The sequence below is a fragment of the Nothobranchius furzeri genome, chromosome 2, assembly GCF_043380555.1.
Source record: "Nothobranchius furzeri strain GRZ-AD chromosome 2, NfurGRZ-RIMD1, whole genome shotgun sequence".
NCBI classification, from domain to species: domain Eukaryota; kingdom Metazoa; phylum Chordata; class Actinopteri; order Cyprinodontiformes; family Nothobranchiidae; genus Nothobranchius; species Nothobranchius furzeri.
In genome coordinates this window covers 2,587,413-2,725,394 of record NC_091742.1, presented here as the reverse complement: position 1 = coordinate 2,725,394, position 137,982 = coordinate 2,587,413, and the positions used below count along the sequence as shown (strand labels likewise).

The 137,982-nt window shown below is 41.5% G+C and overlaps 15 protein-coding genes and 1 long non-coding RNA gene across 37 annotated transcripts in view; 8 read left to right on the top strand and 8 right to left on the bottom strand.

Moving 5' to 3' along the window:
- The window catches only part of syne1a (spectrin repeat containing, nuclear envelope 1a), a 138,191-nt gene extending 127,350 nt beyond the window's left edge, over positions 1-10,841 (bottom strand). For 6 of the 9 annotated variants that reach the window (XM_054747916.2, XM_054747912.2, XM_054747913.2 and 3 more), the window contains exon 1: positions 596-830. In XM_054747916.2, the coding sequence (XP_054603891.2) occupies positions 596-680 (85 nt within the window). In that variant the 5' untranslated portion in view covers positions 681-830. Of the gene's footprint in view, positions 1-595; positions 969-10,640 lie in introns of those variants that run through there. The other 3 variants (XM_054747909.2, XM_054747906.2, XM_054747908.2) reach the window with 3 other exon arrangements.
- Positions 10,842-16,644: 5,803 nt separating this feature from the next.
- On the top strand, positions 16,645-21,656 carry myct1a (myc target 1a). The gene is made up of 2 exons (XM_015947219.3): positions 16,645-16,866; positions 20,639-21,656. The coding sequence occupies exons 1-2, from the start codon at positions 16,812-16,814 to the stop codon at positions 21,178-21,180; spliced, it is 597 nt and encodes a 198-aa protein (XP_015802705.1). The 5' UTR covers positions 16,645-16,811; the 3' UTR covers positions 21,181-21,656.
- A 734-nt stretch (positions 21,657-22,390) lies between these two features.
- Positions 22,391-29,383, top strand: serac1 (serine active site containing 1). Its single transcript, XM_054747904.2, has 17 exons — positions 22,391-22,521; positions 23,133-23,237; positions 23,645-23,681; positions 23,789-23,931; positions 24,301-24,390; positions 25,614-25,745; positions 25,817-25,938; positions 26,019-26,147; positions 26,241-26,354; positions 27,286-27,448; positions 27,574-27,724; positions 27,827-27,968; positions 28,098-28,198; positions 28,430-28,527; positions 28,676-28,858; positions 28,943-29,086; positions 29,201-29,383. Exons 1-17 carry the CDS (start codon positions 22,458-22,460, stop codon positions 29,335-29,337), a joined length of 2,055 nt encoding a protein of 684 aa, XP_054603879.1. The 5' UTR covers positions 22,391-22,457; the 3' UTR covers positions 29,338-29,383.
- A 1,006-nt stretch (positions 29,384-30,389) lies between these two features.
- gtf2h5 (general transcription factor IIH, polypeptide 5) lies at positions 30,390-31,194 on the top strand. The gene is made up of 3 exons (XM_015947217.3): positions 30,390-30,529; positions 30,721-30,780; positions 30,879-31,194. The coding sequence occupies exons 2-3, from the start codon at positions 30,746-30,748 to the stop codon at positions 31,057-31,059; spliced, it is 216 nt and encodes a 71-aa protein (XP_015802703.1). The 5' UTR covers positions 30,390-30,529; positions 30,721-30,745; the 3' UTR covers positions 31,060-31,194.
- A 15,097-nt stretch (positions 31,195-46,291) lies between these two features.
- Positions 46,292-48,603, top strand: dynlt1b (dynein light chain Tctex-type 1b). The gene is made up of 5 exons (XM_015947214.3): positions 46,292-46,388; positions 46,531-46,572; positions 46,826-46,949; positions 48,141-48,218; positions 48,315-48,603. The coding sequence occupies exons 1-5, from the start codon at positions 46,374-46,376 to the stop codon at positions 48,383-48,385; spliced, it is 330 nt and encodes a 109-aa protein (XP_015802700.3). The 5' UTR covers positions 46,292-46,373; the 3' UTR covers positions 48,386-48,603.
- Positions 48,604-49,033: 430 nt separating this feature from the next.
- On the bottom strand, positions 49,034-58,310 carry tmem181 (transmembrane protein 181). 3 transcript variants are annotated; one of them, XM_015947211.3, is made up of 17 exons: positions 58,044-58,310; positions 56,226-56,329; positions 56,018-56,082; positions 53,299-53,389; positions 53,074-53,192; positions 52,769-52,885; positions 52,606-52,686; positions 52,413-52,512; positions 51,973-52,103; positions 51,811-51,902; positions 50,674-50,731; positions 50,476-50,578; positions 50,341-50,392; positions 50,170-50,252; positions 49,988-50,077; positions 49,836-49,902; positions 49,034-49,746 (listed from the first exon to the last, which is right to left on the bottom strand). In XM_015947211.3, the coding sequence occupies exons 1-17, from the start codon at positions 58,175-58,177 to the stop codon at positions 49,662-49,664; spliced, it is 1,572 nt and encodes a 523-aa protein (XP_015802697.1). In that variant the 5' UTR covers positions 58,178-58,310; the 3' UTR covers positions 49,034-49,661. The 3 variants fall into 3 exon arrangements, with proteins under 3 accessions (XP_015802697.1, XP_015802698.1, XP_015802699.1); XM_015947212.3 differs by having other exon boundaries at positions 52,781-52,885; XM_015947213.3 differs by lacking the exon at positions 58,044-58,310 and adding an exon at positions 56,566-56,706.
- Positions 58,311-61,237: 2,927 nt separating this feature from the next.
- On the bottom strand, positions 61,238-78,691 carry tulp4a (TUB like protein 4a). Of its 2 annotated transcripts, none has more exons than XM_054747903.2 (13): positions 78,223-78,691; positions 69,394-69,522; positions 69,049-69,210; positions 68,450-68,630; positions 67,775-67,882; positions 67,521-67,687; positions 67,190-67,414; positions 66,843-67,077; positions 66,299-66,443; positions 65,237-65,408; positions 64,995-65,088; positions 61,651-64,901; positions 61,238-61,543 (listed from the first exon to the last, which is right to left on the bottom strand). In XM_054747903.2, the coding sequence occupies exons 1-13, from the start codon at positions 78,472-78,474 to the stop codon at positions 61,427-61,429; spliced, it is 5,238 nt and encodes a 1,745-aa protein (XP_054603878.2). In that variant the 5' UTR covers positions 78,475-78,691; the 3' UTR covers positions 61,238-61,426. The 2 variants fall into 2 exon arrangements, with proteins under 2 accessions (XP_054603878.2, XP_015802686.3); XM_015947200.3 differs by having other exon boundaries at positions 65,237-65,381.
- A 2,515-nt stretch (positions 78,692-81,206) lies between these two features.
- mrps10 (mitochondrial ribosomal protein S10) lies at positions 81,207-82,853 on the top strand. Of its 2 annotated transcripts, none has more exons than XM_070543011.1 (7): positions 81,207-81,329; positions 81,507-81,553; positions 81,928-81,997; positions 82,095-82,234; positions 82,313-82,421; positions 82,503-82,592; positions 82,703-82,853. In XM_070543011.1, the coding sequence occupies exons 1-7, from the start codon at positions 81,258-81,260 to the stop codon at positions 82,781-82,783; spliced, it is 609 nt and encodes a 202-aa protein (XP_070399112.1). In that variant the 5' UTR covers positions 81,207-81,257; the 3' UTR covers positions 82,784-82,853. The 2 variants fall into 2 exon arrangements, with proteins under 2 accessions (XP_070399112.1, XP_070399110.1); XM_070543009.1 differs by having other exon boundaries at positions 82,077-82,234.
- Positions 82,854-83,829: 976 nt separating this feature from the next.
- Positions 83,830-89,041, bottom strand: si:ch211-51e12.7 (uncharacterized). Of its 4 annotated transcripts, none has more exons than XM_070543005.1 (6): positions 88,903-89,041; positions 87,429-87,517; positions 87,088-87,237; positions 86,810-86,983; positions 86,551-86,676; positions 83,830-84,058 (listed from the first exon to the last, which is right to left on the bottom strand). In XM_070543005.1, exons 2-6 carry the CDS (start codon positions 87,515-87,517, stop codon positions 83,974-83,976), a joined length of 624 nt encoding a protein of 207 aa, XP_070399106.1. In that variant the 5' UTR covers positions 88,903-89,041; the 3' UTR covers positions 83,830-83,973. The 4 variants fall into 4 exon arrangements, with proteins under 4 accessions (XP_070399106.1, XP_070399104.1, XP_070399105.1 ...); XM_070543003.1 differs by lacking the exon at positions 83,830-84,058 and adding an exon at positions 85,927-86,220; XM_070543004.1 differs by lacking the exons at positions 83,830-84,058; positions 88,903-89,041 and adding exons at positions 85,927-86,220; positions 88,224-88,362.
- A 187-nt stretch (positions 89,042-89,228) lies between these two features.
- msgn1 (mesogenin 1) lies at positions 89,229-90,604 on the bottom strand. Its single transcript, XM_070543043.1, has one exon. The coding sequence runs from the start codon at positions 90,093-90,095 to the stop codon at positions 89,700-89,702; it is 396 nt and encodes a 131-aa protein (XP_070399144.1). The 5' UTR covers positions 90,096-90,604; the 3' UTR covers positions 89,229-89,699.
- LOC139062194 (flap endonuclease GEN homolog 1) lies at positions 90,516-99,312 on the bottom strand. Of its 3 annotated transcripts, XM_070542822.1 has the most exons (14): positions 99,227-99,312; positions 98,831-99,005; positions 98,547-98,745; positions 98,295-98,471; positions 95,595-95,705; positions 95,431-95,504; positions 95,260-95,342; positions 95,005-95,155; positions 94,897-94,933; positions 94,746-94,826; positions 94,531-94,661; positions 94,376-94,437; positions 93,739-93,882; positions 90,516-91,842 (listed from the first exon to the last, which is right to left on the bottom strand). In XM_070542822.1, exons 2-14 carry the CDS (start codon positions 98,989-98,991, stop codon positions 90,743-90,745), a joined length of 2,511 nt encoding a protein of 836 aa, XP_070398923.1. In that variant the 5' UTR covers positions 98,992-99,005; positions 99,227-99,312; the 3' UTR covers positions 90,516-90,742. The 3 variants fall into 3 exon arrangements, with proteins under 3 accessions (XP_070398923.1, XP_070398918.1, XP_070398927.1); XM_070542817.1 differs by lacking the exon at positions 99,227-99,312 and having other exon boundaries at positions 98,831-99,106; XM_070542826.1 differs by lacking the exons at positions 98,547-98,745; positions 99,227-99,312 and having other exon boundaries at positions 98,831-99,011.
- Positions 99,313-99,326: 14 nt separating this feature from the next.
- On the top strand, positions 99,327-102,080 carry ppil6 (peptidylprolyl isomerase (cyclophilin)-like 6). 2 transcript variants are annotated; one of them, XM_070542959.1, is made up of 8 exons: positions 99,329-99,493; positions 99,583-99,678; positions 100,306-100,488; positions 100,972-101,034; positions 101,108-101,255; positions 101,455-101,514; positions 101,598-101,733; positions 101,830-102,080. In XM_070542959.1, exons 1-8 carry the CDS (start codon positions 99,374-99,376, stop codon positions 101,939-101,941), a joined length of 918 nt encoding a protein of 305 aa, XP_070399060.1. In that variant the 5' UTR covers positions 99,329-99,373; the 3' UTR covers positions 101,942-102,080. The 2 variants fall into 2 exon arrangements, with proteins under 2 accessions (XP_070399069.1, XP_070399060.1); XM_070542968.1 differs by lacking the exon at positions 99,583-99,678 and having other exon boundaries at positions 99,327-99,493.
- A 1,450-nt stretch (positions 102,081-103,530) lies between these two features.
- cd164 (CD164 molecule, sialomucin) lies at positions 103,531-124,696 on the top strand. Of its 2 annotated transcripts, XM_070543013.1 has the most exons (6): positions 103,531-103,791; positions 104,228-104,302; positions 118,365-118,418; positions 122,725-122,823; positions 123,719-123,772; positions 123,848-124,696. In XM_070543013.1, exons 1-6 carry the CDS (start codon positions 103,722-103,724, stop codon positions 124,000-124,002), a joined length of 507 nt encoding a protein of 168 aa, XP_070399114.1. In that variant the 5' UTR covers positions 103,531-103,721; the 3' UTR covers positions 124,003-124,696. The 2 variants fall into 2 exon arrangements, with proteins under 2 accessions (XP_070399114.1, XP_070399116.1); XM_070543015.1 differs by lacking the exon at positions 122,725-122,823.
- LOC139062237 (uncharacterized) lies at positions 104,697-105,801 on the bottom strand. Its single transcript, XR_011515836.1, has 2 exons — positions 105,671-105,801; positions 104,697-104,941 (listed from the first exon to the last, which is right to left on the bottom strand). It is a non-coding gene; the product is annotated as an uncharacterized lncRNA (long non-coding RNA).
- Positions 124,697-129,749: 5,053 nt separating the features above from the next.
- Positions 129,750-133,693, bottom strand: cep57l1 (centrosomal protein 57, like 1). Of its 3 annotated transcripts, none has more exons than XM_070542864.1 (11): positions 133,528-133,693; positions 132,765-132,915; positions 132,417-132,593; positions 132,178-132,299; positions 131,824-131,928; positions 131,641-131,718; positions 131,454-131,543; positions 131,300-131,371; positions 130,962-131,218; positions 130,744-130,888; positions 129,750-130,211 (listed from the first exon to the last, which is right to left on the bottom strand). In XM_070542864.1, the coding sequence occupies exons 1-11, from the start codon at positions 133,546-133,548 to the stop codon at positions 130,005-130,007; spliced, it is 1,425 nt and encodes a 474-aa protein (XP_070398965.1). In that variant the 5' UTR covers positions 133,549-133,693; the 3' UTR covers positions 129,750-130,004. The 3 variants fall into 3 exon arrangements, with proteins under 3 accessions (XP_070398965.1, XP_070398972.1, XP_070398970.1); XM_070542871.1 differs by having other exon boundaries at positions 131,472-131,543; XM_070542869.1 differs by having other exon boundaries at positions 132,417-132,584.
- Positions 133,694-134,844: 1,151 nt separating this feature from the next.
- sesn1 (sestrin 1) overlaps positions 134,845-137,982 on the top strand; it is a 59,156-nt gene continuing 56,018 nt past the window's right edge. The window contains exons 1-2 of the mRNA XM_070542847.1: positions 134,845-134,932; positions 135,802-136,121. Of these exons, the coding sequence (XP_070398948.1) occupies positions 135,843-136,121 (279 nt within the window). The 5' untranslated portion in view covers positions 134,845-134,932; positions 135,802-135,842. The remainder of the gene's footprint in view (positions 134,933-135,801; positions 136,122-137,982) is intronic.

Genomic DNA, 137,982 nt, shown 5'->3' with positions numbered 1-137,982 from the left:
GAGAGACTCAAGTTCTCTCATCATCGCAAAGAGAAACAGCCACGCTCAGCAACCAAGCATTTCTAAACACCTCCTGCATCGCTGGTTTTATCCACAAACCTTCACACCTCCCACTCTGGACCCCCTGCAGTGACGTTGACATGAACAAAATACTATAAACCCTAGTTTGTTTGTTTGTTGACTGCAGAAAAACAAACTAAATGTACCACAGAACCTTTTTTTTACAGGATGTTAAACGTTTAGCGTCTAAATAAAAACACAGAGGGTTTCAACGCTGCGGCTGTCAGGCTCCTGCAGCGTGAGACGTGCAGGGAGGTGCTTCTTGTCTGCTGTGTTTCACTCGCTGAAGCAACCTCCAAACTCTAATTCAATCATGTTCTTTTTGCCAGCATGGAAACTTTAAATCTGCACAAACAAATACCAATCAACCCTGCAAAATGCAGCAGCTCATAACTTACACATGGACCCATACAGAGCCCATGCTGCAGTCCCACACCAGATCACACATGCAGAATGCACATATGGTGAACTTCAATTTCTCAGAGAGTCTGTCTCTCTAGGGCACGCAGCCACAAACACACACTGCCCCACTTACCACGGAGGTAGTGGGAGAACCCTGCCGCCAGGTTGAGGGAAGTGGTCTTTTTTGGGGAGGCTTCGTCCCCTACTCGGCATGCCATCTCGCAGCTCTGGCTTCCTGTCGTGGGTTTCTGCCTGTTGTCATGAGGGCATTGAGAGGACGTCCACGACAAGGACCTCTGGGAGAAGCAACACTTGCCCTTGCTTCTGTCCTTGCAGCTGTTCCTCTTGTTTTGGAGAGGTGTCTTCAATAAGCTCTCAGGAAAGCTGGACCTCCTGAGATGATGGCAGCAGAACTGTTGCTTTGAGGTGACGCTGAGAAAAATGGAACTGCACTCTCGGGTGTCCTTTCGCCTTTCACGTCCTCTGTCCTGTCCTGCAGTGAGGGTCTGCAGAGTCAGTCAGACTCTGTGTTTCTCCTGCCTGTTAAGCAGCTTGGGAGTGTGATGAGGGAGTTCGTGTGATACTCAGAGTGTGTGTGTGTGTGTGTGTGTGTGCGTGCGTGCGTGTGTATGTGTGTGTAAGTGCTGCGCAGTGCCGGCTCGCCTCAGCATCAATCTTTCCTGCTCTGTCCCCCTCCTCTCTTTTCTCCTTCTCGTACACTCTCTACGTCGGTCCTCCCACGTTTTCTCTCTGTATTCCAGCTTTTTCACTGTAGGCTGCAGGAACAGTCCACTTCCCTCCTTTTGCCAGCCAATGGGAGCGCGTGGGAATGAGTGATGTCACGGCAGCCCATCCTGAGGTAGAAAGGGAGGACTGGGTAGTTGTGGGTGGGTAGAAGGAGGATGTTTAGCAGGTTATTAGAGGGTGACGGGGGAGCTTTACTCTGACACACGCTCTCACACAGCAATGCTGCGACAGACGTGCAGGAATTCCCAGTGTGCACTCCTAATAACTCTCTCTCTCTCTCTCTCTCTCTCTCTCTCTCTCTCTCTCTCTCTCAGAAAGATATCATGCGGTGCTCTGGGACAAGTAGCTTTTACTCTACGCTGCCTGCAGGGGAGCAGACCATCTCTAAAAGCCATTCTGTCTGATCTATAACTGCACTCTCTTCAAAAAGGATATGTTTTATTCCCAAACACAGACACAAACAGTGCACCAGTCTATCTGTGGTCTATATGAAGACTGAATAAACAAAACACAGAAGAGAATAACAGAGAGCAGAATAGATAAATCAGAGTTCATTATCCAGAGGAACAAGTGGGCCTTGATTTTTCCTGATGCAATCATTTGCTCTTTTTTTTTACTACAAACTCAGCTGAAATGTTGCATTTTGGGATATTTCAATCAATCAATCAATCAATCAAAGCTTTATTTATAAAGCGCCTTCTCACGACCCTGTCGGGAAGCCCAAGGTGCTGAACACAGTACATGAGAAAAGTTAAATATGATGAATAAATCGAAAATAAAAGCAATTCAAATATTACAAAAAAAGGTAAAACATTCTAGAAGACAAATGGGTAAAACAAGGGATAAAGAGACCAATGAAAACAGGGAATTAAAATCAACATAAAAGAGGGCCAAATTCAGAGATGGGGACAGCCTAACTGAGGGTGGCAGCTGGTTCCAGAGTGACGGTGCTAGGACTGAGAAAGCCCCGTTTATTTAGCTTTCATAGCATCAAGTAGAGAGATTTCATTTCATTTGTTGAAACTGTTCACTGTTTATTTAATCATGCGAACAAGTAGAATTAGAAAATGTTTCATGCTTATTTCTTAACTTATGGTTCATTAATTGTGTAAACAAAGAGAATTGACGTATAGCAATCCATAAAAGTGATATTTGTAAGCAATATGTCATTTTTAATTTTTATGCTATGTCCGTCCCATAGAGCACCATTCAATATGAACTGAGTGCTGCTCATCATTAGCCAATAGCATTAGACATCTGCTCACATACAGATGGCAATCACAGTGTTTGCTGACGTACCTACACTGAGCTGGTGACATTTCTTGAAGAGAAGCAAGTTTTTAGAATAATTGAAAAACAAGTTGTTTTAGCTCTGTTAGACGGCTAAAGATGATTGAGAGGTGTTGCATTCAGTCGTAATCACAGAAGTCGGGCTTAAGATGCAATATATTTTTCTGCCCCTAGATGGTGCCCTCTGAGGGAAAAAAATTAAGATTTCTGCTTTAAAGGTGTGGATCACTTGTTCAATCAATACATTTTCAGTGGTCTTAGACAATTTGTAGAAATGAATGCTTAGTAAGTTCTTCATGAAGGGAAAAAATATACCAGCGCACCATTTCCAGGAACTAGCACTTCACAGCTGAGCTTCAGACGGCAGGTTATGGAGTCTTATTTCCTGATATTTGGACATCTTGGATTGGATAACAGCTACACAACTCTGCCACTGACTTGCAGCGTTGATGTTTTATCTGCACAAGCCAGGAGAAGTTCTGCTGCACGGTGAAGTTGCTAATGCTAAAAGTTAGCTTATACTAGTTGAGACGGTCACTGCTGTTTCTTGAATGCTAAACCAACAACAGCCTTTCCCGCCGAGAGTGAAGGTCCATGAACGTTAAGTGACAGTGTGAAGTAGATCTGTCAGGCTTTTCTAATCCTAGAGTTTCACCATCTATTTTCTATCAGAAGCTAATAAAGAAGATAGGTGTAGGAGACTATTTTCAAGTTCAGCCTGCATGAAAAACCAAGAGTGACTGGATTATAATCAGAAATAATCCTTAAAAATTAGTTTTCAGTGTTGCACGCCTTAAATGAAAGTAAAATACTTGTAGATTACTATGAAAGCTATATTTACTCAGTACGAGTGTGATTTTCCATAATGTTGTCTTTTATATGCTAACCTTTGAACTTTTTACTACCACAACCAAAAGAACCAACAGCAATTTCTAATTTAATAAATCATGCCAAAATATCAAGAATAATTCTTCTCAGAATTCTAGCAAACTTTTATATTAAACTAAAGTAGCTTTTTGATAGTAATGGACCATCTTTGGTTTAAATCTCGTTTAAGTCTAGTTTCCTCTTTGAATGGCAAAGGGCCTGTATTTACACAGCACTGTCTAGAGTCCTGCAACCCCCCAAAGTGCTTGACTCATTCATCTGTGTGTCTTGCATAACTAACCCCATAACCACATCATGCAAAATAACAATTATTTAAAAACAAACAATCTAAATACACAATAGCAGCGTTGTTCAAGCATCATGGCTGTGAGGAGTCCTCAGTTCCTTCATAAACAGACAACCTGTTGTATTCTGCTGTAGAAATGAAAATGTCACTACAGTGAAGCCTTTTTATTTTCATGGCTGATTTGCATCACTGTTTCCATTCTGTTTTGGTTTTTTTACGCCCTCCTTCCCATCTGACGAGCACAGACACATGAACACACAAACACGAGGCCAGGACGAGCTCTGGAAATATTAAAAGCACAGAGCTCCTCTTTGAAGCTGCATTCAGAGACTTTCCTGGAAAGCAATCATCACGCTGAAGAGCCTGGTGGGTCTTATATCAGCCTTAAAGATGAAAGCACCATTCATCATTTGTGTGATTTTTCCCTTTTGTTCTTTGGCTTCTCCCCATAAGGGATTTTAATTATGAAAGTCATCAATAACCAATAGCAGCTGTCATCTGCTATCTGTCTGCTGATAATCACCCTGCTGACACTCCTGCAGCCCTGCAACTGGCCATCACAGTGCAGTCGCTGCTTTAAAATGTTTTTTAAGCAGGATTACTGCGCCGGACGATGCATGCATGAATGAGAGATAAACTTAGGGAAAATTTTTATCCAGGCTTGTTTTTATATTTACATTTACATTGCCTTTACTCACTAATCCATAATTACACACCAGTGGAAAGCCTAATTCAGTGGAGCATTCGCTTTGCTTAAACTTGCGGTCGATAACTCCACTGCAAGAAAATCCTTGACTTAACCTGCTGCAACCAGATAAAAATCTATTGTTTTAACATACTGCTGTTTGTGCAGAATGAGCCAGCACAACTAAATAACTATTATCACTAACTGTTCACAACTAATAAATAAATAAATGTGTGATAACAAATGAATTATTGCAGTGGAGCTGTGGTGAATTCTGGGGTGTGGGGAACTCTCCGTGGTGCTGAACCTGCAGACAGGTCAGTGTGACAAAAGCTATGATTTCATGAAGCCTGTTTAAAACAGCAGAAACAGGACATAAACTTTAACCATTGCTACATTTAATGAACAAATATAAATGTCATAAAACATGTTTTGTTTTGTTTTTTGTTTAAATATAGTGTCCTTCTTTGATAGCATAAGAGTAGGTATTAAACTGTTTTTAAAAATACCCCCAAGATAAAATCAAAACAAGCCATGGAGGATTCACGGGACTTCACCATGGGAGTTGGGAAAAAACAGGAGGTGAGCAGGTGCACAGAGGCACACAAACACAGAGAATAAAAACAAGCAGAATGGAGACTTTCTCCTTTCAACTGTACGGGCAAGAACGCACCAACTGACTCCTTTAGGCTGCAGATCTCAGGAGTGTTTCAGGCTTTACCAGCAAAAAATAAATAAACAACAAAGCCAGACTGAACCTCAGCTGGTCTGGATCCCTGCTAGAGCCCCTGGCAGCCCAACAAAACAGCAGATCCTGCACTGAGGCCGTGGCGGTTTGGATGTGAGTCAGCGCCCCGCACACAATCAGGTCCGACTGCGGGACGCAGCGCTTCCCGAGGAGAGCAGGAACAACGTCTTTTCAACCACTAAAGGAAAAACCAACTAAACTCACCCTGAGGATATTTGGGTTTGCTTAAACCCAAAGACGTGTAAAGAGACACAACGCCACCTAGTGGAGAGATGCAGCTTTAGTTGTGTGTATCGATCCTGGTAAGTGTCTGTGTGAAGATTTAATTCGACCATAAAACATCCATATTAATGAAGCTAATGGATGTTTATGTTTGAGAGACGGTTAAGGCAGTAATGAAATGATCATTAGAGATGCTGTGTTGATCCCATGATGCTGAGAAGAAGCTTTTTCACACATTTCTGTTGCAGTAATGCATCTTCTCCTGCAGAAGAGAACGTTAACAGAGCAGTCTGTTACAGCCACCCAGCTCTAAAAGCATGGCTTTATTGTGCTCTGCAGAAGCATTCTGTAATTGCTTCACATCTAACAGCTTCTCCAAACACACACACACTTCTGCAAGGAAATTTCACACATTATAGAGGTTTTTTCAGCCTCTTTTCTCCTCTACAAGCTTGTTTATCCACTTCCTGATTCCAGCTCTTTCACCCCAACAATTCCTAATTTTAAAAAACCGCTCTCAGCACTTCCTGTGGAGTGCTTCAGCCCCTCGGCTCTCGGCAACACCCTCCATCACACTCTCAGTACCTCCACTCAAACCTTCACACGTCCATTCAGCCTCTCCATTTGTGATCCCACTTCATTTACAACACATTTCTCCCAGTAAAGTGCCGAGACGGAAGTCCAAATGTCAGCCCATTAGCATAGCTAATTACATTTCAGTAATAATGACACCACATTAAAGGGAGTAAAAAGGGGAGAACAAGTCAAAGTGATTATCAAAACAACCCCTTTTCCTCTTTCAAGCACCATCACACCCTTTTCAGTAACAGATGTGCACAGAAGGCACTTTGTCGGTGACAAAAATGTCCAAATATCACAGCGTTCATTACATTCAGGACACTGATATGGTAATTTGGGCAATTTCAGCACCTGCAGCACAGAAACACACATTTATGTGTAAATGCACAACAATAGATTGAACCAAATGGCTGAAAATGAATATATGTTGGAAAAGAATAAAGAAAAAATGTAAAAGTTCCACAGAAACCTTCAATAATATCACCAATGTAGCATTTTAAACACTAGACGTTTCTTTCTTGCTTTTTTAATCAACATAAATCCATTTAGCAGAAGACAATCTAATTTGACCACCACACACACCCACTAACAAACTGAATATGCGGCTAATAGAAAGCATCTATTCCAGCGGAGGCACCAAGGGTCACATCAAAACACCACTCAGGGGAACTAAGAGCATTACAAAGACTCAATTTGGCTTCAAAAATATATTCAGCTCAATCTTTCTGTGCTGCTCTGCAGGATCATGTGTTACTGAAGACTGTGTGTGTGTGTGTGTGTGTGTGTGTGTGCATGTGTGTGTGTGATGCTTCACGTGTGTGAGAGTGCAGGAGTGGGTCAGACAGTCTAAGCTCTTTATCCAGGTTCAGTGGCCTGCCACACATTACGGGGACAGAAAAAGCGAAAGGACCGGCGTCAGCACACTACATGAATCACAGCGACCACAGCAGTAAATTCACTTAAATCTCATCTTTGCTGCAGAATGAGGAGAGCCAGAATCATCTGCAAAGTCTCTGCTTCACACAACAACTTGATTTGTGCTTATCAGCAGGTGTGCACCAGTTTTCTTAAAAACATGTGTTATATCCTGCGTCAAACTTTAAAAAGTCCCCTTTTCCTGAGTCCCTGAGCATCATGAATTATTAAAATTAGAAGTATGACGCGTGCTTATTTGATGAAATGTGTAATTTTGTACCTTAAAGAGGAAAAAGCAAAAGGAAACGTCATAGATGCAGTATTGCTACTTCATTTAGTTGTTGCAGTGGATATTTTGCCTTTAACAGAAAGGTGCACAACAAACATAGAACTTCAAATATTTAAAGTATTTCTGCACCTAATGTTTATTTAACAATACTTTTAGTAGTAAAAAAAACTCATCAGCTGACCTCCCGGAGGTCAAGGCATCACAGAGACCTCCTAATTTACTGCTGGAGGCGAACTTTCACATCGCCCAATCCCTTTGTGGTGGGTGGAAAAGACGGACTGAGGTGTCTGTGGATGAAAGATAAGAACGTACAGAGTATTTTGGACAGGGGTTGACTGTGTCTCTGGGTCAAAAGCACAGGTGTCAGGATTTTATCTGCATGCACATTGTTCAGTATGTCAGTCAAAGCTTCCAGACAGCTCGATGTGACACAAACAGCCTTAGATGTGTTTTAGAAATGCTGAAAATGCTGGAAAATGTGCAAAGATTGCAGCTCAGGATCAAATCTATCGCCCCGCTAAAAGTGCTTCTTTTATTCTTCACTAAATTAACCGTCAAGAGTTTGGGTTGAATTGCTCTTTATTATTTATTTAAATCGTTCCAAATGTATTTACTGTTTTCTTCAAGCTTCAAGTAAGAAATGCACTTTGAACTTTGCAAGGCTGTGACATTTTAGAGGTAATATGCGGGCGAATGCGAGCCATCCTGCTCTACACATGGGACCTTTTGGAGCTTATCTTGTGATGCGTCACTCAAAGCTGTGCTGTCTGTCAGGTTAAGAGATTATAATCTGATCTGTAATAAAGGCTGTCACTGAGGAACTTGCAGGATTAAACACAAATATCCTCTAGGGGACACACACACACACAAACACACACACACACACACACACGCACGCACACACACACATGCGCGCACAGTTTAATCAAATATATTGTTCTGTTAAAGAAGAAGAATCTGAGTCAGAGATGGCCACAAAGCCTGCAGGGTGTTGGTTGTGACTGTAACCATGGCAACAAATCATAAACACAATCTGGAAAGATGAGGAAAGAAGCAGCAGAACGAATAACCCTGCTCCACCAGGCTCACCCTGGGTCTGTTTAACCACTCGGCTTAACCGTTAACTCCCGGCGGCGCGATGGGGAGGGAAACGATGCAGAGCTGCTATTTTTACCTCTCAGCAGTGGCACATGAGCGTGTGTGATGCCGTGGTAACCAGAGCGACAGACGATGAATGATGGTGTCACGGCTAACCAGGAGCCTGGCATGGCTCAAGGTGACCGTCTGCTTGGGCCTTCCTCTCTGTGGCCAAATCATAATGTCGCCCCTGGCAACAGGATGTCGCCCTGGCCACATGCCAACACGTGGATCTGTGCCAGACCCACAAGCAATCAGGAGACCTGGTGTGCCTCTCTTTCAATCCCACTCTGCTTGTTCAGTCTTATTTTTATTCTCTTCCTGCTGCCTCCCTCATTCCCGTTTAATCCATCAATGCTTGGAGTCTGGGAGTTCCCATAAGTCGTCCAGATGTGCTTCAGCCTGCTCAGCATCCCCTCGCTAAAAACTTATCTACAAGGTGCTTATCAAAAGTCCATTTCTGGTTAATTTATCCCAGCAGAAGTAAATCGCCAGTTCAGGATTACACAGCTCATGCAGGAGGGGCAGAAAAAAAAACTCAAGCTGGTGTTCTGAACAGAACGAGATTGAGTAAACTTGTGCAGACGGTGCAACCCCTCAGCATAGATGTACGCCTCCGCAAGCCGCAGCACAGAAAGCAGGTAGCGGGAGCAGGCCGGGGTTTTCCTCATTAACGAGAGACAACAGATACACAAATTCCACAGCATATGGAGGAGTTCAGGCTGGGAGGTGTTCAAAGCAGCCTCGCTGCCTTACGCCATATGGTGTCACTAATTGCTGTTCTTTCACAGCGATGGAGAGGTGCACCAAAGGAGAAAAACAGCCTCCAAAACTGGGGCAGAACTTCTGATTGTTACGATGCTGAATCGATTTGTTACTGACGATGTACAAATTAAGCCTCGAGGAGGAGCGTCAAAGCTGCATCAAATGTAAGTTTAACAGAGGAATGTGGTAGATGTAATAGGTGAATAATAAAATTACATATAATTATGTTAGCCTTTAACACATGGGGGGGGGGGGGGGGGGGGATGAGCACTTATCTCTGGTTTAAAGAAAATAAAACAGCTTGCGTGTGTTTTCATGTCCCAGGAGAGAGAGAAAAAAGTAGAGCAAACTAAATAAAAGGTCACAAAGAATTAAGATTCTACACTCCTTAGGAAATAAAAACAGGTCAAACTCTTTTACATTCAAAGCCTTAGCAGTAAAACTTAGTAATTATGTATAAAAACCTTCAGTTTGACACAAAAGACTCAGCATTTCTTAGAGAAATCACATTTTGCAAGATCCTGCATGATCTGTTCTGAGTGTGTGTTTATTCACTGTTTGCAGTGGAAAACTAATACATCTATAATACTGTAATATTAAATCTGGGCCACTTTCGTTAACTGAATATGTCATTTGTGCACAGCTCTGCATTTTCTGTGGAATCTGCCTTTAAACTGAAGCGACGGCCTGGAAAGTGTTTTCTAAATTTAAACCAGCCGGAGCACAATTGGGATTCAAAGTGCACATCCACACACCTGCACGGTGATGCAGAGGAGCCACGTGGCTACTGACGCTGAGGCTGATGATGCTGCCCTCAGCTTTCACAGAAACTGCCACCTCAGAAGCCACACAGGAAGCAGCCATGTTGGCTCTCTGCTCTACTGTCACCTGACTTCACTGCTAGTTTGCAGGTGTCATCAATCTGGCCGTGTCAGAGGGAGATGTGAGATCGTGACATGCAGGGATACGTCATTTAACGCAAAAACGTGTGAGGTAATTAGAGCAAATCTGCATAAAAGAATAAAGAGTTTGCAGAAGATCAAGAAGTGACTTTTTTTTACCTCAAAAGTAAAAATGTGTGAACATTAAAGCTGCATTTGAGGCAGTTAGGAAGTCTGCTGGGTTAAATGAGAGGTCTGCTTCCTTCTCTAGCCCCAAACATTTTCTACTCTGACTTGTCCACAATAATAAAGTTACAAACTTCTGATTCATTCTGCAGATGGACAGTTTCATTTAGTAATTTACTTTAAAACATAATAACGAGCTGAGTAAAGCACAAAGCAGCAGAATATTAATCAAAACTTGTCATAACCCTAAAATTATTCCATATTTGCAAACTGCAGACTGTGACACTGCACATTCCTCACATTTACGCCCTTCCACCAAATCTCTGTTTAACAGAATTCCAGAATCTTTCAGATGAATCGTGTTTTGCTCAAGGATGGAGTGAATACCTCCTTTATCCACAAACATCTCTGCAACGCCAAGCTCTAGGTCACCTTTTCAAACCCTGCAAACCAAGTTGGGGCAGTGTGAGTGAGTGAGTGAGTGAGTGAGTGAGTGAGTGAGTGAGTGAGTGAGTGAGGGAGCGAGCGAGCGAGTGAGTGAGTAAGCATTTTGCACCTACCTTGCAGCCTCTGCATCACGTTGGTAATGTCTCTTGCAGAATGTCGGTAGTGCCGGGGTGATGCCATGCTGCTGCCTTGAGGTCACCAAAGTCACGTCTCGCCTTGCATGTGCGTGTGTGAGAGAGAGCGTGTGAGTGTGTGTGTTGCCTCTGCAGGACTCTCATGCTCTGGCTAAGCAGGAGGTTGTGTTGCAGCGTCCTCACACCTGAACTGAATCATGCTCAGGTGACTGTCTCTCTCTTCAGATCATCCCTGTTACAGTAGTTGCCTGCAGTCCTCACACTCAGCGAAGCCCCTCCTCTGATGATGATGTAAGAGCATACTGTATGTGCAGGCAGGCGTGTGAGAGAGTGTGTGTGTGTTTTACTTCTTAAAGCCCTCCCTCCCTTTCCTGAGTCTGTTACTTCTGCAGAGATTGGTTTAGAGTCTGGAAGTGCTGCCATCTGCTGTCCAATCACAGGAATCACTCCTTCCTTAGAGTATTCTCTAAAATCCCATCATCGGTTTCCTGAAGTTTCTAACAATAAATTCAGAAAAAAAATAGGGGGACAAAAGACTTAATTTGATAAACAAAAATACCATTTCAATTCATTTAAATTAGATTTACCACAATTGTAAGAGCCAAAGTTTCACAGTCAACCAGAAAGGATGTAAATCTTGCCAAACTAACATTCTTATTTACAATTTTACTGATGTTCTTATTTGGAGTTGAGAAATTAAATAGATCAGAGTGACTTGGTGGAATTGTTTTAAATGATTGACCAAAATATTAAATAATAAGAAAGTGACTGAATATTTTATATAGCAGGTTAATTAATGTGAAAACCAGTTAAAATTGAAATAATCATTATTCTGTTCAAGCAAGATGAGCAGCACAACTGTATTAAATGCAGGTCGACAGAAATGGGTTTTCTATTGCTGATATCGATATGTAGAGGTCACGATCAGCCAATGGCCGATATATGCTAATGGGATTTGGGACCCATTTTCACAACCGATATCTAGAAATGTTCTAACTAATTAGCAAACTAAAACAACAGCTGATACACCACATCTCTGAGGCCTAGTCCACACGTAGCTGGGTTTTTTAAAAAACGAATATCCGCCCCTCCAAAAACTTGCATCCACACCACCTAGTTTAAAAAAAAACTGTCCACACGTACCTGGATAAATACGTTGTTAAGGACATGCCAGACCTGTAGGCGGCAGTACTTCCCCCGTTCTTAATCTCGTCCTTCGTCTGTGGTCTTCCACAAGGAGCAGTAATTCCGCTTGCAAAAACAAACAAGCAAAAAGCGCTTGGACAATTGATAAAGCAAGCGCAGCCCTGAGGGCTTCCATGCTGTCGGCTAGTGTAAACACAGGTCGCACACGTGATGTCAGCATTTTTTTGTCGCGGAAAGTGACGTTGCGGACCTTAAAACTCCGGTTTTGTCTGTCCACACGCAGACACCCAAAAAGGAGAAAACGCAGATCTTCACTTTGGCCGGAGTTTTTAAAAAGATCCGTTTTTGTGTGGATGACAGGCCAAAACGTAGAAAAATATCTACGTTTTGGCAGAACCCTGGCTACGTGTGGACAGGGCCTGAACTTGAATCAGTTTGATATACTAAACAACTTTTTGTGTTGGACTCATCTTTGTTCATCATCTAAAATCTTCTCCTGATTGGTAGCTGGCAACAGCTGCTCAGAGTGGACTGGTTTGGTTTGATACACAGACTGAAGTACCCGCATTTGACCACAAGATGTCACTCTTACTATATGCACCTTTAAAGTTCACACACCAAGTATTAAATATACGTGTAAATAAGAGGAAATATCAATTTACAATGATTTTTATGGAATTTATTAAGCCTCTGATTGCCAGGAATGTAAATATATGTTTGAATACATTTCTGCAGCAGCACCGGGCTGTCTGCAGACGTGCCTGACTTTAAATCGTCTCTACAAAAGAGGTTTATCTGTTGATGCCGCTATTAAAAAATGGTAAACAACAGCCCAATACATCAGTCTATCCTTAGTGACCTTAAAGGTTGGATATGGAACACGAACAGCAAAGTGACATCTAGTGTTTGCGGGTTGTAGTTGCAACAATAGAACAAGGTTTCCAGCCGTCGAGATACCAGGGTCGCTGTCGATTCAAAAACGTAGAAACAATTTTGGGTACGTTTTGCAAAATGGTTCATATTATGTGCAAAATGGAAGATATAAATGTAAAAACCATAGAATCGTTTTCTTTTCTAAAATATTTTGCTGATTTTCTCTGAATAAGATTCCCGGTTTTGGTCATGCTGCATGTTTATCTGCAGAGCTCCTAACTGTGACTTAGAACATTTATTCAGTGTAGTTTAAGGGGAGGCTTGATGAATTACCATTATTGAGCACCTTCATGAATTATCTTATGACATCACCACAGCCTACCCCTCTGCTCAGGTTAAAGGGGGATTATAGTCGTTCACAAATCAAATCCTGAACAGACATTTGTACTAAACTGATTTTATCATGAAAGAAGTAAAACATGCAACTAAAACAAATCAAAGCCAACATCCAATAAACCAAAACTCATCCCCCTCAAACCTTCTCTTAGAAAAACATCCAAGCTATCCTGCTCCACAACGGATCAATGCCACTCTTTGAAACGCAGCAGGGCGGTGTGATGAACCGCTCGGCTCTCAGCACTTATCGCGATGTGTAATCCCATTAGACAGGACCTTTCATCATCCTCTCCGGAGAGTTCCAGCTCTGACCAGCAACGTCATCCAATAAGAGAAAGAAAAGTCGGAATAAAAATAAATAAAACACAACTAGCTTATAATGATCAGGGCTTGAAAACGAAGGGTTTTTAGAAGCTGCATTTGCAGAAAAGGCCTTAAAGGACAGAACATAAATACAAATTCTTCCACTACACTTGCGTTTCAGCACACTGTCCTGCAGAAATGAGAATAAACATGACCCAAAATAAATGATAAAACTCACATCCATCAAATTCACAGACAACCGCAGCAACTGCAGCAAAAATAACAGACAAGGATTTATCTCAGTCACAGGGCAGCTGACTTACAACTACATATGTCAGAATCTGCTGTTTGAATTGCAAGTGCATTCAAACGTTCTGGGATTGGCCGAGCGCTCTGCAGCAGGAGCAGCAGCGGACTGCTGATTCCTACAATTTTTACACAGCTCAGCTTTGGGTGACCTCTAAGACTCCCGCAGGACCAAACAGATTCAGCAGACGAGCAAGCAGACAATGCTACAGTAGGGAGGAGCAGAGAGCAGAGACAAAGCTCGTGGGTCAAAAGGAAATCTTCCTGAAGCTGCAAAAATAAAATATCCTTTAAATCTGTTTTCTTATCTAATCAGTGCACATACAGAGAGCTGGCTGGTCCTGGTTAATCTCTTTTATTCTTATTCAGCACTTTTCTAAAACCTCATTAGAAAGTTTGTCAGCAACCAGCATGTCAGAATCCACACAGAAGCCAAGAGAAGATGCTCCATAGATCTGGCTTATTACCACATAAATTTAGGAATATTATATGGAAAGTCAAGAAGCAGCATTAACATTTAAGATTTTCATGCATAATTTAAAACTACTTAAAATTTAGAACAGTTTCATTAGAAGAAGCACATTAATATGATAACTATTTCTAATATAAAAGCTGTGACAAAAATGCAAAATGTTTTGTAAACAATACAAACTAGGTCCATTAAAATAATGTTTTACTTATTTAAAATACTATTATTATTATTATTATTAACTATAATAATAACAACAAGAATAATAATAATAATAATAATAAACAGTTTATTCAATATTTGAAATCAATTTCATAGTTTTTCTTTATAATTTTGTTACAATAAAAAGATAAAATTACTGAAATGTGCTTAAAATCGGTAACCAGAATGAGCTCGGGATGTTTAGCCTTTTTTTAATTGAACACGATAAAAAATATATATAAATATATATTTTTTGGGAGTTTACATACAAACTATTTAAAAAATGCTGCTGAACATCCTCAGTAATGCAAGTTTTATCACACCAGCTTCTTTCATTATCACCCCCTCCCAGCAGCCATGTGTTTACCAAATGATTTCACTTGTTTACAGTTATTTTCAATAGTGAACTATTTCTGATTGTGTAAAGTCGCAGTAGCCTTCAGCACTCTTCCAAAATGTTAAATACACCTCAAAATGTATCTCATAGAAAGTGAGAAACCCTGAACATCTTCACTCTAACTTGCTTCAGACTGAATAAACTGTATAGGCCGTGTTTGATGCGTCCCACTCTCCCGTTCTTTATGCTGGTTCTCTTGGTACTGGTATTTCTCGCCTTCCAAGAACAAAAAAAGTCTGAACTTGTAGTTGAAAACCATACTTGTGGACTTCTGTAACTCCTAATTGGTTTGTTGTTTACACTTGCTGCATTTTTTTTTGCCATGAAAATTAATTGACGCTAACTTACCTGCGTGATTATCAACCGTTTGACAGGTACAGGATCTTTGGCGCCCTATCGATAGTAGATTAATCATGCCTGACTACGTTTGCGTTAGCTGTTTAAAGTTTGAAATAAATGTTTGATTAGAAATAACAAACTTATGCTCGTAAAACATGTATAACTAAATGTATCCTTTTGATATTGCAACTCAATTTGAATTTATTGAAAGAAAAAAATCCTCCAGTCTACAGTGGATATAATTTCGCTCTGGGGCCGCTAGGGGGCGTATGATCTGATGGCAATAGCTAGCTGCTGACAGCTGCTGCTGTAGCTCGTTGATTCAACTTTAACGCAGACAGTGAGATAGATTTATTGAGTTTTATCAGTTACGTAGTTTATATAAGTGAAGACGTTCTAGCCTCTCCGTTTTTAGACTAACTATGATGTTAACGCTAAAGGAATTTACAGTAAGTCCTTGTTTAGCTTTAGAAAGCTGTAGTAACATGTTATGTCCGCCAGATGGCGAACAAAACTCCAATATTTGATATTTATTAATAACTTTTAAAAGCTCGTTCAGTCTAAGTTGTGTGAATTACCTAAATTAATGGCCTTTTGCACAGTTATTTGTAACTTCAGCTGTATGCAAGAACAACACTGACCCTGAATAGAAAAATACATTTTCTAGTGAGATTTAATGATATAATGTAACACAACTGTTCTGCAGTGAAAATGAATGGAAAATTTAAGAATCTGGAAATATTTACCCCATAGTTTTATAATTTTTTTTCATATGAGTTCATATGTTGCTCAGATAAAATCAAAGATGATGAATTGCGACACTTTTCAATGCAGCTTTCCCTCGGACTGGATTAAAACAAGGCTGATTTGGTGATTACATTACAAAGGTCACCCTCAAGAAAGTTGCCTAAACTTTGTCTTTTCTCTCTCTCTCACACACACACACACACACACACACACACACACACACACACACACACACACACACACACACAACAATGTTTTTATTGGACATCTCCAATGAGGAAAGGAGCAAACATTCAACACAGGGACCCCTGCTCTGGCAGACATGGCGGAAAGACTACGCTTACCAACAAAAATGCTGGAATTTATGCAAATATCCACATCCTTACAGGCTGTTGAAATGTGCAAGAGTAGGCTTATATTTGCACCACTGCAATTTAGTGAAAAAAACTGTTTCCATTTCTGCAGTGAAATAAAAATAAAATCTCTCTTGCAGCAAGACAAATATGAATGTAAGTGTGATTTTCCTAAATGGTGAAAGCAAAACCTCCAAACTCCTGCTGTGACAACATTTTCATATTAATCAACCAGGAGGAAATGATGAGGGAGGAAGTGACTGCAGAAACGCCTTGCCTCTCCACCTCCAGGATCTCTGTCCTGCTTAGATAAGCTACTCCTGTTGCTAATTTCAAGCAGAAAAGCAGGAAATGTGACAGTGTAGTTTTCCGCTTCCATAAACAAAGATGACTGCCAGGGTTTGTCATCAGTCCTGCGTGCCTCATGGTCAGCTCTCCCTGGAAAAAGAGTCCCACAAACAGAGAAAGTGAGAGAAGGAGCAGAGGGTGAGGAAAGAAAAAAAGACAGGAAAGAGACGAGGCTGAAAGGCAGGAAAAGCCATCAGAAGAGAGGAAAGAGACTCACTGAGGAGAGGAGTTTATAAGGAAGGCTGGACACAGAATCCGACTCTTTTCATGTCATGGCTGAAAACAACACCAACATTTTTCTGGACATTCTGAAGTCCTTTGATGCTGGTGAGTTTCTGACTTTCCATCTTTTGACATTCGATGTGATCGCTCTGGTTGGCGTGGTTTTCACTCAGGAATTTCAACCTTTATCCCTCCTGAAATGGTTTCAACATGTTTCCCTGAATCACCCCTGAGCAATAATTAATAAAAATAAAAATTTAAGCATAAAAAAACTTTTTCCGCATGGAAACTCACTCTAACAGGTTTTCTGAACTTTTTCTTCCCCTCGTTCCTTCCAGTTTTCTCAAATGCCCCTTCCAGATGTTTCACTGATGCTTGCTTTCATCTTTTCCACAGATAGAAGGAAAGAATGGTGAAGACATTTATTCTTGTTGAACAGTGACTAGTTTATCAAAATTAATTTATCTAATCTGCATCTCTCTCTCTCTCTCTCTCTCTCTCTCTCTCTCTCTCTCTCTCTCTCTCTCTCTCTCTCTCTCTAGCATATTGACGCTGTTGCTTTTTAGACAGTTTTCCTCGTCGTGCAGAAAAAATATGATAAAGTGGACCAAAGAAGAAATAAATAACTATGTATTATCCTTATGTTATTCACCAAAGGACTGACACCTTTCCCCACTGTTTCAGTATTTAAAGAGCAAGTCACCCCCTACAAGAAGCGTACTTCACTCCCACTTCATGTTTGAAAAATGCAACAAATGCTGTTGCCTAGCAGACCGAGAGGGTGGAGCCACTAACAAATACACACACTCACAACATTGTGACATCATAATGTACCAGTTTACATAGCATACCTCTTAGCCAATAGCGATGGCAGATTTAAATTCAAATGCAGTGCAGAGTTTTTAGCTGACAACAGCACAACACTGAAAGTTTCAGGCAGAAATTTTAAATTTTAACCAAAATGCACTAAAGTGCAAAACTATTGACTACACGTGTCTGCAGCACGATTAGACACACATTTATATAGTTTATCAGGAAAAAAATGTTGATTTGGGGGTGACTTGCTCTTCAAGAACCTTATTGTTGGTGTTAAAGGGATTTTTCCACCCAAAAGGGAAACTTTGTCTGTTGATATATTTCCCATAGCTAGATAAATGGGGAAACCCCATTTCTAGCCAGCCCAGTCCTTCTCCTGGCTCGGCAGTACTCCTTTAGCTTTAACTTAGCATAGAACATAGTAAGTGAATGGGACCAACTAGCATTGTGAGAAAAAGATCTTAAAATCACTCAGTAGTGAGCCGAATTCTGCCTGGTGACCTAAATAATCACATTGACTTCATGTGAAAGTAAGAAGTAACACGAAGGAATCAAAGGCATTATTTTAGACTTGGGACTACTTTATGATGAAGTACAGCAGTAAGATTACGCCAAAAGGTGCAAGGACAAGGGTTGACACGACAACCCTTAACACTTATACTTTTTCTTGAATTACAAACTTACTCAAACTACTGTAAATAATCTTTGTGCAACTCTGTTATTTTTCTTCGTCTTAGTGGTCAGCAAGCAGCCTACAGACGTGCACGAGAATTAACGGACTTTTTTTCTCACAATGCTAATTGGTCCAATTCACCTACTGTGTTTTATGCTAAGCTAAAGCTAAAGAACTACTGCCTGCTCAGGAGAATAACTAGGCTGGTTACAAATAGTTTTTCCCCCTTATTCAACTCTGGGAAATATGTCAACAGACAAATTTTCAAATTTTGGAGGAAGTCACCCCAAAATCAACCTTTGTTTGCTGATAAACAATATAAATGAGTGTCTAACCATGCTGTAGACATGTGTAGTCAATAATTTGGCACTTTAGTGCATCTTAGTTAAAATTTTGTAGCGTCATGAAGGGACTGTTTTCCATCTAAAGGTCATCTCCCCCTCTCTCCTCATGAAGAACTAATCTCCTTGAGATATTGCTCAAGGCCTTTGATGCCTCTGCATCTAAACTGTTTTAACTAGCTATTTGCCCCCCCCCCCCCCCCCAGCTCAAGAGAAGACCAAGAAGAACTCTCTTAGAAATCAGAAGAACTCTATTAAATAATAATTAAATAATGTCTGTTAGTCAAATAATCATGTGAAGCCTAATGTTCAATCAATCTGTGAAATGAGAATATGAATTACTTGATATTATAATACTGTAATCAGTAGTTTTGTATAAGAATTAACTCGGTACAGAAGCACTAGACACTCCTATCACAAGTAATGCTAAGATCACATGACACATTCCTTTAGTCTCTCCAATCAGATCTTTCCTTTCTGACGCGTGGCATAATCTGTGCGGTGTTTATATTTGTTGTCCAGTTCTGATTCGACCATAAATCAAAACATCTGAATTATAAAACTAACTCCCACGTCATCCTTAACTCAGTTCAAACGTTCTAGAGTTGCGAGCCGACCACTCGTAGCTTTTTAACCACAAAGAACCAAACGACAAGCTGGATAATAAAACCTGTTGCAAGCTACACCTGACGCAACGCTCCTTCAGAGTAAAAGCTGAACTCACTGACCCTTCAGGGTCCCGCTGACGCTGTCAAACACCTGTTGCTTACCTGGAGGCAATCCCAAGACTAGTCTGTCGTACCGTACGCTGTTTCATCGGCTCCGACACCAAAGGGGGGTCCGAGGACCTGGCATTCTGGATCTACAACGGAGGTCCCCACCAAGGGCATGTAGGGCGGCAAGATAGTGTCTGAATGTGGTTTTTGAAACTCCGACTGTAGTTTAGAGCAAAACATTCGCTCCCACACAGAACTAACGCTTCTCCGAAAACGAGAGTTCTGATAACAACATTCCACATCCATTTTGCCTCATTCACACCTAGAGCCATTCATCAGAGTGTTTAGAGTTAGTTAGAATTGTTTTAAATCGTTTAGAAATAAATCTTCTTAAACTTTAAAACTTCTCTTTCTCTCTTTTGACTCTGGGTTAATATGAAGTGTTACCTAATCCCTGCAATAAAAAAGTTCTGATTTTCTGTTTAAAGTAATATTTAAGGATACATCAAATTGATTTCACATTTTCTATGGAATCTCACCTTTGATGGTTTCCTATGTAAGATGTAACTAACGAATCATTACAATTTAAATATTCTGCTTAAAACTGTCAGTGTTGTGCCCTCTTCGGGTAAAAACGCTGCACTGCATTTGAATTAAAATATGCTATCGCTGTTGGCTAAGAGGTACACTATGATGTCAGCTGGTACATTATGATGTCACAATGTTGTTGTGAGTCTGTGTGTTTGTTAGCGGCTCTGCCCTCTTGGTCTGCTAGGCAACAGCATTTGATGCATTTTTCAAACAGGAAGTGGGAGTGGAGTAAGACTGGTAGGGGGTGACTTGCTCTTTAAATATTGTTTGATTAGTCATACTGTGATATCTTTGTTCATTTCCATAGACTCGACTTTGCTGCTGGCGGTTAGCAGAAAAGCCCTCAATGATTCAGTTCTGATCATTATAACACTGGTTCATTCATTGGTTTTAGGAACTTTAAACAAATGATGTTAATCTGAAAATGGTCATGTACTGCAGAGGGAATGTGTGGAAAAGCAAAGTCCAAAGAAAACCTCAGAAAAGCCAGATGTACATAGCACAAGGCCACTAAAAGTTACATGAAAATCTGGCTCACTAGAAGGAAATTCTGTCTTAAAACTGCATTTTTGCAAGACAATTGTGGCATTCTGAAGTTTTGCATTAATACAACCGATAACTAATTGTGCCTGAATAATAATCAGGGTAGAAGAGAAAAAATACAGAAAAAAATAAATCTATAAATAGAAAGGTTTTTGTGATACTAAACTAAGAACATGACTTTTTTTTTCTCGTTCCAGTTCCTATAATTATTGCTTTCTGTGTGTCTGTGGCTGTGGGTCTGCTCCTGGGGGCCATGGTTTATACCATCCTAACATGGATGTCCCGACGCAGAGCAGGGTCCGCCAGCATCACCCGCCACCCACCCCGACACTCGCATACCTTCTCCCGCAATCATCCAGGGTTTAACCGCAGCAGCAGCTCTGATCGGAGGAGCAACAACAGTTTAGTTAGCGCTGCTTTCAGCTTCCACCGGCAGACGTCCTCCCCAGATCATCTCGACGCAGTCGGGCACAAGTCCAGCTTCAGGGCCTCCACCTTCCACCCTCTCATCCAGTGCAGCCAGATAGCAAGGGAGGCAGAGGAGGGAAGCCAGACCACGCTGCCGCGAACACCACCTCTGACCACATCAGCTGGATCTGCTCAAAGTGATGCTCAAACCAACCCAACAAGGCCGGAGTCGTTCTGGGGCAACAACGGACTGAGGGGTTTCAGCGCCACACAGACACCACCTCCAGCCTACGAGAGCATCATCAGGGCATATCAGGAAACAACCACCTGACAAGACACTTGATTCATGTGAAACCAGCTGGTTCCCAGGTGAAAAGAAATTTGTAAAAGAAATTTGCTTTTTGATTTTAAATGAGTGACATTTGCCTCTGCTCAAACTGGACTGTTTATCACATTTGCACAAGTTAAAACGTGCATTTGTGTGTACTGTGATAAAAGAACCATGTAAAAATACACAAAATGTTTTATATGAAGAGCCACAGGAAGGGAAATGTGTCAAACTGAGTAAAAAATGTATGGAAAACTGTGATGATAACTGGGTTAAACTGACCAAGTGCTTGTTTGTGTTGGGAAAAGAGATTTAACCAAACCACACTGAGTAAATATGAATGAAATTGATATAATTGTGTGTTTACATTTGCAGACTTCATGAGTGTGTGAATACTCCATGTGGGCATTAACTGAATGAAGTTTGAATATATCTCTTTTTGTGTATTAACTTAATAAAAGCATCAATGAAAGGTTTTATTTGTATTACAGAGAGCTTGTGATCACTTCTTTACCAGAGCTATCCTCATTAGCACAAATGTTATAGCTTGCAGATTGGACATGTCAATTTGACAGTTTGGAGAAGAAAAAACATCACCAAAATTATGATTTGCTTTAGAAGAGGTTTAGAAAACTTTTTTTACAGTAAATGTTATCATTATTCTGTTTTAATAATGTTTTAATTAGTTTTCTTCAGAGTGGTTGGGCTCTCCCTTAGAGATAGGGGGAGAAGCTCGGTCATCCGCTGCTCCTCCACATCGAGAGGAGCCAGTTGAGGTGGCTCGGGCATCTGGTCAGGATGCCTACCTGATGAGGTTTTCCGGGCAAGTCCAACCAGGAGGAGACCTAAAGGTAGACCCAGGACACGCTGGAGGGACTATGTCTCTCACCTGGCCAGGGAACGCCTTGGGATTCCCCCGGAGGAGCTGGCCCAAATGGCTGGGGAGAGGGAAGTCTGGGCCCCCGCGACCCGACTCCGGATAAGCGGATGAAAATGGATGGATGGATATTTAATCTTACACTAATGAAACATAAAGGTACTATATACTATTCATATATGTATTCTACAAATAAAAGTATTAATGTGAAGTACAAGTGCCACGAAATTAGTAAAACACAACTCATCATAAACCTAAATTTCTTACGAAACGACTAAATCAACAGTAGTTACTTAGATTTACCATTTCTAAGCCTTTAGCAGCGTTTGTTATGACTTGTATGCACGGCTCACGCTGATGACGTGAAATTTGTGAGACAACGTTGTGCTATGTTTATGATCATATGCTGCAGTCGTGGAGGACAGTATTATCGTCATTCCTACATAACCCGTCTTTTAATAAAACAGGTAACTATTTTTTTTGTCACGACAGTGAACTCCCAACCTTTCCGATGGTTAACTTTGTGTGTCAGCTTAAATATTAGTTCGAGCTTTAAAATTTAAAGCTAATGCAGGATTATAATGCTGCTTCCGTTTTTCGTTGGTACAGATTACTGCTGCGTTTTTATGTCAGAGTTTTTTCTGTGTTAGTTTACGTGACAAGGTGTAAAAAGTGGGAATAAAAATAACTGACAGCAAGTGCAGAAGTCGTCCAACCTTTTTAATCCACGATTAGCTAAGTTAGCTATGGTTAGCTAACTGCTGAATGAGGTGATAAAAACTATCAGCTGTCATATTGATCAATGTTATTGCAAGGTTTGATTCAAGTAACTACATAAAACACACTGTCAGTGTTTTGTTATAAAAGTTGATTTTATGAAAAATGTTCTATTAAAAATGATTGTAACGTGAAGGAAGCATGGCTTTGTGTGTGTGTGTGTGTGTGTGTGTGTGTGTGTGTGTGTGTGTGTGTGTGTGTGTGTGTGTGTGTGTGTGTGTGTGTGTGTGTGTGTGTGTGTGTGTGTGTGTGTGTGTGTGTGTGTGTGTGTGTGTGTGTGTGTGGTCTATTAAACCCACAGAGGAGTGGAGGATGTCTATAGCAGCTTTACGTTTGATCCACTGTCGCAGATTGACTTCAGCTGGGTCTCCTGGAGTGAAAAAAGTGTTCCAGTGGAAAGCTTTAAGTAGGTTTTTGCATTGGTCTGTCTCATAATGTCAGCAATCTGCAGTCAATTCCAACCCACCTCCTAAACAAATCTTATTTAGGATGAATTTAGGAGGAAAACCTAACGCAGTGAAATGTAAAACACAATATTTTGTTTAATGAATGAAAACATTTAAAATGAGCTAATAGTGTATAGCTGAAAACTGTGACTGTATAGTTTTAAATACCTGCACCCCGCGTTGTTTCAGTGGCATAAGAATGAATTGTTTTTATTCATCTGTACAATCATTTCAATTTTGGCCCCAAAGTATGTACAATTATCTGCATTTTAGTGTACAGTTGAAACTGCCCCCCCCCCCCCCCCCCCCTTTGAAAACTGAGTTTCAATGAATTGATTAAATAAATTTTCTGTCTCATATAATTTAGGGAAAGTAGCTAAAGTGACTGGTGCAGTTGTTATAGGGTAAGTCTCACATGTTAATATGCAGATTTCTCAAAAACAGGAATTATTTTGCAGATTATGCTAAACTCATTACTTGTGCCTCTGCTCATCTGTCATCCTCTCTCTAGGGGGTGTGTTTTTATTACCTATGAGATGGTTGCGCTAGACAAGGCTGTAACCATTGACACAAGTGCAATCCTACAGGAGAAATATAAATCATACATCTATCTCAGAGCTACAGCCACTGCTGAAAAGAAAAACCTAATTGCAGGTAAAATGTTTATAATATTACTTTTTAGAATAAAAATGACGTGATTATTTTTAATTGTATTACAAATGTGACCTTCCAGTTGGATTATTTCAATTTTCTTTATGTAATCAGACTTTCCACACACAGCAGAGCTGGCATAATTTTGTGTCCCATCCTTCCTTCCTTTCTGCCATTATCCTTTCTGTATATTTGGGTCACTCTGTTCTGTGAACTCACTTCCACAATGCAAGGCTAACATTTTAGCAGGAAACTATCACAGCAGAGAAGCATTTTAAAACCTGCTAGGAGTTGTTTCTGTCTCCAGACTGAATATTACTAAAGTTTTGTGGAATTTGGACACTAACTGTTTCTACTCTGTTTCTGTTGCAGATTTAACACACAAAACACAAAGAGAGCTTCATAAAGCAGCAAGACGGTTCCTGGAACTATCCTCCAGACTTTTCCTGCAATCACTAGATGGTAGGAGATCAAGTTACTTTCAGAAAAACTTGCCTATGGGTGTCTTACAAATAATGCAAAGTGTAACTCTATAGTACATTGTATAAAATTGAAGAGTGGTTTTATTGGTTTTAGAAGCGTAGGAATGTGTTCACAGAAGTAATACATCCATTTTTGTGGTGTGTGTGTGTGTGTGTGTGTGTGTGTGTGTGTGTGTGTGTGTGTGTGTGTGTGTGTGTGTGTGTGTGTGTGTGTGTGTAGATGAGGAACAAGGAAAGGAAACACCTGCCTAAGTCATGAACATCCTGTTTTTAAGTCTCACATATTTTGTGCTTTATTTGCACACAAAATGGGAATTTGACTTTGACCTGTACAAATATTTGCGCAGCAGTAAAGATTCATCTATCCATTTTCATCCACTTATCTGGGGTTGGGGTTGCAGGAGCAGTAGCCTAAGCTGAGAGGCAGAGACTTTCCTCTCCCACTTGGGCCAGCTCCTCCAGAGGAATCCCAAGGCGTTCCCTGACCAGCTGAGAAATATAGAGTCTCTCCAACGTGTCCTGGGACTCCTTCCGATTGGAAATGCCTACAACACCTCACCAGGGAGGCGTCCTTAAGGCATCGTAACCAAATGCCTAACCCACCTCAACTGGCTCCTCTCAGTGTGGAGGAACAGTGGATCTACTCCGAGCCCCTCCTGGATGATCAAGGGACATGCTTGAATGCCTTCTCCAAGTCCACAAAACACATGTGGTATGGTTGGGTGAACTCCCATGCACCATCCAGGACCCGGCGGAGAACTGGTCCAGTGTTCCACGGTCAGGATGAAAACCACATTGTTCCTCCTGAATCAAAGGTTCAGGTATCCATGACCTGTTTGCCATGGGAGACCCTATCAGGGACATAAAGCTCAGACGGCTCAGATCGTTGGAGCACTCAATCCCCTCCACCGCAGTAAGGTGGCAGGCCAGGGAGCAGAGCTATAAAGATGTGTAAAATAATTTCATACTTATATTCTAGTAAAAAAAATTCTTTTTATTTTTTATTCATGAGCTGCAAAACTGGTGGCACAAAGTTTGCTGCCACAAGGTTTGTACACTACCCCTCTAGTTGTACTAAAACCCCAAATCAGAAAACGGTTATTAGTTAGTAATAGTTCCACTCTGAGCCTAGAAGTATTTAATCACTATCTCCTGTTATTAATAAAGCCAGTCAGTTTATTTTTAATAGCGTGTGTTTCTTAGAGCACTTAAGCCATGTGGATGCACACCCATATGAAGTTGCATTATGGGTGCTATTGAAGAAGACTCAGTCAGCCAATAAAGACGTCCGACTGCAGGCTGTCCAGGAGATTGCTGCCAATCACCACTGGCAAGGTAAAAACTAGACTATTTCTAATTACATGAACAAAACCGGTATTATTTACACCTTTTTGTGAATAATCCAGATTACCAGTACCAAACAGCAGCCCAGATTATCGACCAGAGGACAGCAGTGGGCCTGGCCCGAACTCCTCAGGTGGACCTGCGATTCTTCCGACACCCACTTCCACCGCCTGCTTTGGAAGATGTATGTATGTCAGTGAAACTGCAGTATTTCAAACTGCTGAAATTTTACCCCACATGTGTAACTGTTCATGTGTACCTTAGAGTTTGTCTGCAGAGAATGACCTACGCCAGCTGCTGGCATCTCTTCCTCTGTCTGAGGTTGACAAATGTGTTCAGTACTTCACCTCTCTGGCTCTGAGAGAGAGTGATCAGTCCATGGCAGCACAAAGGGTAAATGTTACAATCACAAATAACCAAAACTATCTCTGTGACGTCCTGAAAAGTTCAATTAGTTATTGACATGTGGAATCATTGGTGTTGTAGGGCGGTCTGTGGTGTTTTGGTGGTAATGGGCTGCCCTATGCTCAGAGCCTCACATCTGTTCCTTCAGAGAAAGTAGAAACTTTCTGTCTGCAGGCTCTGGTCCAGCACTCAAAGGTAATATTGTCCATCCACCCATTGTCTGCACCTGCATATCCACACAGGGCCGTGGGGGGCTGGTGCATATCATCAGCAGTCTTTGGGCAAACAGGCCATACAGAAAGACCCCAGGCTGGGATGCAAACCTGGGACCCCCCTGCTGCAAGGTTACAGTGCTAACCACTGTGTTGCTGTGCAGCCCAATGAATAGTGTGATACAGACATTTTTTCTTTCTTTTTACATCTGTATCTTTGTAGTCCTGCATTTTGCAGCATAGCTTGTCACTCAGACCCCAAATTTTGAATTAGGACTCCACCAGACGTTGCCAGTTCTGACTGGCATCCTCTCCCATCACCGAAGCCAACCCATCACCAGGTGGTGGTCAGTTGAAAGCTCCATCCCTCTCTTCACCTGAGTGTCTAAGACATGTGGCAGCAGATCAGATGAGTCGACGACAAAGTCAATCATCAAGCTGCAGTCTAAGGTATCCTGGTGCTAAGAGTACACATGGACACCATTATTCCTGAACATGGTGTCCATTATGGACAATCCGTGACAAGCACAAAAGTCCAATAAAAACACCACTCAGATCATGGGGCCATTCCTCCTAACCACACCTCTCTGAGTCTCGCTGTCATTTCCCATGTGAGCGTTAAAGTCCTCCAGCAGAACACCAAAAGGACCCCCAAGGACTCCAAAAGAGTGGGTAAACTGACCTGCAGTTTGGTGCATATGCACAAACTACAGTCAGGATCCGTCCCCTCACACACAGGGGGACGGAAGTCCCTGGGACCTGTCTGCCATGGGTCACCTACAAGAGACATGAAGCGCCAGACAACTAAGCTCTTAGGATCATCGGACACTCAGTCCCTTCCACCACGATAAGGTGTTATAGCTACGGTTTTTAATCCTCTGTAATTGACATTACTTTCTACATTTGGTCTGCAGGTACAGAGCCACTGTGACCTTATTGTTTCAAATGGGGGTCTACCTCTCCTTCAGAGACTGTACCAGCTCCGGAGGGAATCCCTAAAGATTCAGAGAAACATTGTTCGCATTATAGGAAACCTGGCTCTAAATGAAGGTGTCCACCAGGCCATATTCCAGTCTGGTAAGTGTGTAATAAATCCAAATATGCAATATGTTGTTGTTTTTTATTTGTTGTAATAGTCTCTGCTTGAAAATTGACATTATAATGAGTGTAATCGTGTTTTTTCATCTTTAAACCACCTTCAGGCTGGCTGCCTGTGTTGGCTGAGATGATGCAGTCTCCTCACATCATGCAGGCGTCTCATGCAGCTCGAGCTCTGGCCAACCTGGACAGAGATACAGTAACAGAAAAATACCAGGACGGTGTCTACATCCTCCACCCACAAACACGTGACAAGTAGAACAGCTGTCTTTTGAATTTATTCTCTAGATTTCAAAGCTTTATTCTTCTTCTTCAGTAGAACGCAACACTTAGCTTTGACATTGTGTTCATTTCCAGCCAGCCAATCAAAGCAGACGTGCTGTTTATTCATGGGATTCTAGGAGCAGCTTTTAAGACATGGAGGCAGAAGGACCGCAGTACGTTAGAGGAAGAGAGGGACGCTAAAGGCAGCGATGACTATACAGAGTGTTGGCCAAAGGTAACAGATCCTCAGAATTCTTAGAGCTGCACAAGAAACCAAATATGATCTTTTTTGGACAGATTTTGATGTTTCCTGAGGAAATACAAGCTTTAATTCTCATGTCTTTTTCTTCTTGGTTATCGGCAGTCATGGCTAGCTGCTGATTGCCCAAATTTGAGAGTGCTGTCAGTGGAGTATGACAGCCATCTGAGTGACTGGATGGCCAAGTGTCCAGCTGAGAATCAAAGGTGAAAATTTCTAGTTTATTCACTTATTTGTGGGGGAAAAACAAAACAAAAAAATGGCTAAATAGGAATTGAATCTAACTTTGTCCAGCAATTATCTTATTCTGCATAATTTATCCTACATCCTTACCTTTTATATCGTCATATTAAGTAAATTAAGTTACAATTTCATGTGATTTTTTTAGTAAACCCAGTCGATTGAGTGGAGGATTAGTTGTCTGTTTGTCTTTCCAGGAAGTCGTTGGCCTACAGAAGTCGAGAGCTGCTAAATAAGTTAAAGCTGGCAGGAGTTGGAGAGAGGCCTGTGGTTTGGGTAGCTCACAGTATGGGAGGTACTCTGTCTGTGCTGCCTTTACCACAAACTTGTCAGACTTTTACCCAGATTTCTGCAACAATCTCTTGATCACATTTCTGGCTATGTGCGACTGTTTCAGGAAAAATAATCAATCTGTGCTCTCTGGGATGTGACTCTCCTCTTAGGACTGCTGGTGAAGAAAATGCTGTTGGATGCTGCGGACGACCCAGACTTGCAGGGATTGATAAAGAACACTAAGGGAATAATGTTCTATAGTGTTCCTCACCGTGGCACCTTAATGGCAGAGTACTCTGTGAATGTCAGATACCTTCTATTTCCTTCTATAGAAGTCAGAGAACTCTGCAAAGGTGAGGGCTGTGATCATTCCTTCTAAAATGGCTTGAATTAAATAGTTTGTTGTCTGCAATGAGTCGATGTCTGTGTGTTCAAAGACTCCCCAGCTCTGCGTAACCTGAATGAGGGTTTTCTGAAAATTGCCAAAGAAAATGAAATCAAAGTGCTGAGCTTTGCAGAGACGTTGCCCACAAATATTGGTCCTATGATTAAGATATTTGTGGTCCCAACTCAGTCAGCAGGTATGTAAGATACAGTGGGGAAAAGTCAATGAGCTATACTTTTGATAAAATAATAAAAATCTGTCATCCAGTTTCTTACCTTCTCTTTTTGAGTAATCTCTCGTTTTGTTCCAGATCTGGGCATCGGAGAGCTCATTCAGGTGGATGTGGATCACCTGAACATCTGCAAACCAGAGAAGAAGGACTCGTTTCTCTACAGACGCAGCCTCCAGTTCATCCAGGAAGCACTCCAGAGATACACAAGCCAATAAAAGACATACAAGCACATCAGTAGTGACATTAAATTGTTTACTTGAAGTTTGAGGAACACTGAGTCCTTCCACCAACAAACTCAAAACCCCAAACCTCTTTTTGTACACGTTTACAACCATAATGTGAGATGTTAACAATCATAATGCAGACACATTTATTTCACACACTTACTAACTGTGATAGATAAACCCGAACCTCTGATTTGTTATCTTTTTACATTTTCCTCCCTTATGTTTTCATTTTTACCGGTCAAAGTCATGTTTCGAGTAAACTCATATTATGAGAAGTACCACCATCTTTCCATTTTAGACCTTGCAGCCACAACAAATATATATTTACTTAAAGATGCATTTTTAAAAACTGCTTCTATGTAGTTTTGATCAGAGTAATGGTTGAAATGTTATTTTTGTATTCATTCATTCTACTGAAACGTGTTGTTTTTTGTGCCAAATGGATTATTTGCCAAGCCTTTTTTAAAATGGCCCTGATTTAATATATTAGGTCAACTCTATTAATTTTATTACATTAATTATGCATCACAATGGGCCAACATATACTAGAAATGAGAATAAATCAAATGAATGAGTACATTTGTTGAGTTTGACTTGTCTATGCATTCATTAAATGATGTATTAAAATACTGAATACAACAGAATTGTTAAATGGAAATCGTTTGGTGTTTATTTTCTAACTTAATCTGACAAAAAGTAATTTAACAAGCATCCATTGCAAAATAGTTAAAAACAAATGTACATGTGCAATACTCACACACACATGCATACGTACGCATGTATACATATGTATGTATGCATGTACATACACGTACACGTTTGTTCAGAAATCTTGCATTATAGATCACTTGGTGGAATTGGGCTGGGAGTAAAGCACAGGAGCGTCAAATATTTTTAATAACAATTTTTCAAAAATCACAGTGAAATCGTTATAATATAAGCAGATAATTACGTGAAATGTACCAGATAGCGTGGAAGAACATGTTAAACGGAAGTGGCAAAAATGCGCATCCTTCAATGCTATAGTGGTAGAGGAAGATTGTCCCTGGTTGCTCGCCGTAGATCTTACCTCAATGCTACGGAACTTAGCTTAAAAAGCAGCTGCTGTTGGGTCTGAACGAGTAGTTTTACACGATTTCTTACCAACTTTAGTGTTCTCCCGAACATTGTGGTTGTTGTGGTAAGTTTTAATTAGAACGTTTTGCTTAAAAGTGTTGCAAAATACGTTGTTAGCTTGTTATTTTTAGCTTGTTTACTATTTCTCATGAATTTTCTCTGTACATTAACTGTCCGGTATGAATATGTGTTGTATATGCATACAGTATTTATGTTACTGTCGCAACATTTTTGCACGTTTTGTTTATTTTGCAGACTTTAATCAACTACACCTGTCATCATGGTGAATGTTCACAAGGGTGTTCTTGTTGAATGGTAAGGAACTTCAGAGTGAAGAAAACTGTAAAATTACTTTCTTCTGTAGAAAACTCCTACAATTATAATGTCTTTTTCCTCTCCATGTTCTGTTTCAGTGATCCTGCTATGAAACAGTTTCTCCTCTACCTAGATGAAACCATGGCTTTAGGAAAGAAGTTCATCATCAAGGATCTTGACGACACACACGTTTTTATCCTGGCAGAGGTGGTCCAGACTCTTCAGGAGAGAGTTGGGGAGTTAATGGACCAGAATTCATTCCCCATCACGCAAAAATAACCCTCAGATCTTTGACTTTCCTCTCATGGACTACTCAATTTGTTGTTGTTTGCTTTTGCTTAATAAAATGAGACATGTAAATGTTTTGGTTTGATAAAAGTGGAAGTGATCAATTGGATAAAAAGTTTCTATTTTTGTGGAGTTCTTTTTCACTTGTAGATGGGGAACAAAAATAATCTATTAAAAGTACTTGTTAATTCACACCATAATTTAACCAAATCAGATTTTTCATTTAATCTAGTTCCGATAGAAAAATAGAAAATCCCTTTATCCACAGTGGAGAAATTTGGGTTAAAGGAATATATGTACATATCTAGAATGGCATGCCAGCCTAGCAATTACATTCATGGCAGGAGCAAAATGAGAAAAATATGATAAACAAAACCTCACAGTTACCTAAGGCATTTGAAGAGGTACATTACAACAGAGTAATTATTGTGAGAAAATAATTCAATTGTTGTTTTTATGATATCAGGGATTCAATTAGTGCTTTCAGATAGAAACCAGAGAAGAAATTGACATTTCTCACAAATCTCATAACGTTAATGAAATACTGAGATAATGAGTTTTCCCTGTTTAAAATGTTTTGCCACCTTCAGTTTGTTCTATTGATGAATGAAATGACAGAGATACAGTTATAATTGTGAAAAGTCTAACACTAGACAGTGTCCCTAATGTTATGTTAGGTGGACAGAAACTGCAAATGTACTTTTAACATGTCTGAGGATAGAAATTTTATAAACGAGCAAATTCTACATCCGAGCATTTCAGTAATGTAACACAGTTGTTTCCTCCAGTGGTTAAATGACCATCGGACTGTCAGAGAGCAGCATGGAATGACAGAAAGAACAAGAAATATAAAGACAGCAGTGGTTCAACACAAAGCATTACATTGTTTGTGGAATGGTTTTGCAGGCTCTGGGACCTGATGATACCTGGACCCTACAAAGGTAGTACAGGTAGTCCTACTTCACCAGGATGACACATCTATATGTTCCATTGCCAGAAGGTTTGATGCATCACCCAGCACAGTCTCAAGAGTGGGGAGTACATTTTTGGAGGAGAGCAGTAACTCTCAAAGAGCTAAACAGGGCTGTTGAAGATCATTCACCCATCAGCAGGACCTGTATCTGTGGAAGGAGGAACAAGACGAGTACAGCCAGGTTTTTCAGTTTAAAGTTTTTGGTAACTTTTAATTACCAACTGTCTAGGTTGCTATTGTGCATTTTTTTCTTTCCTTCTAAGTACGATCTTATGTGTTGTCATGTAATTTTTATTATCTGTCAACTAAAGTGGCACAGTAGGTCTTTAAATTAATTTCTGTGGAAATAAATTGGAAACTCGACTACTTTCTTCTACAATCTGCTCTTTAACTGTATTATTTTCTGCTATTTCAGCTGTTAACTTTATTTTTTCTCTCCCCAGAAGAAGCTACAATGATGTTCTGCTGAGCTGTGGTAGCCTCATGTGGTAGCCATCGGCCTGAAAACTGCTGCTAACCATTTTTCCCTCTCCTGATAATAAATTTTTACTTGCTTTGACATTGGATGTGCTACTACTAGTTTACCCATTTAATTATAGATTCACTAGGATAAATACAATGAAGTTAATCTCTCACCAAATAGAATATTTACTTAGAAATCACAATGTGACCATAGAAACACTACTTCGTATATATGTTGTGTGTGTGTGTGTGCCTGCTCTGTCTTCTCCATCCCCAGTGAGTCGTGGAGGATGGCTGCTTATACTGAGCCAGGATTCTCTGAAGGTTTCTTCCTGTTAAAAGGGAGTTTTCCTCTCCACTGTCGCTATATGCTTGCTTAGTATGAGGATTGCTGTATAGTCACTGACACTAATCAGTGACTTGATGCAGTTTGCTGGGTTCCTTATATAGGAAACATTTTTTCTGATTGGCTTAATGAACTGACCTGAATTGGAATGTTTAAGTGAAGTGCCTTGAGATGACTCTTGTCGTGATTTGGCGCTATATAAATAAACGAATTGAATTGAATTTCTGAAATACGACATGATTTGAGAAACTCTGCTTCTTCACATGGTTTTATTTATACTTTTTACATCAATTTAAACTTTATGCAGCACTCATGTCTCCCTAAACCTCAGTTTAAGAAAAAGTTTTCACATGAAGTGCTATTTTTGTATATATTAGTGTGTTTCTTTTTGTAAAAATGACCACACTTTCAATGAGTTTTAATCAATTGGTCTGCTCAGAGGACTAGTTTTTGTCATGTGTTTGCATTCATGACCTTGTCATGAGCGGGTGTTCCACCAAGGCAAATTATTGTCTCACTGCAAAAAATTGATATTTTCACTGATATTTTATAGTGTAAATGCACTGTTCAAAATGTAGTTTGTGTTGTTGCGCCCTCTCCTGGTTGAAAATAAAATGATCAGACGACAAAATGAAAAACTAAAAGCCACATTCAAGAGAACAAACAATGACTTTGAAAGTACTGATCAGAGATTATCTTTGGGTTGATTTTGCAAAAAGATTTGTCAAAACAATTTCTGAGTTACAGATAGTCATCGACTGTCACCAAGGTAAAATTATACTGAAAAGTAGTTTACTCATTACTGAGAGGTCTGTTATGTGAAAAATGTATTAGAATGTGTGTTTGGTGGGGGTGGGGACCCACTTGTCAGGGACTTGCCCAAACCAGCCAGAGACACACTACTCATGAGACTCAAAAACCTCCATTTTATTTTGGAGCAGCTTCACAGGTAACAGAAACTTTAACCCAATCACAGCACAAGACCATCTCCAGAAAACAAAAGACATTTCAGACACACCAGGTTCAACTTAAATAGTGGCTGATCAGACCACTCTACATACAAGAGGGGAACAATTAACATACAATTAACACACACATCCTCACACACACACACAAACTAACCAGTCTAATCAATTCAGGTAACTCAAATAACTAAATCATAATTACAAACTTCCTATCCATAACAGAAAACATCTACATTAAATTTGACACAAGTATAAACATGAATCTCCCCTCCCTTGGGAGTTGGTAGATCCCAGGAGTGCCGATTAGGCTTCCTGAGGAGATGAGCTGCAGGTGTGAGACTCCATGGGAAACTCCAAGTCACTGGTAACTCAAAACAGAAACACAAAATTAACACATACATTCATAAACAGAAGACTGATTGTGTGCACATCAACCAGTCATCCTGGACAGAACACAGAAAACACCACCAGCAGACCATGTCCATGAGGTGACAGACACTGCTGTCACACCACCATTGAGGCTTATGTCAACATTTTTAAGGTCTTTACTTGTTGCTGGTATTTAAATAAACATTTTTACTATGTTGTGCATGTGTATAACAGCTATTGTTGACCAATTTTTATTTATTCAGGGAAGGTAGGCAGCTCAGATAATTACAGGCCCATTGCTCTTGCAAGCATACTCTCTAGGGTTTTTGAAGAAATACCACTGACAAGATTGGACAAATTGATACTGTGTACTGACAATCAATTTGGATTTAAGCCTAAACATCGCACTGATATGCTTTAAAGTAACTATCAAGTAGCTTCAAATACAAAAACTCAACTGTTTTATGTGTTTTTAGATGCCTCCAAGGTCTTTGAAGAAAGAAGAAGAAAATATCATTTCTACAGCGCCTCTCAAGATAAAAATCACGAGGCGCTTGTCATGGTTCTGCCTTCTCTCTGCCTCTGCTGATATTTTCCCTTCATTGTTTGCAGGTGAGCGTGTTGGGGAGCAGCAGCTGCAGCCGCAGCTAATTACCATCAGCCTGGCCAGAGGATTTAAGGAGCGGTGCTGCCACACCTCAACGCCGGTTGATACTCTACTGTTGGGTACATCTAGCCACGTCCTTATCTGTGCCTTGACTTTAAGACTCGTTTACCTGAACTAACCCAGCTCTGCATTCTTGTCTGTACCAGCCGTGGATTCCCTCCACCTGCCTGAGGTGTGATTTAACACAGTTCAGCTTCCCTGGCCTCCTGCTCTCCACCGCTCACCTGCCTTCCTGGATCCAACATCTCCTCCAGTGACCATCTCCTCCCTGCATCAACCTGACTTGCCTCTCCCTCCTGCCCCTTGTCCTGCTCAATTCAGTAAGCCCGTTCCTCATGATTATTCATCTCCTGGTTCTCAGTTTCTAATCACTCTCACCGTTCTCAGTCGGAGTTGCCTCGTTTCCTGTCCCGTTTGGATCAGCACCCTCAGTTTTCGCTTTGTTTTCTGTGGAGGTTCCTCCAGCCATTTCTCAGTGTTGGTATTATTTAAATATATTTTTCCACACGCTGGTTTATTATTTCATTTTGGCAATATTGTAAGATGTTTACTAATGGGTGCACACATTTAGTAATTTATCTTACACATAGTTTTTTTTTATCATTAACTATTTTCATTTGTATTCTGAGATTGGATGAACTGGCAGAGAGAGGGGACACGCTCAGTGTAACTCCATGCAGGAAGTGGAACATTCCATCTGGCTCCTGGAAGCAGGGAGCTTGATAATGAAGAAACCAGAAACCAGACGTTCTGAAGCTCTATTGAGTTTACCAGATTTTGTTAGGATGTATTAGTTAAACTTTTTTTTTTTGTGGTAGTTATACTTTGTTGACTTAGTTTCCTAGGTTTATTTACTGTTTGTCTTACTGTTTCCCCTGTCTCTCCCCTCCTCGTTGTCTGTAGGCTAGCCTGTGTGTATAAATTCCCCTGTGTCTCAGTTTGAGTCTTGCTTGTTACTTTTAGTTAAGGTTATTTTTGTGGCCATTTTTTCCTTTGGGCCCTTTTTTTTAATTCTTTATAAAATAAATGGAGAAGATATTCTTTTTAAACCATTGTCCTGGAGTTTTACTGCTCGGTCCCTGACAGTTGGTGGCAGAGGTGGGATCTTCCAGTTAAAGGACATTGGTAAATAGATTCTTCCAATTTTTTTTTCTTCTTTTATCCTGACAAATCTACAATGAAGGGAACCAAATCTGGTAAAATCAAGTCAGCCCCTTTAGAGAGAGAGAGAAGCACAGACAGAGGATGGGAGTGAGGACTGTGGAGCTGCTGCTGAAGAGGAGGATCATGGCAGAGAGCCAACAATATCAGACCTGGCTGGCATCCTTCAAGCTCACATTGGACGACAGGAAGCCCGTGAGGTACAGTGGGAGAAGGAGATTATATGCCAGGATCAAAGATTTAAAGATCTTCAACACCAGTTCAGTCTGTTTCAGCAAGAGTTTCAGGCCCAAACCTCTGCTGGCTTGCTACATGGAGAGCAAGACCACGCCCGCTTCTCTGCAGGTTTGGGGCCTGCAGACCATGAGAGGCCTCATGAGTATGCTGATTGGGATGAGGTGGAACCGGAGCCTGCACCACGCTGTTCAAAATCAGGTGACTCGGTTTCTGTTCATCCTTCCTATAAAGAACCAAAATTGCAAAAGCTAAGTGAAGAGGATGACATTGAGCATTTTCTTATAACTTTTGAAAGAATAGCATGTGCATGTAGATGGCCGAGATCTGACTGGGCATTCCATTTGATTCCACTATTGACGGGTAAAGCCAGAAGTGCTTATGTACATATGGATGTGGATGCATCAATGGACTACGATCATGTTAAAGCTGCTATTTTGCAGAAATATGAAATAAGCAGTGAGACTTATCATCTGAGGTTCCGTTTGCTTCAAGTTGAACCAAATGAGTCTCCCAGAGAACTCTTTGTGAGACTAAAGGAGCTCTATGGGAGATGGGTCAGACCCAGAGGTAAGACCATTGATGAAATTAATGAAACAATAATCCTTGAACAGTATTTCAGAATGTTATCGCCAGAACTCCAAGTTTGGATCAAGGAGCGTAATCCAAGGGACGCAGCAGAGGCAGTTTCTTTGGCAGATGCGTTTGTGGCAGCCCGTCGAAGGAACCAGTCATGGGCTTACAAGGCGATGAGAAAGGATTATACCCCTGTGCCAGGTAACACCAGTCTGACAGGAAATGTTGGTGAGCCATGTGGAAGGGAGAAATATTTTCCCAGCCAAACAAAAAATCTGGGGCGGGAACCTGTCATTTGTGTGGGAAAGAAGGCCACACAAAACCGGTGTGTCCACAAAATCCAGCTAAACTCTCCCAGATGTGTTTTGTGCCCAGAGGGAACCATGCCCCAAACCCAATGAACCAGCTGTTGGTGGAGACCACAGTGGAGATAGATGGACAGAAAGTTAAGGCTCTGATTGACACAGGAAGCACCCAGTCACTGGTTCACCGCAGGTACGTCTCACCAGCTCACATCTGCACTTCTGAAACAATACCAATCTGCTGTGTGCATGGTGATGGAAAAACGGTATCCAACAGCGGATGTCTATAAAAGTGCAAGGACATGTGTACCTATTAAATGTGGGTGTCATGGACAGATTACCATTTCCTGTTGTCTTGGGGAATGATTTACCAGTTGTCACTGACTTGATTAACGATCCTAAAATGTGCAATGTGGCAATAACACTGTCTCAGTTGAAGACTCCAAGGGAAGATGATCCTAGTTTGAGAGCTTTACCATTTTTTGGGGCTGAGATTGAAGCAGGCCCAACTAGAGAACAAAAGTCTCGTAGGCATCGCAAACGGGACAAATTTAAACACACAACAGTGTCCACTCTGTTACCTGAACCTGAGGTACAGCTAAGATTTGAAATTCCTGACAACATTCTTGAGCTGCAGCATCAGGATGCAGGCTTGGCTGACCTTATTAAGGGAGCTGAAGAAGGTGGGACTGCAAAGGAATTCTGTTTGCAAAATGGCATTCTTTATAGACAACATGGAGAACTGAAACCGCTTGTGGTACCTAGAGCAGCCAGAGAAACTGTTTTATCTTTGGGCCATTCAATTCCTTGGGCTGGCCACCTAGGGAAAAATAAAACCTTAGCCCGTATCCAACAGTATTTCTACTGGCCGGGATTGTACAGAGATGTTGCCAGTTTTTGCAGGAGTTGCCCTCAGTGTCAAAAAACATCAGCCAGATTCGCAGCAAGAGCTCCTCTACAGCCTCTTCCCATCATAACGACACCATTTGAACGTTTGGGGATGGACGTTGTGGGCCCAGTGGAGAAAAGCAAATCACGAAACCGATTTATGTTGGTTATTACTGATTATGCCACAAAATATCCAGAAGTGTTTCCGTTGAAGTCTGTTAAAGCCAAGACCGTTGCATTTTGCCTGGTTCAGTTTTTTTGCACGAGTTGGGTTCCCTAAAGAAATATTGACAGATCAAGGGACCAATTTCATGTCCAAGTTGCTCAAGGATGTGTACAAGCTGTTTGGTATTAGTAGGCTGAGAACAACGCCGTATCATCCACAAACTGATGGCCTTACAGAGAGATTTAACCAGACCCTTAAAAACATGCTTCGTAAGTTCATCAATGAAGTTGGGTCTGATTGGGATCAGTGGCTCCCATACCTTTTGTTTGCCTATCGAGAGATTCCCCAAGCTTCTACTGGGTTCTCCCTTTGAGTTGCTCTTTGGGCATGACGTGCGAGGACCACTGGCACTTTTAAAGGAAAGGTGGGAGAAGGAGAAATCTGAAAAGGAGCCCGTTAACATTGTTTCATATGTTCTCCAGATGAGGGACAAGCTGGAGAAGATGACTACCTTGGCTCAGGAGCATATGAAGGTCTCCCAGCAAAAACAAAAAACCTGGTATGACAGAACTGCTCGAAAGCGGCATTTTGAACCAGGTCAAAAAGTTTTGGTTCTACTACCCACTGAAGACAGTAAGCTTTTGGCTCAGTGGCAAGGACCATATGAAGTCATTCAAAAGCTCGGTCCCACGACCTATAAAGTCTGTAGTCCAGGTGAGAGGCGTAGTACCAGAGTCCTCCACATTAATCTCCTGAAGGAGTGGATCTCAAGGTCTGAGGAAAGGGAGAAACAAGATGTTTTTCTCATCAGAAGAGTGACAGAAGAAGAGGTGGAAGAACAATACCTCCCTCTACAGGTGACTTCTGGGCTTGACCTGAGCCATCTGTCCCCTGAGCAGCGGTCACAGGTGAGGGCCATCTGTAATGCCAATATTTTTCAAGATAATCCTGGGTGTACAGACTATATCAAACATGAAATTCTTTTGAAAGAAGATGCAGTGGTAAAGCGAAGGAGCTACAGGATTCCTGAGCACCTCTTGGGGCCTTTAAAGGAGGAAATTGAGTTGATGCTTTCTCTGGGAATTATTGAGAACTCCCAGAGTGAATGGTGCATTCCTGTTGTCCTGGTACCGAAAAAAGATGGCACCTTGAGGTTCTGTATAGTCTTCCGATACCTGAACTCTGTTTCTAAATTTGATTCTTACCCAACTCCTCGTATTGATGACCTAATTGGTTGTCTGGGCAGAGCAAAATATCTTACCACCATTGATCTCTCCAAGGGTTATTGGCAGGTTCCTCTTGCCACTAGATCCCGTGAGCTGACTGCCTTCAGAACACCCTGGGGCCTTTACCAGTTTACAGTCATGCCGTTTGGGCTGCATGGAGCACCTGCAACGTTCCAGAGACTTATGGACAAGGTATTGGGAGGAAAATCTCACTTTGCATCTGCCTACTTGGATGATATTGTAATCTACAGTAACAGCTGGGAGGAACATCTTGAACATCTCACAGTTGTGTTTGAGTGTCTTCACACTGCAGGTCTGACTGTGAATGCAGCTAAATGCATGCTGGCGAAGAAGGAAGTACAATACCTGGGACACATTATTGGCAATGGAGTTATTAAGCCTCAGATTGAAAAGGTTCAAGCCATTCAGTCATGCCCTTTGCCACAAACCAGAAAGCAACTGAGATCATCTCTGGGCATGTCGGGTTGGTACCATAAATTCATCCCTAATTTCTCTGCCAGAGCTGCTCTGCTTACAGATCTGACTAGCCTCAAAGGATCTAACCAGCTAGAGTGGTCAGACGAAGCGAAGATGGCATTTGAGGACATCCAACATGCATTAAGTGGACCTCCAGTGTTACATTGTCCAGACTTCGAACAACTATTTGTTTTGCAGACGGACGCATCCGATCGTGGCCTAGGGGCTGTGTTGCTTCAAGGGCCTCCAGACAGACGACATCCGATTGCTTTCATAAGCAGGAAGCTTTTCCCAAGGGAAACCTGCTACTCAACAGTAGAAAAGGAGTGCCTGGCTGTTAAGTGGGCTTTGGATTCATTCAAATACTACCTGTTGGGGAGAAGATTCATCCTAGAAATGGACCACAAGGCTCTAAAGTGGCTTGAGAGGATGAAGCACTCGAACAGCAGAATAACTCGCTGGTACCTGGCGATGGACCCCTTCCAGTTTGAGATTCATCATATACCTGGGAAGCAAAACTCCACTGCTGACTACCTGTCCCGCTGGCCCATGGAGTTTCCAGAGGAGGGGGAGTGTGTGGAGGTTCCTCCAGCCATTTCTCAGTGTTAGTATTAATATATTTTTCCACACGCTGGTTTATTATTTCATTTTGTTGCAATATTGTAAGATGTTTACTAATGGGTGCACACATTTAGTAATTTCTTACACATAGTTTTTTTTTATCATTAACTATTTTCATTTGTATTCTGAGATTGGATGAACTGGCAGAGAGAGGGGACACGCTCAGTGTAACTCCATGCAGGAAGTGGAACATTCCATCTGGCTCCTGGAAGCAGGGAGCTTGATAATGAAGAAACCAGAAACCAGACGTTCTGAAGCTCTATTGAGTTTACCAGATTTTGTTAGGATGTATTGGTTAAACTTTTTTTTTGTGGTAGTTATACTTTGTTGACTTAGTTTCCTAGGTTTATTTACTGTTTGTCTTAGTGTTTCCCCTGTCTCTCCCCTCCTCGTTGTCTGTAGGCTAGCCTGTGTGTATAAATTCCCCTGTGTGTCTCAGTTTTAGAGAGTCTTGCTTGTTACTTTTAGGTAAGGATATTTTTGTGGCCATTTTTTCCTTTGGGCCTGTTTTTGTTTTTTGTTTAATTCTTTATAAAATAAATGGAGAAGATATTCTTTTTAAACCATTGTCCTGGAGTTTTACTGCTCGGTCCCTGACATTTTCTTATAAAGATATTTTATTATCTCTTACCTTATCCCTGAGTGATTCTTCATGTGGGTTAAGAAATTACCACCCATCATGACAGAGCTTCACAAAAACAAAATGCAAAAATATAAAAAATCATTTAGATAATGGTTAAAATATATTTAAAATGAGCAAAATAGACATTTGTGATTAAAAAAATGTTAAGAGTGAATAGGGAAATCAGTGGTTCCTGAGGAAGGTGGAATAGGTGGGGAGAGCAGAATAAAGAGAGAGTGGTGAAGAAGGTCATACAAAAGGCAGCCTGAACAAGTGAGTCTTCAGCTGCTTTTTAAAGGAGACCACTGAGTCCACTGATCTCAGGCTCAGGGGGAGAGAGTTCCAGAGTCTGGGGGCCACAGCAGCAAATGACCTGTCACCTTTGACCTTTAGCCTGGTGCAGCACAACCAGTAGGCTTTGATCACTGGACCTCAGGGACCTGCTGGGGGTGTAGGGACTAAGATCACCAATGTAAGATGGTGCTTGTCCATGTAAGGCCCTATAGACCAGAACCAGGATCTTGAAATGAACCCTGAAGTTGACTACATATACATACATATACATGTACATATGCATACATCTACATGCATACATATATACATATGCATACACACACACATTAATACACATATGCATATGTAGTGACATGAATGGCCTGTTTCAGAATGATGGCTTTGTTTGGGTTCACACCTTCACTTTGTTTATACTCATTTTATTTTCTACGTTTATCACTGCTATTTTTCTGGTGTTTTTATTGGTTAGAGGTATTTGCCCTGATCTTTATCATGTTGTACAGCGCTTTGTGATTTATATCTGTGAAAGGTACTATATAAATACACCTTTACTTACTCATTTGTGACACATAGGTCACACTTCCCCAGCTAGGTCACACTGTACTGGCTGACCTTTTGTCCACAGAATATAAATCACCGGAGACGTACAGTCTGCTAAAACCATCTTTAATCTGACTGCCTTTTATCTGTCTGCTGTTCCTCCGCAAGATGAAGGACACTTCAAGATTTAAAATAATCATTTTTAATAAACTCTTCACAGTTTATTACAAGGTTCATAATAATCATCATAAATAATCATCATGGTTAATTATAAATGTATTTAATTACTGAAAGGACTTATTATTCTTTGGTTAATAATAATTATTATTTATGATAATCAGTAATGTTTAACAGTGTGACAAAGGTCATTTGCGCGTGTACACACCATGCAGAGGGGGCAGACCAGGGTAAAGGTAACTTGCTCTCACGGCTTTGCTCCATAACAACAAGCTTTCTATCTCTGAGAGGGCGTGTTCTGAGGTTTTAATAAAACCAAAAACTCCTCAGCTCAAGTCCAGTTCTGAACCAAACAAAAGCTCTCGGCGGCACCAGAGTCTGAGGATAAGGGTCGGCCGCCCTGAAGCCTCCACCTAAGCTGTTCTGTCACGCCAATAGAATTGCTCCAAATAAAAGCCACCTATAACCAGCTGATGCAAAACTCCTTCAGAGGTATTGATTTTGAGACACAACCATTTTCATCAGTCGTTATGACCTGGAGACATCTCAGGACCGATTTGGTCGCACCAAGGTCCGTCTACCAACCTCGTGCTAGGAGGACATCATCTCCACCTGACATCTCAGATCCAACAGAGGGTCTCCTGCCTGGGTGAGGAAGACACTTCCGACAGATGGCGTCTGTATACTGTTATCTCTAAGAAATAACTTAGTTAGCTGCAAAACAACTTTTCCACCCAGAACGCGTTTCTCTCTCTGAAAGAAATCTTCTGAGATTCATCCACACATCCAAACATCGCATTCCACTTTAGTTTCCATTCAGACACAGGTTTGCTTTTAATACCAAGTTTAACATCAAAGTCATTTCTAAATTCTCATTTCTAAATTGTCAATTTAAAATTGCCATCTTTAAATTGATAGTAATAAATTCTTAACTTTTCAAACCTGACTCTTCTTTGAAATGAAACACAGAAAGGTGTATATTTGGTTATTGAATAAGCAAAGATTCCATTAAGTTAATAAATAAACTTTTGCTATTAATTAAATTTCTTAAATTAAATATTAATCTTTGGATTAAATATAGACCAAGCCCATTGGTGTATGAACTTCTATCAATTGTATAAATATCCTGGACATTTATATATGATATGAGCTTCATATGCTAATATTGTTTGATCTTTCTCAGGATCTAACAAAGCTGATAGCAAACAGCGTTAAATCCTAGTATGTAGATTGTCTACGCTACACATATACATATATATACATATACATATATATACATACATATACATAGATGCATACACATACATATACATACATACATTAACATATATATATATACTTATAAATACATATATATGTATGTCTATATATGTATGTATATATATATATATATATATATATATATATATATATACACACACATATACATATATGCATACACATACATACATACATACATTAACATATATGCACATATACATATATACACACATATATATATACATATACACATATACATATAGTATATACACATTCACATATATACACTGCTCACAAAAATTAAAGGAACACTTTAAAGAAACACATTAGATAGATCAGATCTCAATATGAATTTGGATATCTAGACAAATAACGACAGGGCAATGTCTTAGGAACAAAAGGATGCCAAGTCTTTTAATGGAAATAAAAGTTATCAGCCTACAGAGGGCTCAATTGTGTAGACACCCTAAAATCGGAGTGAAATGAAGATCTGGCAGGCTAGTCCATTATTTCAAAAACTTAATTTCTGCAACTCAAATTGCTTTTCAGTATCTTGTGTGGCCCCCACGAGCTCGTGTGCATGCTTGACAACGTCGGGGCATGCTCCTAATGAGACAACGGCTGGTGTCTTGTGGCATTTCCTCCCAGATCTGTGTGAGGGCGTCCCTGAGCTCTTGTACAGTCTGAGGAGCAACCTGGCGCCGCCTAATGGACCGAAACATAATGTCCCACAGATGTTCTATTGGGTTTAAGTCAGGGGATCGTGAAGGCCATTCAGTAGTTTTAATTCCTTCATCCTGCAGGTACTGCCTGCATGCTCTTGCCACATGAGGCCGGGCATTGTCGTGCATTAGGAGAAAACCAGGACCTGCTGCATCAGCGTAGGGTCTGACAAAGGGTTCAAGGATTTCATCTCCATACCATTTCTAGGCAGTAGAGGTCTGTGCGTCCCTCCATGGATATTCCTCCCCAGACCATCACTGGCCCACCACCAAACCTGTCATGTTGAACGACGTTGCAGGCAGCATAACATTCTCCTCGTCTTCTCCAGACTCTTTCACGTCTATCACAGGTGCTCAGGGTTAACCTGCACTCCCCTGTAAAAAGTACAGGGCGCCAGTGGCAGACTTGCCAATTCTGGTGTTCTTGAGCAAATGCCAGTCGAGCTCTACGGTGCTGGGCAGTGAGCAGAGAGCCCACTACAGGACATCGGGCCCTCAGGCCATCTTCATGAAGTCTCTTCCTGATTGTTTGGATAGAGACATTCACACCAGTGGCCCTCTGGAGGTCATTCTGTAGGGCACCAGCAGTGCTCAGCCTGTTCTGCCTTGCACAAAGGAGCAGGTATCGGTCCTGCTGACGGGTTGTGGACCTTCTACGGCCCTGTCCAACTCTCCGAGAATAACCGCCAGTCTCCTGAAATCTCCTCCATGTTCTGGAGATTGTGCCGGGAGACACATTAAACCTTCTTGCTGCAGCACGTGTGGATGTGCCATCCTGGAGAAGTTGGACAACCTGTGCAACTTCTGTAGGGTTAACGAATCACCTCATACTGCCAGTAGAGAGCCAAAACTAGCATGAGTGGAAAACCAGCCAAAAAAGAACAAGAGGGAGAAACTTGAGTCCTGTTTTGAGGGTTTTGTAATTGTTGCCACTTTAGTGCACCTGTCATTGAGTCCATGAGCACCAATACAGCTGAAAGTGATTAACAATACCCTCAGCTGCTTAATCAACCAGGAAATTATCAGACAGGTTTAATTGATTTGATGCCAGGCCCAATGAAAAAAGTGTTCCTTTAATTCTTGTGAGCAGTGTATATACACATATACATACATATATATATATATTAGGGCTGGGCGATATATCGATATTTTTAAAATATCATTATAATTATTAAACAAGACATAAGATGACTTTATATCTTTATATCGATATAACTGGTCAAACCGCTATGCTAGCGATTAGCTGCTATGCTAGAGTCATGTTGCTCCGTCTCTAAGCAGCTATTACGTGTATTCTGCATAAAATTCCTTAAGATCTGGCTGTAAACATATAACCCTACAACGAGGGAAGACGATTTCCTCTTATATTAAAAAGCCTGTCAGAGGCGAAAAAGGCGGGACCTTCCTTGGAATTCCCACGATTCCAAATGACGTCCCCTGGCATCTTCTTCTTTGTTCTATGGCGGTTAATAAGCGACTTCTGCATTACCGCCACCAACTGGAGAAGAATGTGAACTGTAACCCGCCCACACACTTTCCGATGGATGGATATAATAATAATAATAATAATGATGATAATAATAATAATAATAATAATAATAATAATAATAATAATAATAATAATAATAATAATAATTTATTTTCTCATTTTCCTATGGGCTACTTGGTTTTGAATGTTAAAAGAAACACTGCGTTTTCATCTTCAGCAGCTACATATGGATGAAAGTTACTATTGTTATTATCTTATTTCATCTCTGTGTAGTGTTGCCTCTAAAAGAGAAAAAGAAACACATTAGAAGCTTTTATTTTGAAGCCTAATTTGCAGTGTCCGACTGTTTTGATTTCCGGAAAAGTTGTATTCATATGAAATAAATGTTTAGTAATAGACAAATAGTTGTATAGGATTACATTTTGAAAATAAATCAATAAATAAATAAGACGAATGCTGTTGAATGGCTAGTTCAGACAAACAATGTCACAATTTAATTGTGTTTCAGTATCCCTTTTAGCTTCTCATACTGGATTTTATTCACAGTAAAGATTTTTTTTATTAATATAGCTAAAATTACAGTTAATGAACATATTTTGTCTCATTATCTGAGACAAATGTCTATGCTTCAGGAAGCTGGTGAAGTGACAATAAATTAGTCACTAAAGAAACTTATTCTGAAGGAAAATTACAGGAAGTGAAATTTCGCCGCCCACCTTGGTTGCCTTGACGCCGTCGACATTAATATACACGCCTAAAATTGTGACAATGGCCGAAGTATATGTAGGTTTTGTGCTTCAAATTTGTGATTAAATACATACTTTGCTTTGTTTAAACAAATGTAGTTGTGTTTCAATTGCCTAGTTTATCTTAGCATTTGTTGAGCTTCTTGCTAGCTTATACTCTGTTTTGTTGTTTTCCGTAGCCAATCCCCCTCGACGGAGCATTGGCGAGAATCGCAGTAGACGTAAGAACATAAAAACTGTTCATGCTGCTACAAATAATGTATTATTAATAATGTTTTAGTCTGTTTTGGTAAATTTAAGTTTGTCATTGTTTGGTTGCTAAGGACTCAAACGGTTGCTAAGCTCCCCACAGATCACAACATGCTCCATAGGTTAAACATTGGACGCTGCTTTGGATAAAGGCGTCTGTCAAACAAATAAACATACATGTATCTAAATTTGTCTTTTAAGTTATACTTTGTATTCTTCTTGTAGTGTTTTAAAACAACCATAGGAGAAAGTAGCTACCAGCACAGCAGAGTGAACCAGTGGACAACCATAGTGATTGAGCAGTGCCTCGGCCAACTCAGCAGTCTCAGACAACCTTTTAAATACATAGGTATGTGCTGCTGACAGCAATATTTATTATGGTTTTGCTCATTTATTTCACACTTCAAAGTTTCTCATCAGCAAATAACTTTCAGTGTCAATGATTAGAGGATTAGGGGCACTGAAAAGAAAATTCTTAATCTCAAAAATCTGATTTTAGACTTCTGAGATTAAAGTCAGAATCCTTTTTCTTTCTAGTGGCTCTAACCCTCTTGAGTAAACACAAAATGCATTTTTTTAATTATGGTTTCTTTTTATTAAGATAAAAGCTATTCAATCTAATCTGGGTCTTCCAAAATAAAATAATATCTTTAGCTATTTAATTTGAAATCAAGTGACAGACTGGGCACAAGGATTGATTATGAGGGCAATGCCAAAACAGATGGACGAATGTTTCGAGGTAATCAAAACAAAAGCATCAATATTTATTTAAAACTCTGCTGGATACATATTTTAGCAGGATAAATGAATAGCTAACCTTTGTGTTAACTCGAGTGAATCTCAAATACCGATTGGCAGAATTGTTTTACTGCAGCCACATTGGAGGGTTTTCCAGCTTGAGCTAATCAATCAAATATGGACTTTCGTTAAGTCGATCCAAATCATTCACGTTTCTTTTCAGCCATTCATAGGTGGACTTGCTGGTGTCCTGCTTCAAGGTGCACTTGAGTTAATGGTGACTGACTGGTGGTGGGATTTTCTCCTTGATGAATTTCTGGTAGAGAGCAGCAAGTCATTTAGATCCTGACAAAGAAAAGCTGCCCAGAGCTACCACAGCACCCCACTTTCATGGCTGACTGTCGGTGTGATCTTTTCCTGATGTAAACTGTAAGTTTTACAGCAGACAGAGCAGGACGCACACCTTTAGGACAGTTCCACGTTTGTCTCATCGTCACTCTGCAGAAAATGCAGTCAGGTTTTGGGGATCAAAATGTTTGTGGCAAACGTGAGATGAGCTTTTGCATTCTGTCTGCTCAGCAGAGAGTTTTGACTTGGAACCGTTTCTTATTATTGTTTCATCTTCAGTTCTGACCCCCTAACCAAGTGAAATCATCTGTAATGACATTTTGTGTCTACTCTTTGGTGATGAAATTTGTTTGCTAGTTTGAAACGATTCAGCAAACATAAGAAATCCACAGAGGTGGCAGATAGCTTTTCATTGCCCTGTTTTCTTGTATTCTTAACTTTCCTCCACCTTTAGCTTCTTGTGTCATCATGGAGAAGACTGGGGCAGGACTGCAAGCAGCCAACTCGTGCTTCTGGGACAACTCCACTGATGGTAGACCCTCCCCTTTCCTAATCATGCAAATTTAGCTGTTTATTGGTGTTCTTTGTGTTTTTAACGATGTAAACCAAAGTGACTTCCCGCCAACAGAAACCTGTACAGTACACTGGGAGAACAGCTCCATGCACTGCATCCTCACTGTTTGCTCTATGGCCATCTGAACCCGCATCATCCGGAGTTAGAAACATACCGTATGAATAAATATATACATTTATACTTAATTAGAATGTTTACATTGTGAAGTGCCTTGACAAGACTGTTGTCATGACTTGGCACTATATAAATGAACCCGGTTGGTCTGTTATCCTTTGGCACATCTAGTCTACAGTTTGACATGTTCTCTGTTAAGTGCGACTGATTAAAATACTTTGGTACTGTATCTATTTTGCTTTATTTACACATCACACGACAGTCACATGTTCATCCTTTAGCTTGGGGAGAAACATTTCAAAACCATTTAAATACCTTAAACATGAACTACTGAACAAACATGTTCACATTTACAAACTGGAGCCCATTTAAGAAGCAGGACAAGGAAAGATAAGGCACCATCTTGATGAAAACATATTTGTGTAAAACAAAAATACATTTGTTTTGGCTGTGTTTGTCCTTCAGCTCCAGACTAACAGAAGAATTAAAGCAAGCAGAACACGGGCGATATTGTTAAAGTTAAATCTGTTCAACAAAGGCAAGATTAATTTGGCCAACGATACAAGTTCTGTATATGCTGGGATAGGAAATAATTATGTAGTGAGTTGGTATTCCCAATCTCGTTGAGTTTAAGAAAAAATACAAACAAATCATGAAAATCCAGCCATCCATATGATTTAATACATCACTTTATGGAAAAATAAATAAAACTTGTAGAAGTGCAAATGTACAGCTGCTTTTCAGAAATGGTAGAATTAGTGATACCTACAGTAGTTAAGGCTCTTTTTGTATTTTTATGGGACAGAGATTTTATAAATGAGCAACTTATGCTTCCTTCAGCGGTTAACTGACCCTCAGACTGTCGGAGAGCAGAAGGGAATGAAAGAAAGAGCAAGAAACATAAAGACAGCAGTGGCTCAACACAAATCATTAAAATAAACAACAATCCCACACAAGTCCACATCTCTTAGCACAACCCTTCCTGATATGTGAATATTTTGAACGATCAGGTTGTGAAGTTAGCGCTGGTGATGAGGAGAAATGCGTTTACAATATTGGTTAAAAATGTTATTCTTTCACATCGGTGTCACCTTTCTGAGTGGTCACCTCATCTTTCAAAAGTACAATACAATCAGCAAAGAAGAGATTTACCTTTTAAAAATATATCTATGTACACTTACAGTATCTATCCTTTCTTGGTTATAGTTGCACACGTTAATCTGCTGCAATGAATTTGCATCATATCCAACAGGCAGAAGCAGGAAGGTTGGTTTTCTGTGGGGTACATCAGTCGCTGTCGCTCTCATCCCGGTATTTGGCAGTTACTTTGTTGGCACGGCCGTTTTGTAAAGGCGTGTCTTCATAATCACTCCTGTAGACACACACACACATGGATGGGTTTGGCTCTGGCGCGTTTAAAAGGATCAGAAACCCAGAAAAACGAACAAGCAAGATCTTTACCCATAAATGACTTCATCGTCTGAGTCGTTCAACATGGAGAAAGCTGGATTATCCTTCAGCTGGGAGTCTGGAAAAGTTGGATTATTGTCTCCATACATGGTAGTAAAACACAAAAGCATTTGGATTAAAGAAAGAGCTGAAGTATTACCTACCATAAAGGGCGTTTTTTGAGGGAGAGTACACAAATGCTAATGTGTACAAATAGAAGTTGAGCAGGCCGTAGAAGGATAAAAATTCAGCTGGTATCTTTCAATTAAGGATAAATCAATGAAGTTTTCTGAGCTACAATATTTAAACTTAAACTAATCACAATGAAACTCTGCTGAAAAGATATAGTTTTGATAATGAGTTGACAATTCAGCCACAAAGTTATCCTGGAGAGCCTTGGCACCAAACCTCAGGTACAGAATGACCACGCTGGGGGGAAAGAGAGTGGTTAGAACAACAGCATAGAGTCAAAGCATCTATCAAAATAAATAAAAGGCTTTACTGCCTTCGAATGTACCTTATAACGAGGACTACAAACGTCAGAGCTGTCAAAAACTTAAGCCGGAGGTCTGGAGGTGAAAGAAGCACCAGCTGCTCATTAGGATCACGATCAAAGCTGAGGATGAATCAGAGAAGAGGGACGCTGGAATACCTGAGTAAGGCATGTTCTTCAGTTCAGAGCAGGCTCGAACAATCAGGAATGTCAGGTACAGGATGTAGAGGACGACAACAATCAGGAAGAAGACCTTCATACCCTAAAGAAAGATAATATTATATTATCTAAACGCTAAAAAGAACTTAAATCACAAAAGAAACTTCATTCAAAGTCTTGAAAAGGAAATTGTTTTACCTGAAAGTTCACAATATCCACTTTATACAGATAAGTAGGATCCTGGAGCTCATTAACCCTGAAATATCAGTAAAGCAGAGTCAGCGCTGTTGTTTAACCCGGGCTTTCCACCGCATGCGTAAGCCACACGTAACATTACAGAAGCTAGTAGAAGCTAACGTTAGCATTAGCAACTCCACAACACGACAGAACTCCTTCAGGTGTGTGATATTTGTGGGGATTAAATATGAATGTAGCAAAGTAAACAGAGACAATGGTAGAGTCGCATTGCTGTTAACCAATCAGAGGCAAGACGTGCGATTATCAGGAAATAGAACTCCAGATCCTGGCGTCTTCGGCTCAACTCTTCTCTGGCTCACTTCTTGTTCCTGAACCAGGAGTGCCAGAGGGACAGCAGTAGCTTAGGATGTAGAGCGGGTTGTCCAGTAATCGGAAGGTTGTAGGTTTGATCTTGGCTCTGACCAGAGGATGCTGCCGTTGTGTCCTTGGGCAAGAAACATAACCCACCTTGCCTGCTGGTGGTGGTCAGAGGGACTGGTGGTGCCAGTGCTCAGCAGGTCTCACCTCTGTCAGTGCGCCCCAGGGCAGCTGTGGCTACACTGTAGCTCATCCCGACCAGAGTGTGAATGGGTGAATAACTAATTGTGTTGTGAGGCGCCTTGGTGGGTTGTAGAACACTAAGAAGGCGCTACATCAAATACAGGCCACTGACCATTAACCAGAGCCTTTTCCCCACACAGATCAACTCACAAGGCATTCATTAATACCAGAGACCACTGCATATGTGTTGAAAAAAACTAGTGAACTTGGTCTTTAAGCAACCGGAAATCTGCAAGTCTTATTTTGAAAGGTGCCAGATGCCCTACACTGCTCCTGTGTTTGACTTCCTGTCTGACCCAATTTGACCTGCGAAACTTGACGCAAGTATAGCATGTAAAGTGATGCAATACTACGCTTCTGGGATGCATCCAAGATGCACCGCTCCACCCCACACCCCGTGGAAACATACTTGTCGACAGTAACAGCAGCTGCTGCTGCTTAGTATGCTTCAGAGACATTACACGGCGATTACACATCTGATGGAAAGCTGGGGTAACAGTATGAATAAAGCTGGTTGGACTTGGAGGTCACACTTACGTTTGCCAGATACCAAGTGTAACTGCTGAGAGCCACAGAAGACCTACAATGATCAGCTTGGGCAAGTAGAATGTGAGGAATTTCCTCTCACCCTGCAAAAAGATGAAATGTTAAAGATTCAGCAACAATTTCAAAATGAAGGGACTGACTGACTATACCCACCTGAGCTCTGATGCCATGGTAAACACAGAGCCAGAAGAGTAGGAGAGCACACAGGAAGAGAGCCTGAAAGAAGGCATCCAACGTCCCCGGAAACCAGCTGTTCACCAGGAATGACAGCGGGAAGAACGGATCTGGAGAAGAACAGCAATTATTTTGGAGTTGTGATTTGATTATCCTGAGTTATCTCTCTGTAGTTGTACTGCTAAATGTTGATTTTTGTTGCCGTGTCTGTGACCAGTCATCGTTCTGGGCTGCTTTATAAAGTTTATCAAGTAGGCTTGGTGAAGCCAGATTAGAAAAGGTAAGCAAAGGTATTTAAAATCTGCTTTGTAACACAGCTTCCTGGAGGAATGGAGCAAATATTTACTGACCGCTGCAACACTCACTCCTGATGAGAACGTTTAGAAGTAATTTGACTTTAGGAGATGAGAAGCACGCACCGTTGTAAAGCAGCAACAAAGGGAGCAGAATGGACATCCATTTCTGTTCGATGCCCCAATCCCTCATTGAGAATTTTCTCAAGGAGTGAGCAAACATGCACTAGAACAAACATAAGAGAACATGATTCTGGTCAAACAAATTTCAGAGGGAGTGTCGAGTTTTTCAGGCCTTTGAGGTAAACTGAGCGCCTACCGTGACCATGAAGGTTAACACCACAAAGACGAAGCGGAACCATATCTCAACTTGTGAGAAGGTGGGGTTGTACGTTTTCCACTGAGAAAAACAAATCCCAAAAGAAAAAACAGTCATTTTGAACAAACAATCACAAACCGTACATGCAGGTGTTTTTACTGACCATAAAATTGACCTTGATTTCATACGTGATGTTTTCAAGGCCTTTGAAGCTGATGGAAACCTTGTATCGAGTGTAGTTCAGGTAACCCAAATGCAGCACAATGATCTCATCACATTTCTGTATGATGAAGAAAAATAATAAGGATGCAACAATCTGCTCTGAGGGAATCAATCCCTCTAATCACCTCCGTAATAAAACTTCACCTTTGGTCACAACATTTTGTAACACACACCTTAGCAGAAGTGAACATTGCCTGATCAGCTGGCTGTCAGAAAATGATGGTCAGGATGTTGACGGGTACTTACATCACCACAGTGCAGAGTCCGTGATTTCTGCTGCACCGTCTTGATGTGCATCACACTAGCATCCTGCATCACTCCCTTCAGCTCGACGTTGATCTCAAACGGCTGCTTGAAGTCTCCCACTGGCACAAACAGCAGCCATTTTATTGGACATAAAGAAAATGAAGTGGTGGTTTGAAGAGTGTGCCAACAAACCAACTTAAACAGTTAATCGCTGTGCGGGCTTACTGTTGCTGTTTTCAACCTGCATCACACAGGTGAGCCACAGCTGCTGGTTGTAGGTGGTGAGAGGAGGAGAATCTAGTTGAAAGAGTCCAGCCTAAAATCACACAATGAATTACACAACCGTTAGACTTTATCAAGGTTAATCACAGGGAAAAAAAATTCTTAGCTTTATCTGTTGCTGTATATTAATATTGTAACGTGAGGAAATATGGGTTTTCTATCACAAAGGTGGTGTTGGACTCAGCTGTGTCAAAGCTGGGTCGCTGAGAACTTTCACCCACAGATTAAGACCTGAACGCCAGCGAGTCTGGGAGGAAACCATAACATCTGCCACCTGCAGTCTACCAGAAGATGTGTTTACATGAGTTGTACCCAGACCAAGTCAAAACATAAAGTTTAAACTTCTTTTTCTTGATTTTAATGTTAAAATAACCATTATCATTTTGCTCATTATAAATGTGTTTAATCAAATGAATGACTATTTAGCTTTGGGGTAATTATAATGGTTTAATGAATCCATTCTTAAATAATGTTGAGAATGTTTGTTACTGACCTTCACACACACTCAAGCACAAACATTCACACACATCCACACACACCTGCTCACAGTAAACTCCAGACACATTTGATGACGCACGTTTGCTTTGAGAAGAGAAAGGTTTTTGGTAAGTTTTCAGTCTTATGATGCAGTTCGTGTTGGACAACGAGAGAGAACAGACCTGAAAACCAAAGGGGGGGCAGAGCCTGTTGGCTCGTTCTTCCCCCCTTTCACGCTGTTTCTGCCACGCCAGGCAGAATAGCTGAATCGCAACTTCTAACGCAGACTCATTACCGAGTCTTTTGATTTCTGAGTGAATTAACTTAAGAAAGCGCGTCGACAAAACGCTTTACCATCAACGTGTACCGAGGACAACTCTGGACCGGGTCGCAGCGCATCTTTGTCTTTTCTGCCAGCCAAGGTGCCCTGGATGAAACATCCTAAGGTGACGCCCCGGATCCGAAAGAGGGTCCAAAAGAATTCGGTGAGACAGAACACGGTGTTTAGCGTTTTGATGCATCTTTTCCAACTAAGAGCCTAAGTTTATTCAAACCATCACTTTTCACTCAGACACCTGGTTCTTCCTGAAGCAAAATCAGATGCACTCACGCACCCATCCCAGCTCATATCACTCTCACCATCACAACATTCTCAATCTTCATAAATTCATCAGAAGGTCTATTTGAGCCAGAACAGCATATCAACTGTTAAAGAGATTGTCCCACAAAGTTACTAATGTTGATTGTATTTCCTGTTTGTCAATTTCAAAATCATTAGTTTAATTTGAAGAATTAAAACTTTTAAACGTCAAACTGGTTTCCTCATTGAACTGAAACACAGACACTCAGATATTATCGGCAGTTTATGGATGAAAACAACCTTTGAGTCTTCTGAACAATATAAAATTTGGTTATTGATTTATTAAAATTAATATTCCGAATTAATACGTAGCATGGTTCCTCTTTCATAAAAGAGCATAAATCCATAACGCTACAATATTGTGCTACTTATTTAACTCATTCACTGCCAGCCGTTTCCTGATCGCTAACGGCCTTCGCTGCCAGCGTTTCTCACTGTTTTTACCAGGGATGTGTATTGTTGAAATTCTGGCGATACGATACATATCACGATACAGGGGAGATGATACGATGTATCACGATATATTGCAATACATTCAGTCAGACGTTACAAGCAATTTTTTTTTTACTGAATTTATTGTAAGAATGTTCAATAAACTGTCCAAACTGATACGTAACATGTTTAACATGAGGTGTCTGACCCATGAAGGAGGGATTTACATTTTAAATGGTGGAAACAAAACCCGTTGCACACTGCTGCCAACTAGCGGGTGGCGATTGAATTGCACAAAACGAAAAGTAAATACACAAATGTTTGCATGTAAATTCTTTTACGGCTTTTGAATATCGATGTAATAATCGCAGGGAAAAAAATCACGATATATTGCCATATCGATATTTTCTTACATCCCTAGTTTTTAGTTTTTTTAAGTCACAGAACGTTGCGTGCTAGGATGATGTCGACGCCAAAACAAAGCGGAGACTCACCTCTTACATCAGGAAGAATCCGCATGTTTTCAGCGTTATCCGTTCTTTCATAATCCGTTGTCGAATTGTGATCGGCAGACGCTTTTCCGGTTCGCGCCTCACTTTTTTTTACAGGAACGGCCCAAAACGATCTCCTAACACATGGATGTTCTGCTTCCTGATCACGTGACGTGTGATGTATGCGGATGAAGATCGGCTTCAGGGCTGAGATGTTTGTTCTCTCAGCGCGGGGGCTCGTTCCCATTTTCAAACAGTAAAAAAATGCAAATGACGACTTTAGCCGTCATTGGCAGTGAACGGTTGGACCTAAAATGACGACTTTAGTCGTCAATGGCAGTGAATGAGTTAATAGTTTCACAACTGACAAAAAGATAAAACATGCCCATCTGCCGAACACAACATTCCATGTTATAAAAACTACTCCTTTAAAAAACTCCAGTAAGAATACAAAACAGAATTGCACCACTCAAAAGAAATAAAGTAAATGTAAACTCTAAATAAAGAAAACATTCCACTGTTTAAAATAGATTCAACATCAAGACACAAAATATGGCAACACTTTATTATATCTATATTTTCCTACATCTCTAAGGGCCTCACACGGACATGTTCGTCTTACCTTTACAGAAACATTTTTTCCTACTGACTGATCACCATTATTCTGCTCAGCAATAGTCCTCGGACCTACACACGTGAAAAAATTTACATCAATACATTTTTCTCAGGCTAATGACCCAGAGAACAACAACAGACTCTAACAGGATACATGTTACCCACACAGACTAAGGAACAAAATAACGCTTTGATAACTGATGGTTGACTTTTACCTGCAATCCCAATGAAGACTGTGAGGCCAAAGCAGATCAGGAACACCAAAAAAACCAGGACAAAATGTCTTTTAGACAAAGTGTAGAGGCGCATGGGGGCCAGTCTGTCACAGGAAGAGACTCGTTAGGACCAACACAAACGGAAAATTATCTGTTATTAGTTTAGAGTTTGTTGCAAAGTGGTGAAAGCGGACATGTCAACAATGCTAACACCGTGGTTACTTTATGCTAGCAGATGGAAAGAGAAAGCTTCACGCTGGATTTTAACACCCGTCTTTTTAGATTGCTACGTAAGAAATACAACTCGAACGTGTCCGCTGATATAAAACATTACACTCACAGCTCCATTTCTTTCGACAGACCGTTTCTGTGGTGAGAAAATACATGAAACTTTCACCGTGAATCCACATCCGTGTGCCTACATCTGTCTGCTACAACTGGAGTTCTCAGGTAGGAGGAGCCGAGGACACCGGAAGTTTGGTAAGCCGATTTATCATATAAGAACAGAAGGACGACCATCAGAATTTACATGAAAACTTTGGACTCAAACGTTACATTTTATTTGTACTGTGCTCGAAGCACTGTTTATCAAAATGTCCTTATTAAACCCTTATTAATAAATATATATTAATAACGGATAAATATTGGATAAAAATGTGCTTGGCAGCCTTGTCTCTGTCGGTGTGCCCCAGGGCAGCTGTGGTGACATCGTAGCTCATCACCATCAGTGTGTCAATGTGTGTGTGAATGGATGAATGATACACTATAGTGCAAAGCACTTTGGAGTCCTCTGACTCTGAAAGGCGCTATACAAGTGCGGCTCAGTTATCGTTTATTGTTGCTAACATCACAGTTTTGTCTAACATTAATCTTGCTGAGAATGGGCAAAATACAGATATCAAATTTACAATTAGTAGTAATGTAATGAAACATTCATTCATTATTTAGGGGTTCGAAGGTTAATTGGTAACTTGATTGTATTTTTCTTAGCCAAAAAATAAGAATTGCAAGTATTTTGAATACACATTACACCCATTTTGCTTGTAAATGTGAAAGAGATTACCTTTTTACGGTTTTGAATAGCTTTAGCTAAGAAACTATCAAGATTATAATTACAATGTAATTTAAATTCGGACTTGTATGTTTAGTGAGGCGATTAAGTTGGTTAAGTTACAACAGTTGGTTATATGATACAACAACCTGCTAAAATCTTTGTTTCTACTCCTGCAGATTGTTTGCTTTATTTTTTGTGCGTTTAAGTTGAGATTAATTGCTTGTTTGTATATTTGTTGTTTTCATTGTAAAAGGTACTTTCCTTAACTTAGTAAAAAAAAATGTTTTAAACTTTGAAGATGACCGATATCGGAAAATGTATTACGCGACAATGCGCAGAGCGCATGCGTAGAACGATGTCAGTCAACAGCACCCACTGTTAATTTTTAGCAGTTTTTCATTTCATTGCAATTAAAGTCAGATTTCACATCATTATATAAATAATTTTTAAAGAGTCAGATTTCACATAATTATATAAATAATTTGATTAAACATACAGAATAAATAAACATCTATTCCCGCAACTCCACCACTTCTTGGTTTGACCAGGAAACAATATTTATAACTGACATCAAATATCACTGGTTATATAGATTATTTTAATTTTATAGAATTTTTTTCTTGGTTTTGTTGCATTTTACACTTGCATGTTAGTCAAAAATATAATGCAACGAAATTAATCCGTTTGTAGCTATACATGTATCATAACATAAGATATAAGAGATGTGCCTTGTTTTTGGTGATTCTCGGAGTTGGAACACCCACCTGTAAAATCGATCATCACGGTAAGGTGTGAGCTCTTCCTTGAGATCGTTGTAGGCCTCCTGTATTTTCCTACAGAAGTATTTCAGCTCGCTGTACAGAGGGTTTTCCAATCCAGACGTGTAGTCGCTGTCCATGATCACACACCGAGCCGAGCAGTCTAAAAATGGCGCTGAGGAAACGATCCGCGGCCTTCAGAGAAGCGCACAGACACCTCTCTGCATTGTCTGTGCGCTTAAATTAAAAACGCAGCCGAAGCGGTCTGTTTTTGTTGGTTCATAAAAAACACACAAAAGGTGTCTGAAAGGAAGAGGGGGTGGAAACCATGCAGCCAACACACGGGGAGGCGGGTCACGTGATCACGATTCAGCACCACGGACAGAGACAGGCGCCACCGCCCTCCTTTAAAATGGTTAAAGACCACTTTCAGAGTTCTTGTTTATCAGGTGAATAATGTCTGGTTAGAAATGTCACTCCCGGTGAAATTGAGCTATAAACTTATAAATATAAAACATATTTTCTATTCAGCAGGACTCTACAGTCAGTGTTTAGTATATTTCTACCAAAAACTGAACAGGCCGGAAAAACAAATTAGTTCTTAATGTATTAAAAATAAAAAGGCTAATACATTTCTTTAAAATGAACAAATGTTCATTTTTTGATTGTAACCAGACTTGTACAATTTTGGTTTAATTTGTGTCATATAATATATAAAAACAAAAAAATAAAATACATTAGTGTTTCGAAAATATCCTGTTAGGTTTGGGTGACTTCATTTTTTAATGTTAAAATGTTTAGCATTTTCATCAAAGTAAAAACTGGACCACACTTGTCCTCTAGAATCTAAACAATAACACAAGACCGGTGCTTCCTTCACAAACAATGACATTTTATTAAAAAGATGTGTGACATATACAGTTATAAAATAATTTACATGGCATGCCTTACTACCCATCCACTATAAACATTCACTCACCAGGTCAGATTCATTTTTTTTCCAGATTTTTTTTTATCCCTTAGGTGTTCACCAACAAATACAAGCACAGATCTTTTCTAAAGAAAAGCCAAATCCTACAATGTCTACATGTCATCAGTTTAAAGTGAAATCTTAACTGCTTAGGTGATGCTGAACACAAACTGATGTGAATGGCGTGTGTGTGTGTGTATGTGTGGAAACAAAGGTCAAACACATCTGAGAAAAAAACACTGATGGGGTTTGTAGACTGCACATCTGAATACACACACCTCGACTAGACATGTACGCTCTATAAAACTGATCTACCTACATTAACTGGGCACTTACTCATTCACATCTTTTCAAAGCAAACGTCACATTCCCCCCATAAAGTTGCCTGTTCTTCTCTCCTCCCGGCACACTCTCACTTTACCAACTTACACCTCAGGCTATGCTCATCACAAACTCCTCAACACAAAGAAATGTTAAGGAAACGCCATAATATACAGTATGTATAGATATTTTTCTCCATTAGGAAATAATCTCATAAATAAAAATACACAGACCAGCATCTCAGATCCTGAACTAAATAAACAGCATCAAAATGTGGTCAAAAGAAACTGCACCTTTTTTTTAATCCTACAAAATATTGCACAACTAACACAAATGGGTATCGTCTTCATGACATGCGTATGTTCCTTTCTTTGTATTTTTTTTGTTTTTTTAAAGAGTAAAACTATTTTTCATTCCCGGTCCCTACAACCACTACCAACAAACATGCATCTTGAGAAAGATCGCTCTAAAACCAGATGTTCTACATCACATCTGCCATCCATTTAGGCCCTTTTGATTTCACTTTTAAGTTTAGCAAACACATATTTTTGGCACAGTTTTTACTTTCAAAGGTGAACCCACCCGTTTTTGTTAAGCCTCTATATTTCTCTTCTAGTTGCAGAAATGTGCAGCGACTCTTGTAACAAACCACGGCCCAAAACATCAAAATAAACCAGCCTTTTAGATTAAATCCAGCTTAGACTGATTTCACAACCATCATCCTTCAGTGGAGACTTAATAAACGGAGTGACAATGGCTTCAACTTAAGTTATGTTGTGGTTCCTACTGCTGACCTCAACAGTCTTACAGCTCGACTCCACACCTGAACCGAAACACAGTGGAGGCAGGCGTAAACAGAACATGTCACCCAAGTCTCAACATTTTTACACAACTGATTATTTACACGACTTCTGAGAAGGGTATGAAATGGCATAGGTGGAATATACAAAAATATTTCCTGTACCATGCGAACAAGTGTAGTGTGGTCTCAAAGAGCAAGGACTTCCCCAAATACATACTCACTTCACAGAAGTGACTGCAGGTGACATTTCACTTCATGTCAGAGGTTAAATCGTTCAGCCTAGGCCTTGGCGACGTCTTTGGCGCCCTTCTGTCACCATATTCAGATATCTAAGTAAACAGGCTGTGTCGGCCAAAGCTATTCTGTAAACCACCCCCACCTGAATTCTCCAAGTGCACAGCAATATTCAAATTCAGTCTCCCAAATAAAACAGGTAAGAAAACGGCGATTAGGGGGTGTGAGGGTTGGTATTGGTAACGATTTTTAAAAAAGTCTTATTTAAATTAAAAAAAAAAAACGTATAAATTACTCCATGTAGCGTCAACCTCTTAAGTGTGATATGGTAAAGACTGCAGCTGACCTCAGCCATACCTACTTCTACGTCTTACAGTGAAAAGTCTCACCTCTTAGTAGTGTTTATAAATAATGCATATATCAGTTAAACTCCCACCAAGACACTGAGATAATACAACAAAAACAAATAGGAATGACAGAAAGCAAACAGAAAAAACCTCCTAAATTCAATAACGTATTGTCGTTTAATAAAAATATAAGAAAAGCAGTCTATTAAAGTGGTAACTGTTTCACTAAAGTTTTGTACAGCAATGGATTTCAGTGCCCAGAAGTACCTGTGCGCTCTGGGAAAAAAAGAAACTTTTAACCTCCAGAGTGTGGTTTTCAAGTATTACTGCTGCTTTTATGGAAAGCTGCACCTCGACAAGCCCGCTTTCCTTCAACCCATCCGGTCCCTACGAGTTTCTACCTAAAAGCAGCATTTGTTTGCATGATGATTTCCCAAGCTCAGCGCTTCGGCCCTACATGCTGGGAGGTGGGTGCCGCTCACTGCCAAACGGAACAGATCTCATGGGGTTCTTCAACGGTAATGACGCTTATTACGCCGTATCTAGTGGCAGCATCGTGTAGTGCAGTGTGATTGTATTTCTCTCTTTATGGCGGAGTCTTTTCTCCAAAATCCACCCCGAGAGTTTAAACATCTCAGATCCGTACGGCTGGGCCCCGTTTAGCAGATTGCATTTGAATTCCAGATATGATCAGGATAAGTTGGGAGGAGACATCTCATTTGAGGCGCTGAGTGACATTTGCCAAAGCCACTGCAAACGCCTGGACAGCAGAGAAGGGGTACTGGAAGTCCAGGATGTAGGCGTTGCCATCAATCCTGCCAAACTGCATCACCTATGAAGCAGAAGGAAGACACACTGATTAGAAACACAAATTCATTCTCTTTCAGTTTGTGGAGAGCAGATTTCTGCTTGGTGACCTGATTAAAGCAGACGTCTTACCTGCCTGCCCTCCAGCTCAATCTGGAAGTTCTTGGCTGACTCCTGCGTGACACGCCCACCAAAGTCCAGCTGATAGACCTGCGTGGCTTCATTCCACAGGGGCTGCTTGTTGGCCATGACATAAACAAACCCCTGGCTGCCCAGTCCTCGGTCTTCTTTCTCATTGGCTTTTCGACACTTGATCTCATCCAGCTCGCTGGCAGCCCTCATGTTTCTTTTACTCTTCCAGCCCTTCTTACTGCTCTGGCACTGATTGAGGAGCTCATCCCCACTGATAAACAGCTCTGGTTCACTTTCTGAACTATCCTGGAACTCGCTGCTGGCTGTAGCCTTGTTCAGCTTCTTCGCCTTCATCTGCTGCTCTTTCTGTCCCTTCAGCTTCTTCTTGTCTCTTCCCCCGAGCCGTGGGCTAGAGATGAGGGAGTTGAAATCGCCCAGAGCTCTGCCGTCCTTTTTAGATTTGCTCCCGTCAGCTAACTGAGACACGTTAGCCTCTTCAGCCCGACCGTCCATTCGCTTGCGGTTCTTCTTGCTGAACTTCTCGGACCGCTGCAGAGCAGGGCTCTCGGTCAGAGAAAGCACTTCTTGAAAACCGTCTCCTGCCTCTGCCATGGCCTCCTGTAAAGCACCATGGCTCTGCAGCTCCGCTGGTGGTGGTGGAAGGGGCAGTGGAGGGGGAGGAGGAGGTGGTGAGAGAACATTTTTCTCTGCTGCCATGTGGGAGGCTTTGGGGGGTAGTGGGATGGCAGGACTGGGTAAAGGGGGACAAGAATTATAAGTACCCCACGGTGTGTGAAGGGCAATGGGAGGAATGGGATGTCCAGCACAAGAACTTCCTCCTGGATACAACGGTGGGAGGGGACAGCAGGCTAGGTTAGCCACATTTGCAGCATAGCCTGGTGATAAAACAAGGGTTGCTTCCTGCTGTGGCAGGGGAATGGGTGCCACCACCTCTTTTGGGGAGTTGAAGGGGCGTGGTGACCCAGGCATGGGCTGCAGCTGTGCTCCAGTACAGGCAGTTGCAGGAGGGTACTGGAGAGAGATTTGGTAGCCTGTAGCTGCTGCGGTAGCTTGGAATGATGCAACACTGGGGCTGCTGGGGGACTTTGGAGAAAGAACTAAAGGCATTCTGGTTACATCCAAGTGCTGGGCTGGGCTAAGGACAAGCGGGGGTGGCTTGTGTGGTGCCGGAGGGACATTGGAGCTCAAAGATGCTGTCCTTTCCTGAGGAACCCATACCTCCTCTGTGGCAGCTGGATCCCACTGGTAGGGAGGGGGGCGTTTGACAACCAGCCCTAACGCCTCATTTCCTCCCAGTGCCAGGTGCCTTAGTGACTGGTTCATTGTTTCATCCTCAGTGAATGCTGAATTAACATAATCAGCCCGATCTCTGTTGCCTCCTCCTCCGGCTGCACTCCCAGATCCTTCAAGTGAGCTCAGGAGGCTGTAGGAGGACTGGGAGGCGAGAGGAGCAGCACTGTTGGAGTGAACAATAACTGTGCTGTGTGGCGCTCCGTTCCCTGGAGGGAAATCCTGCCGGATAATTGTTCCTCCCGCTATTCCGTTAGCACTCCCTGGTGCAGTGCCTCCAACGTTGGACCCATTGCTGCACTGGCTGCAGGTGTATAAGGCTGTTGGCACCCTCTGCTGGAAGGAGGCTGCTAGTGCATTATTTTTAGCCTTAGGAGGCAGTGGTCTAGGTGGTTCCAGCATCTGGGAAACTTTGAGTGCGGCCTCTCGGCTGTTCCTCCTGAGTGTTGCGTGAATCAGACTGCTGTCGAGCCTCTGACTGGCGTTCCTCCCAGCAGCACTGTTCTGATTGGCTGGGTCGGGGTACGGAGGAGGGTCTCCGCTGGGTATGGAGTAACGAGGCGCAGTGAGTCTGTTGAGAGTAGCAGAGGTGTAGGGCAGCTGAATTTTCTTGTCGGCTGCAGAGGATGAAGAGGAAGTGACCCTGAGAGTGGCAGAATTGCCAGGTCCTTGGAGTGTGTAGACATTCTGATTGCAGACGAGGCGTGTTCGTGGTCGACACACTTCTTCCACATTCCCACTGCTGTCAAAGGTTGTTATCCTCTCATAGCCCAGTGGCGTGGGGTACTGCGCTTGCTGCTGACCTGAAGAATAAAGAGTAAAATCCCCCTTCTTCAGACAAAGATCACCCGGGGGAGGAGTTCCACCTGTTCCCCCTCCTGGAACAGAAGAAGACGCTGAAGGTGAGGCGGCTGCAGCTGCTGCAGCCACAGTCCCAGGGTAAGGGGGTGGTGGGGTCATCTTGCTGAGCTCTAAAGGTGCACTGAACACAACTGTATCACCATCAGCGAGCTGTGGAGTTGACCGAGTGGTTTTGATTTTCAGTAAGTGTTCCTGTTCACCTCCCAATGTTCTGTCATTGACTAAGTCAGCAGGTGTGTGAGGGATCTGGATCTGTAGGGCCCCTGTCTGCAGCTGGTGCAGAGAGGCACCTGAAGGCTGGCCTGATGACACAGAGGAGACAGGGATTTGGATCTGAAGCTGCTGAAGCTGATGGTGGTGATGCTGAGCCTGGAGCTGATGGTGCATCTGGTGCTGCAGGTGGATTTGCTGAATTTGTTGTTGCTGTTGCTGCATCAGTATGTGCTGATGGAGCTGCTGCTGGAGCTGCTGTTGCTGCTGTAAGTGTTGGTGCTGGAGCATCTGCTGCTGTTGTTGGAGCTGCTGCTGCTGTTGGAGCTGCTGCTGCTGAACTTGCTGATGATGCTGCAGCTGTTGCTGTTGGCTTTGTTGTTGCTGTAATGGGTGATGAGAAGGTGGAGGCCCAACCATTAGGCGCCCCACTTCTAGTCCTCCAAAGATGACCTGACCGGGACTGGAGTACCTGGTGGGTACCGTGTACTGAGCAGTCAAGATTGTATCCTGGCTCTGGTCTGAGCCACTGGCAGATGCTCCAGCGGGGGTTGCGGTGGGATTACTTAGGACGTCCAGCTGGACGTTCTGATTGGCTAAGAGTGACTGGACCAGACCTATGCTTTGGGCAGGGGACATGGCTTGAGCAGGACTGTGGATGGGGGCTATAGGGATGTTTACAGTACAGGGGGGGTTGTCATCAGCGCCTCCAGCAGGGCCCGTGACAGGTAGGTCATCTTCATCCTCACTGAAAACATTGGGGTTGAAAACAGGCAGGTTGATGTAGTCCATGGAGATCTTGCGCACCTCTGGCAGGTAGATGGTCATCTGTCTGGGCTGCAAGTGGAGGAGGCTCGTCTTATAGATAACTGTAAAGAGAGAGGGGGGGGGGGGGGGGGAGTAAAAGATAATAATCATATGGAGAACAGGTGATCTAAGGTAATCTACAGCAGACAGGTTACCTGCTCCGAGATTAGCAGGTAAAAACGTGGCCAGCCCCACAATCTTGAATTTTGTTCCCCAAATATTGGACGTGACCTGAGCAAGGTAATTTTGCTGCAAAAGATTAACAAAAAATGTGAGAATAGTAACATGAAAAATACACAGACACAAGCCATAATCACGTCCACCTCCACACATAGGCATCATGAGTGAGACATGTTCTCTAATCTGGCTTTTCTTATCAAAACGATGAAATATCTACCTGGTTGATGTCATCCAGAGGAAATTCCCTTCGAGAAAGGCTGGGAGACCCGATTGAGGGTTTCCGAATGGGTAAGCGCGGTGACCTAGAGATCTCTTGGTTAGCACGGGAGAGTTTGGGTGATTTTCTGGGGTCAATGTTAATCCTGTTGGTAAAGGGACAAACTAAGTCTCTACAGAGAAGGTAGCAAATAACGAAGGTTTAGGCATGCTGTGGATAAAACATGAAAATACATTTCAGTAGCAGTAGAAAGTTATAAGCAGTTTTGCACAATTTACATGAATGAAACAGTTACCGTTTAGCTGCTTTAAAACATTTGGTTGTATGTATATATTTGAAACTTTAAGTGGCAGTAAATGTGCGAGAGGTGGTGTCAAATAAAACTGTTACGTGGACAACAAATAATCTTTTTGCTAAATAAAAACATCTCAAATGTAACTTAAACATTAAAAATGTAAATATTTCTCAAAGGTGTGGATCACTTGCTTAATCAATATATTTGCACAAGTCTCTATGAGGAATTAATTGTAAGTCAAGCTCTGGTGCAGCAGCTTGGGGAACTAGAAGTGAGCCGCATCACAGCTGAGATCCAGACGATAGGTGTGGACTCTTATTTCCTGATATTTGGACATCTCGCCTCTGATTGGCTAACAGCAACGTGACTTTACCAGTGGATGTTTTATCTTCACAAATAACTCAAGCCTGGAGGACTTCTGCTGTGTTGTGGAGTTGCTAATGCTAATGGTTAGCTTCTACCAGCCAAGATGTTCTCTGCTGTTTCCCGAATGCTAAACCAACATGAGCCTTCCCTGTCGTGAGCCAAGATGGGTGAGTCCATGAATGTTAAGTGGCAGTGTGCTGCTAGCTAATATAAAGGCTAGCAGTTAGCTTTGATCAGAAATAAGATTTTAAAAATGGTTTTCAGTGAACTACACCTTTAATGGAAATATTTAAATATATGTAGACAAGTCTTTTCATTTATAGATAATTAATTATAAGGAAGTCTAAATTTAAACACACTAAACAAATAAATAAAGTTTGGGATCTGCATGTTGCAGTTACCTGGGGAGTTTAGGAGATTTGCTTCCCCTGGATATCTTTGGAGACTTCTTGCCAACCCAGTCGTCGCTCAGCTCTATGTCGCTGGAGTCAGAGCAGTTACAGCTGTCGATCATGGCCGATATCAGACTGTTGCCGTATATCTCATCTGAGAAAAGAGAATATCAGAAATTTCTTTAAAGAGTTAAATTTAGCCATATTTTAACGGAACTGCTGCTCCCTCAATTGTTTGATGGAAATGAGTGTGAATAGGTTGGAGCCATTTCATGGCTGGCTTCATTTATCACTGTGTGGGGGAGTGGAGGGGGTGGGGCCAGGGTGGATTTGTGGGAAAAATAAGAGCCATCAGAGCTCCTATTAAGCAGCTCTTAATTAACAAGGACCCAACCTTCCTTGTGCGGCTGAAACACACTCTCTGAGAGCCAAGTGAGGACATTATTCTGAAAAACTAAAGAGGGATGTCAGCAATACATTAAATAAACCTAAACGTTTCTGGTTTTACTTTGAAATCTGGCTCTCGTGAGATTGGACACAAACTCAGTCCCACCTGTTTTACCATCTGTTTTGGGATCCATGATGACAAACTCTGGGCGAAGTTTACTTATTCGTCGGCCCTTCAGGATAGGCACCAGACCTCCTAGGTACTCCAGGTATAGAGTATAGCACGGCCCTCCCACTTCGGGGTTGTCCTCCGTGCGCTTCATGGTGCAGTGCAGTCGCTCGTTACCAGCTGTCGGGTAGCTCACAAAGTCACGCATGTTGTTGGGGTCTGGAATCGGGGGCTGGAGATGCAGAGTAAAAAACAACAACATGAAAATATTTTATTGCTGAGCTGCAGATGTTTGCATGTGTAGATTTTCATCGCTGGTATTAAACAAGTAAAGGTGGCGTTACCTTGATGGTGGGGACAAAAGCAGCTGTGACGTATGAACACAAACGGGAAGGCATGGTGAGCTTGGCAACATCTTTTTCCTCCTTCACCGCTGTGGCGATCGCCTGCTGGCAGAGGAGCTGCAGCGCCCCAATACGGTGCTCCACTCGTACGACGTAGAGCACCGGGCCCGACGCTAGGAACAGCCGTGAGTCCCGGTGACCCCAACAGAGCGTAGTGATGGGGCGCTGCAGTGTGAAGGAGAAGATGGGATGTAGCAGAAACCATTTCCTTTCACACGATTAGTCTTGTGAAACAGTGAATTACATTAGAAGTAATTTGTCATAACTGCACCTGTGCTGGTGTGTCAAGTGTGTAGATGTGTTCTCCCTGAACGTTAAAGAACTTGACAATGGCGTTCCTGGTGGGGGGAGGACAGGGGTTGTCAGGAGAGAGGAGGGTTCTCTCCATCCCTGCCACTGCCAGAAGGTCCCCCTGAGAGCACCACTGGACCACAACATCTGCAGCAAAGGAGAAGATGGGCATACAGCCCGCTCAGACATTATAAACACAAGGTGGCGTGAGGAGAAAGAGAAGCTAAAGCACACCTTTTAACCCCGTGCGGATGAGGGTGGGTGAGAGGTCATCATAATTGTTCATCAGGCTGATGTCTCCAGAGGTGAAGCTGACGGTCAGAAGTGGTTTCTGGCTGTGCACTGAGAAGAGACACCAACACAAGTATCTGCGTCACCTTAGCGTGTTGAGAGTATCAGAAGCTGTATTTCAGTCAGGCTGTGAGCTTGAGAGGTCATTTCTACGAAGGCCGATCAATTCCTATTGAATAGTTTTAATGAGTGAGAGCATAATCAGTGGTCTGGGCTAGGCAAGCACTTTGCTGCTTTATCACTCGGGCCTGTGGAGAAGGGAGGGAAGGAGAAAGAGCCAAGAGGTGGGAGGACAGGATCACAAACGCACGACCGTGACAAGGAGGAGTGATTAAAGTACAAATCAAACTAACGCACTAATTGTGGTGTAGAAGGAGCAGGCAATAGAAGAAACACATCCCCGTTTTAGTCATAGGAGAATTAAATAATTATAACATTGATATAAATAAATCAAAATACACTTTTAAAATTTATTGTGTACAGAATAAGTATTTTACTAAAAAAACAAGTCAACATTTAACCTTATAAATACCTGTGCCAGTCATCAGCAAGCTCTTTGAGACATTTAAGGTTGCGTATCAAGAACTTTAAAGGTCAGATCAAGTTCTAGAAGAATACCTTTCGGCGGTGTGTAATCATCAGAGTCCGTGTCGCTCTCGCTGCTGTCCTCCACCAGGAAGCTGGGGTAGTTCCAGGACATGCTGACGATACCGTCAGACTCGTGCAGCAGTATGTGGGCCAGCATCCGCCCATGGCAGTCCATCACTATGACCTGTCCGTCTGCAGTACCAAACAGCACCTGAGGAGGAAACAGCCCAGGGTCACTTGGCAGAATATGGTAAAAAAATAAATAAAAATCCTAAGAAGTAAGAAGCAACAACAATCTAGTTAAAAAAAACAACAAGCTGGAGAAAATAAAAATGTTGTGTAAATCTTTGTACAAAGCCTAAAAAAACACACAAAACATTGAATGCTTTTTGGCGTTTATAAATAATCTTCAGAGAGTACGTAATCAGTTTGGCAAATAAAAACATTTAAAACTGTATGTTGTATTAGCATGAATGACCCAAAATACAGTGAATTGTTATGTCCTAAATCTAGCTGCCCTAAACACTTTGCACAAGGGAAGCCATGTCTTCGTCTACTGGCTCTTTAATGGTTTGCACACGCCACCTTTAACCACACCTGAGCTCCCTGGAAGTGGGTCTGAATATTACCTGCTGGTCGTCAGGGGTCCAGATCCCACAAGAGATCTGGCTTTCCAGGTTGATCTCAGAAGACCAGTGTCTCTGTCCACTGACAGATCCCACCAGGACAAAGCCATCACGATATGAGATGAGAGCCTGGGTGCCGTCATGTGACCATGTGAAGTCACTGACCTGTAAAAGCCAAAAGCCACACGTCAAGAGCTACAATAATGTATTTATTACTATCCTAAATGCTCCTTATTTATTACACGTCTATCTTTTGCTCTGCAACACTGTCTATGTTAGAAGAATGTATATAAAACAAGCAGAAATGCACTGCTGATTTGCCTCTCAAGTGATTTTTTAGCTCTTAACCTGTGCTCCACGGTCGTTAACCAGCTCCACAGACCAGCGGCCCTCATACTGAATCCAAACAAAAATCCCTCCATCTGTATCACAAGTGGCCAGTTTCTGGAAAGGTTCGTTCCACCGCACCAACACCACCTATAAAACACACACAAAGCAAAAGTAAACAAAAGATTTCTCTGTCTCGATCACGATTTTGAGGCAAATAAACTGAACCAGGGCTGTTTAGTGCCATTAATCAGATCCTGACAACAGTTCAGGTCAAAGCAACCTTGATCAAAATGTCGTTGAAGCAACAGTGATTCTAAATAAGTCAGCTGAATGCCTAAACAGATGACACTATTATACATATATATACACACACACACATATATATATATATATATATATATATATATATATATATATACACACATACATATACATACACATACATATACACACATATATATGTGTGTATATGTATGTGTATGTGTGTATATATACATATATATACACACATATATACATACACATATATATATCGACCATTCATTTGCCTTTGGGGACCGATGAGGAATGTCCATAGAAAATGTTGTAACTGTAATTTTTTCATTTATGAAATTATAGCCATTTAAAAATTTTTAGCGAGTGATCAAACTTCGAGGCCTGGCCCCGCCCTTTCAGTATTTTCGAAAAGTCAATTTTATTTTCTCATTTCAATTGCCCATCCCTTCTGATTGATTGCACACACATTTTGAGACAATGCGAAAAATGAGCAAACTGTTCAATCAAATACAGACCCTACAAACGACCAAAATGGGCCAAAATCGCTACTTCAATCAAAAATGGCCGACTTTCTGTTTGATGTTGACCATCGGTGCAAAAGACTTTTCTGTGCGTATTGGCAAGTTCTACAAGTGTACCAAATTTCATCACTCTACTATAAAAAACAGTCAATAGACAGGGGTTCTTTTTCACTTCGCTGCTCGGGCCTAACTATTTAAAACCAGTCTCTTTGACAATATCATCACCACCATTAAAGACATTACGATGCTCTTCCCCTTTCTGGTCTTGTGTAGCGTGACTCAGCCTGTTCCCAGAGGAGTAATCCTAAGAAAGGAGCAGCTCCGCTTTCACTGACAGAAGCACGTGGGCTTTGCACGCTTAAACACACAACACAGGACATGGCGTTAGTGTGGCTTATGCACTCAGAGTGCAACCTCAGTCGAGCTGGATGAGTCTGGTCAGCCTTCTGTAAAATGCAAAGAGCACCAATTGTTCAATTGTTCTGCACAATCCAGATAACAGGCATCACCACTCAAAATCATTTATTTATTCCTTTGAAAAGCAATTATATGAAAGTTACAGAAACAAATGGTGTGGGTTTAAAAAAAATCAAAATGCCACTATGGCACATTTTAAATACCCTAACATTATTCCTAAGAAGGCTTAAAAACCAAAGAAATCAGCATAAGGTTGGCACATGTCACCAATCACGTGTCTCCACTGCAGTCCCACTGAGTTGTGAAAAAACTGTGAATGTATATAAATTTAGCTCAGTGTGGAGATTAGAGCGAGGATGGGAGGCGTCTCACTAAGGGGACAGCTGACACTTCGGCGTGACGCAGTGATCGGAGAGACAGACGGAATAAGACAGGATGACAAGGAGTCGGGGAGATTACAGGGAGCACAAACGCGCACACGTGCACAACTCTCCTAAGCACAAGCAAAGACTCAACTTTTTCTTTGATGAGCTACCCCTTACAAACAAGAATATCTACATAAACATCTTTAAGATGTTTGACTGCAAAAAGGACCAGACCACTTTAACCCTAACCAGTCTGTCACAATTTGAAGCAACCTTTGAACCTTAAGTAGCAGCAGAGCCAATGGGTTACGCAACAAGTCCTCTCCAAGGATGGATGGATTACTACAGTGAAGCCATTTCCGCTAAGCACATTTGGTGAGACTATTGTGATGCAGCGATGAGGTCATGTGCGGTTCAAACCTCAGCAGGACGTCTATTGTCGAGAGGTCAGGTAGGAAGAAAGCAGGAGACATAAGAATGACTAGAAAAACTAGCAGTGCTAGAAAACACAAATAAAGGTTAGAATTAGGAATTTAATAGCTATAAATATAAATATTCTTCACCCACCCTGTCTAACTTGATGATTTATAACAAATGTTAACAAAAATAGCAACTGAAAAGCAACAATCTGGTGTTTAATATCCCATTCATCGTTCCTGGCCCATTTAAAAGCCATGCAAGCTCTTTAATAGCAACAGTTAAAGGGGCATTATGGAAGTTTGACAGCCAAAACATGTATAGAAATAATAAATGTCTTCTTCATACATTCTCCTGCAATGCCCTGGTCCTGTAGAATGAGCTCTGGCATTTTTATTTTGATAGTCTATTTTTCTGTAAAATCACAGAAAAAGAGAGATGCTCGGGTCGAGCAGGCTGCTTCATGCTTGATGGGCTTGAGTCAAATACAGGCCCGGGCCTGTATTAGAGGATTTACGGTAATACAATAAACAGCAGTGGTAGAAGAAAATGAAAGAAAAGCTCAATCCTTGAAAGTGAGGAAAGAGTTCCTGTGAAAGCTTTTTGAGCAAGCTACATTTTAACAATCAGGGTATATGCAAGGATCTCAAAATTGAATTGAATAGCTTTAAGACATTTTAAGACCTTCTAAAATACAATTAAAACTGTCTTGCAGTGAACTAAATCAATGACTGAACGTCACGTGCCACGGAAATGAAAGCAAACAGCTGGCATTGAAGAACTAAAATATTTGTATTAATTTACATGAGTCTATTTTGAAAGAGGAACTTATTTTAAATATGCGTGAATACAAACCAAATTTAAAGTGCAAGTCACCCCCTACCAGAGTCTAACTCTGCTCCCATTTCGTGTTTGAAAAAAGTGCCATAAGGAGGTGTTGCTTGGCAGACCTAGAGGGTGGAGCCACTAACAAATACACACAAACACAGGCTCTTGTGACATCACCAGCTAAAATCACAGGGTATCTCTTATCCAAAAGCAATGACAGATTTAAATTAAATTGTAGTGCAGATTTTTTTTTACCTGAAGAGGGCGCAACAATGACAGTGTTAGGGAGAATATTTCAATTTCGACTAAGATGCAGTTAAGTGCCAAATTATTGACAACACGTGTACAGCACGATTAGACACTCATTTATATAGTTCATCAGCAAAAGACAGTTTATCTAGGGATGACTTGCTCTTTAAGACTTCACTAAATCAATGTAAGACTTTTTAAAGAGTCTTAATTTTCCTTAAAACCAATTTATCAACTTTTAATACTTTTCAAGACCCCACGAATGCCCTGAAAATACACAATTTAATGGCCCTACCCATTTTTCTGACTCCTCCACAGACCATGCTGGGGCTGCATGGTGGTGCAGTTGTTAGCACTGTTGCCTGGCAGCAAGAAGGTTGCAGGTTTGAAACTCAGCTGCAGGCTTTCTGCATGGAGTTGCATGTTTTCCCCACGCATGCGTGGGTTTCCTCCGGGTACTCCGGTTTAACCCCACAGATCACAGCATGCCCTATAGGTTAACAATTGTACATCGCTTTGGATAAAAGCATCTGCCAAATAAATAAATTAACATAAACAATGCCCCCCCACAACTCAGGAGAATGGTGGATGCAGCAGATAATCTCTAGGAATGTAAAAAAAATGTTGGTACACAGAAATATTGTGATATTTTGTATTATGATACTGAATCAATATTTAAAAGCAGTGTATCGATTTCTTTTTTAAGAATTTAAATGCAAATACTTTCTGTATTCCTTTTTTGTGAAATGAAAATTTTCATTTTCATTTTTTGACAAAATATTTAATTTTCGGCTGCCGTTGATATTTGAAGAGCATTTTAAGCACTATTGGCAACAAATGATCCAGAAAAGCATCTCGTTTGACAAAAGAAGCTGAACTGTGAGAACAATCCAAACAATAAAATGATAAACACAATCGTATCCTCTGGTGTCACAGTCTCTGCTGGATTGAGGATCTAGACATTTGTCTTGTTTTGTGAGAGAGAAGTCTGGAACTGGTCCTCTGGGGAAACAACATCAACTGGGACTTCTGCCCTGGGGCCAAAACCAACCCGGAGTGGTGGTGGTGTCCCTGTTGTTATGTTTTTAACCACAACGAACACGTAACACTTTAATCAAGTAAACTCAACAGAGCTAAAAAACAAAAATAAAAAATAAACACACGTGAAGAAAAAGTAAAAAACTGGCTCCCAAAAAAGGTCAATTCAAACAATTAAATTAAATTAAGTTGTCTAATAAAACCACAATAATCAATAATTAAATACAGAAGTCAAACCCTACTTCATCAACTACCAATGAAAAGGTTTGGACATCAGCCATTAAAACAAACTTTTGGTTTCACAAGAAAAACACAATCAATAAAAAGAAAAAAAGATTCCCTTCATTTTTGTATCTGGATTTAAAACATCTGCAGCTAAACTATTTAGAGCTTTGAAAAGCAGTGGTAAAATCTTATTAAATAAATAAAAAGGTCCTAAAACAAACAGGAAGCAGCTGAGATGGCACTGGTGTTTTATGGTTCTTCCTGTTAAGATGACCAGCAGCAGGAAACAAAAAGACTACCGATCCTCGACGCCACGCGGACATTATAACAACCCATCTAAGGAAAATAAAAAACAATATTGTATTTTAAAACTCGCTGAGAGAGCAATGTTAGTGGCGCTGTGGTTAGAGCTGTTGCCTTGTAGCAAGAAGGTCCTGGGTTCGCTTCCCGGCCTGGGATCTTTCTGCATGGAGTTAGCATGTTCTCCCTGTGCATGCGTGGGTTCTCTCCGGGTACTCCGGCTTCCTCCCACAGTCCAAAAACATGACTGTTAGGTTTATTGGTCTGTCCAAATCGTCCTTAGGTGCGAGTGTGTGTGCATGATTGTTTGGTCTAAGGGATCCACACCCTATCTAAGCATAGCACCAATGCATGATGATCACACGAGAAGACACATCAGAGCTTGGAGATGACAAGATACTGACAGACACTTTGCCCAAAACCACTGCTGTGGCCGCTGTTTTATCCTCGACAAAGAAATATTTTTTGCCAACTGTGCCTTGGATGTTCAGTTCTCGTGCAGAATGAGCAGACTGAGAATGACTAGCTGTCTGCTTCCTTTAACATAAACAATAAATAGGGGGGCATCAAGCTGTCAAAGAAGTTTGATCATTTTCTGAAGTGTCCAATAGGAACTATTTTTGCAGCATCAAAAACAAAATAAAATAATAAGATGCAAAAGTTACCATTTTATCTATTTTTAGCTTTGTTTCAGTCGTGTGTGAGTCTGACAAACCTGCTAAAGCAAAGCAGTTCTGTCCACATTTAAAGTCTGAAGTTGACCATAGAGGCAAAAATTAAATATCTTTTTTATTGTTTTTGTGTGCAAGAAGAATCTAAATTTATTTGTGTATTTTATTTAATTATGCAGTCACGCTGATTTTGCTGCTCTTGCTCCTGGAAAGCACATTGAATTGTCTGTGTGTGAAATAAAGCTGCATTGCTTATGAAGAGACAACAGAAAAAGCAAAAGTCTATTATGAAAATAAATAAAAAGCCATATACGGAATAGATTAAATTATTCTAAATCAACACAGTATGCTACAGAATAAACTGTACTCCCAACTTTTTGGTGTTTTCGCCCTCAGAATGAACTTCACAGAAAGTAGACATCAATATTTGTGGTCCAGAGAGTCAGTTTAACACTTGGTACACGATTACATAAAGCTGGACGGCATAGCTGCTCAGCCTTCAAGGCTTACCTTAATAACAGACTGATAATGCCTAGCACACAATTTTTCTTCTTTTCAGTTCAGCGGCGTTCTCTGGAGCTTGTCGTTATGGAATATTTGACTATATAGACAAAAATATTCATGATAGTTATTTCAGCTCAGTGGCTATGAGTGTCCACCCTGGTACTGGGATATCTGGGTTCAAACAAATGGGACCCACCGCCTCTCTGCTTGACACTGAGCATTAAGGGGTTGGATTGGGGGGTTAACCACCAAATAGTTCCCGAGTGCAGCCACTGCAGCAGCTCACCGCTCCCCACGGGGGTGGGTAAAATGCAGCCATGTAATTTCAGCAGCGTGTGATGATAATGGGACTTTAACTTTAAATGAGACTAATTTCAGGGTGAGTGTTAAAGACACCACCATTTTGCCTGATAAACAAAACTAACCATATGAAACATAATTTAAAGTGACACTTTTAACACTTTTAGCTTTTGCTTTTAAACTGGTTTCAGTGGTTCTTGAGCCAGAAACTTTAGCAACTTCCCAAAAGTTGAATGGGGGCTCTGAGTGGTCCAGAGCCAGAAAGACCCGGGATTTTTAAGTGCTACTTACCCCCTATCCCTAACCCTGGTCTCTACCAATTCCCCCACCCCCCCTTTTTTTTCTTTCTTCTTTTCCTCTATTCTTTTCCTCATTTTTTTTCTTTACTCTGTTCTTTCATTTTTCTCTACTTTGCTTTTACTCTTCATTGATACGACCCAAAAACTGGAGGGGAGTTCTTGAGTGACATGCGGCGGCCCGTGCACTGCCAGTGAATCCCTAATCCAAACTGTTTTGGTCAATGCACTGATTCAGGGGGATCTCACTGAGTTACATCTACTCTATCTACTCTACCTAACCCCACTTCCGGTTTGGGGCTAGGAAGGTCCCAAGTGCCTCGAGTCACGTGTCTATGAACTCAGCATGGCCACAAATGGGGGGGTAGGCGGAGTTTCGAGGCCACGCCTCCTTCCCCTGGCCACGCCCACTACTTAACATTATACAGTGAAAATGCTAAGTGTTGGGGACCAAAAGGGGGTGTGTCTTGGGGGCGGTGCCAATCGACTGGGCGGGGTCGATAATGGGGGTAGGCAGAGTCTCCAGGCCAAGTCCCCCTTAATAATAATAATAATGCATTGAACTTATATAGCACTTTTCTAGACACCCAAAGACGCTTTCCACACACTCTCACATTCACACACTGCCAGTGATGGTAAGCTACTTGTAGCCACAGCCGCCCTGGGGAGGTCTGACAGAGGCGAGGCTGCCATTTAGTGCCGGCGGCCCCTCTGACCAACACTAACACAGGCAAGTTGGGTGAAGTGTCTTGCCCAAGGACACAACAGCAGTCTGAAAAGCTTTTGGAAATAGCGTCAAAGTTGCTAAGTTGGCGACACTGTGGGAGGAGCGCTTCATTTGCAATTCAGGGCAGCGTAAGTGGGAGAAGCAAATAATCGGCTTGTTTTGTTTTTATAATCGTTCAAAACTCAGATCGTAATTGTGATTAAAATTTGATTAATTGAGCAGCCCTAACGTGGGGATTAGTTTTATAATTTGGATGTTTTGATTTACTGTCGAATCAGAGTTTGACAACAAAAGGGGATTTATACAAGCACCAACAAAACCACGCCTCGCGTCAGATCTGGAAGGTTCTGATTGGACTTTAGCATTACGTGTGATCAGTCTAGTGTACATATTTAAAGTTATGTTACTTATTATATACTGTAGAATTATAATATTAAGGAATTAATATTCTCATTTCACAGATTGATTGAACATTGAGCTTCACATGATTATTTGGACTAACAGACGTTATTTGATTACTATTTAAATAGAAAGAGTTCGGTCTTCTTTCTTGTGCTGTCCAGAGAAGCAGCAGTTTAGATAAGAGCACAGAGCATGAGTGGCCCTGGCCCGTATCTTGTAGATTAGGCTTGTGTCGGAAACTTATGGTTTTGCTTGGGCAGAGAAAATAGAGCAGAGCCTTTAGGTCAGAAATGGACAATTCATCACGCTACACCTGCGAAGGTTGTTTCCTTTGTTTTGTAATCTATGGTGCATTCTGTCCACTCTGTATCAGAAACAGGATGAAAAATTACAATAAAGACCAAACAGATTTGTCACTTCCTGAACGAATTCATTATATGCTGCTTAATTACTACTACTGTCAGAAACTTAAATTTATTTACAGTCGGTGAGAGGTGGAATTCATACTTTCCCAAGCATTTATTTATTACTTTAGATCAAATCATACAAAAGAAGAGGTCATTTTTAAACCAACAACAAAACTAGAAAGATGCCTTTTCCTCAAAAGATGATTCTGAATTTGACGTGAAAACAGTCACTAACAAACATGGTAGATCGTTTAACACACACACACACACACAATTTCCAGTTCTACTGAATCACTGCCTGGACCAAATCCAAATAGGCAGAGTTAAATAACATTTTCGCTGTGCTCCAGTCACTCCGTGTACGGATTCATCCACTCTCCCCTCAGCTGCCTTATGGAATGCTGACATAGCACATTGTTCCATCTGACCAGCAGTTCCACCCGCTAACACAACCAGCGTGCAGCCTGTCCTGTTGCTCACCGAGGACAAAATCTGGTTCCCACACAAGATGTTACACTCAGGAAATACTCATATATTCAATCTGATTGAACACGACCTCTGTGCTCTTTTGGTGGGAACATTTGGAGAGTTTAATCACGCCGAGAGTTAAGAACAACACCGGAGACTAGAGCGCTGTAATGTTTTGACTGGGAGCAACAGGGAGATCTGATGCAAGACTGTCAAAACACAAGTCAGGGAGAATATTTCACGTCTTGCCTCTAATAAATTATATCAGTTGTGGCTAAAACAAAACAAACCCTTGTTCCTTCATCTCAAAAAGGACTCAACAGGGTTCTACATTAAGTTAAAAGGATGATTTTAGGGAACAGGAATAAAGGTTAAAATAAAAATCTAACTTTTGCTTGAATAAGCTGTAACTCTTTTCCAGTCAAAGTAAGCTCACCTCACTGTTGTGTCCTCTGAGGTTGAAGTTTACTCTCTGTGGGGTTGGCCGGTCCCGTCTGCAGTGGCTGGACGTGAAAGTGACTCCGACAACTCCTCGGCTGTTCCCTGTAGCGAGCCAGCCCTCCTCGTAGTAGCGCTTTCTGCACACCGGTTTCTCCTTTTCACTCTTCGGTACCCGACCCTTCCAGGACAGGCACAGGATGTTGGAGTCGCTACAAAGCACCGGGCCATGCTCCACAGCAGCAAACATCCCTGCAGCTGTCTACACCTCTCAGATGAAAGAGGAAAACTACCCAGAGGGAGGCTTTTTGTCAGGGCGTGGGTATTGTTATGAGCTCCTCTCCTCCGCTGAGGTTAACGGTTCTGTGCTGGATGTGAGACAGCAACAAAGATGCATAGTACTAATGCTTTCCCTAGACTATCACTGACCTGCAATAGTGATAAAAGATGATTAATCAAGACTTCCCTAAAAGCACAAAAAGGGGTCAAAAATCTTGTTGGATTAATAAAATCAAGCGGCTGCAAAAACAAAAGGCACTCATGTCATTGTGATGGATTTGATCAGTGAGCTACCTCGACTGTGACAAGGCAACAAAGGAAAGCGGGGTGAACAATTATTCAGAAATCCAGGTTTATCCTGTAAACTGAAAAACAGGCAGTTCCATGAAACAGTCTTCCAGTTGATCGAGTTGTTCTCCAAACTCGTCTCTTTTCTGCGCTCACTGTCCTTCTCGTTTATTCCCAATTGTCTGTGTGCATGTGAGAGGAGAAAGAGGAGGAGAAGGGACTCCTCTCATCAGCCTGCAGGGGAGCCGCTCCACCAGAGAACGTCATCGCATCAGCCTGCCTGCCTTTGCAAGCAGCCTCGGGGATTCCAAAGAAGGCTGCTGGAAAATGCAGAATAAACAAAGGTTTACGTTACAAAAACTGAAGCTGTGAGCTATGCAAGTGTGGCTCAGACTAAATGTGTCATGATGCAAACCACTAATATCCCTCACCTGACACCCACAGCCAATAATTTTAATTATTAATGCAAGAGCCTGAAATAGTTCCTCACTAGTTCAAGGTCTGCTCAGAAGAATGTTACATTAGTAAATTGTCTATTTTAGAAGAACAATGCATCATTTAAGCCTTTTAAAAATTAACATACAGCATTGAGTGAGTGGTCTCATTTTAAGCTAACAAAACCAGACCAGACAAAGGAAGCAAGAGAAGCGTCCAAAATAATGAATAATAATAATGGTCCAATACGATCAACAGACCTAAGGACACAAAGGGACACTAAAACTGAACAATTGCTGTTAGAAAATATGCTCGATGATCATCTAAGTACTAGAATCAATACAGGAAAAATACCGTCCACAACGCAGCTGGGGCTGAATTACAATGTAATAAGGCAATAAATGGCAGAAAGAGCCAATATAACAAAATAAAACCACACAAATATGAGCCTTTCTGATGACAAGACTGAGATTATATGCCAATCACCAGCTAACCAGGGCTAGCCTGGAACTGGATGCTGAATCTAATTCACTAGGCTCTAAAAATGACAAAAACGTTTTGAGCAGCGGATTAAAATCTTCCAAAGAAACATATTTGTTTACTGTTATAATAAAAATCCGAAAGAATACAGCCAGCGAACTATGAAGTGATATGTGACTGGCTAACCGAACGGCTAGCAAAGCCGAACCTGGAGCAGCAGCATCAGCGGAGACTTTCTCGGACCATCCGTTGTTAGCTGTCGCTAACACGGCTAGCATACAAGCAGACGGTTTGTTTATTCCGATGTTTAGCATATATTAGCATGCAGCTTTACAAAAATAAACGCAAAACGATACAGCGGACATGAGAGTTGGGAATAATATCAGCTCTGTCTTCAACAAAGCCGTAGGAGCACCAGCAAGCAGAGAAGAGCTTACCTTGTCTCGGAGGGTCTCTTCCCGCAGCCTGAGCTACTGCACCCTGGCAGGGCCCTACCCGAACAAGGGACAGCTGTGCCACGTGACAGACACGTGACTCGGAGCCTTTGACTTATTTATATCAACTACTGTGGCGGTTTAGCTTTGATCTTTCACGTGAGGATAAAAATACAAACAAGACACGCTTCAGTTGCCACAGCTCTTCCGTCTGACTTGTAAGAGCATTAGAAGCCTGATCCTGAGGCTCGGAGCCAGGGAAATGTAGTGAGAAGAGAAATCACACACAATTTAAGCAAAATATTGTCTTGCGCGTTTATTTGGGTGTATGTGATTTATTCTATTACACGTAGATTCGAATGCATCTAAACGACAAAACTTTAAAAATAATGCTCGCAAAGTAAAAACTCAGTTTTCAGCAGAATTTTGAATAATTTTCTTATTAAGAGAAACTCAATCACAGTTCAGTACTAAATAAAACATTTATTGCAAAACTACCAGCCTGAATTAAAACTTACATTCTAACCATAAACTACTCGACTTATCTTCTCAAGTCACAGCGTTTAGGTAAATGGACAGTGTCTTTGGATGGGCCATCAAAAAATAAATGAATAAAATAAAAAAGCTCTTCACATAAAATTTTAAAAAGCAGGAGGTGCAAATAATGCTTGGGTACAGTGAGTAGTAGATAATAATAGTACCACAACACCGGAAAAGTACACCAACAATGTGAATCTTTTTTCATTGCTGTTGCTATCATTGCCATTAGACACTTTGGGACTATAATGCAAATAGGAACCAGTTATAGTTAGTAAAATATTTGATAGATGTTTAAATGCAATTTTTTGTAAATTTAATAACCATCTTTTCTAGATTTTTAACAAAAATTCAAATGAATAAACGCGCATTATTTGTTATAAAATATATTCAAATGTTTTGCACTGAATTATATTTGCATTACTATTATTTTGTCTAGAAAGCTAAATGTAACATAGATCAGGAAATGTAAACATTTGGATCAACCAACAACGAGGGTTGTTTTGACGCTGCTGTAGTTCGTCCGCCTGTCCACATGGGGGCAGTGTATATGTGAGATCTCTAGTTAATCTGTAAAAACATGGCTGCATCCTTGGTTTTCAGGCGAGAGCTCTGCTCTTTAGCTAGAATATCAACTCGGATGTCACAATTGGTATGTTGTATATCTTTTTCTTTTCGATAGATAAATCACCACAATTGTTTATTTACCATGATCTTAAGAATGCACGTGTTCAAATAATCCTAAGGTCACTCGTGGCTGCTGCTGTAGCAGCAAGAGTTGAGTTTACAGTAAATTATCTCCTATACAATAATGTTTTCTGTCATTCAGTCTTCAAGAGGTTTGGGTTCCCGTCCCAGAAAATCCAGTCTAACCCGGTAAATTACAGTTTTTATTCTCTGGTTGTTTTAATGTTTAGAACCACATTTATCTATGCTAACAGAGGAAGCTGCACTAGCTTCAAGGTGCGTGTATTCAGTTTTTCTTATCTGGACACATTACCCTTTTAAGAAGCAGGTGAAATGAGAAAAATAACTACAGGTTACCTAGAAAGAAACAAATTATTAAACTTCCCCTGTAGTAATGGTTTGGAGATAGATGTTGTTCATTGTTGAACGAGGTCATCATGAATCAGGATGGAAAATGTACTAAAATGTTTTTTTTAATCGGTGTATTAAAATGTCATGCATAAGGCAAAGTTCAACAAAACCACCGAATGAACTAAATTTAACAGCAACAACCCTCTCTGCAGGTGTCATTTCCCACAGACACCAAGCACTTCTTTTCACACAGCCACATGGTTGTCATCAATCCCGTCCAAGGTGAGGCCTCAGTGTTCATTTAGGGTTAGAGTTAGTTGTTTGCTAATGTTTTAGTTACTTGTAGACCTTTTATGTGGAGTTTGTGTCTTCATCCCAGATCACGGTCACAGAGGAGCCAGACACACTCTTCCAGAAGGTGGTTGTTCTGGTCAAAGGTCATGACAGAGCTGTGTTGGACAGCTATGAGTTCTTTGTCACCACAGCAGCTAATGAGCTGGGCATCACAATCGGCAAAGTGTGAGTATTTAACAACGTATTCTACATTTATTCTTGATGCATCTTAAAACTTACTACCATCTACCTCCTCTGTTGCAGTTTTGAACCACCCAAAGACATAGAGAGGTTCACACTCCTGAAGTCAGTCCACATTTATAAAAAACATAGGGTCCAGTATGAGATGAGGACACACTACAGATGCATCGAGGTGAGAAGTTGGAATAGTAACTACAGGTGCTGAAGGTCAAGACCTCAAGATTTGATCTTCATCTCATCTTTGCTTTTGCAGCTGTTGCATCTCACAGGCTGCACAGCACAAGTGTATCTTGAATACATCCAAAGGAACCTTCCTGAAGGTGTTGCAATGGAGGTGACCAAGGTAAAGTGAGAGAAGAAAGCATCAAGTCAATCTGCTGGTTGTAATTCTGCATGAAAAAGCCTTTCAGAAGCCACATTATTAATAAACTCTTGTTCTGTTCTCGTCGTCAGACCGCCATGGAGAAAATTCCAGATCATATCCTTGAGCCCATGTGGAAGGAGCACCCCACTGATGACAAACCCAGCCAGTAGATCAGTATTCTGATGAGCTATGTACAGCAAACATCTGAGAACAAAAATAAAAATATTTGCAACTACAGAATTTGTAGTTCTTTAAGCTCCATATGCAAATTGCCGTCTTCTTTACGTGGTTTATGTAAACAATTTGTGCATTAAAATTATTTTATTCTGATTGTGTATTATGATAGTTGCAGTAACTCATTTATGTGAATTTACAATAGACAAGACCAGCACACAGTTTTATTTCTTCATCTTTATTGATTTGGTAGAAAAACATTTTTACATAAACACAAATACTCAATTTAAACTTGAGGTCATGGGAGAAATTTTTAAATTCAGAAAAAATTAAACTTGTCATGATTTAGTAAATGTCAATAACAAAAAATCTGGTGCTTTTGCTAAGTGAGTAAGTAAGCAGTAAGCATCTTCCTGCTACACAATCCAAGAGGCATCATTTAAAATGATTATGTGGTCAAACTACGGCTCACATAATCCAGTACTGAGTAACTTGTGATCGAGAAGACACAGAAATCTTGGCCTTTAGCTCGAGGCTCATTTACAGAAATGAGCCTCAAATCTTCCCCTCATAAGGATTTAGAATCTACTTATTCTCAGAAATGTTATGCAGCATTTCTTTCTAAAAACTTTCACTAAAAACATTAAATATTGGTACAGATTTCATTTATTACCACAGTATTCAGCTAGCTGACCAACAGACTCCTCAAATAAAATCAAATAGTTTTTTAGACAAACGTAATTGATGATTTCTCCATCTGTGATCATTTTTGTAGAATCCTAAAACAACTTTGGGATGTATTTATCTGAAAATCCTGTCTGTTTTGTAGCCAACAAATAGAATATAGTTCTGTGATCAGCGCTGCCTGTACTTGTTTAAATCGCCTATGTGACTACTAAACTGACTTAGTGTTGGCTGTAAACCCTTAAAGCACCACACTATGGGAGCTTTGCTAGACAGTAGGAATTTACATGAAAACAAGCCTCAGACTTTGTAAACATACAGTTCTGATTTGGGACACTCACAACCTGCAGAATCGGCTCTTACCACCCAAATCCTCATGCAGTTTAGGGTGCAACTCTGGTTGTTTTACGTTTGTTCCTGAAAGGAAGAATCTCCTTGTTTCAGAGTGGGATTAGGACAAGAGGAGGCTCACCTTTTCAAGTCAAGTGCTGAATCTCCAGTGTCAGGCCGCTGAAGAAGGAGGGGAGAGATGTGAGGAAGGACCGGGAATCCTGGGGCCAGGTAGGTTAACTGTACTGTGTGCCCCCCTTCAGGAGACAACAACGGTCAGTCTGTTATAATCAGTCATGGTGAGAAACATTAAGGGATGTCAGCGGTGGAAGAGTTAGCAAAGATTAAAGGTGTGGTCGACTGAAAAAGCATTTTAAATTATTATTTCTGATTATAATCAGCCAGAGTTTTTCATGCAGGCTGAACATGAAAATAGTCTCCTACACCTATCTGCTGCATCTGAAAGAAAATAGACGGTGAAACTCTAGTATTACTAAATCCTCACATATCCATGTCACAATGTGAATTTGCATTCATGGCGCCGCCCATCTTGGCTCACACCTGCCCACAAGAAGGCTTTTAAAAAACTTTGCTGCAAGGAGAGATAGTGGAGAGTGTCTTGGTGAAAGTAACTTTGGAACATGGCTGAATGCATTTTTGTTAGCCAATCAGAAGCGAGGTGTGTGCATATCATCAATTATGAGCAATTCTGCTGTTTTCAGCCCACTTCTGCATCTCAGAACAGGAGCATCAAAGCCTCATAAGGCATTGATTTACACTAAAGAACACTGCAAATAAACGAGTAAACCACACCTTTAACAAAAGTGCTGAAGCAATGGAACGAAAATGATGAGGAGAGTGCAGAACCCGAGTGTCTGGTAGCAGAACGCGTGTGTGTTCAGCTTCATGGAAATCCAGTTGCAGATGTTAAATAGAAAAGGCTGATAAGCTGAATCGCATCATGTTTTAAACTCAACCTCCAATAAAATATCATTTTAGCACAAATGAAAGTAAACAGAAAGTAAACTTTTAGGATTTTCACTACAAATATTTCATTTTGCGACTTCATACAGAAACGATAAGCAATTGCATCTAAATATAGCAATAAAAAGAAGTTTTTGAGAAATGTTGTTAGAATAAAAAAGACTGAGAAGTCTTCCTATTTAAAACCAACAATGAGATCAAACGAAGCGTTGATGCTTTCTAGATGATGTCCTTTTAGACACGCTACCACCAGTACTTTCCATGTCTAACGGTCCTGCAGTAGAAATAAAACTGAAATCCTTTTCGTCATCCTCTCACGTTGCTATAAATGCAATCACATTCCCCATAAGCCTTCATAAATGTGCAGTAAACTTCAGAAAAGAATGAGCTAAAATGCTCTCCGGTCCGACACTAACGAATTATAAATAAGCTTTAATCCTGTTGATCTTCAAAGTGATATTTACTCCTTAAAGTATCATGTCACACATTGATTATTTGCAATGACAACTCAGACTTGTTTGTGAACAAACAAAAAAGAGAAGTAGATCTTATTTTTACTTTATTTTTTTCTGTCGTGGCCGTCTCGTGTGTTGATGGTTTTCCAAACACATTCACAGGTTCGCAAAAGTACAGTGAATAAAGAAGTAACACTTCAAAAATACTAAACAGAATGAAGAACAACTTCTACTTAAATGAATATATAAATAAATCAAATTTTAAAAACTATTATATAAAGTTCCTTAGAATACTTTTTATATATACTTTGAGCCACACAGTGGATTTCTGGAGACAAACATCTTTCAAGTCTTTCATAACTTAAATAAACTCGACATTTATAATGAATACAAATACGTGACAAATCCACTCAACGCATCACTTGACAAATATGCAAGTTTTTAACAGTTTACTGAACTATTTAGAGACATGACACATAACTATCTCCGTGTAACAAAAGCAACCGTTATGGAAGTTTAATTAAATAACAACAGAGGTGACCCGAGTGCTTTTATGCACTCGTTCTTCCCTCCCCCAAATAGAAAGCCACCAGTTTTTATCTTGATCGGACATCAGAAGATATTAAGGCGAACAGGTGACTAACAAAGGAAAACAAAGACCACAGCATCAGTTGAACTAGAACATGAAATGAAGTTCAAAATTAACAACAGTATGCGTGGGTTCTCAATCACGTCCTCCGTTACCAACAGTCACCAGTAGACAATGTTTTTGGCCACCGAGCACTTTATAGATACTCCAGACTTTGTGTAAGAGAGTTTCATTCCCCGCTCTGCTTTAGGCTCGTTCTACTTTAACAGGTTTAGTGGGTTTTGTCTTTAATTTGACGGTTTAATATCGCCGGCCACCAGGGGGGCCTGGCCACCTCTGGCCTCGGCCCGGTGGAGGATGAGGCGGAGGAGAAACCGGTCCGTTGTGGTAGCTGTGTAAAAGGATAAAATCACATGTTGGATATTTTGCTTTGGCCAATAGGGGGCACACTCCCGTGAGAGCGGCCATGTCTTCTCTTCTCAGTTAACTACTTGGTCGCTGTGAGATACAGAAGATGTTTTATTGTCCAAGTAGTCAGGCTTCAGGACAGACTGAAAATGTGTTGTAATGATTACAACACGATGCTGTGGCGTTTCTACTGAATAATAAATAACTTTTTTTTAACGTGGCATTTACAAGCAAGCTCAGTGGGCAGGAAAACGAGCAGGGGGCACTTGTGGAGTAAATCAAATATGATTTTGGAACTAAAAACAAGTCTTACCCTCTTGGGCCGCGGGGGTGGAAGTGGCATGGACGTCCCAGAGGTGGCATGCCATGACCTCGCGGATGAGGCGGACGCCCTCTAAAACCAGGAGGACCAAGAGGAGAGGGAGGAGGGCCTCCATGCCTGTAGGAGCAATGTACACAATCAGTTAGAAGCCAAGTACAAACATGTCTTCTGTTTAAAGTAAGGTCAATTAAAAAGACAGAAAGGGAAAACTGATGTATCCAAGTAGTTATTTATAATTTTTAGATGTTACCTGGGCATTGGAGGAAAGGGACCTCGGAAGTGCCGGGGATGAATGTGAGGGTGAGGAGGAGGAGGAGGAAGATGATGATGAGGCGGAGGAAGAGGAGGAGGCCTCATCCCCATTAGTCCAACCCTACCCTGATGACCTCTCATGTCTGGATATGGTTGTATCCTTCCCATCCCTCTGTAAACAAAATAAATAAAGTTTAATTCAACTGATATAGATCATTACTGGGTCAGACTGGTAATTTGCATCATCATTTCGTTTCAAACTCCCTATTACAGTACCTCATGGGCCTGGATCCGTTCATGGCTCCATCCTTCGCTCGACCTCTTTCACATCCAGATGGGCCAAAGCCTTTCATCCCACCTCGTCCGTCACGCACGCCACCCCGACCCATACGTCCTCCACGACCGTGACCTTTGAATCCATGGCCCCTAAAGAAATAAACACAGCTTTGATCAAATCAAATGGCATCAATGAAACTATATTCTTTGTATGTTAAAAATGTATTTACTTCTCAAATGTGAACCATCTTTGCGTTTACTAATCTGGCATCATAATCCCATTGTTCAGCTGCAGTCAGTGAGATGAGAAGTCCAAAGTTAATTTAAACCACTAAACAGACCTGGAAATCATCTTAGCAGCAAGTTCGTCCGAGTGATTTCTGGAAGGTTTAGAAGACCCTCTGGCTTTCTGCTGGGTATTTCCATCCATCTGAAACGATTCACATCAGAACGGTCTTCAATATCTATATCACTGAGTTTCTATCATGCAGAGAAATAATTATTTAGAAGCAAAGGAGGCTAAATGAATTAAACACAAACCAAGGAGCAGCTGCCCAGACAAATGTTAAATCATAGGTGTGTTTGCATATCAATAAAATCTTTAAAAAAGCGTTAAAACATACTAGATCTATTATAGTATTCTAAATAATTTAAACATTATTGTTTACCTGGGATTTTTATATTAAAAAAGGAAAAGGGGCTCATTTCCAAATACCAAAACATCAGCACGTTTATTCATACATTAAAATCTTTGACTCATAAATTATAATATTTTATTTGATTAATAATTGTGCTTTTAAGTTTATAGAAGAATAACAGATTATTGGCATTCACTGGGGCTGGACTGCTTGAACACGTTAATTCACTTTAGCCAAATCACCGACTATTGCCTGGACACACACCATTTTCACGGCGATATCTAAAAGGCAAAAGGAATGTGACGGAAACATTTATATTCTCTGAAGCAGCCGATGCTTTATGAGCTCAATAATAATCCAGCAACAACAAAAACACAAAATTAAAACAACAACAATAAAATGTTTTATATGGTACTTGTACTAGCATTATCTTAGTGTAACCAATTAACACATGCAGGATAAAACTAGTTCCTGGAATAACCGAAGATCAGACCATACCTAACACAACATGCCACCCAGCTCCTGGTGCATCTCCCGTCTCGATCACTGCAACGCCCTTTTAACTGGTCTTGCAGCCTGTACTGTGAGACCTCTTCAAATGGTCCAGAACGCAGCGGCGCGTCTGGTCTTCAATCAGCCAAAAAGAGCACACGTCACCCCTCTGTTCATTGAGCTCCACTGGCTACCGCTAGCAGCACGCATCAAATTCAAATTGCTAACACTAGCATACAAAGTCTGAGACGGTACGGCTCCCATCTACCTGAATCCTCTTGCAAAGGCTTACGTCTCGGCCCGGCCGCTCCGGTCATCACAGGACCGTCGGCTAGCAGTGCCTACACCACGCTCAGGACAATCCAGACTTTTCTCATGCATCGTTCCACAAATGTGGAATGGTCTACCAAGCACTACCAGAACAGCGGCTTCCTTTTCAATTTTCAAGAAACTACTGAAGACCCTGCTCTTCAGAGAGCATCTTCTAAACTAGCACCCTCCCTGCATCCGTCCCCCCTCTCTACCGTCCACTCCTTGTTCCCTCCTCTCCATGACTGATGTCAATGTTATTGTTGTTGTTAGCCTCAGGGGCAATATGCCGATTATCACTTGTAAGTCGCTTTGGACAAAAGCGTCTGCTAAATACATAAACATTTTTGTGGAATATTTGAAAGAAATTACTTACACGGGCACAGGTGCGATAGAAGCTATTTCTCTACTGTTAAACTAAAGAATTTTACAAAAATCCCTCTAAAAATAGTACAAAGGTTCCCACAGCTTGTGTATTATTTCCATAACCTTTAGAAATGGCGGCTCCACCAAACAACCAGGGTTGGGATTTCATTGTGAGAAAAAAAACGATTAAGATACGCCCACTGAGCAGGATGCTGAATTTTCATTGGTTGAATATTTTCCAAGAGCCAATACCTTAGATTATGATTGGTGGAAAGGGACTACCGTTTAACCAATTGTTTATCTCGCTGAAAGCCGTTTAATTAATTGGACCACAAATTAAATTTATATATTTATTGAACAAGCTGGGAAAAAAAAGAATAAAAAACGTCCTGTTTTACAGAATTTATAGAACGGCAAGGACAAACGTAAATAAATGGCTGAGCAGATGTGTCTCTCACAAAAACATGCAAAAATAATAAACGTCAGGACGATGAAGCTACTACATCCTTAACTATTTTAGCAAACAAAACATTGAAACAATAAAAATAATCTTTTATCATTTCTTTTGTGGCAAAAACTAAATGGCAAAGTGATTTCACATCAAAAGTGCCATCCTCAAATTCACAATTTCATAACGGGAGCTTTATACGACATTATTTTCCAAGTGCCCCATAAAATATATACACCAAGGCGGCAATAAACCAAGAAAGAAGATGATTTGTGACGTGAGTTCAGAACTGGTCCAGATGCAGTATGTGGTCCGGATGCGAGGTGATCTGGTGCGTAAAAGCTGTCCAGCTGCGTCTTTTACGCACGGTTCAGGATGTCCGAAAGCTTGTTAATGTATTCAATTGTGTACTTGAGCGTCTGGATCTTAGTCAGGGGTTGTCCTCTTTTGCTGTAGTCCGGCGGGAGGTAGTCACGGAGCTGATGCAAAGCCTCTGCGAGACTCCTCATCCTCATTTTCTCCCTCTCGCTTGCCTTCATGCGCCTTTTCGTGGACATCTTTGATTTGCTCTGCCTCTGCACCGTTCTAGCCAGTTTAATAGAGAAACCCTTGACGTGCTGTTGTTCTTCGGGGTAGCGATCCTCCGGCGAGGAGCACATCCGGGGCTCTGGTGAGTCGGACTGAAGTGGCTCTCCAGTCCTCACCAGGCTCTCCCATTCGGACAGAATTCCAGCCGTAACGCCTCCCAGATCCATGTTAGTGAGAACGGCATCCAGGGTAGTGAATGAGTGAACGTCATTTTGCTAAAGCGGATTTATACAAGAGCAGATTTCCGGACCTTTATGGGTTCACAGCTTAGGCGAAAAAAAAAGGTTCAAAGAGCAAGTGAAGCGCCAAAATGGGTTCGTTATCACCGTGGTGTGAATAAGGCCAAACAGACGGATAATGAGATAGAAAGAAAAATAATTAGAATCCCCAAGAAGGAAATTACTTGTCAGTTTGATGTGATGAGTCTAATGAAGGTTTCACCTGAGATATAGACACCACTCTCACGAAGACGTCCTCCATCCAAACTGTCTTCCAGAACAGCTAAAGGCTGAAATGAGATAATCAAGCATGTCATATGAATGGGGGACCGGCCTCTCATGACAACAAACTGAATTTATCTGACAGGATGTTGTTTCAGCTTTTATTTTTACAAAAGGGCAGGTTTTGGACGGAGGTATTATTTGGGAGAGGATGCAGCTGTCAGACCTTTCGTGTCTGAGGTGTGAGGCTTCACTCATGATGGGGGGTTTGTTGGGTTATAAAACCACAGCTTTAGCTTCCCTGTCCCTGTTACACCCCGTCTCAAATAAACTTTCGCATTGATAAAACTAAAATGTTCTTCCGTGTTTTCGTCTCACTTCATACATTTCAGTCTCAGCCTCTCAGCCAGTGGCAGCGGACTGTCGCTACAAATCACCGAATGGTCACCATCCAATACGGCGACGGGTGACGCTGGAGCCTGAAAAACGTCCTTGTCCACTTCAAATGTTTGGGTTTGAAGTGGACATTGATCCTGACGTTTGTTTTCAGCGGAGTCATTGTGTTGTGCTGGTTTGATCATCTGAAGCTTGTGAGAAGGTCTTGGATTTGCAGTTGCAACTCGATTGGAAACTGTTTTCAGAGGGATGTCTGAGAGGAAGTCGCTCTTCAATTTGTTTGTTTTTGTCCGTCTTTGCTGGTTTTCCTCGTCGCTGTCGTCACTACGCGAACACGCACTCGTGCAGACACTCTTCTTGGTGGACTGTGGTGCAGCAGACGACGAAGACAGAACTTTTCGCACAAACTTGTATTTCTGAGGCGACTTTCCTGAGACATTTGATTTCTCCTTTGTGTTATTTAGAGGCTGCAGTGGTGGATTTTGTTGCTCTTTTAAGCTGCAGCTTTGGTGTTTGTTTGTGACGAATGCACCTGAAATCTCTCTGCTGTCTTTTCCCCGCGGGACGTTTTCAGGAGACTTCAGCTCATAGCTCAGATGCTTCGAGAACACATCTCGATTCAGAGCTTTAGCCGTATTCTTCATCAGCAGCCTGTCTCTCAGAGGACACTCCATGTAACAGAGCTCTGCGGCAGATCTGGGCTCTACCTGTTCTCGGACCTCACCTGATGTTTGCCGAGATTCAGCAGCGAGGTTTGCTTGTGACGTAGGGGAGGACGTGAAGGACAACGAGTCCCAGTCGACATCGCTCAGATGTAAAGCATCAATAACAGCGGAGATGGCAGGTGAAGCTCCTGAGTCAAAACGACTGGTGTGATCGTCTTCCTCTTTCTGAAGCTGCTTGTGATTCACTGGAGTGTCCAAAACAATCAATTCTGCTCTTTCTGCATTTAAGGTGGGAGGAATCAGAGTTCGAAGCTGAGATGAAGACGAGCTGTGGAGACTCAGTTGACCCAAGAGATCCAAAACATCACTAGACACCTCAGATGGCTTCTCCTTTTTAGTTTTTGGTTTCTTTTCTGTAAAAGGAAAAGCAGAACGTCAGAGGACTCAAGCATTCCCTGAATTTCTGGCAACTATTGAGTTTATTCTAGGCTGCTTTTTTTAGTCCAAGTGACTCATTTTTCTTCAGTCAGTTAAGAAACTATTTAAAATACCAATAAATTATTTATCCCTTTTTTGAAAACTAAACAATGATGTAAAATATAAAAAAAAACTGCAAAAGGTGAAGAAACAAAAACAGGAAGTAAAGGTATATTAGTGAGTGTGACACAGCTAAGTGTGGGATGCATAAAAGCTGAACATAAACAGGTTTTGGGAGAATAAAAGCAGCAAATCTTAAAGGTGTGGAGCACTCGTTTAATCAATACATTTTCAGTGGTCTCTAGTAGGAATGAATGCCTTGTAAGTCGTCCTCAGGGGGCAAAAAACACCGGTGCACCATTTCCAGGAACTAGCACTGACCCACATCACAGCTGAGCTTCAGACAGCAGGTTTTGGAGGCTCACCCCGGTTTCACACTGGAAGCATCGGCGGAGCAAAACGGCAGTGGAACAGTTCACTCACAAACTTCAAAGCGGTCCTTTTCACACCTGGAGAGTCTTGGCAGCGGCAAGACTTCCTCAATGTGCTCTTTGCTAGATTCACGAGATCACAAGATCCCTCGAGACTTCAGGTCACGGTTTGTTGATGCCATCCACCATTAAACCAAAAAGAAGGAAATCACGTTTGACGTTGCTGTTTGATGTCATTTATGATGTTGTTGTTCTTCACTTCCAGGATCAAAGCCAAGAAAAACACACCGCTGCACTTCTGGAATGATGCTGCGGATAAATAAGCCGTTGGGTCACACGTGAAACTGAATCGCTGCAGTACTTTTATTTTGAAAATTACTGAGGATTTTACACTGAAACAGTGTGTGATTTCCTGTCTAGCCCTATGTTAACTGCGGAAATTGACGCATCCCAGAAGCGGCTCACAGCTAAAATAGAACCTGATCCAATGTTTAGTGGCGCGGCGTGCCGCTTCAGGGACGCGCCTGGTAATCGCCGCATCACTGCTGGTTTCAAACACTCCACAGACTATAATGGATTTGAAGCAGTGATGTTCCACGCCGCTGATGCTTTCAGTGTGAAACTGGGGTCATTTCCTGATATTTGGACATCTCACCTCAGATTGGATAACAGCAGCGCGACCCTACAACTGATTTGCAACGTGGATGTTTTACCTCCACAAATAACAAGCCTGGAGGAGTTCTGCTGTGTGGTGAAATAGATAATGCTAACGGTTAGCTTCTACAAGTCAAGATGTTCTCTGCTGTTTCCTGGATGCTAAACCAACAACAGCCTTCCCCGTCTCGAGTCACGATGGGCGTGTCCATGTATATTAAGTGACAGTGTGACGTAGGAGTGTTTTCACGTTCAGCCAGCATAAAAAACTCAAAGTGACCAATTTTTAGATTTTCTAAATGGTTTAAGCATCAAGCTTTTTCAATCCTACTCTGGGAAAATCTGGGTTAAAGTCTTGTTAAAACTACTGAAACCTGTGTGATCCAGATTTTCTGCCACATGTTGCTGGTATAGAATTAGACAACTATGTGTCTTTGAAAATGAACTTTCTAATCACAAATGTTTTTTTTTTATTTAAATTTGTCCTAATCTTCTGTACTACATGCCAGCTTCTCCAAAAACCCAGTAAAAGCTGGACTTAATGGCACAAAATAAAAGAAATCTCTGTGAGACAGACACCTCTGTGCGTGTTAAAGTCTCGGGTGTGAGCTAGCCTTTAGAAACGAGTAAAGTAGCTTTGATCTGTAAACGAGCCTGTAGGAAGTCCGTTAAACCGACAACAACTTTGATAGGGAAGGACATAAAAACGTTAAAGTATCTGGGAAATAAAGGAAGATTCTTCCTTACTCTTGCTTTCTTCAGCCAGAGCTTTGCTTTTAACGTAACCCTCAACTATCTCTGGGAAGGCGAGACGAAAGAGGGACTCTTCCTCCAATGTCCTCACTTCCTGTCGGTCCTCTGCAGCCCGCTCCTCAGGAAACACGAAATGTTCTGCAGACACAACAAAACAGGAATGCATCCAGCTCGGGGGGGGGGGGGGGGCTTCTGCAACACTTACATTATCCATCAAAAAATAATTTTTTATTTAATTTAATAAAAACAGATGATGGTTATGATCAAATCTCATTTGAGCGGACAATAATTGGTATTGAGTAAACTTTCATTCACAAAAGTGTCCATCTGGAAGTTTCCTGACTCTTTGATCTGCGTTAGTAACCTGAGACTTGTCAAAAGGGCTTGTTAGTGAGCCAGACTTTGATATGACGGATTTCTCAGCTCAGAGAGGAAGCCGGTTTAGCACCTAGTGGCTGTTGTGACTGATCTGTCACCTCTGAACTCCACCTCACAGCCAGTCACTAACAGACGACCTGGCGACGAACGCCCCGCACCCAAACGGCCTCCTAGCGCAGTCGCCTCGTCACTCAACTTCTGCCTCCCTGATCTTTAAAGGAAATGTCGGCCATCTTTGATGATTTTTACTGACCTGGAGTGCTCCAGATGACCTCGAAGCAAGCAACAGCATTCCTTACCCTCAGTTTAAATATTCTTTTGCAAAAACAACACAAAAAAACAACAAAGTTACACATTTATTGAAAAACTCTTTACTATTTTTAGCTTTTCTTAGAGAACCACAGCAACCTGATAGGCCTGATTTGGGATTCTACATCTCTTCCGCATTTTCTGCTCATCAGCTCAGCGTAGGTCATCAGGGCTAAAACCTTTTCGCTGGTGTAATGCATCGGCCACTCCATCTTATCGTAGGCAAATTTCTGCAGAAGCGGGACGAGCATGAACACATGCAGGTCACTAACAAACAAATGCATGCTAAAATGTAACCGTTAGCATCTTATTACCTGCATTGACAACAAATTTGGATGTTTGCTCCTGAAGTGGGACACAGGTTTCTCTTTAGAAATCAGGAACTCACGAATGATCTGCAAAATAAAGTTAAAAATCAAAATCCTTCATTAAAAAAAGAGTAAAAGCAGAAAAAAAAACATGTACCTCTGTAAACGGGAACTGCTCACACGCCAGTGTTTTTCTGAAAGAGAAATGAAGCTCTGAACACACACTTCAATGCAACGCAACACTTAACAAAAATCCTAAGCATACCTCCTGATGTTTGCCTCCAGAGACGAGGCCTGGCGGGCTTGCTCGTAGTGGTGCCACTCACAGGGACACTGATAACCGAAGTCCTGCGGTTGACAGAAACATCGACTGCCGCAGAGCGAGCAGCCGCTACGCTCGTGCGCCTTGGCTGAGCCTGAAAACCCAGAGAGGAGCTCAGATTTTTCTAATCTCTCGCATCAGCGACGAGTCACGGCTCCTTTTGTTTTAACCGTAATCACTAAGCAGGATATCACTCACCAGGATGCTGACATATGTTACAGTGAGGAACTTTCTTCACAACATCAGGCACATCTGTAGTCGCCATCCCCCACTGATGGAACCTTTAGCAGTGGTAAAATAAAATAAATAACAATATAGATATATTTTAGTGATTAAAAGAAAAGAAAATCATCTGAAAGGTGTTTTCACCTTTCCAGAAGCGACTCTCCTTTCAGTTTCTCTATTAGCTTTAGGGCTTGCTCTTTGCCGACACCTGGTACACCCTAAAAAAAAAAAAGCAATAAATAAAATAAAATGTAAGGTCAGTAAACAACAAAATGAGCCACCTTTTCTGTTTAATATGTATTCCCTACCTTAGGAATGTAATCACATCCAAGAAGAATGCCTAAACCGACCAGATTCTCTCTGGATAGACGCAAGTCTGCTTGTACTCTAGACGCCTGGTACCGGTCTACCTGAGGGTCCTGGAGAGAAAAACTAGACTGGTAACGTCTTCTTGGACTTGGGTTTAATTAAAACCAACAGTGAATATTCATAAAATAATTGTTACAGTCACTTTGACCTGCAGGTAAAGCACATTTTAGTCCTTGTATCATACTGAAATATTCTGAATCAAACTGGAAAAAATAAATTAAATTAAATATTTAAAACACACAGAGTTGTTTAAATAAAAAGTTTTGCATCATTAGATGAAAATATGATTATTTATTATGATTTATTATTAAACACATTACCACTCATCCATTAAGTGCTTCAAATGAATAGAAGAAAACTTGCATGTCTTTTATCTTTTAGGCAAATAGGTTTATCGTTATTATTTTTTGGACTTGTAGACATTATAAAATTTTCTCATAAATTGTATGCATGAGTTGCTTAAAATTTTTCACATTATTACTATTAATAATTTTTAAAAATAACACAAGAATCATAAAAAATGTAATATATACAGTTATGGTCAGAAGTTTACATACACTTGTAAAAAATATAATATAATGGCTCTACTGAGTGTCCCGTTATTTCTAACACTCTGATTTTTCTCTGATAGAGTGATTGGAACAGATACTTCTTTGTCGCAAAAAACATTCATGAAGTTTGGTTCTTTAATGTCTTTATTATGGGTTAACAGAGAAAAGTGATCACATTTGCTGGGTCACAAATATACATACAGCAGTGCTAATATTTGGTTACATGTCCCTTAGCCATTTTCACTTCAATCAGGCGCTTTTGGTAGCCATCCACAAGCATCTGGTTGAATCTTTGACCACTCCTCTTGACAGAATTGGTGAAGTTCAGTTAAATTTGATGGCTTTCTGACATGGACTTGTTTCTTCAGCACTGTCCACATGTTTTCAATGGGGTTTAAGTCAGGACTTTGGGAAGGCCATTCTAAAACCCTTATTCTAGCCTGATTTAGCCATTCCTTTACCTTTTGATGTGTGTTTGGGGTCATTGTCCTGTTGGAACACCCAACTGCGCCCAAGACCCAACCTTCGTACTGATGATTTTAGGTTATGTTGAAGAATGTGAAGGTAATCCTCCTTCTTCATTATCCCAATTACTCTCTGTAAAGCACCAGTTCCATTGGCAGCAAAACAGCCCCACAGCATAATATTCCCACCACCATGCTTGACTGTAGGCATGGTGTTCTTGGGGTTAAAGGCCTCACCTTTTCTCCTCCAAACATATTGCTGGGCATTGTGGCCAAAAAGCTCGATTTTTGTTTCGTCTGACCACAGAACTTTCCTCCAGAAGGTCTTATCTTTGTCCATGTGATCAGCAGCAAACTTCAGTCGAGCCTTAAGGTGCCGCTTTTGGAGCAAGGGCTTCCTTCTTGCACGGCAGCCTCTCAGTCCATGGAGATGCAAAACACGTTTGACTGTGGACAATGACACCTGTGTTCCAGCAGCTTCTAATTCTTGGCAGATCTACTTTTTGGTGATTCTTGGTTCACTCTTTACCCTCCTGACCAATTTTCTCTCAGCAGCAGGTGATAGCTTGCGTTTTCTTCCTGATCTTGGCAGTGATGAAACAGTGCCATGCACCTTATACTTACAAACAATTGTTTGCACTGTTGCTCTTGGGACCTGCAGCTGCTTTGAAATGGCCCCAAGTGACTTTCCTGACTTGTTCAAGTCAATAATTCGCTTTTTCAGATCCATGCTGAGCTCCTTTGACTTTCCCATTGTAGCGTTTGTGGGCGTTCGTATCCAATGAGCCCTATTTACCTGACCTAAGAGAAGTCACCAGCTGTAGTCACTCATAATCACTCACAAGAAGTTAAGAGGCCATGCTATGAAGCTCAGTTCACTGACACGTTTCTAAGTCACCAAAATTGCTAGATCATGTTGCTGTATGTATATTTGTGACCCAGCAAATGTGATCACTTTTCTCTGTTAACCCATAATAAAGACATTAAAGAACCAAACTTCATGAATGTTTTTTGTGACAAAGAAGTATCTGTTCCAATCACTCTATCAGAGAAAAATCAGAGTGTTAGAAATAACGGGACACTCAGTAGAGCCATTATATTATATTTTTTACAAGTGTATGTAAACTTCTGACCACAACTGTATTTTGAATTTCTAAGACTGATTGCTTGTTTTTTCCTTTAGGCTAATGTTATTAAGTGATTTAGGTGCCTATTTCACCCTACATGACTTATAAAAATACATTTAGATTAAAAGTTTATTCTGTCTATCTAGACATCTCTGTAGAAACAAGCCTGAAATGATCCAACGCGTTTTAAATTTGATCAGCTTAATTTTGTTTCAGTATGTTGTGGCTATTCATCTTTTGTTTGTAAAATATAAATTAACTAAAGGCTTATGTAGATTTATGAAGCAGCTAGAGGACATTATACTCAAACAGATGCACAGCCTGCTTCAGTCCTTAAAAAAAACTCAAACAAGAGTCCAGATATAAGATTTAGTTTTGTGCAATGATCACAGCTCTAATATGTCGAGTTTCCATCCAGATTAACCTCATCCACAATAAAAAAAAAAATTTAATGGCAAAATAGCATTACACAGTGAAGTGGACTCACACAAACATACTTTACTATTCATATTGAAGTTCCTGTAGATTGTCCTGGCTCCATATAAGAAAGCATCTCCATCGTTAGTGATGCAGCCATCCACTAGACCCATGGAGTCCAGGTGAGCACACATGGCTTCTGCTTCTCCAGCAGCTGTCACCCAAGCTACACCCAGGTAGTCCAGCATCTCTGCACACTGCAGACAGGAGTATAAATTAGGGTGATGGAATAGCTTTATATTACAGCTTCTGATCAAAATAAAAGCACTCGCCTCCCTGAGAACAGCATTGAAGCGCCCCCTACTGGTGCTTTTGCCACACTTAAAGGCAGAGCCCTTTTTAAATCCTCTGTGTCTTTTTTCTGTCCTCTTGCTCATCGTTTCTGATTTAAGTTTGGGAGCTTCTCCTTCCATGACAAAAACCAGCTTCACACCCATCAGTGTGAGGGACGACACCCTGAAAAATAAGTTCCTGTGCACGCAAAACGAACTTTAACCTGGCTTTCATTACCACAATATTAACAGGAGGAACATTAGTAAGAATATTATATTATTACCTCAGATGGGGCTTGGTAACCCTCCCCATCATGGCCTGGACATGCTGAGCCTCGCACACCCATAAACTCAGGTCAACAGCTAGAGTCTTTCCGCTCAGACTATACAGCGGAACCGACTCTCGGACAGGTTCGAGGACGGACCACAAATCGTTAACTCCCATGATTTAAAAAAAACCTAACAGAAGGCGATGAGACGCAAATAAGTACACCGAAAAGGCAGAAAATGAACAACACAACACAGCGCGACAAGTCGCGGTTTTTCAAACTCTGGCGCCAATGGGCTGCGTTCCAAATCGTTCCGCTAGCCGACTTTGTTGCGCCATTTGCGTTAAAAAATTAGGCTTCATAGAACATACGTTACAAATACTTGTTCAGCAGTGTTTATTGTGCGCTTACTTTGTTAGTTGTTAACAAATTAGAAGGAAAGAACGGCAAAAGAGGGAACATCGTTTGAAAAATGGTCCACTTCCAACGGTTTCGACTATACGTCATATTCACGCGCCGTCAAACGCTTGTTTGCCATGGTTACAAGAGGTTGTATATATGTCGATGGGTTGTTGGCAGACATACGATTTATCCTCAAATATGGACTCAAAAACGCAACTAAAAATTGTTGGCCTGGTTAAAGACCCCAATTTTCACGTTGCCAAATGTGTTGCAGAGGTAAGATATGATTTTACTGCGTAATTGGTTTGTTTTCAGAAGTACCAGGATGGGGGAGATAGAACAGCACCTGTTTTCTTTCGTTGTAGGGCCTAAAAGAGAAGTTTCCAATGGACTTCCAGGATCCCAAAATACTGCCTCTTTTTGATTTAGACTGGCATACATATTTGTGCAACAAAAAACGGGTAGGTTGAGTTCAAACTCATTTGCGATGCTGCTGTGTTTTGAATGCTGGTTCAGCACACAACACTAGTCAAGCATGGGATGCTTGCAGTTGGATGCTGGACCAGCATGCTAGAACAGCATCCCATCCTGGACCAGCATCGTATGGTCCGCCAGCTAAACCAGCAACAAAACACAACGTATGCTGGTCTATGCTGTTTATGTCAGTAGGATGCTGGACTTTAGTTCCTTTTTATGTTTATTTTCACTGTTTTGCACACGTAATGGTATGCTGTTTCTGCATCTTTAAAAAAGATCAGTACTATTTATTTAATGTGTTAATATATAAAATGTAGTTTTTAACAAATTAGCAATCAGTAAAAGATGTTTTTATTTCCTATTTATGTCTCTAATAGTGGACTAAAAGTCACGGTAATGTCTCATTAATGCACACTGCTCCACATTTTAAACCTCAAATGGCATAAGAGATGAGAAATAGTAATTCATTTTCGAATGTGTGAGCTGTGCTGCGTGTTGTTGAGATCGCTGACGTTCTAGCCCACACGGCAAAGATCCTTCAGTAGTTAGACTCTGGTCATTCTAAGAAGCTGAATCACAGCTCAACCATTGTTCTACACTGATGATTTCAGGAACTGCGTGGTGAAATGTGGCAGTACTCCAGCAGCGTGATGTGCTTTCTGAATGACCACCTCCTCGGGAATGAGGAAGAACTCACCAGCTGGGCTGAGATCAATTGGAACTTCACTCAGCCACAGGCTCTCCACCTGGCTGTCACTGAGGACTGCTACACCAAACACCTCATTAAAACAGGGGCAAGTGATTAAAATTGATTTGGTTTGATCCGCAAATATTAAAGAGCAAGTCACCCCCTACAAGAGACTAACTCCACTCCCACTTCATGTTTGAAAAATGCAACAAATGCTGTTGCTTGGCAGACCGAGAGGGCGGAGCCACTAACAAATACACACACACACAGGCTCACAATGGCATTATGACATCACAATATACCAGATGACATCATAGCATACCTCTTAGCCAATAGCGGTGGCAGATTTAAATTCAAATACAGTGCAGAATTTTTCCCAGACGACGGCGCAACACTGACAGTTTTAGGCAGAATATTTGAATTTTAACCAAGATACACTGAAGTACCAAATTATTGACTACACATGTCTGTAGCATGATTAGACACTCCTTTATATAGTTTATCAGCAAAAAAAATGTGATTTGGGGGTGACTTGCTCTTTAAATAAAATATGTAGTGAAAAAATAAATGTATTTATTTTTCAATTTAGCACGTGTTTGCATTCATGGATGTTGCAATAGCAGGAGAAGCAGTGGGGAGGTTACTTTTTGAGGTGAGTTGATCTGGAGTGACTTTAAAGTTACTAAAGGTGTGTGGTCACAGAACATTATTTTGCCTTTCTTCAGCTGTTCTCAGACATATGCCCCAAAACATCAAAGAACTTTGAGGCTTTGTGCACCGGAGAGCAAGGACAGTCGCAGAGTGGACTTCAGCTCCACTACAAGGACTCCCTGTTTCACCGGATTGTTCCCAACGGTTGGGTGCAAGGCGGAGGTATTGAAAAAGCCAAGCAATCTTTTAAAGTCTCTCAAATAATGAAGCATACTGCTTTTATGCTGTATTTTTTATTATTCTGAATCATGTTTGAGTAATTTGCATCAATAATTGTTATACCATGGATCCCAAAACATATTTTTCATGAATGAAATGACTGTTTTTTATGGTATTCTAACCATGCCTCTTTAATTTGCAGACATTTCACCTGGGAGTAAGGGTAATGGTGGTGAATCAATCTATGGACCAACCTTTGAAGGTACAGACACAAACTGATGATGACAAATAAGGTGGACAAGGCTCGTTTAATCTGATTTTCTCATGTAACTACATCTTTTTCAGATGAGTGCTTTGGAGTTCCCCACTCTAAGCGGGGCATGTTGGGAATGGCTAACAAGGGTCGCCACAGCAACGGATCCCAATTCTACATCACTTTGGAACCAACTCCTTGGATGGACAAAACCTATGTTGCTTTTGGGTTTGTACCTAACCTTGAAAGTTACCTATGGCAAATTATTTTTAAGCTTATTTATTACCTAAACCCTTAACAAATGTCTTCTTTTACTGTTTTTAGTCAACTGATTGAGGGAATCGACATCTTGAAGAAACTAGAAGAGATCCCAACAAAAAACGAGAGACCAATACAAGAATGTAAAGTGATAGCGTGTGGACTTTTTGAACCATAGCTCCTCATAGCCTCCTTCATGTTGTACATGTTTTCATGAAATTAAAAAACCCAGTGATGTCATATTTGCATGTAAAGGTTGTATGAAAAATTAGAGAATTTGCATTACATGTAAACTATATTGATTAAACAGTTTCCAGGAAAATGGCCTTATTGTGCTTTATTATACAAAACAAAACACCTCAAAATAAACAAATAAAAACATGGATTTCTGAAAAGGCTATACATTATCACCTTGTAATATTGTATACCTTGATGTTAATATTTAAATCTCAATGTTATTCCACTACATTTTATGTATGTACATTCTGTCACTAGCACTGTGGGTTGTTTGTTTATTTATTTTTTTGTTTTATAATAACCCAAAAAAGTTCATTACTTTGAAATACCTGGCAGCATTTTTATACAACATTTATGTGCGTTTCGTAAATCTGGTCACCAGGGGGCTCTAGTGAGTTAACCAGTCTAATAGATCTGTTTTAAATTTGATTATGGTTTAAAGCTGAATGTTTGGAAAATTTAGGTTACAGGTTCACCTTTACTACATGTTTCTAAGCAGTCCTGTTGGTGCGAACCTCAGAAATAAAAGTTCACATTTACATCCTTAGTACCTGTAGGGCAAGATAGTTTGTCATATAATATTTGATATGATCATCAGGGCAGATGTCCTTTGTTCACAATCAGCACTTCAGGTATCTCAAAAATCTTTCTTTCCGAAACAGATGATGTGACTTTTCCCATTCGTGTTTTGGTATTTTATATCTAGTTGTCAGGAGCTGAAACCCGGACACAAACAAAATCCTACATTGACTTGCAGCAATGGTGTATTCAGTTTTTTATTGACAGATTTGTTGTTCATATGTATCATTAGACAGTTTTTGGTGTATCTCAAATGTCAGCATGTACTACTGACATTTTTTAGAATAGAGCTTTTTATTATTTTCTAGTTGCCGTTGGTTGTAGTTCTTCATGGGAAACATGGAAGACTTTTGCAAAGGAATACAGCATTACGTTTGTAACTGACATTTGGTACAATAAATAAACCCAGACTACACGCCTTAAAAATACATTTGTCTCGAATTAATTTCCTCACATTAGAAATATATCTTTTGGGGGATTCTTATGAAAAAAGGTACTATTATATTATAATAACTGCTGACAAAATAGCTGCACAAGAACAAATAAAGTATAAACACGTGTGCAAACTTCCAGGGGTGTTTATCATAATATAATCCCAATATTATTGGAAATTCACAGGTGCAGTGCCCTCTTTTTCTTGAAATCAAAATATGGTCTGCTTTGAATCTGACACCACTGTGTTTGCTCTGAATCTGGTCAGAATTAGTTTTGGTTTCTCAAAACTAAGACTATTTGAAGAACTTTATTCAACAGTAAGACATTACACTGTCCCTTTGACCTGTAACTAAGCTGAAGTCTTGCTCAAGGCTTCCTGGGGAATGAGGCACCTTTCTGGTGTAACAAATTATAAATAAACACAGTGACAAAATGGGTCTGTGGTTGCATTAAATGTTACATTGGCTTGCCAACATGGTTGCATTAAATGTTACATTGGCTTGCCAACAACCTTAACATTACTTGCCTATGACGTAGTTACTTTTGCAACCTTCCACGTGACCTACCGAGAAGGAAGTGCCGAGCCAGCACACAGCGACAACCATCACCAAAGGTCTCCGTGAAAATTGGTGAAGTCGTCAATCTCGAAGTTTCTCCGCGGACACATTTATCTCGGTTTAGCGCTGTGAAATAAATCTGCCGCAGCCATGTACATGAAGGTGGTGTTTTTTGCGGTGACTATGGCGCTGATTGGCGCCGCGTTCACAACAGACGCAGGTAAGTTTCTCCTCCTGCCGCTCAGCTAGCGGCTAATTGCGGACACACAGGTCCGGGTAAACGGACTTTCATCCGGTTCTGTGAGGCTCCACGTGTGAGCCTCTAGCTTTCTCAACATTTATTATATTATCTTAAAAATTTTTACTGAAAAAAATCAATTTTTGCTAACTTCTAGCTATATTGACATTTTGGAGGTACGTGAGCTTTGAGGGCTTGCTAACTTGCTACATTTCTAACATTACGTCTAAAATAATGATTGCAAATAAAGAAAAAAACAACCTATTAAATAAACTACTTTACATTAAATCATTTATTTTTAGAGTTTCATCATATTCGAAAACACTAAGCCATCAAAAATGAATAGAAATATTGTTTTTTATGTTGGAAAGAATTTTATGTACAGATGTTTATATCTGAAATCTGCTTTTTTTCCCAGATGAATGTAGCTCTTCGTCCTCTTGTCAGAACTGTGGAAATTCGACTTTCTGTCAGTGGATTAACTGCACAACCAGTAAGTACCTCTTACTTGTTCTGGGAGCACAGCCACTGGTTGATCAATTTCCCAAAATTCCCAGACATCAGATGTTCTTGAAGTTACTGGCAGTGAGGGAAGATGTTATCTTGCAATAAAGACCAAACACTACCAGTGTTGTAAATCTTAACAGCCTTACTAAGCACTACATTTGCAGCAAAAAGCCAAGGCTGAAATAAACTCCCTGCAGCTGACTTTAAACTTGATCACAAGTATTTGGTGTAGGGCTGCAACTAACGATTATTTTCATAATCGATTAATCTGTCGATTATTTTTTCGATTAATCGATTAATCGGTTTGTTACTGTTTAGCTATTTAACCTATACAAGTGATGGATGCATTTCAGTTAAGAAAAAAAAACATAAGAGAATTGTGCAGTTGACTGCAATCTATTTTATTGCGCATGAACACAGTCAGCAGTATAAAATGAGCTAAACAGTGCAAAATATCAGTCCAGAATAATTTTTTAGCATTAGCTGGAAGCCTGCTCCTTCCACCATGGATAGTGGCCTCATGTCTTTTACCAGCATGTTTAGAATAGAGTTTGTAAGTGGTATGAATTGCTGGGGGGTGAGTGTCTTGTTCCCCATGTAGTTGTCCATCGTTGCTTGTTTTTTTCTGCATAAGAAACACAAATAGACTGAAATAAGTACACATATAAAATAAAGCAGCACACACACTACAACACTAAATCAATGTTAAATTATTTGAATTAATTAACAATATACAGTGATCATTTATTTTGAGGGTTACGTTCTACAAAATAGCCCGCAACAGGAGATATTAAGAAAAAAAGTCTAATTTTTTTACTATTAAAAAGCTCAGAGTAAGAAGCTCATGAGGTTTTTACTTTGAGTCGGGAGTGTTTAAATTAGCTAGAGAAATGTGAAAAATGTTTATTTTGTGTAATACTGTTTAAGAAACATGATAAAAATGTGTTGTGAGGCGTTTTACAGCGTTAGACAGTAAAACAGCCTTTTAATAGTAAAAAAATGACTTTTTCTGAATTTCTCCTGTATTTAAAAATTGAAAGCGTACAACTATGCCGCGTTATATTCACCTGGACACAGCTCGTCTGTATATTTTTCACCGCAGAGTTGTCCTTTTTTGAATGAGGAACATAGTTATGGGTTTGTGCCGTTTTTCTCTTAACGAGAACATTCTTATAAACAGACGTGCTGAATTTGGCAAGCGCATGATTCACAACACGGAGGAGATTCACGATTGCATCTAGTCAATCAGAAGTAGAACACCGTAGACTGACGCGACAAAAAAACATGTTTAACATCCACTATAACGAACTCAGCTAAAACACTAAGTCCAGCTTGTTTATTTTCTGTTACTTACCGGGCTGGCTCTTCCAAATGACGGCTCACTTGACCACGGTGCTCTTCCTCTGCTGCATCAGCCCCCACGTTTTCGTCTCAAATGTTCACTTAGGGACGTCGTGCTTCCGTGCCATGCTAGATGGTTTTTGCATATTTTGCCTTTTCAAGGACTCTAGACTGAAGTGCTCCCATACTCGTAAGGTTTTTGTCCGGGGTTTCTCTAAAGTTTTGTCGCTTCTATTTTCTTCCGTATTTCCTCTTGTTCCGCCATCTCTCGCAGCAAGATGAGCGTCAGTAACGTGATACGTCATGAAAACCGAGGGCACTCATTGGCTCATTTCTTCTTCTACGGCTCCACTGGTAGATCAGTGGCTCATTACTGCCACACACTGGCGGCAAATTTAACAGCTTGTAACCGATGTCAGATTGTGGTAAAAATAGACTTTATGCGGTAAAATATGATTATTAAACAACTAATCGATGACTAAAAAAGTTGTTAACTATTTTAATAATCGATTATAATCGATTAAATCGATTAGTTGTTTCAGCTCTAATTTGGTGTAACTGCTGTATTTTTGCACTTTTGTTGTTTAGCTTTGCATCATTTAGACATCTGTAGGCACACGCCTGATAATGTCTGATGTAATTATATGAAAAAAGTTGTCCGCAAACCCAAAGCACAAAACTGGAAAATACCTTTGCATTTTCATCAGAGTTGGGTTTTGAATCAACAAGCTAACCGCATCGATTTCCCCTTTTTCCATTTTTTTTAAATTGCAGCAGTGAGCTTGTAGTGTAGGAGTAGAAGAATCGATGTGGTGAATATATGTTGCATCTGCGTATAGCAGTCATATAATTAGATTATAGCAATGCAAATTAATCTACAGCACATAGTATTTGAATATTATAAAACTCTCAGATTTCAGTCGTAAAGAGGAGCAGCTAGGAAACCTGTTGCAGTGGTTTTCTTTAACCTAATGTGGAAGTCTGCTGGTGGTTAGAGGTATGCATTATTCAGTTATAGAGGCTCGCCAAAACAAAACTGCATGACAAATAGTTTCTAGGCTCAACCAACAGCTTTCTGTTAACGTTATTCTCCCCTTCCCGTGGCCTTTGGCAGCTCAGGAGAGAAGCTGTTTGTTTTCCTGCTGTCAGAATATCAGGGTACTCGGTATCTTGGGTACCAGGGTTTTGCATTTATCACCAGTGTGGGATTGAACAGGTGTGTCTGTTGGCTCGAGAATTCTGTTGGTTAGAGGGGGAAATGAACAGGAGAGGAAATGAGGGGATGGATGACAGGAAGTCTGCAGTATCTTCATTTAGTGGAAAGGAAGGATAATGACAAAAGTGACAGGAAATTGTGTGCAGATAAGATAGAATACTTGCTATTTGATTTTTGCTCCCACTGCAGTTCAAGACAAAATAAATCAAACTTCACTTCTATTAAAGGTGACGTCGACATTCTTATTAAGAGCTGTTCAAGCAAGCTACGTTTTGGTAAACAACAGTTGAAAGGTCAAACCCTCCTAGAGTCACAGAAAACGGTATCACGCCGAATGAAATGGATACTGTCAAACGTCTATAAAATCAGTGTTCTCTTACCTTTTCAAGTCATTATTAGATTATTTTCTGCCATATTTCCTAACCCAATGCATGTACATAACTGTATAATGCTTTGGTATGCTAGCTAATATAGTGCTGGGCTTTTATGATGAAAAACAAGGATGCTGAAGTGTAGCGCCAATGCCCTATACACTGGCACTACTGGTTACTGATGCGGGTGGTGGTCTTTACGTGTGTTTAAAAGAATTGCAGCTTGTGTTTATTTCCGATGATGTTTATTATTTCGTCCTTCCAAAATGTCCATGACCCATTTACTTGCAATTAAAGCGGTTTACAGTGAATGCGTTACTTGCCCCAATGGCCGTCCGCAGAGTCCTTTACACCCAGCCACAGTCCTCGCTACACAGTAAAAAACTGTTTGTTCCGTTTCAGCAACACCTGAGTCTGATCTGCATCGGTTTAAGTAGGCTGGTGCTTCCACAATCAAATCAACCAATCGGCTGAGGCCAAGCCTCCTCTCAGCTATGCAGACAGAAAACACATTTGGCTCCTACACGCCAGCCCTTAATTGCGCATGGCAGAAGACATAGCAATTACAATAACTTAAATTACAGGAGCCATTATAAACAAAAATACACAATACAAGATACAAAATATTTTAAACCAAAACAACCTTAATACCTATTGAAACCCAAGTTGACCCTTCACATACTAAACATAGTTTAGTTATGGGTCTTTCGATAATGTTAGCTTTAGTTTGGGGGCGAACTACCCAAACTAAGCCCTTCTTGTCAGGAAATGTTTTTAGGACTTTCGCTAATAGAGCTCCGGACGTCACGTGACTCTCAGAGAGTAGACGCCATGTTGGCAGGCAACAAAGGTAAACAAAATGAACGGGATCGGCTTGGATTTTACTTCGTCGGAGTTTACTTCACACTTTAAAACCGAAGAAATCATTTTATATAGTCAGAAATTAAATAGACTAAACATCTCCGACCCTTACCGTGCCCCTGGGATACTTTTTAAAAACGCCAGAAGCTGTCGGAGCGGGCTTCTTACCGGACCTGGCCAGGGAACCCCTTGGGATTCCCCCAGAGGAGCTGGCCCAAGTGGCTGGGGAGAGGGAAGTCTGGGCCTCTCGACGCTACTGCCCCCGCAACCCGACTCCGGATAAGCAGATGACAATGGGTGGATGGATGGACAAATAACATAGATTTACATGTAAGTAGTTTAAATAGAGTGCTGTGCTGTTTGAATGTATAAACTGAACGCCAAGAGAAATCACTAGTCTGATTTTTTTCCGTGAATAAAATAAATATGTCAGGCAGGAGCGTCTCAGGATCTGTCCGAGATCTGACTCGGTGAGAAAGATAATAGCAATCCAAAGTGCTTTTTTTTGTGTGATCTGACAACTGATCAACCATTGCTTAAAAATTAAATACAGCTTAGCCGGTTAATTGCTGTGATCATAAACCACGTCAACGGCAGCACGCAGAACTCACGTGCAACGTTTTACGTGACGTTTACTTGTTGCTATGAGTAATAAGACAGAAAAAGCCACGCCAAAATAAGTTTAGGAAGCCCACTAAGAATCGTAATAAAAGCATTTAAAATAAATACCATACACAGTTGAGAAAGCGTTGGTTTAAGTACCTGATATGAAGCGGTTGCTGCATAAGCGAAAACCTTTACTCTCGGGGTCCCACAGTTTCATTTTAGCCCGGTCACTAGTGCGTTTTATTACAATGATCCAATGTTTGCGGCGTTCTGGATCTTGGCGAATCCTGTAGATGGCTCATCCCTTACTGTATGTTGTCCGCGTCTGTTCTGCTTCCTGGGGCACAACAGGAATCTTCCATATTTCCAGTCTGATTGAGTTTTCTGACAATAACAAATAGTCCAGCTGCTGGCTTCCGCCTGCCAATATGGCGCCGTTTCGATTTGAACTGTTGCATGCCGGGAGAAGTGACGTCAACTCCCGGAGCTCTATACCCATGAGCCCCTGGGCATGGTGTAGTCCATAACCAGAACTATGTCTCCTATTTCTAAACCTTTTTTCTTTTTGATCCATTTTTGTTTTTCCTGCAACAGTGGCAAGTACTCCCTGATCCATCGCTTCCAAAACAACTCAGCGATATATTGCACTGTTTCCACTGTCTTTTAACATAAAGATCCTCCTTTTTAAAAATACCTGGCGGAAGGACAGGTTTTCCTTTCATGAAGAGTAAATGATTGGGCGTTAAAGCCTCAAGATCATTGGGATCTTCTGATAGTTTGGTTATTGGTCGGTCGTTCAGGATAGCCTCAGCCTCACACAAAATGGTTATTACTAATGGCGATTTGACAGTACTAGGGCTGCACGATATTAGGAAAACCTGCGATTTTCAATAACAGTGCTTAATATTGCGATATCGATATTAGTCACGATAAATGAACATGCAGTGTCGATGTCGTCTGATGTGTGACGTCTGCTTTGGGCTCAAAGCAAACAAAAACTAATGCATGAATTCCATTACAACATAACATTTTTATTGCAAAAACATGCAGCTGCACCTGCTACTGTATTAGCAGCAAAACAACAAACTGCATGCATGCAGTTTCTCAGTGACTTTAAAACATCACCTCCACCATAAAACTTCTTCTGATGCTCCAAATACAGAAAAACATCCCTCACCAGGGTTTTTGAATAAATAAAAAAATCAGAAAATAAGTTTAAATGTTAAATAACAGTTAACATCACTTAAATGCAACAGCAAATTCTCTCATTGCTACTAAACATTTTTATGATATAAGGCTGTTGCTGTAATTGGGAAGTGAACTGTGCTGGGCCAAACTAGGAGAATATTAAGATTTTCTGAGGGAAAGAGAAAAACAATTGTCTACCTTTCAGAAGAGGAACTGGCAAAAAACTACATGGAAAATATGTGAAAACATTTGTTTTTAACCCCAAATTGAACAAGTTTACCTAGATCTTAAAAAGCAGCTCAGATGATGAAACTGCAACTATGATTCTGATAACAAGCTAACAAATTGAACTAGCTCCTCTTAAGGTAACCGGCTAGCAGAGCTTCTGACTGACAGTTTATGTGAAGCAGCAAATCAACTATCCTGATTAACAAGGTTATAAAAGCTTATAAAGGAAAAATCACTTTGATGTGTGGGGGAACTTTTCCAGGCCCTCTTTAGCAGGGTGGGACTGGGAGGAGAGTGCTGTAGCCTTTTAGCTGGAAGCTAACCGGAGCCTGGGGCTAACATCATCACGCGGTGGAACACTAGTGACATGAAGGTGGGTTGGTTTACCGGCACGTGTCGGAGTCAGCTCGGTAAAAAATGATTAACGACACTGAGCGGACTCACGTTCACGTTTGAAAGCAGCGCTGATTCCAGAAACCTCAGCACAAAGTGTGTTCGTAGCTCTGAGCCAGCATGACGAACAAGGGAATGGCGCCGCTAATGTTCGGGTGTTGCTTTCCATCCTAAGGTCTACGTGGGGGCGAGCATATTATGTGAACGGAACCATCTGATTGGCCGCATATCAGAAGGGCTACATTTGATTGGTCAAATAATACTTCCGCGTAAAAAACAGAGCTGGTTTACAAAAATTTGATGTATGACACGGATGGAAATGTTGAACCAAACATTTATCGCCACGTGCTTTGCGATGGGCCTATCGCACGTCCTGTTATCCCGATGACGATCATTTTTCGATATATTGTGCAGCCCTACCCTATACACTGGCACTACTGGTTACTGATGTGGGTGGTGGTCTTTACGTGTTCTGCAATAAACAGCTCTGCCAGCCAACAGAGGACAGGCTGCATTAGCAGACAACAGGTCCGTCACATAAGCGTTTCCCAACTAGAACAGAGCTAGACTCTTATTAGAACATGTAAAACAACTCCTTAAATGAAGTTTATAAACTACAAAACAACAGAAATAATCTGTCTGTCTCATTTGGCAGCCCAGCTGCTCCGAGCCAAGAACGGGTGATTCGTTCACAAAGACGAGTTTGAGTAGAGGGGAGAGACGGTCAAAGGGCAGTTTGATGGATGGATTAGGATCCAACTGATAAGAATGGGATGTTTACAATGATTGGCTTAGGTACATTTAAGAGGTGTTTAAAATTATTCCTTTTTGGACAAAACATTTAATTCATTTGTTGCCATTGATTTGTCAAGAGAATTCTGAGCAATATGGCAGAAAAAAGTTCCAGTAAAACATCATCAACCTCACCTTTGTAGCTCAGATAATGGACGTTGCTCATGCCTTTGTAACATGCAGAAACAGGAACATGTGTTTTAACTGTCATTAGTGCTGACCTGTTAGGCAACCTCACCAGCCAAAAAGCTTTGATTCTCTTCAGAAGAACCTCAATAAGAATTTGGTCATCACACACCTGCCTCTCACTTTCTGTAACAATGCTGAATGGCTTTTTGATTAAACAACACTCTGTGCATTGTTGAGTGACTGAGCAGGATGAGCGAGGCTGCAGCTCTTTTCAGGGTCATGCAAGACTAGATGGGTAGGTTTTATTGTTTTTCCAGAGGCAGACCTTGTTTACTGTAGCGTTTTCTGCACAAGAGGTAATGACAGCTTGGGACATAAGCAAACAAAAGTTAATTTGGTGATCGTGCTTGTTGCTAAGTTTTAATCTAAGCCCCGACCTTTGAGATTGCTTCTTTTTTTGCAAGTAAATGCTTTCCCTGTTGTTACCAGATTTGTGTTTGGTTTAGGGATTTCCTGCAATACAAGCGCTGTCTCATGCTTAAGCGCTCAACCTTACACGTGTACACGGAAGCTTTGTCATGCTTTAAATGCAGGCTGCTTGTGGTGCGCTCTTTCACTCTGAAGCTGCCTTTAGTGGTCAATTCGAGGCTGGAAAGCTCAGTAGAGGTGATAATAATGTCACCATCTTGACAAAGGGTGAGAGCGAGCCTGAACTTTCACAGCAGCCTGTGAGATAGCGTCCCTCTGACCTCACAGAGACCGAAGAAAACCCTCATCCATATGGTTAAACGTACGTAGACTTTAGTGTCAGATTACACAAAAAGATGTGTGCGCTGGGGAAAAATAGCCTCTAATTTTGCCCATGAGGAGGTTTCACATTTACACTGTTGGGAGTGTGTTTCCCTCCTTAGATTTCTTCAGATTTAGCTATTTTCCTGGTAACATTTAAATGTTTTAGATTAGAAAAATACATTTCTGTAACCTGAGTAAAAACAAAAATCTGTTTTCAAATGTATTTTATTCCTATGATGGAAAAAATGTTAAAAAGTAATTGCTCTCTAAAGTTGATCATTGGTTGTAACACCCTTGGTGCAACAACTGCAGTCAAGTGTTGTAACAAGTGTCTTGTGTCACCGGGGAGGAACTTTGGCCCACTTTAAAAAATCAACCGTTTTAATTCAGTCTGAGTCGGCTGAAAAATACTTTATTAATCCTAGAGGGAAATAGAACGTTGTAGTAACCTGGTATTTAGCTGCAGTCAGGAAGGATCTTCTGTTAATTAGAGGAAACCAGTGATAAAGGAATATTGGTTTATTAACTTCTCAGCTCAGTGGCCTAGTGGTAAAGATTGGGGTTCGATTCGCGGTTGGGTCATACCATAGACTTTACTAATGGGACCCAATGCCCCCCTGCTTGACACTCAGCTTTAAGGGGTTGGATTGGGGTTTAAACCACCGCTGCAGCTCACCGCTACCCCCCTCATGAGGATGGGTCAAATGGGTCAAAGAATTTCACCATTGTGTCATGATGTCTATGGGACTTTAACTTTAAAGAAATCTCTTAAGGTCACAGGTCAAATTGCTAGAGAGCAGAATTTATGGATAAATCAATTACAGCAGGCAATCCTGAAGCAGAAAAACAGAACCCAGATCATCATACCACCAGCACCGTGTTGGACTGCTGGTATGAAACTTTTTCACAAATGTAGTAAATTAGTGGAACACATTCCCTAAACAAAGTTCCACTTTTGTCTCATCAGTCCACTGAAGATTTTCCTACAAGGATTTAGGCTTATTGAGATGTTTATTTATTTATTTTGGTAAACATCAGAAGATCTCACCCATGATGACATTTTTACCCTGCTTCTTGCTTTCTGTTGAATTGTGAAGTCTGACTTTACCCAGGTGAGGCCTGCGGTGCTTTAGATGTTCTGACTTATTTTGGTCTTGAATTTCTTTAGAACAGGATACGTGTGTTCTGTTGTTTTTAGAGATCTTTTAGCCTATTTTCTGTTGTCAGATAGGTTTTGTTGAAGCGACAGTTCTGTATAAGTTTTACCTTTCACTAGGGCTGCACGATATTAGGAAAACCTGCGATATGTGATAACAGTGATTAATATTGCGGTGATGATAATACTTGTGATAAATAAAAACTTAACTCAAAAAATGACAAAAAAATCCTAAAAATGAGAAAAGCAAAAGATGTGAGGAAAGGGAAAAAGAAAATGAACAAGAAAAGGCAATCAGTGGATCCCAGGAAAAGCAGAATCAGCAGAAAAATGAGAACAAAGCTAACTCAGGTGTTTGCTAACCATCAAAATGAAGTGCCGTCCGCCTCTGGGGCGGGCATCTAACCTTTGAGAACCCACCTAGTTGGCCAAATGGGTGAAGAGCTCTATTTGATTTGAAAATTTGAGCTGACCGTTCATTACGATATTTATCTGGTATGCATATTGCACATGCTGATATTGCGATATATTGTGCAGCCCTACCTTTCATTTAAGACAGTTGATCACTTTATCCTTGTCCAGTTGTGTCTTAACAGTTAAACGATGTAATGTGGCTTAATAAAATCTTATAAAGCAGTGGGATGCTGCATAAGCAGCAGCAACAGACGTCTAACTGAACAGCTACCAGATGCCTCGCATAACTGAAGCAACAGCAAAGTGACACGGTCCTAATAGAATCTGGGATCATGAGCTCCACTAACTAATAACTACGACAGAGCAGCTGCTTGGTACAAGTTTGTATTCAAGGCGAGTGCTGGATGAACACATAGTCTGAAGCAAGAACTGCAAAATCCAGCCCTGTGAGCTTTGGAAAATGCAACACAAGCCAGTGAGTCATTTATGACCTTATTTGGAGACAGCCAAAAGGATGGTTTCAACAATCGCTGCAGCTCTGCTTTCTTTGCATTGACGTTGGTGTGTTTGTGATTCATGGAAGCCATCTGATGAGGGTCATTCAGTGTGGTTTCTCTGGATTATGATATGAGAACCAGCAAAGGTGTGACACGTGTTTTACAACACCAGGTGCACCACAGGGAAGAACTGTTCTCTTTGTGGTGTTCCTGTATTCACAAGGATAATATCTCCTTTAAAACAAATAAACACATTTGTGTTTACATACAAGTCAAAGGTCTGCAAATTTTCTCTTTTTTGAATGTTTGTGTGAAATATTTTCCTCAACGGTTGTAGGACCTGTTGAACCATGTTGTTGGGTAGACTGAAGCCTCACAATACTTACATATGTTCTGTTTTCATAATCAAATCCATGCTTTTAGCTGACAGTTAAGACATTAATAAACGATTATTGCAGTTGATGCATTTTTATGTTCTGGAATATATTGTTAAAATAGTGAAAACCCAGTAAACGGAACATTGATCACTGTGTCACAGTGCAATGTTCAGCCAGAAAAACGTAAGTCTATTTTAACCAACTTAAAAACATTTAAAACATTTTTGCAGAACAGCCACACCTCGCATCGGAGCACACACCCAACAAACGTTGAAGGCCTCGTTCACTGAGAATACTTGTTCTTGAAATATGAACGGTCGCTCTTAAGTTGCATGTGCGTGCTGAGCGTGAATGTTTTCTTCACCCCTAATCGTCTGCATTAGACGCAGAAAGGAAGCAGATGGGGAAATGATTGGGTCAGAATAAACTGGCCTTCATGGCCTTGCCCACCTTAGCTTGTGACCACCAAAGGCTGAAGAAGATCATGCGTCTCAGCCAGTAGAAGCTAACCATTAGCATTAGCAACTCCACAACTTAGCGGAACATATTCAGGCTTGTGTTATTAGTGGAGATGAAACATCAACATTGTATTTTTTTCCCAAGAAAGAAGGGTGAACAGAGGTTGTGTTGCTGTTAGCCAACGGTAATGGTCTGTATTTGTATAGCACCTTAGGGTTCTACAACCCCCCAAGGCGCTTCACAGCACAATCGGTCATCCACCCATGCACACACACTTTCACATGCTGGCGATGATGAGCTACAATGTAGCCACAGCTGCCCTGGGACACACTGATGGAATTGAGGCTGCTGAACACTGGCGCCACTGGTCCCTTCGAGCACTGCCAGCAGGCAAGGCATGTTAAGTGTCTTTCCCAAGGACACAGCAGCATTCTCTGTCGGGAGCCGGGATTGAACCTATAACCTTCCGATTACTCACAGGGTGGAGGAGGGTGCCGTCAATCACTGCTTCAATGCCCCTCTCGGTCCGCTAGGCAACGCCTCCCTCAGGATAATTTTTTTAACAGGAAGTGTGGGTGAACTAAGTCTCTTCCCAGGGTGTGACTCACCCTTTAAAACCCCAATGTGTGAAAATATTTAACTCCTTAGCCCACATGCATCAAAAAGGCAATATGAAAACGCCACACACCAACAGCTTTCAGCCATCTGCTATTTTAATTGACTGTTTCTGCTGTTTCATGTACAGTGTCTCTTTCAGGGAATCGAAAACCCTCTGTTCTGTTAGCATTAGCAACTCCACCACACAGCAGAACTCCTCCAGGCTTGTGTTATTTGTGAAGACAAAACATCAACTTTGCAAAACAGAGTCAGTGGTAGAGTTGCATTGCTATTAGCCAATCAAAGGCGAGATGTCAGGATATCAGAAAATAAGATGCCAAATCCTGCCATCTGATTTTCAAACTAAAGCTTTTTCCCCCCAGAGCACAACTTACAAGGCATTCATTCCTACTAGAGACTACTGCAAATGTATTATAAATATGAGTATAATTGAACTTTAAAAAGTAATCAAATTAGACTTAACATTTTTAAGAGATTTTGCTTCAACTCCAGTAAGACCATTCTGAGGCCATGTCTGCATTAGTTGCAAAAACACTGATCAGTTGGCAGTAGTTATGGCGAAAAGTTGAGATCTGAGAGTTTGTTTTAATTAGACGTTGACCTATATAAACATTTTTTTCAATTCGACCAAAATTATTTTTGTAAGCCGATAAAAAAAATTAAAATAAATATCAGGCACCTGTGTGGCAATCGCCGCCAATTAGACTAAAGAGAGTACCCGGCCGAAAGACACCAACAAAGTATTTTTTAAATGTTTACAGTTTGTTTTATATTAGAAGTTCAATAAATATTAAGAGATTTATTGACTTATTTAATTTATATTGCACACAGTGAGTGTTCAGTTGTCTTTCACAATCAGTGTGCTGCTAAAACGCGCGCGCGCGTGTGCGCGCGTGTGTGCGCGTGTGTGTGTGTGCGTGTGTGTATGAAGATACACACACACACACACACACATATCGGCCTTAATAATCGGCTTTAGAGATCGACTATCGGCAACAAAAATCATTAAAAATCGGCATCGGCCTTAAAGAAAACCCGTATTGGCCGGCCTCTAGTTTTAGTCGAATCACAAAATAAGAAATATTTAAATTGATGTATAATTTACATTGTTGGCAAACAGTACCATGTTATTCATGTGTACAACACGACAATCACGACCAGTTATAGGTATTTTTGATGTCATGTATAGTTTCTGCCTGTTTTCACACTAAAATGTAAAATAGTGAAACAATAAGAGGGTTAGAATAAATGATCTATTTACAGCTTTAATCCTTCCTTGTGACAGATTTGTGCGATCATCACCATCAGCTGATGGTATTTAAAGCTTCACTAGCAGCAGCTGCCGTGTGTTTATCACACTAACTGGGAGTGAAAAGAACGCAGCATCACAAGATGCTGATCGTCATAATGACTCATCGTCTCATCATTGACACAAACTAAAACGCACGCTGGATGGAGGTTCCTCTATTATATGTGAATCGTGTTTGTAAATCACTAACTTGTGAGTGTGAAGCATAATATTTCTCTCTTGGCCTAACTGGGACAGACGGGACCTGATGAGGGCAAAGTCTCCTTTGTTAATAAGTCACTAATTACATAATAAAACAGGATGCAGACTGATGTTTATATATGACCCAGCCAGATCAGATGTATAATATAACTTTCATTACGTTTTACATTAGCTTTGTTTTTTTCTGTGTCACTAAAGGAGGCTGCCTCAATTTTTCTTATTTTAGAGCTTTAATTACAAGAAATAACTTGGTATAGAGATCACATTAGTAATTTTCTAAAACATACATCACAGAGTGAAAAGCATAAATGAAATACAGCATGAAAATGTTTCATAAATATGTCAGCAATGGGATAATGAGACCCTAAGTTTTATAGCATTCCAGCCCACGAGACAAAACGCAAAGCGTTCACGGGACCTGGAATTTTAAGGGGTTAATAATTATTAAGTGTTTGGAGACTACAGGTAGTTGAGCCTTGTCTCATCATGATCTAAATCACTCAGATTACACAATAATAACAATAAATACAAAGCAGGAATCTCCTTAAAAAGGCATGTTTTGTCACCTCTGTCGCAGATCAGACCGTCATCGCGGGACGGGTGATTCTGTTACCTGAACCAGAGTTTAAATCCTAAATGTCAAGTAGAAAATCAAAGGTTCACCTGTTTGAGTCATAAATGGTGCGGTGTTAAGAGCAAAGAGGGTTGTTTTTGCTGTCTGATTTGACCGTTTGAGTTCGCATGATCAGTTTGAGTCGGTTGAAATTCACCCTTGTAGTTTCAGAACTTGGACACTTTGACTGTATTTGAACCGTCACAGTTCTCTTATGCGTTTTCTTCACTAAACAGTCATTAAAACACCGTCCTGAGTGCATTTGTTAAATGATGTTGGCCATAATTTAATGTTACGATGAGCCGCTGCGCTGAACCTTCCTGTGGAGGAGATCTGGGTAAATCGGTCGTGTGCTGCTCTAAATAAACATGACCACTCTAAATAACGTTTATTATGTTTAGGAGTCACAACTTGATCGTCTTTGTGAGTAGTTTTGATAACACACTTGAACCTCTGGTATTTTATTTCTGATGTTTGTTTCTTGCAGATTTGCCTTATTGTAACGTGACACAGGAGGGCTGTACCAACATTAGCTGTGTTGGTAAGTATAATTACTCAGCAGTTTAAGAATGAAAGTAAAGATTTTACATTAAAATGTTCTTTTACAACTTTAGTGATTGCTTCGTCTTCGTCTTCCTCCGCTTATCCGGGTCCGGGTCGCGGGGGCAGCATCCCAATTAGGGAGCTCCAGGCCGTCCTCTCCCCGGCCTTGTCCACCAGCTCCTCCGGCAGGACCCCAAGGCGTTCCCGGACCAGATTGGAGATGTAACCTCTCCAACGTGTCCTGGGTCGACCCGGGGGCCTTCTGCCGGCAGGACATGCCCGAAACACCTCCCCGGGGAGGCGTCCAGGAGGCATCCTGACCAGATGCCCAAACCACCTCAACTGGCTCCTTTCGATCCGGAGGAGCAGCGGTTCTACTCCGAGTCCCTCCCGAATGTCCGAGCTCCTCACCCTATCTCTAAGGCTGAGCCCGGCCACCCTACGGAGGAAACTCATTTCGGCCGCTTGTATCCGCGATCTCGTTCTTTCGGTCATTACCCAAAGCTCATGACCATAGGTGAGGATTGGGACGTAGATCGACCGGTAAATCGAGAGCCTGGCTTTCTGGCTCAGCTCCCTCTTCCCCACGACAGATCGGCTCAGCGTCCGCATCACTGCAGACGCCGAACCAATCCGCCTGTCGATCTCCCGATCCCTCCTACCCTCACTCGTGAACAAGACCCCGAGATACTTAAACTCCTCCACTTGAGGTAGGACCTCTCCCCCGACCCGGAGGTGGCAAGCCACCCTTTTCCGGTCGAGAACCATGGTCTCAGATTTGGAGGTGCTGATCCTCATCCCAGCCGCTTCACATTCGGCCGCGAACCTACTCAGCAAGAGCTGAAGGTCAGAGCTGGATGAAGCTAGGAGGACCACATCATCCGCAAAAAGCAGAGACGAGATTCTCCTGCCACCAAACTCGACACACTCCACACCACGGCTCCTCCTTGAACCGTCACCTTATCGTGGTGGAGGAGTTTGAGTGCCCTAATGATCCTAGGAGCTATGTTGTCTGGGGCACTTAGTGCCCCTGGTAGGGTCTCCCATGACAAATTGGTCTTAGGTGAAGGGTGAGACAAAGAACGGTTCGAAGGATCTTTCATGGCGGTTAAAACGAAGAGTCGGAGTACCCGGCCCGGAGGGTTACCGGGGTCCCACCCTGGAGCCAGGCCTGGGGTTGGGGCCCGTGAGCGAGCGCCTGGTGGCCGGGCTTTCGCCCATGGGGCCCGGCCGGGCCCAGCCCGAACCGGATACATGGGCTCGTCCAACTGTGGACCCACCACCCGCAGGAGGAACATGAAGGGTCCGGTGCAATGCGAATCGGGTGGCAGACCAAGGCGGGAGCCTTGGCGGTCCGATCCCCAGACAAGAAAACTAGTTCTTGGGACATGGAACGTCACCTCGCTGGCGGGGAAGGAGCCGGAGCTTGTGGCAGAGGTTGAGCGGTACCGGCTAGATATAGTCGGACTCACCTCGACACATTGCATTGGCTCTGGAACCCGAGACCTGGAGAGGGGTTGGACACTCTACTTTGCTGGAGTTGCTCCGGGTGAGAGGCGGAGGGCTGGGGTTGGCTTTTTGTTAGCCCCGAGACTCTCTGCCTGTGTGTTGGGGTTTACCCCGGGGGACGAGAGGGTAGCTTCCTTGCGCCTTCGGGTCGGGGAACGGGTCCTGACTGTTGTTTGTGCTTATGGGCCAAATATCAGTTCAGAGTACCCACCCTTTTTGGAGTCCCTGGGACGAGTGCTAGATAGTGCTCCGTCAGGGGACTCCATTGTCCTGCTGGGGGACTTCAATGCTCACGTGGGCAATGACAGCTTGACCTGGAGGGGTGTGATTGGGAGGAACGGCCCACCTAATCTGAACTCGAGCGGTGTTTTGTTATTGGACTTCTGTGCAAGCCGCAGTTTGGCCATAACGAACACCATGTTCGAACATAAGGATGCCCATCGGTACACTTGGTACCAGGGCAGCCTAGGTCACAGGTCGATGATAGATTTTGTAGTCGTATCATCTGACCTGCGGCCGTATGTTTTGGACACCCGAGTGAAGAGAGGGGCGGAGCTGTCAACTGATCACCACCTGGTGGTGAGTTGGATCAGATGGCAAGGGAACATGCCGCGTAGACCTGGCAGACCCAAACGCATAGTGAGGGTCTGCTGGGAACGCCTGGCAGAAGAACCTGTCAAGACGGTCTTCAACTCCCACCTCCGGCAGAGCTTTGACCACGTCCCGAGAGCAGTGGGGGACATTGAGTCCGAGTGGGCCTTGTTCCACTCTGCGATTGTCGAGGCGGCTGTTGCTAGCTGTGGTCGTAAGGTGGCCGGTGCCAGTCGTGGTGGCAACCCCCGTACCCGCTGGTGGACACCAGAGGTTCGGGGAGCCGTCAGGCTGAAGAAGGAGGCCTACAGGGCGTGGCTGGTCTGTGGGTCTCCGGAGGCAGCAGACAGGTACCGGATAGCCAAGCGGGGTGCAGCAGTGGCAGTTGCCGAGGCAAAATCTCGGGCGTGGGAGGAGTTTGGTGAGGCCATGGAGAAAGACTATCGATCGGCTCCAAAGAGGTTCTGGCAAACTGTCCGGCGCCTCAGGAGAGGAAGGCAGCAACTCGCTCACACTGTTTACAGTGGGGATGGGGAGCTGCTGACGTCAACTGAGGCTATAGTCGGACGGTGGAAGGAATACTTTGAGGAGCTCCTCAATCCCACCAATGCGCATTCCGAGGAGGAACCAGAGCTGGGAGGCCTGGGGATGGACTGTCCGATCTCGGGGGCAGAAGTTGCTGAGGTAGTCAAACAACTACACAGCGGCGGAGCCCCGGGGGCGGATGAGGTTCGTCCTGGGTATCTCAAGGCTATGGATGTTGTAGGGCTGTCATGGTTGACACGTCTCTACAACATTGCGTGGTCATCGGGGGCAGTTCCTAGGGAGTGGCAGACCGGGGTGGTGGTCCCCATCTTTAAGAAGGGTGACCTGAGGGTGTGTTCCAACTATAGGGGGATCACACTCCTCAGCCTCCCTGGAAAGGTCTACGCCAAGGTACTGGAGAGGAGGGTCCGATCGATAGTTGAATCTCAGATAGAGGAGGAGCAATGTGGTTTTCGTCCTGGCCGTGGAACTGTGGACCAGCTCTATACCCTTGCAAGGATGATGGAGGGGGCATGGGAGTTTGCCCAACCAATCCACATGTGCTTTGTGGATTTGGAGAAGGCTTATGACCGTGTCCCCAGGGGCACCCTGTGGGGGACGCTCCAGGAGTATGGGATGGGTGGCTTTCTGTTAAGGGCCATTCAGTCCCTTTACCAGAGGAGCGTGAGTTTGGTCCGCATAGCCGGTAGTAAGTCGGACCTGTTCCCAGTGAGGGTTGGACTCCGCCAGGGCTGCCCTTTGTCACCGGTTCTGTTCATCACTTTTATGGACAGAATTTCTTTAGTGATTGCGCTGAGTCAATATTAAACAAAAAACACACATTTCTCCATCAAAAAGTATTACAGACGGCTGCTCAGGGGAGAAATCTGGGTGTGTGTGTGTGTGTGTGTGTGTGTGTGTGGGTGTGTGTGTGGTACAAGATTATGAGGGGACACACAGCAAATTAATAAAATAATGTGGTTCAGAGTCTCCAAAAGCAACACCGCTCATGTCCACCTTTGTTTACCTTATGGAGTGGACTTTCCCGCGCGTATTAAGCGCCGCCCACAAGCTCGGGAATTAACGCATTCTTGAGAAGTCCCTCAAATTTATATATGAACACTACACCGCCCGTACCAGCCCGAACTCACGCCATCCAGCCCGACCAAACCCCCACGCCAATGTCTAAGACGTCATTCCCATCTGTACCGGGTCGGCCCAGGCCGGGTAGCCCCAGTCGGCCCCAGCCTGGCCCGGTTGTTTCCACACATCCTTGCTTCTGGGTAATCAACATGATAATGAATGATAATGAATTGAGCATGCCTTAAGCCCATGTGGGCTGATTCTACCCACCAATCAGAGGCTTGCTCTAATGGAAGGTGTGAATTTGCTGTCAGCAGTGGGTGTGTTGGCCCTGGTTGGCCTGAAGCAGACCCCCTCGAGAAGAGGGCTGAGAATGAGCCTTGGTTGGCCCGGAAAAATACCAGGCCACCCAGATATGTAAACAACCTACGCTACCCGGCCCGGGCCGACCCGGTACAGATGGGAATGGCGCTTAAGCGCCATAAGGTGATGCTGGTAACTGTTGGGTCTTTCATCTGTTGGCTAAACTTGTCTTTTGGGTGCTTTTGTCTTGCTGTCTTTTATACACGGTGTCTTGGTGTTGGTTCTCTGTCCAGCTAATAATACGACAACCACCCCACCTCCAGCCACCCCTTCCACGACTACTTCTCCTCATTCCACTGTTGTCACCACCACCTCTAACACCAATACCACAGGTAACTGTTGCCTTAAAGCCTCAGCTGTTCTGTGTTTCGTGTAGCTCGCCGTGTCCTTAAGAATGTCGCCACTTCCTAGTGATCTTCTTTATTGAGGGAGATGTTGGAAGCCAGGTACAGGTCGACCTTTTCACTTCGGTTTGGGTCAAATCTGAGTGATGCAAGCGTCACCGTAGCAACCGCCAAGTCGTTTGTGTCAGATGTTCTTCCTCAGAAGCCTCACAGTCTTGTTGCAGAACCTCAACTTCTAAATGTTTGTTTTAAAAAGAGTAGCTGAGAAATTTAGATCTGCCTTGTTTGCGTATTTAGTGGAGCTTCTGCTGTCAGTTGTGGAAAGTTTTTGTTATAGAAGAATAAAAGAGTTAACGAAGATTCCCGACTTCCTTACTTCTCGCTGTCGGGAACGCAATAAATGTCTTCTCAAAATATTCACAGGGTCGTTGAGGGCTTCTGTAACTCATCTGAAACTCTTCATTTCATTTCTGCACATCAGAAATGTTAGTTTGTGACCAAACTGCAACAAGCACGTTTTCACATCGTGTGCTCAACATCCGGCAAATGTATCAAAGTCACCAAATATTTCCATATTTTTTCACGTTCTGTCTCTGGCGGTCACCGGTGTTCTGTAGTTTTTTTATAGCAGCGGGGATGCCAATGCTGTTTGATTTTAATATGCTGGGGATCTTTTACCCTGTTCAGTATGAATCACTACCAGGCACGGCAGTTTGGGTTGAGGATGAAGCTGCTTGTATCTTCCTGTGGGGAATAAATGTACGTTTAGGTCTCCGTAACCAGGATGTTCATTTCATTTCACTGACAAGCCACTGAAGTACTAAGCGATGCTGCCAAATCAGCCATAACTAATGTGTTTTCTCTCACTGTGACTTGTTTTCAGACAATTCAACAGTTACTACTGTCGCACCGAATCCTAACACAACCTCCACTTCATGTAAGTCCTGTTCTGTATGTCGGATTATAATTTTAACCAGAATAATCTGATTTCTGTGGTCTGTTTTTATTGTAGTACCAAACACCACAACAGCCCCCCCTCACAAAAACTCAACGTTTGACGCTGCAAGCTTCATCGGGGGAATAGTGCTGGTGATGGGCCTGCAGGCCGTTATCTTCTTCCTGTACAAGTTCTGCAAATCCCAGGACCGTAATTACCACACTCTCTGAAGTGGTGGCACTTCAGGATCCTCATCATTCAGCCGATTCTTACCGTCGACCCCGTAGAACACCAGAGTGGACTCAAACCTTGTTTCCAAGCTGAGTTTTTTTGTTTGTTTGTTTTGTTTTTTGTGCCAATCAATGTTTTGAACTCTGCTCCTGTGTACTTGTCATGTAATTTCATCTTGCACAAACGAACAGGTCTTGAGTATTACATAATTTGGTAGCTGCCCCCACCTACCTCCATCCTGCCATTAGTCATTCTGCACAGAGCGTTTTCCAGCAAATGGAGTGGGCTTGTGTTATTTACAGCCCCTCTTCTCGTGTCTTTCTCAGTTAAACGCGCCACACGAGTTAAAGATCCAGTCAGATCCAGCCGCTTTCCTGTTGACGCTCAGTTTGGAAACACGATGTGAGCTAGCGACGTCAGATGATTCAAAAGTGACTTTCCTTCCGTCCACACATCTGTTTAGTGTATATTTGCTCTGAGATGGTGGAAGAAAAGAAACAAGAGACTAAAAGCAGCACTTGGATCATCTGACGCCAGATGGGACGGCGCAGGGGCTAAGTTGTGTTTGCTGAGTGGCTTCTCTGTCGTTGACGGATGTTGCTTGGTTTTCCTGAGAAGTAAAAAATGTCCACCTTCCAGTAGAGCAGCCCGAAGCAATCAATCATTTATGGAGCTTGTTTCAGAGCCACAAATCCCTCAGCCGTCCGTTCGGATCATTAAATCTTCTGGGTCGCTAACGTGGAGCTGGCCCTTCCTTTCTGTCAAGTAGTCAAACAGCATCCGAGTGAATTATGGTAGAATATTTAAAGCAGGTGATTCATTTGTTTAATGTGTAGAATAGAGTGGAAAATGGCATGCACCTTCCTTGATGTGGACAGTGAAGTGCCTTTAATGTCCAGGATGAGTGAAAGTGAGTAAAACAAGTCTCTCCTCTGGGTTTTAGCCCAAGTCGTTCTTTAGTTTTTATTTTTTCATTTTTTTAAGAAAGCGTCAGTATTTTGGTGCTGATGTTGCAAAGAGCTGGACTGAAGAGCCGCTTATTGTTTTCTCTCGAGTCTGTGGGAAGTGCAGGTGAAAGTCCTGAGTGAGGAGTCTGACATCATCCCACCAGCGAATGTGGACTAAATTATTTAAGTGCTCTCTATTTTTGCAGGATCTGACGCCATCTCCGAATTCCTTCCCACCTCAGACCCAGCGTATAACTTGTATTAAATTACAGAACGAGATGGCAGGAAACGTTTTGTTAAAGGTGTGAAAATTCTTGTTGTTTTAAAAGCGACTGCCAAAACAAGTGGAATAAAACTAGAATGTATAAGAGTCAGAGTTGCAAAAAGGAGGCTCTTGTTCAGTCTTCGGATTAGCTTGCTGCTATGTTTGTCGTTTTTCTGTTCTGTACATAGCCATGGCCAGAGTTCTGCGTGGTGTTCTAGATATGTTCGCTTTCTTTTCTCTTAACTCTTAGTGCATGCTGAATGCTTGAAAATTCAACACTGTCCCTCCGAACTTAGTCATTACTTGGAAAATGTCCGTATACACTCAGAAAACACTGGTTTGTGATTAGCCTCGATGCTAATGGACGGATGCATTGAAAGGGTGTGTATTAAGCCAAAGTCTTGAGTTTTGGTGTACAGTTTGGAGCGTTGCATTCACAAGTTCTGTTTTGGTGACTAGTAAATGCTTTTCATGTTCCAACCCCCTTAAAAAAGATGCCTGTATAAATATTCTTAATATTACTAATGATGGAATGACATTAATTAAGGTGAATGCAAATAATGAGTTTTAGCTTGTATGATGTTTTTGGGGGCTAGCATGTTTTCTGCTGCTTACCGTTTACCTGCAGTCACCTGGTGGCATTAGGCTGCAGCCCAAAGACTGGTGTAACAGGAAGGCTGCGACCTTTGACCTTAAGCTGCACCCTTCTGCTCCCTCCCTGCATGTGGAGTGCACTCACACAAATTAAGAGAAATATTTTAAATGTTATTCACCACCTGTGTCCTAATGGAGGAGTCTCCATTCTGCATTTACAAATTATTACTGTCTGTGCACCTCTTGAGGAAAAAAGTGCCTTATTCCGGTAGAAACCATTGCTACAGTTGTGTCGTAACACGATGCACCATACTTGCAAACATCGCTGACACGCAGCGCGTTTAGGCCCCTGTGTCGTATTCTGCTTTGCCACATGCAGCCTTAAGTCTTCTGTCAAACCCACAGAGCTGTTGCAGTGAGTAGCTGTTCATGCAGAACCCTAACAGTCTGATGAAGATGTGACAAACACGTTTCAGCTACATGAATCTGGTTTGGAGAGCGACAACTCACCAGCTCTTCGTAATAAAACCCTCTGGAGAAGTTGGAATCACAGGCTTCTGGCGTTAGTCAAACTCCACGTTTTTTTCTAACCGGTCAGATTTTAGTTAAAGTTCAAAATTCAAATTTGCTTGGCCATAGAGGATGTGCCCGTCAACTTTCCAGCCTTGCAAGTGTTTGCTGTGGCCCCTAGTTTTGTTGGTACGAGCTTTTGCTTTTCTATCATCAAACACACACACACACACACACACAGCCATATGTAAACACTCGACAGTGCCACAATGCCTCCTAAAATGTGCTTTTACGCTCCCTTTTTTGTGCCTTTTGTTTTTTGGCCTCGTTTTCTGGTGTTGCCAACGTTAAACCAATAAAGTTTGAATATTGTTGACCAAATCGCTGCATTTGCTCTTTAATGGACACCAGTTTTACCTTCCTCTGAGGGGCGGGGGATAAATGTGGGACAAAGATGCACTCACGAGGCTGCATTGTCATGGATATAAGTGCCCTGACAACAAAAGGTGGTGTATCAAGTTCTTGTGATGCATCGTCTATCTTGTTTTTTTTTTTTTTTTTTTGTTTTTTTTTACCGTGTCCTGTCTGGCTGTGAAGCAAGCAGAATTGATGTCTGAATGCTGGTGACAAGCCTTACAGATTTACTCTCAGGTGGAGCATCAAAGCGTTTGCTTTTAATGTCACGCCTGATACTTAAAACTTTATTGTTATTGTTGTTGAATGCTTTGTAATTCCGACCAGACACGGAGACAGAGGTGAAAGAGAAAGGAAAAGAAAAGGTGGGGAGAGGGGGGGGGGGGGTTCCACAAAAATAAACAATAACGAACAAGAGTCTGCTTCTAGACCTGCAGAAAAAGACAAAAAAAAAAAAAAAAACAAAGGGACACAAAAAAAGTGACACAACAACAATACAACAAGATCTACCTATCACTGCGTCAACTTGATGAAAAGAAAAAATATATATATATATATATAATCAACACTGCGTAACTGAAGAATCACGATAATAAATCACAACGCATTAAGTGCCCACCATAGTCTTAAGACCTGTGTTTAACGTGCCCAAGCCCATACTTTTGAGAGCACCATGTGAGCACCTGTGTGTGTACACGCGCTTGTTTATTTAAGGTTTCTCTATAGGAGCGCCCAACAGAGAGTGTGAGGGACCACAGATCCGCCCCCCAAAGATGCGCAGGAGACGGGGGGAGCTGCAAGTTCCAGAGATCCAGGTGCTGCCCCAGAACGCAGGAACCCCAAGGAGACTGCAACCAGGAAGGCCCCCGCACCCCTCGAGAAGCACAGAGGATCGCCCCGGGGGGCCACAACCAGCAGCCGGCAGAGTCCCTGGAGATATCAGCGGCAAGCCCACAGGCCCACCCGCAGCCTCCCACCCCCTAGCCGGCCGAGCCCGGGACCCAGGGGCGACCACCCCCGCCGGGGACCCAGCAGAGCCCAGGGACCCAGACCCCACCAGGCAGCCACCGGGATCTAACAGGCAGATGCCAAAATCTTAAACCCCCAGACCCGGTTGCCACGAACACTCAGGCAGACCAAGGCACAAGCCCCCACACCAGGTGTGGCAGGGGGAGGGGGGACAGAGATCTATATCATCAAGAGAAGTTCCATGAGAGGGGAGGACCCAAAGGTCCCACCTGACATATACAGTCATACACAAACACAGTCACACGCTCCCTCCCTCATGCTCACACATGCACATACAACCCAAGACTTACAAAAATGCACGCCGGACACCCACTCATACTCCCCATACACACCCTATTCACTCTGGTCCCGGTACTGCTGCACATTGGGTACAACCATCACCGGTAACCAGAGTTTGACCCTTTCTGCTGGGGTGCTGATGAGCAGGCTCCCCCGCCCAACGCTGAGCACAGCAACCCACCACCCCAGACCCCAACCAGACGGCCAGATCTCCCTCCTAGCCTCCAGCCCCAGGAAGCCAAGCAACAACAGAGGTGGCTAAGACCCCTAGTCTCCCTCCGCCTGCTCCAATATAGTGTTGTGTGATCATGAGGTGTATTCCATGGCTGTGGTGAGCGGGCAGTGCGGGCATCATCCGGCATATGCCAGCTGATGCCACCGCACCACCCCACTTACACCCTCAGCCATCAGTGTCTAAGTGCGGTTTAAAATTGGAAGTGGGCACCGGCACCCGGGAGGAGGCTGAGATATCCCCCTGCCAAATGCAGTTGAATGTGCTCACTCCCAAGGCCCTAAGTGTGTGTTTGTGTGGAATGTCGTCAGTGGAAGTGTATAAGGTGCAAATAAAATTGGGGGGCAGGTTGCCACAGGAATGCGGAAATGGGGTCCACCCCCCAAGGTCCTGTGTGTATGTTTGTGTGATGATGTGAGGGAGCAGGAGGAGAGAAATATGCGGGGATGGGGAGGAATGGCTGGTTGGGCTTAGCCCTCCAGGGAGCCAGCTCCCCTACTGGCCCCAATAGGCACCTCTGTTGTCAAATCGCCACCCAGGGCATGGAGACCCCAGCCCATCCTGCCAGGGTCCAAAGCAGCAGCATTACAGAGCCTCACGGAGTCTTGTAACAAATGCTCAGCAGTTGAACTCGTGGAAGAGAGTGAGCAGCACAGCTGAATCTGGAACATGACTCAGCACATTCTGCATATAGGAAAAACTTGATACTTTTAAACAATGAATGTAATTTTCACCCAGATGATTCATTTAAGTCTTTATACACTCTGGAAGCTAAAAAAATAAATCAGCTTTAAAAAAATTAACAGCCATTGAGCCAAACCTGGGGACGCGTGGAAGTCACGCGGTATCAAAGATGCAGGGTCAGGAGGCTGCACATGCACACACAAGGATGCTGTTTGTGAAACAAGGGGGGATCTGGACAGGCCTCTGCTAACCTGATTGTGTCCAGTCATGCTCTGTAATCTAATCTATGTGAGCACAGAGAAACAATGCACTAGGTTGAGCTTCTCTAGCAAACACCATTTCTGATCATACCAAGAATACCAGCAGCAAAGAAAAAAGTTTCTTAGACAATCTGAGCAGAAATAAAAGGTTTGTTTTTGTTTTGCCTCCATCGCATCAATTTCTGGGGAAATCTCAAAACACATCTGATATTAGTAATTTTATAGACTAAAGGTCACAAGCTGGTGACAACTGTTGACTTGAACCTAGAAAAATGTTGTCAAAACAGCAAATATTACATTTTTAGTTAAAAGCAACAGCTAAATAACTTATAAGGGCAGTAGTTATGTTAAAATAAAATAAAACCCAAAAAGCCACCCAGAATAATTTATTTTCCCCCAACCTAATGAATGGTAAATAACCTTTTAACCACTGCCCCCTAGTGGACATAGTGCAGCAAAGCTCTAGGAAAAGTAGAAATGGGGTATTTAAGCATTTATGTACTTTGGAGATGTGAAAAATGTGCAGACAATATCTAAAAAATGTATGCTTTATTAAAAGTGCCAAATTAATCAGCTTTAATCATGGCAAATGTCATTATTTAAGGAAGGATTTTTGTGCTCGCACCTCTAAACGTTTTATAATCAAGTTCTGCTCACTGGAATTTATTCTGGGTCTGATTTTTTACTAAAAATCTCTCAAGCTATTGGAAGTAAGAGGAACAATTATAACGGGGAACAAAGGGAAGTCTTCTAGCTGTAGAGTCAAAGACAGCTCTCAAGCATCTTGTCACGTTTCCCAGGACACGTCGTCTTGTTTTAGACGGCTTCTGAACTTGTGGGTCTCTCTAAGGAGCTGCAGGTTGTTCTGAGCTGTCGCAGCTTTCCTCCTCTTCCGTTTGGCTTTTACAGAAGAAGGAACAGGTGCTTTCATCCCACTTGGCTTTGTTGCTGTGTGCTCGTCATCATCTAACGAACCCTGGGTCAGTTTCTGGACCTGTGGAGGAGCAGAGGACATCTAAGAAGTGTTCTGAATTTCAAGTGGAAACTACTGCAGTGAAAATGTTCACTATGCATAGAGAACAGGAGAATTAGATGTTTTCACAAGTGGAAATCCAAATGAGCAAACTGGAAGAGAAAAAGTAGCTTCTGTTTACAGGATATAAAAAATGGGCTCTTTGTTTTAGCGCTGGCATCTGCATCAACGTGTCAAACACAAGTGGGAAGTCATGCAGGTAGGTGGGAGGATAAAGAAATTGGCTGAGCTGTAGCTATTTGCACACACAATCAGCTTGCCAGTAGACTCCCCAGAGGATTTCCCGCTTTGTTCAGACTTTGCTTTATTTGCGTGTTTTGTAGGTCGGTTGGGTAAAGTCCACAAAGAATCCAGCCCATTCCTGTTCAAGGTAGTTTGCATCCCCGTGGAGAATTAAAAAAAAGTGTCTAAAAGAACTGCTGTGCAAGGATTAAGTTTCCTGCTGGAACAGAAACTTATTAAAGCACCAAATTAAGTCTTTAAATGAAGGTACCGTCTGCTGGTGTTTACGGAGCTTCATTATCTGAGCTTCCTTCTCCTCCATCCTGGCCAGCAGCCTCTCCAGATCCCTCTGCAGCTGCTCCTTCAGCTCCTGCTGCTGGGTCACTTCAATCTGACGCTCCAACTCCTGATGCTCACTATCAAACACCTTCATTTACAAATACTGATAAGATGTTGAAAGAAAAATGTGCAACACCAAAAAATTCTCACAAGCTCATCTGTCCAAGCTCATCCTGCAGAGCCAGGAGGAGGTCGCACAGCACGATGGAGGGCTGATCAGCAGACAGACTGCCAGGTTTCCCCAAAGCACTGGAAGGTGTGGAGAAGTCTTTCTGGAGGCTTTTGTTGGCTCCACATCCAGACCGGTGCAGGGCGCTGACACGCTCACACAGCTGGGGCTGGTGGTGCTTCATCATGTGGAGGATGCTCTGGACGTTAGCATGGACTGAATGGCTCGGACTTGTCGACTATGAAGTTGAAGGGGACACAGAATCAGTCGAAATGACTGAGAAGGAAGAAAACGTGCCTAATTTTAAAAAGTGACTCACTGTTCCTGCAACAAAAGGCATTTTTTTGTGCCTCAGACTGCCTGATGCCGACTCATTCTGTTCAGATGTTTTCTGTGAAAGGAACACGGCTAATATGCACACTTTACACATCTAAATACCAGGAGTCAGTTTACCAAACAAGCTGGAAACTTACCTTAAACGTCTTTCTTACCGTCTTCTTGGGCTTCGTTTCTTCAGAAGGTAACGCAGACAACCGAACGCTGACATCCAACTCTCTCTGCAGCTGCGGGAACAAAATAAAAATCACTTCTGAGTTTTAGTTTAATTTGTTTATGCAAAGTCAAGCTGTTGGTGCCTAAAGAAACAAAAAGCTGCCTGACCTCATCCGCCTTCTCCTGCACAAGTTTACGCTCATGCTCCTCTTTAAGCAGGCGCTGCTCCAGAACGGCAAGCTTCATCTGAAACAGTTTAGTTTCTGTTGAACATGAACTAGGCAACAGCACAATTATTGCGAATAAGCAGCTTTAAATCTACTTTCATGTACCAAATATGATTGTTGTCACCTCAGCAAGACTTTGGGTTTGGCTCAATTTCTGACACTCGGACTCGAGTTTCTCTAGCTTCTCTCGCTGAATTTGGCTGCTTGTTTGTTGGCTCTGCAACGAAGCCTAGAAGGGAGTAAAAGATGGAACAAAATGATTTTATTGTTTTACTGTCATTTATTTTCGAGCCTTTCATATTTGAACAAATCCAGGAACAAAAATAATCGCCTGTTATGCTTTTGAGAAATGTGTTTTATTTGAAAAACACAGACTTTTACAAACCAATATGGCTGCTAAAATCTTTTTACATAAGTAAATAAAATCAGGCTCACACCCAGGATTCTGCAAAATTATATATTTTTGCATCGCTTGTACCTCATTTTCCATCAGAACATTCCTCTCCTTCTTGACGTTTTCAACCATTTTCCTCATGTAATCCAGCTGCTTCTCAAGAACCTTACAGCGAGCCTCTGCAGACTGCAGTTTCAAGTCCAGCTCTGTCATTCATGCAAAAAAAAAAAAACTACTGAAACACGTACAGATGGTAATTTACATAATATTTTTGACTAATTCAAATTACAGCTCAAGTGAAGAGGTTTTCATTCAACACTAACCTTTCCTGGCCGAATCAGTCTCAGACAGGCTGGCTGCTGTTTGACTATGGGATGCTGGAACCTGCTGCTGTTTCTGAGCATCATGGGAGAATTGAAGGTAGCTCTTCTGTGCCTGCTTTCTCTCCAGCTCTAGCCTTCTGATTTTCTCCTGGAGGGTTTTCAGTGCATCTACAACAGCTGAGGAAAAAGATCACACACACACACACACACACACACACACACACACACACACACACACACACACACACACACACACACACACACACACACACACACACAACATAAATGTAATAGCACGTGGTCACAAAATAAAAAAAAGAACACACTAAGAGAGATGCTGTGCCTCACCTTTGCTGTCAATATTTTGTGTGGTCTGAGACAGATGGTTCCTGCTGGTAGATGGCAACACAGGAGGCTCCAGCTGACTTGATGATAATATCCTGTCTGGAGGCTGGTAGTAGCTCCCAATGTAACTGTTTTTTGAGGGTGAGTCTAAAATCTACAAATAGGATATTCTGTTATAAACTGTGAAAGGTCTGCAATCAATGCTTATTTTGATGTCCATAAGCTTAAAATATTAAGAAAATATGATGCAAGGTTGTCAATCTCAAGATTTGTTATAATTTAATTTTTAGATAAGTTATTAGCTATTAAAGTAGTTTAAATAAAAGTTGCAAATCGAAATTTTGATTTAAAATAATTTTAATAGCTTTGTGTAGTTTTGCACTACATCTTCATTTAGAAAGAAACAAGCAGCTTATCAATGAGCAGCAAATCAAATAAAAGTAGCCCTATGTTTTACTAAAATACAGCTGAATGTTGAAATTAACCAATCAGACGTAATTAATCGAACGGTCGATTTCAAACACAAAGGCTGCTATCAAACAGAAAACTCTTATGCCTAAAAGCTGTCAGCGTTTCACCGTTAATGTTTTAAAAAACTAATAATCAACTTTCCATGCCATCTCAGAGCAGTTAAGATATTTTTGTTTGTATCGTATTTGAAAGCATAATCATAAAACAAAAAACGGCTGCTAGGAAAACAAACAATCTCCAGCTAACGCGAAAACCAATACAGGCAGCTAATGATCAATTAGCTAATTTATCTTACCTGCTCCTTTTGTGTCGTCATTTTAGATAAAAACAACGAAATGTGTTCTGAACCACTCGCGTGCTTGCATTCAACTCTCCCAGGCGGTTGGTGGTTAGTTTAAAACAGCTTTCTGTCGCTAGTCGCTACTGTCGCTACCCGATCCGTACCGGAAACCCGATCGTTACCACGCATGCAAACTGAGATGACAGGGAGTCCGCACTTTTAAAATTTCCCTCCATTTTCCGCCCTCCTCACTGTGGTTCCGCTTGTACCAAGTTCCCACCTCCTCCTTAATGTTAGAATGTTCCAGACCTTTTGTTGTTGCTGAAGACAAGCAACCAAATAAAGTAAAATGAATAGACTACATGCAGTAGAAATGAACCCTTTTACAAGACAAAATAAAAAAATGTTGACATACTTGAACTACAAAGAAAATCCATATAACACACAGCATCCAAAACATTAAAACGTACATTTATATTAAGCGTGTTTACAAAAATGTTTATTTAATTGATCTTCCTAATGTGACTCAAATATCATAAAAATGTAAAAACATCTGCCAGAAAGTGAAATTTTAAATGTAATTTGAGAAACAACAATTACAAAAATTGCATGTTGCTGTTTTAAGATCAGATGCAGGTATCTTATAAAAAGAAACTGGTTATACTGGAATCCTATTTTTCAATAAATATAAACAAAATTTCATTATCTTTATGAAAGTGAGCTTATGTCAAATGTGCTTACCTTTGTTTTCTCACTTTGGCTATTTTTAGGTTTCCAGATGGTAAAAGCAACTCATTGTACAGTTTACAGTCTGGTAATCAGATGGTGAAGCCTGAATAGTTCAAAAGTATTCTCTTATTTTTTTTTACAAATAAATAAGACACACACACAAAAAACAAACCCAATTTTGAAAATGTTCTCAATTTTTATCTAGTATTATAATTGTTTTACACACGTGTTTATTTAGACTTGTCATTTAACACAGATGAAGTTTAACAGACAATGGCCTAAGTATAATCTACAACATTCACTGCTATCTTTCTCCTGTTTACTGATTTTCTTTCTGCCTGTAATTTTTGATAAACAAGAAAACACGAGGGGGGGGGGGGGGCTACAGTTCCTTGCGAACTGTATGACGGGGGTTGTAGTAAAGAAGACATCCTCGTCATAACAAATGGATAGGGAAAGTAATACAACTCCCGTGGACCTTTTCTCCTGAAATAGAGTGATTTCAGACTAGCCAATCATTTCTAAGAAATTGAAAGGCCCCGCCCAAAAATGTCAATTTGACGGTGCTGATTGGTTTAAACGACCTGCCTGTCACATGTACACCCTCCTCTTGTTCTTCTACCCTGGGAGTCTGCCCAGAGGAGCCGAGGCGTATATCAGCGGACAACCTGCCCCGAAGAATGCTGGCACAGTGAGTCCATGAAAGTGACAGGTTTTATCTCAGCCTCTCAGTGAAAACCGTGTGCTTTAATTTATTATTTTCGCTAGTCTTGTTGTAATTCTGGCGCCTGTTAACGAGCAGCTTGAGAAGCATGAAAGGCTGAGAGAGAATTCAGGCAGATGGGATGAATGGACCTCACATGGTTATGTCGAGTTTTACTAAAATAGCAAAAGTAACGAGGCGCAAACGTGCCGTTTTTACATTGAAACTGTGTCTGCAGGCGTTTAAATGCCAGGTTAGAGAGTTTGTGTACATTCTGGTGTTTTTCTTGGAAGTGGGCACCAGGACAAACAACAAGGGTGCAATCGATGACGCACTGGCAGAAGATTTTCATCATGATTGTGTTTGAAAACCATGTTGGTGTTACTCAGAAATACATAATTTTATTATGTTTAATTAATTTTTGCATCATAGTGATGAAGCCGAATGATTTTATTGTTTTAAAGCATTTCCCCCCAGCAGAACTGATATTTCCAGCATATATTTTTTAAACTAATCAGATTTAAATATCATTTTGTTTATCATAATGCAGGATGTTTCTATTGTATGAGGATAAGTGAAACCGTTTTTTAATATTCTTATATTGTGCCTTTTTTACCAGTTTATTGCTGTATTTTTGTTTTCATTGCAAAATGTGTCCAATATGGCAGCTGCAGAATTTTTTTGTCAACATTTCATTAATAATAATAATAATAATAACCTTCACAAACAGAAAGAAATATGATCCAAAAATATGGACGATCAGTCCAACACAAATGCAGCTGCATGTCGTCTTCTGTCTTGAAGGTTTAATTTTAAGATTTAAAGATGGAAACTTACAGTTTGTTGTGTTTTTGCAGCCTGTTTTAAGACTTCTCAAGCATTAGTCCTATAAAAAGTGATGGAAGTACAGGACCAGAGCTCTATGGGGAGATGGGACGGGCTGGGCAGCCGCGATGCTTGCTCCAGAGCTGAGACCATGGAGAACATCTGCCAGGATGTCATGAGGAAAGTGGAAGCCATTGGACCCATAATGGCCTTGGCTCCTGTGTCACCGGTCTTGGGAAATCCTCCAAACAGTGACCTGAATGATGTCCTGGCTCACCTTCTCATGCTCTCCAAGAGATGCCCTTTCAAAGACGTCAGAGATCGATGCATCCAGCTTCTGCATGACATCCAGGTGGGAGATTAATGTTAAACTCGCATTTCATTCCCCTTTAGTGTTTGCATCATTGTGCTTCTGCCATCTGTCCATCCTGCTCTCTTCACCTCCTCATAAGCATAGCAAACAAAGTGGTTTAGTCAAAATCTCAACAAGACTCATACATAGGGATGGGTACTGAATTCAGTACTTTTTAAGGTACCGACCGAATTCCATAGTACCGACTGAGCACCGATTCACATCATTTCAAACGGTGCCTCGTTTCGGTACCTGTCCATAACGAGAACTTGCCAAGACAACTGCGCATGCGCAAGAGCATTATGTCGTCGCTTGCTGCGAGCGAGTTGTAAACAGAGCAGCATGGTAGAAAGAACGCACGCTAAAGCTTGGGTCCACTTCACTAAATGTGATGGGTAACTGGGTGATGATGAAACCAGCGACAACGATCTAAGTGAGACATCCTCATCTTAATCTGCTCCGGTAGGTAAATAAAATGTTTAAGATAACATTAGCTTGATATGTTAGCTTCCATTTCGCTAATGGTGCGTTCGCTTTCTCCTCGGAACTCCGAATTTACGACTAGAAGAACATGAACGCGCTCTAAAGTTTGACTTCACTTTACTAAATGCGACGGGTGATTGGGTGAAGATGAAACCAGTGACAACGGTCTAAGTGTGAGGCATCATCGTTTAAATCTGCTCCAGCAGCTAAATAAACTGTTTAAGATAACGTTAGCTTGATATGTTAGCTTCCATTGCCACCACTGTTATCAGCTAATGGTGCGTTCGCTTTCTCCTCGGAAATTCTAACTTCCCAGTAGGAAAAATCAAATGAAAAAAGATGGTAAAAGGAATGAAGATACACAGTAAATTTAGTTCACAGTAAAGATGTTTGCTTCAGTTTAATTATTAGCTTATAAAACTACAAGGACGATGTTAAAATACAAACAGTTGTATGTTATTTATCGTGATATTTATCAAATATTGTTATATATTGAGAAAATAATATATTTAATTATAAAAGAGAATTAAAATAATAAACACTCAAAAGTATCGAAAATTGGTACTGTTAAGTACCGGTATCGATTCGTAGGTACCGGGAATTAGTACCGAATGGATTCAAATGTCAAAGGTACCCATCCCTACTCATACATGTTTACAGTCTATGATGAGTCAAAACAACACATTCACGCTCTCTTCAAGTGCTACACATTTATAATCCCCGGTGGTCTTGTATAATCCACAACTGGAAAAAAATTAGGTCTAGTTTAAGAAAAGTTGTAGCTGCATGGTGGCGCAGTGGTTAGCACTGTTGTCTCGCAGCAAGAAGGTTGCAGGTTCGAAACTTGGCTGCAGCCTTTCTGCGTGGAGTTGCATGTTCTCTCCATGCAGGCATGGGTTTCCTCCGGGTACTCCGGACATGCCCTATAGATTCACAATTGTACGTTGCTTTGGATAAAAGCTTCTGCCAAATAAATAAACAAACATAAAACATAAAAGTTGGTTAAAGTGGACAAATCTGATATTTGCAAGGATTTTCAACACATATTTGGTGGGGAATAGAAGGTTTACTTTAGAATAAAAGGTTGTTTATTACGAAAATTAATTTTTTTTATGATTATTCAATGATTAAATCAAAACACAGCCTCCAAGAGTGCATTCTAACAGTAGTTTCAGTATTCTTCACATCAGCAAAAGACTAAAATACAAGTACACATTTAAAAATAATGCAAACAAACCAACAAAAAACAAAACAAATCCCCCTCTGATCCAGGAATGAGAAGGTATTGTGAGTTTTATTCACTTAAAGTACACCAGTCTCTTGCTTTCATCATTGTTTAGAAGCATTCATAACCTTTTCCTCGGGAGCCGGTCGGATT

What these genes read in the sequence shown, in the direction of transcription:
- gtf2h5 (XM_015947217.3), top strand. Translation starts at nt 30,746, where the DNA reads ATGGTGAATGTTCACAAGGGTGTTCTTGTTGAATG. An exon ending in AAGGGTGTTCTTGTTGAATG is followed by an intron (nt 30,781 to 30,878) that starts GTAAGGAACTTC and finishes GTTCTGTTTCAG; the next exon opens with TGATCCTGCTATGAAACAGT.
- LOC139062194 (XM_070542822.1), bottom strand. Translation starts at nt 98,991, where the DNA reads ATGGGAGTTAACGATTTGTGGTCCGTCCTCGAACCTGTCCGAGAGTCG. An exon ending in GTTACCAAGCCCCATCTGAG is followed by an intron (nt 98,746 to 98,830) that starts GTAATAATATAA and finishes TTGCGTGCACAG; the next exon opens with GAACTTATTTTTCAGGGTGT. An exon ending in CTGGAGGCAAACATCAGGAG is followed by an intron (nt 94,934 to 95,004) that starts GTATGCTTAGGA and finishes TTTCTCTTTCAG; the next exon opens with AAAAACACTGGCGTGTGAGC.
- tmem181 (XM_015947211.3), bottom strand. Translation starts at nt 58,177, where the DNA reads ATGGACAGCGACTACACGTCTGGATTGGAAAACCCTCTGTACAGCGAG. An exon ending in TTTGTTGCTGCTTTACAACG is followed by an intron (nt 52,104 to 52,412) that starts GTGCGTGCTTCT and finishes GTTCTTCTCCAG; the next exon opens with ATCCGTTCTTCCCGCTGTCA. An exon ending in TGGATATTGTGAACTTTCAG is followed by an intron (nt 50,579 to 50,673) that starts GTAAAACAATTT and finishes ATCTTTCTTTAG; the next exon opens with GGTATGAAGGTCTTCTTCCT.
- msgn1 (XM_070543043.1), bottom strand. Translation starts at nt 90,095, where the DNA reads ATGGATCTGGGAGGCGTTACGGCTGGAATTCTGTCCGAATGGGAGAGC.
- cd164 (XM_070543013.1), top strand. Translation starts at nt 103,722, where the DNA reads ATGTACATGAAGGTGGTGTTTTTTGCGGTGACTATGGCGCTGATTGGC. An exon ending in TACCAACATTAGCTGTGTTG is followed by an intron (nt 118,419 to 122,724) that starts GTAAGTATAATT and finishes TTCTCTGTCCAG; the next exon opens with CTAATAATACGACAACCACC. An exon ending in TAACACAACCTCCACTTCAT is followed by an intron (nt 123,773 to 123,847) that starts GTAAGTCCTGTT and finishes TTTTTATTGTAG; the next exon opens with TACCAAACACCACAACAGCC.
- mrps10 (XM_070543009.1), top strand. Translation starts at nt 81,258, where the DNA reads ATGGCTGCATCCTTGGTTTTCAGGCGAGAGCTCTGCTCTTTAGCTAGA. An exon ending in CAACTCGGATGTCACAATTG is followed by an intron (nt 81,330 to 81,506) that starts GTATGTTGTATA and finishes TCTGTCATTCAG; the next exon opens with TCTTCAAGAGGTTTGGGTTC. An exon ending in GGCATCACAATCGGCAAAGT is followed by an intron (nt 82,235 to 82,312) that starts GTGAGTATTTAA and finishes CCTCTGTTGCAG; the next exon opens with TTTTGAACCACCCAAAGACA.
- myct1a (XM_015947219.3), top strand. Translation starts at nt 16,812, where the DNA reads ATGGCTGAAAACAACACCAACATTTTTCTGGACATTCTGAAGTCCTTT. An exon ending in TCTGAAGTCCTTTGATGCTG is followed by an intron (nt 16,867 to 20,638) that starts GTGAGTTTCTGA and finishes TTCTCGTTCCAG; the next exon opens with TTCCTATAATTATTGCTTTC.
- si:ch211-51e12.7 (XM_070543003.1), bottom strand. Translation starts at nt 87,517, where the DNA reads ATGGATGGAAATACCCAGCAGAAAGCCAGAGGGTCTTCTAAACCTTCC. An exon ending in GCTGCTAAGATGATTTCCAG is followed by an intron (nt 87,238 to 87,428) that starts GTCTGTTTAGTG and finishes TTATTTCTTTAG; the next exon opens with GGGCCATGGATTCAAAGGTC. An exon ending in AACGGATCCAGGCCCATGAG is followed by an intron (nt 86,984 to 87,087) that starts GTACTGTAATAG and finishes TTTTGTTTACAG; the next exon opens with AGGGATGGGAAGGATACAAC.
- tulp4a (XM_054747903.2), bottom strand. Translation starts at nt 78,474, where the DNA reads ATGTTTGCTGCTGTGGAGCATGGCCCGGTGCTTTGTAGCGACTCCAAC. An exon ending in GGACCCCTGACGACCAGCAG is followed by an intron (nt 68,631 to 69,048) that starts GTAATATTCAGA and finishes TTTCCTCCTCAG; the next exon opens with GTGCTGTTTGGTACTGCAGA. An exon ending in CTTTTGTCCCCACCATCAAG is followed by an intron (nt 67,078 to 67,189) that starts GTAACGCCACCT and finishes CTGCATCTCCAG; the next exon opens with CCCCCGATTCCAGACCCCAA.
- cep57l1 (XM_070542864.1), bottom strand. Translation starts at nt 133,548, where the DNA reads ATGACGACACAAAAGGAGCAG. An exon ending in ATGTTCTGATGGAAAATGAG is followed by an intron (nt 131,929 to 132,177) that starts GTACAAGCGATG and finishes ACTCCCTTCTAG; the next exon opens with GCTTCGTTGCAGAGCCAACA. An exon ending in CGGTAAGAAAGACGTTTAAG is followed by an intron (nt 131,372 to 131,453) that starts GTAAGTTTCCAG and finishes TTCCTTTCACAG; the next exon opens with AAAACATCTGAACAGAATGA.
- ppil6 (XM_070542959.1), top strand. Translation starts at nt 99,374, where the DNA reads ATGTCGATGGGTTGTTGGCAGACATACGATTTATCCTCAAATATGGAC. An exon ending in ATTTGTGCAACAAAAAACGG is followed by an intron (nt 99,679 to 100,305) that starts GTAGGTTGAGTT and finishes TGATGATTTCAG; the next exon opens with GAACTGCGTGGTGAAATGTG. An exon ending in AAAACCTATGTTGCTTTTGG is followed by an intron (nt 101,734 to 101,829) that starts GTTTGTACCTAA and finishes TACTGTTTTTAG; the next exon opens with TCAACTGATTGAGGGAATCG.
- serac1 (XM_054747904.2), top strand. Translation starts at nt 22,458, where the DNA reads ATGCTGCAGTCGTGGAGGACAGTATTATCGTCATTCCTACATAACCCG. An exon ending in GTTCCAGTGGAAAGCTTTAA is followed by an intron (nt 23,238 to 23,644) that starts GTAGGTTTTTGC and finishes CATATAATTTAG; the next exon opens with GGAAAGTAGCTAAAGTGACT. An exon ending in AGTCAGAGAACTCTGCAAAG is followed by an intron (nt 28,859 to 28,942) that starts GTGAGGGCTGTG and finishes GTGTGTTCAAAG; the next exon opens with ACTCCCCAGCTCTGCGTAAC.
- dynlt1b (XM_015947214.3), top strand. An exon ending in ACAACCTTTTAAATACATAG is followed by an intron (nt 46,950 to 48,140) that starts GTATGTGCTGCT and finishes CTCCACCTTTAG; the next exon opens with CTTCTTGTGTCATCATGGAG. An exon ending in CTGGGACAACTCCACTGATG is followed by an intron (nt 48,219 to 48,314) that starts GTAGACCCTCCC and finishes TCCCGCCAACAG; the next exon opens with AAACCTGTACAGTACACTGG.